This window comes from Mchenga conophoros, linkage group LG14, assembly GCF_057382185.1.
Source record: "Mchenga conophoros isolate Kocher_MC1m ecotype Shallow Benthic linkage group LG14, M_conophoros_male_GT1.1, whole genome shotgun sequence".
NCBI lineage: Eukaryota > Metazoa > Chordata > Actinopteri > Cichliformes > Cichlidae > Mchenga > Mchenga conophoros.
The window spans coordinates 12,642,302-12,748,786 of record NC_140539.1 but is presented as its reverse complement, the minus strand read 5'-3'; the positions used below and the strand labels follow the sequence as shown (position 1 = coordinate 12,748,786).

The following is a 106,485-nucleotide window of genomic DNA, read 5'->3' as shown; positions in this document are numbered from 1 at the left end:
CCTTTAAGTGAACAGATTTCTGTGTGCATATTTTACTGATCTCACCTGGCAGGCTGCTTTAGATGCATAAAATATCAGGATGCTTGAAAAGTTTCACTGCAAATCTGTTTCACTGGAGAACTTGCAAACTGTGTTAATTTAATTTATAAAGCACAGAGGAGGCCAATAGGAGCACGGGCTTTAACTGCTGAGTGGCTCCTTTTTTAAACACAGACGAGTGGCCTGTTTTCAGCTCTCATTACCACATTTAGAATAAAACTTGTGTTTTACACTATACAGATTACTAGTTACCTGAACAGTTAAGCTTGTCATATATGTGGATGAGATTTTCAAAATGACACAGCAAGATAACAGATTTGTTTCAATAGTGAGACACTGAAAGTCCTACATGGTCAAGACAATCAGTCACCACGGATTAAAGAGTCCAATAAATGTAAACTGTTTACTGACTGCTTTTGCTTGCAGACAGAAACTGTAGGCGGTGCAAAGCCTTGCAATGTCTTGCAGTACTTTGTTTGAAATGGAAACTTTTCTGAGGCTGTGCAACGGGAGAAAATCCAAAATTCAACAAAACCAGTAGTGTTTAAGCTTTATGTCAGCGCAAAGCCAGCTGACCACGGTTAGTCACGCGCTGACTTGTGGGTGTTAATATTAATGCTCACAGCACAAGGGCTTATCCTTTTATTCTCTCTGCTCATATCACATGAATAACATCAACATCATTTTTTTAGGCCCAGCCAGAGGCACAGCACCACATACTGTGCGTGGACGTTAACATATCAGCAAAATCTATTGAAACGCGCAGGGGGAGGGCGAAAACTCAGCGGCTACCTCTAGCAAACACCGGGAGCTGATTGCCTCTATTGTCCTGAGTGGTTTGGCCATGTTTGGTGTACTCAGAACTACTCAGTGTTTTCAAGAGCTTCAAGCAATTTTACAAATACCTGGAAGGAAAAGAAAAGGTGTAGACTTGTGTGTAAAAGAAGGACAGTGTATGAATGTCTGAATACTCCATTAGCGAGGAGTTATGGTCATCCTGGCCTTCCATGATACCCTCTCTCTGATGACCTGCCCTCGGGTTGTGTGTGTAAGAGTATGTGTGTTCCTATCTGTGAGAGCGATGGAGACTTTGTGTATCTGCATGTGTGTGCGTTTTAGAGGGAGCCAGATGGCTGCCGGCTGACTTAGCAGCAAGAATGAAAGGAAATCATATACGACAGTTGTGCTTATCTTTCCATTAATATACGTCACTGATTATCAGGCACTAATGGAGAGTGCCTGATACGAATAATTCCCCTTTCCATTTGCACGCATGCACATCTGCACACATAAAACACATGTTGCATTTACATCAGCGCTTTCAGAGCTTTTGGGGTCCTTAATGGATAATGGATGAGAATAATAGTTCTCTAAAACCAGGAGTGGATGTGGAGCAGCAAGAAGAGCTCGCTGTCCACTTATTCCTGGCTCTTCTTTTCCACATTTCATTTCATTCTCTTTGCAAAACTCACTGTGGATGACTGTGTGATGACCAGTGTGATGATCCAGGCCTTGTCAATATTGCTTGTTTTCTGCTTTTTGCTTCCTCATTTTCAGGTCCTAATTGACGGCTCCCCACATCTGATACAGTGGAGGAAATACTTATTTGATCCCTTGCAAAAAAACCTACAAAAGGATTTAGAGAGTTTCTGTAAAGAGGAGTGAGAAAAAATCCCGCCTGAGTGTGCAAAACTAGTGACATGCTACAGGAAACATCTTACTTTTGTGCTTGCCAACGCAGGTTTCTCCACCAAGCACTAAGTCATGTTTTGCTTGGAGTTTAAATACTTATTTCACTCACTGACATGTAAATACATTTATAACCTTTATGTAATGTGTTTTTTTTCCTGGATTTTTTCTTGATATTCTGTCTCTCGTTATTACAATTAAGCTATCATAAGAATTGGAGAAAGTTCATTTCAACCACTGTAAAGGAAATTACTTCACTTGTTGGGAGCTTATTTACTGCAAACTGTTTTTCTTCCAGGGTGGATCTCTACCCTCCCAGAAGGCGGACGCATTCATGGCACCCAACTTGATTTTCATTTACTTTGGCATGATTTTGTTGTAGTTATTTCAAGTTTAAATCACATGGAGTTTAAAAGTTAGCACCTACTTTTCTTTAATTCATCTTTTTTAGATTATCATTAATAAACTGGCTCTCTTCTGGCTGCTGTGTGGCTCTCCCTTCCTTCTTATGTCCTGAAGGAGTCGAGCACAACAACATGTAAAAAGAGAGCCAAACTGTAAAATGCTCTGACAATCACTGCAGAAAAGTGGCATGAGACAGCTATAGCCACTTAAGAATGCTGGCTGGGCTATGACAGGACCTTGGTGGATCCTTGGCTGATTCTCGGCTGGTCCTTGGCATAATGAGATTCACTGTCAATAACTTTGTCAGTGCAGCCAGAAGTGGTAACACCCCTTAGCAGGAAGGGAAAACCAGTGGTAATGTCTTATGTTTCCCCCAGATGTATGTGTGCTAATTTCATGCTAATTTATTCATTTCTGTTTATTGCTGCTGTAAATATAATGAATCCTAATTAATTTGATTAGAAATCATTGAAACGGTACACATTATATTCACCCCATGCGGTCATGATGGTCTTCAATTTGCATGCACATTTAATGCTTTTCTAAATCAGCACTTTATCCAGAACACCTGCTACCATCTACTGAGGACTGAGACTTAACTAAGCATCTAAGTGCCCGACAACATCTCGGTAGAAACAGCAGGAGTTTTCAACTTGAGAACCATCGCGCTGTCTGCTTGTTTCAATGTATTTGTTAATATTATATACCTATTATGTTACTTTATGAATAATTCACAAACATAATATGTTTATCAGACCAGAGATTGGGGGACTTTACTTGAGACTTCCAGGATTTTCATAAAAAAAAACAAAATTAAACTAATAAGTAAAGAAAGAGAAAACAAAGAAATAAAGAAAATCAATTTACTAATAAGTACAATGATTTTTGACTGGTGAGTTCATTCATAATCCCTTTAAACTGCATTCATGCAGGGTTTGTGAGCTTTTCAAGCTTGTCCTTTCTTCTCTGCTAAGTCGATGTCAACTGATAAATATGGTTTCAAAGACAGGTAGGAAATATCCACCTAACAAAATAAGCTAGCAGGAAATATTGTTAGCTCTGTAAATGTGGTTAAAGGTGGAGTGGTTCACAGACTTGCATGCCTTGCCAAAAGATGCATTTACAGTAAGCGAGTGCACCCTCGCCCTGGGGAGAGTTGCAGTAGATGTGTGGATTCTGAACTCATCTTGCTCGATATATTATCGCTGGACAAGTTGCTGCTCAGTGCAGGTCAAAACAACCCTCTGGCCACCAGGAAAAGGCTCAGAGCTCCCGACTGCTCTTAATCACCATTTTCTTCTTCTTTCCTCTTCCTTTAGAGTAGAACGTAAACAGTCAGTTTCAGTAAGTTTCACTGAGCTTTATCCCTCCACTGTGCTACCACCAGTGGGTCAAAAGTGGAGTTGTATTGGTGCGGGTAACTTTCAAACTATATGTCCAGTTTTCAAACATGACTTCATTGCAAACTGGACATCATCTCGCACCATATTAGATCATGGACTGTGTTAATTTTGAGACCAAGCTTCATAAAAGTTATGATATGGATCTTTTAAACTTTGATAGTTAAAATTATTTGCCAATTAAAAGCAACTGCAGAGCTTCCAAACAGGAAGTGAGGTCATATTCTATTAACTCTGTAACATTTTATGACATTTAATTGTTGATGTGTTAAGTGCAAATTAAAAAAAATTTCAGGTAGTATGGTTGGAGGTCCCAAAGCCCACACTTCATGTCTACATATCTGATCTAACCATAGTTTTTCAAAAATCATTCCCAATATTTACTAAAACTTGCACAAATGATCGGTTTTTCACATTATGTACGTGTGACAGTTGAGAACATGAATAAGGCCCCAGTCACACAGGCCTAGAGAGCAATTCACGACTATCTGACGTACACTGGTTGTGAGGAAAAAGAAGTATTCCCAAATCGATGGGCAAGCACGTGCTGGAGGTTGATTTGTCTGCAAACACTCGCCAGCTGCTCTCCGAACTGTAGTGAAACTGTGACACAAACTGTTAAAAGTATAAAAGCTGCACTCTTTGGACCTTGTTAGCTTGGCACAACTTTTACTTTAACTTGCTAGAGCTCAACTAAGTGCTGAGAAAATAATGACTCTTCTCCAAGTGTTTGCAGAAAAGTCATTATTATCCATACAGACTAAACGTAATGTGCTAGCAAACAAAGTAATCACATAGAGGTTTATGGTGCCCTCTGCAACCTATTTCACCTAGCAACAGCCAGGAAGCACTCACCAACCAATTGGGAAATGCATATTTTTCCCTGGCAACCAGAGATTGTACTATCCAGTCTTTAAGTCTGACGTCATTAGCCATTTCTGGGTCCAAACTCTGCTTCAGATGCCAAAGTCAAACAAACACTGCAGCATCATGAGAGTTACAAACTGTTTAAAGTCTTTTATCTTTAATAAAATGATCAGTTTGGCTGCTCTACCAGGTGTAACAATTAAGTTTAACATCCAGGCATCCACAAAAACAGACTTTATAAAGTTTAACAAGTTCGAAGTTAGCAGGGAGTTAGCTCGCAAGTTTCCGTCTAAAGATTTTTTTTTAGTAGTTTCCATCTAAAGATGATATACCAGGTTCTGACTGAGGGATTTCTGAGAAATTAAAACGTACAGCTCTGCTATCACTTCTGACATAAATGAAGACAGAAAACTGGGCTAGCTGTTATATAATATTGTGCTACGTGGTGGCTAGCTACACAGCTATGGTTAGCATAATATAAACACATTAGCACAGTGAAGCTGAAGGATAAAAGCTAACGTTTTTCCACTTGCTAAAAGTTAAGATGAGGGTTGTCGATGGTTAGAGACAGATGCAATCGTGTGGCAGGAAAAAGATGCAGACCAAGCTTCAGTCAGGAGAACAACTGAGATAATCCAGCCACAATAAGAGGTTAGTCATTAATATGCTGCTGCATGGGCTGGGCTGTCGTTACATCGCGGGGTTTTAAGAACGGAGCTTTAAAACGTGCTGCCGAAGAATAGCGGAAGTAAAAGTGAACATTTTTTTACAGGCTTGTTCAGATTAAATAGAACAATATACAAAGCATTAAAATGTGTTAAAAACACAATAATAAATGCAGAATAGTTTGGACCCGGAAGCAGGGTTCATACGCCATCACTTAACAACCGGATGTGTCAGTGACTGAATGATCTCACATGGGAAACCTCCCTAAGGAGCGGTGCATATTACAGTTTTTCTTAGTGGCTTTGGTGCTTTTCTCACATCACTATTAACATTAGCACAGCAGTTAACGTATTTCTCAAAACATTTGGTGCGAACGGCAAAACCTAGTGGATAACCTGCAAAAGCAGGTCACTTGCTCAAAATCGATAATACATTCCTCAAAAGGAAGTATTGATGTCAATGAAACTGTCAGTGTCATCAAAATGAAAAGTCTTGACACCATCTTGATGAACAAGATAATCAAATGGCTTTGTCACGTTTTCATTCTGACAGTGTACACTATTCTCTCAGTGTCTTCAATGCAAAAAAAGGTCAGAACTCGGTGACACTACCTGAAAATGCTCAAGACAACACTATCCACTTTTTGCACAGCCATGTACAGTAAAATCTACAGTAAAGTTAGACATTCCTGTAGTTGTGGAAGTAAGTGAGTACAAGACACTGAATACGTATGTTTCACATTTTTACTGTGTAGGATGTTTGTAATTCTACAACATTGTGCAAAAGGAAAATACTCTACAGTCACGTATTTAGAATAAACATGAGAAACACCCTTTTGGTAGAGCTGTGCACAAATGTGAACAATATAACAGTACAATGTAACAATGTAACTGAACTAATGTAAATCATTCTGGCACATTCAGACTTTCCTGTCTGTCTGGCCACATATTCTCATCTACATCACAACGGATATCATCCCTTGCAATGCAGCGAGGAAAGTATCTCCTGGAGTGGCGAATCCACCCTCTGCATGGCTCTGCTGTGATGTCGTCACATGCTGCATCCATGGCTGCTAGCAGGGCCATTTGTGCATGTGAATGCCGGTCATAAACCTTCCACCTCCAGGCAGGCAAAAACTCCTGTATCGGATTAAGGAATGGGGAGTAGGGAGGGAGATATTCAACAGGTATTCTGTCATGTGCTGCAAACCACTGTCTGACCAGATGTGAGTAGTGAAAAGGGACATTATCCCACACAACAACATACTTGTTGAGTTGACCTCCACCCCTCTCATTCTCAGGGACTATGGCATGAGAGAAATTGTCCAATTTCGAGGACAGGAAAAAATAATGAAAAAAAGGTATAACATTTGCTTGACAGCATTTGAAAACTAATTCACCAATTTTGTAATGACTCAAGCAATGAAATAAAGACTTATTTGTTTATATGCTTTATTGGGAACGACTATTTAGCATCCAAAAGTGTAGTTCATTTTGACTGACATGACATAAGCGAATGATAATGTTGTCGATGGCAGAGAATTGCACGAAAGCAACTGATACATGTCCAAGAGTATTTGCAATTTGTTCAGAGGAAGGAGAAATTGCTACTACGATGTGCACAAATGACTAAATGTTGTGGAGGTTGCACTAATGGTTTTGAGAATTTTCATTTTGATCTGAGAAAAGCACCAAAGCGACCGAGAAAAACTGTAACCTGACAGCTCAGTCGCTCTGTTGCTGAATCATAAATACCACATAAACACTAGAGAAAAAAGACGAGGTATCCAGTGTCATCTGTACTTTACAGTTCTCTTAATCTCAAGTATCATCAGTGTCAAATAATAAAAGCAGGGATTTTTTTCCTTCTATGTAAAGCGACAGGCATAAATAAGCACACGACACAAACAGTCAGCCACTAGAATTCTTTGTAAAAGTCTGATATGTTTTTCTACAGCTTAGAGGCAGCTCGTTGTGTCACACAGAAACATACAGCAGTGGGGCATATGTGCATGCACACGCAGCCAAAACAGGCAGAGTGAAACGAATAACAGAGTTGGAAGAGAGCGGGGTGAGGGTAGTGATTGGCAAAAGGGAGCGAAATGAGGAAAGAAAAGAGGATTATGCTATAACATTAAAAGTTCTGTGCACATTAAAAAAAAACACTGGCTGTGAAGTTTGGAAACTCATAATGAAATGGAGTGTAGCTGTGTTAATGAGTGTGTGTGCGTGTGTGTGTCTATGTGTGTATTCAATCAATATGTGTCATTTTCAGTCTCTATAAATTGTATTTTTGATGACACCCCCACCCCCACTCCCTTTTACTGCATCCAGAGTTGATCCCTTTTCCCAAAGAGCTTACATAATTCAGACAGCATAACCCAGGACTACGCACACACACGGACACACACGCGTACACGCAGGAGAAGGCCCCGTGGCTACATCATCAGCACACTCTCTCTATTTTTTCTTTGGTTCCCTGAACAGCGGCCATGCTGCTTTGTGCTCAGCGGGGTGATTCTAACTGCAGACATATGATGCATGAAGGCTGCCCTCGTATGTGCGCTGTCTGTGTTTTACTTTTCTGCACAGCCAGTGTTAGAGTGTTGTAAGTAAGTAAGTATAAGCGGGTGTCCATGAACGGCCATACAGATTGAAAAAGATGGAAACGGACAGAGCTTTTACACTCTGCGTGCGTCATTTTCTAAGGCAGAAAATGTATGAATGGGCAGGAGTTTCTATCTGGGTCACATTCTCATTTGCCAAACCGCTTTGAAGTTGACGGTGACATCCTGAACCACGAAGAGCAATCACTGTGCTTTGCTCTGCGTGGAAGTTACACAGCGTAAATTGCAAAATACAATTATTTTATCCAGGTGCATATCCTTATGCACGCGCATAAAACCCCTTAAACTCAAGAAGAGTTGTTGAATCACAACATTGATTTATGATACTATAGCTGATAAGATAAGACTTTATTCATCTCATAATGGGAACATTTATATGCATATTTGTCACCTTGTTTGTGGTCTTTTCGTGTTCTCCCTGTATCCGTGGGTGACTCTGGGTGCTCGGCCTCCTCCTTTAAAGACATGCAGTTAATTAGTGATTCTAAATTAGCCATAGGTGTGAATGTGTCTGACTTTCTATTTTAGTCCTGTGACAGACTGGTGACCTGTCCAGGATGTACCTCCAGTCTCACAACTGAGATAGGTCCCCAGTTGTATAAGCAGAAGAAAATGGATGGATCTAATATCACAGAATGCTGTGTGAAGTCGTGCTTCCAAATGCAAACATTAGTCTGCGGGCGAATTTAAAATGATTTATATGTTTTGATAAGGGTCCAAAGGCAGCACAATTATTTTATATTGAGACTACTTACTCTTGTTATGATTTTATTGCTATCAGAATAAGTAACGTATTTTTTTCATATCTGTCTGAAAGAAAATTCAGCTTTAAGTGGTAATTATAATGAAAAAAACAAAACAAAAACAGAACGTTTAATATTAAAATGCAACGTTTTTGCTCACAATATGCGTTTGTTGCTGTCACAAGACAGTTGCTGTCTTGTGGTGGCGAAGGCCAAAGAGGGGATGAAGCCATCAGTAAACAAACACAATGCTGTGCTGTGTCGTTTTTGTGCTCAGGGAAGCAGAAAAGGAAGGGAAAATAGAGGGAAAATAACAAAAGGAGGAAAAGAAGACGCGCGTTTAAAGGGATACGCTTTATTTCTGCCACTGTATCACCAGAGAAACGTGTTTACTGGCATACAGATGACGCCACTACTGCCACAGCTGCCTTTACTCTAAATTACAGTGACATCATCTGCCCTGTAGTGCTCTGCGCGCCCGTGTGTGCATGCGTGTGTGTTTTCATCAAGTCAATCAGGCTTAATTAAACTGTACAGTGATTAACAGGCAAATTCCTCAGTCTGTCGGCCCGTGCACATCCTGTTTCACCCTCATAAATTCAAACGCACACACACACACATGCAATGACAAGTAGTGTACTCGCCAAGAGCATCTTTAGAGTGACTAATCTACTATTAGTACTTGTCTCCCAGCCCCTCCCTTCCACCGCCTCCTCCCCCCTTCCTCCTGTAGTCCTTCCATCCATCTCACCGCTCCCTCACTGTTACTCTGCTCCTTTGCCTCCTTGATCCATCTCACCTCAAGGGGTTTCTTGGATGTCAGCGTGTTCAGTTTTTGTTTTCCAATAGCACTAGTGATAAGAAAATAAGAAAATCACTTTCTTTTCTACACAGCATCTGGCACTTTTATCCCGTCCTCCATCTGTCTTCTTTTATTCAGTGCCATTTTTTTTCTTGGACTTTTAGGACTTCCATTGTACCATTTCACTCTGTCATTTCCCCCTTTCTTTTCTCTTGTTGCAGTTTCTTTTAAATCGTTCTCATCCGCCTCTCTACATTGCATCATCTACTATCTTTTTTTTATGGCTCTATATCTCTGTGCTATTCTCCTTTTCTTTCAACTTTAATTTAGTCTCTTCTTCCCTCCAGCCTGCCTCCTTCCCCATCACCACCTCCAGCACCTCCTGAGTCCTTCCATGGTGATTGTATCTGTGAGATAAGCTGAGTGTCAGACACGAAATGTTCTCCAATTTCTCTGTGTCTGCTACTGGTGTGAAATGGGCAGAGTGAAAGATAAAGTCAAAGACGGATGATGTGGCTGTAGGAACAGGCAGGTGGAAGAGGAAGACAGATGTGAGATTTGACCTGACTGTATTGTTAAAATACGATAAAACACACAAATTAAAGGTTAATCCATCATTTGTTATACATGTGTTAACTTTAATTAGGTTTGAGCTGGTGGCCGTTTGTGCCTGTTTTAGTAAAGACGATAGAAATTTGAGGCCTGTCGAAAAATGTTTCACGTTTTCGTTAAATTCGATATGGCTCAATATCCATATGAAGAAATGAGCCTCAGTACCTGGCTTACAAATACCCAGCAAACACACATGATCCACCGATGATCCAGACTCATCATATTACTGTCATCAATGTGTATCCTTGCTTTTATATACAGCTTTTATATGACTGACACCTTATCGGGTTGTGAAATGATTATGAATGCAGGATAGACTGCTGTAGTGATGTGCTGCATTTAGAGCTTCAGGTCTCCTGGACTATTGCAGTGAGCCGTACAGATGTCAGGACATCTGTCACGTAGGAAATGTTTGCTGGGTATTGATGTACCATCAGTGACAGGCACAGACACACAACGTTTAATTGGTGTGATATTTCTTTGTTCTTCTCTTCAGGCTGTTGTTTCTTGAATGAGCTTGACTCCACCAGTGGACTCCACAACAGCTTCCATAAAGCTGCAAAACGGAAACGGAAATGAAAAAGCGTGTCCAATTGACAAATTCTTAATTGAGGTCAACAAAGCAAGATCTCGTTGGATTTTATAAATATTGAGAAAAGGTGCCTCTGTTCATCTTTTATTGCTTCCTTTAGCAGAAAGCTTTCTGTATATAAAGGTAAGGAGAGCTATGGACCACCCGATTGTTCGTGAAAAAGCCTGCCAAAAGGTGCCAATCATTGAATTGTTAATTTCATTTACAATGTAGACTTACAATTCAGTCCATAATTTGTTGGGCAAAGACATTTTTTGTAGCTTTGCCTCTGTACCACACCACAATAGATTTTAAATCCAGCAATAAAGATATGACTGAAAAACAGACCTTCAGGGATTTAACAGCAATTTCACATGAACTGTTTTTATACACAGCTCCTCATTTTGATTAGACACTGACAAGCAGTTTGGCCATGGCGAGTTCTGGTCCCTCGTTATTTTGTGACAAATGGAGCAGACTGCAGAAGTGTATTTTTTCACTATAATGTGAAAGATGAGGCCCAAAGAGATGTCAGCGCAAGAGAGGGAGGCCATCATTAAGCTGAAAACACAAAACAAAGCTATCAGAGAGACAGCAAAACCTTCTGGCACATTCAATCTGTTGCACACCGAAACACCAGAAAGACCACAGAGGACAACTGAAGTGCATCGTGGCAGAATTATTTCCACGGTTAAGCAAAATAGCTTCACAAAATCAAACCAAGTCAAGAACAAACTCAAAGAAATCACTGCAGAAGTCTACAATAAAGAGACTGGAGAATGGAAATACAGTGAGTTTCCAATAACATCTAAAGCACTTGTTACACTTTAGAAAAGGAAAAACATGGAGAAAGAGAAACAGCTCATGACTCGAAGCATACCACATTTTTTGTTATGACCACATTGTTAGCATTATGACACGAGCATGTGTGGCTGCCAACGAAATCAGGTCACGAGTGTTTATTGATGGTGACTGCTGATAGAAGCAGCAGGATGACATATACGGGGCAGAAATGGGATATTCTTCAATGGCCAAGTAAGGCAGCTGATGTCAGAGCAGCTTTTTAGTTATCAAATACAAAACTGTCAGAGCATCTCGAAGGAGGAAACACAGCATCTGCTGATGTCCTTGGGTCTTAGACTGCAGGGAGGCAGCAAAGGATTTTCATCCAAGCATTAAATACACTGTTTATTTATACATTTATGTCAGCATGTCCAATTACTTTTGAGCCTCTGAAAATTGAGGAGTGTGTCCAAACATATCTGTAATCCTTGGCTGGCCCTCCCTGAGCCTGGTTCTGCTGTTGGTTCCTTCCTGTTGTAAGGGAGTTTTTTCTTCCCACTGTTGCCAAGTCCTTGCTCAAAGGGGTTGTTTGTTTGCTGAGGTTTTCTCTGTATTATTTGAGGGTCTTTACTTTCAATATAAAGCACTTTGAAGCAAATGTTGTGATGTGATAGAAGCATTAAAACATTTTTTAGGCTTGGATCTCTAACAACCCCATGACACTTACATCACGTCCCGGTTTATGGTTTTTGATACTGTTTCTGATTTATTTGACTTTTTAAGTTCAGGTGTTTCCTCCCTGTGTGACTTTGATGGTCCACACTCACAGACTTTGAGGCGAGTTCCTACCAACTTAGTGAGGGATTGGTGGATTGGATTGTCAAATTGTCAAGTGCATAAGAGCTATCTGGAAGATATTTTGAACCATTTATGCACACTTTTCCACAAGTCCATGTTTCTGCAGAGTTTGCCTGAGGGAAGTACCCACAATTCATAGTACTCTGGTGTCAAACAAGTGGTTGCAGGGAAGCTTACAGAATGAAGGTAAACACACAAGCACATGAGGTGCAACCAAATACAATATTTACATGAAATCAAAGCGTATGCTTTATTACATGCCTAGTTATTCATTCACTCGTATTTTTCTTCCCTAATTCTGATGTTCTAACAAAATCAAGTGAAGTGATGATTATTAGGCAGTTACAGCTGGTCCTCCCTGTAAGACACAATCATGGATGATGTTCAACTCAGACAGTCATCCTTCAGCTTCTTTGGCTGTGAAGAAAGTAGAACATGTCGATGTAAAAATGTCCCAAACCACAGCAGTAAACAACACGGTTTGGCACTCACACGGTAACATCACTGGATGTGTCACAAAGTGCTGTTCCATTCCTGCTCCTACCAGTTTGAGCCCTCGTGTACTCACACACTCAAACACTCCAGCAGCACACACAGGTAATGTAGTTTAAGTCTGTGAGAGCTCAGTAACAAGGGTGGACTGGGACTGGGCCTATGTGTGAGTTTCGTTTTTCTCTCTCATTTCTCATTCATGCTAACAATAGATTCATACATTTAGATTTTAAGGTGAAAAGTTAGGGGTGTGGCTTTTTTGATTGACTGGTGGATGCTGGGGGAGGCGAGCCCCTCACCTTCACACTAAAGGTGAACCTCTCTGTGTTTTTGTGATGGTGTGTTCGGGTGCAGACCTGTGGCACGTCTGTGCTTTCACATGTCTGTGAGCATGTGTTTGTGGCGCCTGTACAGTTCAAGGATGCAGCTCACAAACCAAGCCTCAGCCTGATAACTTAGTACTTCTCACTCTTGTTGAAATACCCCTCACAAAAAAAGGAGTATAAAACAAAAACTAGTAATAAATAAAAATAAAGAGCGCTGCTAAACACTAACTTTGAAGATTCATTTTTGTCAGTGGGTGGTTGTGTTTGCCATTTCCATTTTTTTGGATGAACGGCGCCAGACCAGTTTATGAAGTTGGCCAAAATTAAGCAGGAGCTTTGGTAGTTCATTTCTGTACTGCTGTGCTTCGACATGGTCAAAAATCAGGTTGCTATGGTGAATTGCTTGTCTCCCTCATCCTTTTTTTTTTAAATGTCATAGTTTAAATTTATTTATTTTACAGGCTACAGGTGCCTAAGGAACAAGCAGAAAGTCAGCAGTCACAGGAAAAGCTGGCTGACAGGTCGACACTGAAGGTGAAAATAACTCAAAGTAGCCTCTGTTCCAAATCTCTCTAAGTAATATTTGGTTGCCCGACATAACCTCTTTAGCCAGGCTGGGGCAGGACAGCTAGACAGTTGCTGTCTGATTGATTGCGAAGAAAAAGAGAGAAGAAGAAGAGAGTGGTTGCCATGGGGATAAGGAGAAGGGGTCCTTTTTTTTGTCTTCTCGGACTACCAGTAATTGGTGATAAACTTGAAGGGAGGGGCAGAAATCAGACGCAGCGAGGCACAACAGCTTTCGCCAGTATGAAGAAGTGCAGCAGGACTCAGGAAGCGTGTGTTTGTGTGATAAAAGTCAACACAAGCTCACAAAAAAAAAAACAACATAGAAAAATAAAATTGAGCGAGCGTGTGTGTTTGTATTCATGGGAGTTTGTGTGTTTTTCAGTCTGGTGGAGGCGACTGGAGACAAGGTGTTAATGAAATGTATGAAAGGAAACTGTTGCATCCAGCTGAGAGATACTCCATGAGGCACTGCAGACCATCGAGCACACAAGTTCACTCCAACTCCATTTTCATTTGCAGCCGGCAGGAGGAAAACAGCACACACACACACACACACACACACACACACACACACACACACACACACACACACACACACACACACACACACACACACACACACACACACACCTGGGAGCTAAAAACATCAAGTGAAGGTTTAAAGTGAGATGGGAGAACTGCACATATTACTTTGTCTTTATGTCAGAAGTAGGAAATAACAGCGCGTACCACCTCGTGCTTTATGGCTATACTTTATGTTTTCCTTTAGAGTACATACATTTTTATACCAATGTAAATGGTAATTTGAAAGCAACGTGATTGGGTCTCAAACAGAGAAGTGTAACTGGGGACTGCACTGGAGCTATTATAAGACTTTCAGGTAAAAAACTCTAGGGTTTTTATTTTTCACACATAGGCCCCTTTTGATTAAGCCAAAGTCAGTCCTATTAATGTGTTTTCACACTTGGTTGATCTCAGCCTTCTTCTCTGCTGGGTTTCCTTCTGACAGTCAAAAAGTGCTGACAAATTGTTCAAAGTTTGTTTTGAGGGCTCGCTGAAAATTCACTTTACTGTATTCGACCTGGTCAGTGCAAAAAACAAGAGGGAAAACCACAGAAAGGAACAAAAAACAATGAATGACAGCAGTGTAGATACTGACCTTACACACCATGACGCCATAGTTTGTCAGTGTTCATCAGATATAGACAATAAAAGATCAGAAAACATTTCCTGGTCTGATAAGAAGGTAAAAAACATGAAAGTGTGGGTCCATCCATTCATGTGTCAACAGATCAGGCTAGTGCGTTCAGGCCAAAGGTGTCTGGGATATTTTCTTGGCACACTTTGGGCCCCTTGTACCAACTAAGCATCATTTTACCCAACAGCCCATTAACTGTTGGTGACCACATCCATAACTTTATGACCACAGTGCACCCACGTAACAAAGCTCAAATCATCATCAAACTGGTTTCGTGAACATTGTAATGGGTTTACTGTTCTCAGATGGTCTCCATAGTCTCAATCCAATAGATTCACATCATGGATGAGCAGCTGACAAATCTGCAGCAGCAATCTGATGCTGTCATGTCAACATGGACCAGAATCTCTGAGGAATGTTTCTGGAACCTTGTTGAAGAGTTAAGGAGGTTCTGAAGGCAAAAGCACAAGCAAGGCGTACCTAATAAAGTGTCAGCTGAGTGATGGATTGTTCACATATCCGTTTTATCATGTAGTCCACGTGTAACCTTACTGATGCTTTGTGTTTACGTCTGTTTATTCTATGACATGATGCAGGCTGTAAATCAGCCTGACCTTAGCCTGCGATGCATGTGGTTCTTATTGTTGTCGCACTGACTCAGACCCACACTGGGACTTTTTGTTGCATGTTTATCAGTGTGGTTGTTTTTTGGTTTTGGTTTTTTTCACCCTGTCGATTTCTGTTTACTTGTCATCGCAGCTATTGAAGGTTCCCTTAACTAGAAATCTTGTTGCAATATTATTAAAACTGGAGTAACTTCTAATAGAGTCTCATAGTTCAATCCAAATCAGAATTATGCATCTGGCCTCTGACCTAAAGAATATGATCAGCGATTTCCTGCGTTACTTATTTGATCCATTCGGCTCTTATCTAAATATAATTTGCCCCATTCTTTTTCATCTCCGTGGCTGCCATTATCTCTTCACCGTGGCAAGTTAAGCCACAATTTAGATCATTAAAACCACGGCAGAGGGGAGTTGTAACAGTTGTTGTTAAATGACTGTCCTTAGAGGTGATATTACACGTGACTCAGTCAAATTTTCCTCATAAATCCAAATCCAGTTCTGAGTTGATGGCAGATTTTCTTATCTCAGGAGGTTGTCGTTCTTCCCCTCTCAACTGTGCACATTTCTTCACACCTCTTCAGTCTCCCTGACAGCTGCTTATATTACTGTGTGCTACTGAACTTCAGCACTAACAAGGGGAGACACATGCTGCTTCAGAAAGACACGAGCACGGCCTGCTGATACAAGTATAGCAAAAAAAAAAAAAATCATTTTTATGGTTGCAGTGCAGCGGAGATCGACGGCTTTAACGCCATCAGGTCTTGCTGGACTGTTCTCTTGACAACAAAGCAGAAGAATCAGTATTTTTGAGGCTGAAATGATTTCTGTGTGGAAGCACAAAGATCAAACAATATGAGCTGATTTATGATGTCCACAAAACTCATCTTAAGCGGTAAAGTTTCACAGGGGTAAGCAGCCGGCTCTGGCACAGCGAGTGAATGAGTGAGAGCAGGGGGCCGTGTAATTACCAGAATCCGCGCTGATGCAGCGTGCAGCCAAACACTGCAGGTGACTGCACAGAAAGTGAAATGAAGGACACAAGGAATGACAAATAAATTGTAGGTTAACCACAGATAGCTTGATTATATAATTAATGGCTGACTATCGTGCTGGTTGCTTCTGAAGGGGACAGAAAAAAGAAAATCAAGTGAAACATTTACTCTTCTGTGCAAGACCTGATATCAGCCCTGCAGAGCATGCTTTTCAGTTACTAAAGACAAAACTAGAGAAAAAGACCCACAAACACCAACTGATGGAGGCTGCAGAACATCTATTCAATTCAATTCAATTCAATTTTATTTATATAGCGCCAAATCACAACATAAGTCGCCTCAAGGCGCTTCATAGATACAGAGAAAAAAACCCAACAATCATATGACCCCCTATGAGCAAGCACTTTGGCAACAGTGGGAAGGAAAAACTCCCTTTTAACGGGAAGAAACCTCCGGCAGAACCAGGCTCAGGGAGGGGCGGCCATCTGCTGCGACCGGTTGGGGTGAGAGAAGGAAGACAGGATAAAGACATGCTGTGGAAGAGAGACAGAGGTTAATAACAGATATGATTCAATGCAGAGAGGTCTGTTAATACATAGTGAGTGAGAAAGGTGACTGGAAAGGAGAAACTCAATGCATCATGGGAATCCCCCGGCAGCCTATGTCTATTGCAGCATAACTAAGGGAGGATTCAGGGTCACCTGGTCCAGCCCTAACTATATGCTTTAGCAAAAAGGAAAGTTTTAAGCCTAATCTTGAAAGAAGAGATAGTGTCTGTCTCCCGAATCCAAACTGGAAGCTGGTTCCACAGAAGAGGGGCCTGAAAACTGAAGGCTCTCCCTCCCATTCTACTTTTAAATACTCTAGGAGCAACAAGTAGGCCTGCAGAGCGAGAGCGAAGTGCTCTAATAGGGTGATATGGTACTACAAGGTCATTAAGATAAGATGGGGCCTGATTATTTAAGACCTTGTCCACTGTCAGAGGCCATAAGAAGATCATTTGTAACCTTCACTAAAGCTGTTTCTGTGCTGTGATGAGCTCTGAAACCTGACTGAAACTCTTCAAATAAGCCATTCCTCTGCAGATGATCTGTTAGCTGTCTGACAACTACTCTTTCAAGGATTTTTGATATGAAAGGAAGGTTGGAGATTGGCCTATAATTAGCTAAGACTGCTGGGTCTAGAGATGGCTTTTTGAGTAAAGGTTTAACTACAGCTAGCTTGAAGGCCTGTGGTACATAGCCGATTATTAGAGATAGGTTGATCATATTTAAGATCGAAGAATTAATTAATGGCAGGACTTCTTTGAGCAGTTTTGTAGGAATGGGGTTTAAAAGACACGTTGATGGTTTGGAGGAAGTAATTATTGAAGTTAACTCAGAAAGATCAATTAGAGAAAAAGAGTCTAACTTAACATCAATGGTACTAAGAGTAGCTGTAGATAATATTACATCTGTGGGATGATTACTGGTGATTTTTTCTCTAATGATAAAAATTTTATTTGTGAAGAAGTTCATGAAGTCATTACTAGTTAACGTTAAAGGGATTGTTGGCTCACAAGAGCTCTGACTTTTTGTCATCCTGGCTACAGTGCTGAAGAGAAACCTGGGGTTGTTCTTATTTACTTCAATCAGTGATGAATAGTAAGATGTTCTGGCTTTGCGGAGGGCTTTCTTATAAAGCAACAAACTATTTCTCCAGGCTAAATGATGATCTTCTAAATTTGTGACACGCCATTTCCTCTCCAGATTACGAGTCATCCGCTTTAGGCTACGTGTTTGAGAATTATACCACGGAGTCAGGTACTTCTGATTAGAGACCTTAGTTTTCACAGGAGCTACAGTATCCAGAGTCGTACGTAGTGAGGAGGTGAAATTATTAACAAGATAATCGACCTCTGTTGGAGTAGCGTTCAGATAGCTGCTCTGCTCTATGTTGGTACAGGGCATTGAAGATGATAACAGTGGGTGGATTATATTCTTAAACTTAGTTACAGCTCTTTCAGAAAGACATCTACTTTGATAAAGTCTACTCTCCACCGCTGTGTAATCAATTATTGTAAATGTAAATGTTATCAGGAAATGATCAGACAGGAGAGGGGTTTCAGGAAACACTGTTAAATGTTCAGTTTCTATGCCATATGTTAAAACAAGATCTAGAGTGTGATTAAAGTGGTGGGCAAGAAATATATTATTACTGTAGATGTTCATGAATGTTTAAGCCTCGGAAAATGTGAGACCGTGTGTTAAAATGGCTGTAATTCCTAAATAGCTCATGTAAACCTTTTGTTAAAATCCTGAAGTTAGAGATCAAAATCTGCGCTTCAATCACGTTTTGATTGTATGAGTGAAAATCCACTGTGGTTGACTGCAGAGAACCTGACTGTATGGCAGAGAATTCACGTGAAACTGGGTTTTGCATTTTCGTTTCTAGTCAAACTCAAACCCAGATTGCAGTTTATGGCCAAACCGATTCCACGGGTCACTTTTTGAAACACTGGGAACACGTGGACAATCGCAAATAATTGTGGTTAATATGGGGGGAGCGTGAAAAATCTATCAGTAATCAATGGCAAGCCAAATGTGTCAGTCGTGATTCTGCTGATCACAATTACTGAAAATGGTGCAATCCAAACGTTACCATTCCTGATTTATGTCTGCATGGTTGTCTGAATCAGTTTTGCGCTTGGAGATATATTCTGATAAACAATCAGATAATGAGAAATCTTTAATTCTGCCATTGTGTACTCGAACCCACCACTGATTGTCTTCCGATGCAGTGGAGCACGCAGTGAAAACCAATTCAGGCTCCACTCACTCACGCTGTTCTTGTTGTTGTGTGCCCTGAGTGGAAATAAAGGAAACACAGGTGGATGTCCAGATTTCTGCGGGAGGCCGTTGTCCCTTCTATTGTTTGTCAAGTGAGAATTTCACATTTTTTTTCAGAGGAGGCGTAAGGCTTAGAGGCGTCTTTTTCACTGCTGAATTCAAGTCGAACTTTCACCATGACGTGTGTTTTCGCCCCAGTCCGCCAATGTAGGTAGAACTGTTCTTAATGACTCATGTGGTTAAATACAGGTCACACTGACTCACTGCACCATCTTGTGATGCAAACTGGGATTATACAAAAGTACAGGCAGGCTCTAGTTCAATTTCAGCTGATATCTATTCCACATGAAATGATGTTTTTCACATAAAGGCACAACAGCCGTTTGTTCAAACTGAAAAGCACTCATTTGTACACAAAGTACCATTATCCTTACCCTCGTTTCCCATTCATGGTCTTTTTCCCCCCCTAAACATCTGTCTCCATCCTTCTGCTTTATGCAACTGCTGTCATGACCTATATAATAAAGGCCACTGTGTTTGTGTGTGTTCTTGCCCGCTAGGCCTCCTGTGCGTGTTTGAGAATGTTTTGCTGAAGATCTCCTGTGTGCACATCCCTCGCAGGGCTCTCCAGTGTGTCTCGAGGTACAGGGTGACCCTGATGTGTCAGATCTGTTTAAAAAGAGCGCACTGGAGTGCTGGTGGACCACTGTGACTCAGTCCCTCTCACACACGCAGGAAACTTCCTCAGGGCCCTCCCTATGATCACTGTACCCCACACACCCACACAGCTGACATTTTTCCTCAGAGCTCATCAATAGTCTTCCTTTTTATAAGTGTAGCATGACACAGTTATAAAACCTGCAGGGCTCACCAAAGTTTCTCTCCAAAGTGTATGTGCATCTGTATCCGAGCCCATGTTTTCACAGCTACCCCGTGAAGTGCTGTACTGTGTATAAAGGCACAGAAGAAGCAAGTAGATTACCATGAGGGCAAAGCAGAGCTGGAGGACATCAACCTTCTGGAAGAGAGATTTCTTCCAAGAGTAAAAGGAGTATGCATGTTCCACAGGAAACAAGCAACTAGCAGAATGTGTTTATTAGAGTTTTAGAGATGCAATAATTTGTAAAATGCACAGTAACAGAATACAAAAGGCAGGGACAAAGAAACACACCATCTATAAACAGTATCTAACAGCCTCTGTTGGACTTTTGTTTTACAACTTTGAATTGTAATGATGTAAAAAGGATGAGAGTGATCGAGATTAAAAAAAAAAAAAAAATCCACATTATGTGAAACATTTAAAATAATCACCTGCATATTTTAACCCATCGATACTTCAGCTAAGTGTTCCAGAAATCACATAAAAGGGATTCTTTTTGTGCAACACAGGTGTGAGCGACTATTTATGTTAGATCACACCGGAACCTGAAAGCTACAACTTATACACAGGCTACCTTTAAACCTGAAAACTAAAATCTGACGGTCAGCGCCAAGAACCTTTGGAAAGTAAGTACACCCACTCTAAATGAATGTTGTAAAACAATAAACCACTAAGAAGTACAGAGTGAATACTTTGTATACAACGTGCTATTACACAGTTGAGTCTTCAGGACTCCTGCTGAGGTCAGAGGGCAGTTAATGGCACACTACTGTAAATACATATTCTTCACAGGAACTCAACTTCAAGGTGTTTACACATGTTGATGAAGATCATCACCAACTCAGGTTGAGAAAACACAGCATCACAGCGTCCTCTGCTGTCAAAATAAATAAATCTTTACATTACGGGAATCCCACAGGTGAGAACATTAAAAGGAAGCGACGACGAGGAATTGCTCAGCGATGCTGGTAAGGCAACTGTTGACAGATTAATTTCTTTACATTAAATATATACAAGGTTGGATTCATGTAGAAGGAATGACGGAGCATCGTAAAGCACTTCGTTTCTTGTACCTACAGATTATTCAGCACCACTTTTGTGCTCCTTACTATAAAAAACACGATCCCGCGAAGATTCTAAGCTGTGCATAAAGAAGATATTGAAAAAGCGACTAACACATAATCTAAAACGTTATAAATACTGCTGGTTAATGTGCTGTATTCTGTAGCTCAGGATTTATTTAAAAAAAAAATCATCTACAAAGAGGATGCAGTGCCTGTGAGGATGGGAAGAAAAGATAAAGGAAAAAGAGAAAAAAATAATGCCTTTTTTCAGCACAAGATTCTCCTTGCTTTACTCCCTGAAGGTCTTCATATCCCCATGTAAACGCACTCTATGCACAGTGCTGCACATGTGCACAAAAGTGGCAAAAAGCACAAAAAAACCCTCGGACTAAGGTTTTCCACAGCACCGGCCAATGTCCCGTGGACTAACATCATCCATCACCTGTCATTTTTCAGTCCAGTTTGGTCCCCTTGGAACAAACTCCAGTGAGAAAATCAGGTCACAGTGTCCTCTGATATCAACGTCACAAAAGCTACAATTACTTAATTTAAACTGCACACTGATCCGATGATTTGTTGAGCAAAGAGTACAGAACGTTTAAAAATATGACTCGGCTGCAAAATCAATGTCAAGCTTTTGATGTCTAAAACAAAAACCTGCAGACCATGCTGTGCTGGTGCCCAGGATTACTGGTCTTTTGTGTGCCCCCCCCCCAAAAAAAAAAATATATATATATATAAAGAAATAAAAGTTTGTCTCTTATGAGTCCAGTGGAAACATTAGGTGCAAATCAGGTTGGAATCGATTCTGGCCTCTTCAGGGAAACTGTGGTCTGACAAACTGTTTCTCTTCATTCACTTCATCTGTGCACGGAAAGCGGTGTGATCCTGTTGTCTGCTGAATTCTTTTCATTCCAGCACGTGTTCAAAGGAGGTGCAAGGCCATTATCCGCATACATTATAAGTGTTTTTCTCAGTGTCTGCCCCTCGGGAATGAAGTCGTCACTGGAATGTCTAGGGGACATCCGATGAGGCCGATGATCCAACCTTGAAAGAAAACATTCAGACAGTCAGCCTTTCATCAAAATAAAAGAAAACAAATATCACAAGCAGATCTTCTCATTCATAAACATCTGGTAAGACTTGCAGCTTCACTTAGTGAAACTAGCTTTCAGTGTTCTCCCTAAACCTAAAATTAGTTTCACAACATTTTTAAAAGTCCCCCAGGAGGTCAAGCTTAAAATTCTCATTCAGACCACAGATGTCTCGGAGCCATGGCAACCAGATATGAGGCTGCTCATGAGATGCGGACTCAATAAGCTCCGGTCAAGAGTACATATAAACACGGACATGCAGCCTGACCAATGAACCGAGGGATCGGCTTAAACTGAGAGACTTTAACTTTCACTCACACTTTATGATGTCTCGATTTTCAGTCAGAAAAGTCCAAATATAAGAAACAGAAGCATGCTGTATCTCAGAAACTTGGCACAGAAAATACTCATAAGTAACTTAAACAATGATGTGTTATCAAAATTACAAATTCCACAGCTCAAAGCCGAGCCTGATTTAAATTTGGCCGCTCTTCCCTTCAAGATAGTCTCCTTATACGATCATCAGGAGTTCAACCACCAGACTGACCAGACTTTACACAAGCTATATATATATATATGCATGCTATAACATTATGCTGATTATGCTATAATATCTGACATTCTAGCATAATCAATGTGATTAAAAAAAAAACAACAACCAAAAAACCCAAAAAACTCATGTGTATAAAATGGTCCTACCTTCCTTACTGAGACCATTATCGAAAATCTTTAAGGAACTGAAAGATAAGCATATTTTTGATGAACAACAAAACAGACAAAAATGTATTAACCTGAATTCAAATAGTGCCAAATCACAACAACAGTTGCCCCAAGGCGCTTTACATTGTCAGGTATAGACCCTACAATAATACAAATGGAAAAACTGTGTAGAAAGGGTTAAATGACTGCCAGAAAAGTCCATTTTATAGACAAACAGACACACACACAAACAAACACACACAATCTGTGTACCAGATTTACTCTTTCACTTCACATCGAAAATTGGACATATCGACATGCAGTGAATCTCTTCTCAACTACTAACACACTCGCACTCTCTCTCTCATCCTCTGTGGTCCTATCACCACAGCAATCACGCCTCTTCTCACACTCCAACATCATGTCGATACACTGAACAGGCAGGAATCAATAGAAAATATGCGGCAGGCAACAACACAGCAACCCTGAAATCAGGCTATTGCCGGTGAAAGTTACAGCAGGCTGAGATGAATTTTTATGTGCTGCTGCAATCTGCAGCAAAATATTGAGCGGTTTGTGATAACAAGAAAAGAGCAGGAGGAGACAACTGCATCATCAGATTGTCGACGTTCTGTTCTGCACCGACGACTGAGCACAGGGCTGAGGGGTTTAGGATGGCTGCATGAACACAATATTGATGCTGCTAAGCAGGTCTGGTTCAGTGTCAGAGAGCTTAAAAATATAGTCCGGCGAACTAAGGTGATGTTTGTTCATGCCAAGAATACAGTTCTGTGAGCTGATGAGACACCAGTGCCGTGAAAGTATAGTTTGCCTGCAAGCATGAGCTCTCTCTGAATGTGTTATTGTTTGTGTCTTTAGTGCTCTGAAGCAGGCTTTGGCAGAGCTTCACCAGGATAAGTCTGGCTCAATCAAAAAATAAAATAAAATAAAAAAATCGTCTAAGGCTCTGCACACAGTCTGGATTCTTAAAACATTTTTTTGTTTTGGTTGAACACAAATCATTTATCATCTTCGCAGCTCGTGAAACCACATGAGATTGCATTTCATAATATATTTAATTGATTAGTTTAATATTTTAAGAACCCAGATCCTGCAACGATCGTTAAATCACAGACAAATCATGAAACAGAGATTATTGATCCTGCACAGGTGAATCCCTCAAACTTTACTGAAAAGTTAACAAAGAGAAAAATTGAGCATGAAAAGTTCTGCCTCAGGAGACTGAACGCTTGATGTCATGCACAATCCGATGTATTCTATTCTGAATAGAAATCAGACTCGCAAAGTGCAAAATTGGTATAGGATGTGCGCAAATTTGCACTGCTCTTTGATTCGGCTCATGGTTGAGGGGTCTGGACCACCTGCGCAGCATGAAAGTCTCTGATTAACTGGGCAGCTTTGCAGTGAGCTGCCTGGTTCGTCGTAGATTACTCCCAGTGATTGGTAGATTGACTCACAGCAAGCTGGTCTTGGCTGAAAGCTGCAACGCTGTTCCGCATCTCATTCTCACTGCCACGCAGTGGTATCAGTGACACGTTACCATGACGTGTGTCTGGCAACTCACGACTCACGCGCTTGTGCTGGAGTCCATCCTGAGGCCACACGTTACCATCGTACTTTACCAAGGAGGAGAAACCGAGAGGAGAGAAGACAGACATGTTACGATACTACAATATAATACTACTACACTGTGAGGAAACTATTTAAATCATTTAACATGGTCCTGGTGAGGATTACTGATTTCAGTAGTGCTGTTTTATTTACTTTCTTTATTACAGTTTCTAAAACTTCTGCATCGCTGCTTGGTTTTTACAAGAAATTCACAGTTTTCACAAATAACAACAAAAGAAATAAAACAAATCATAACACATTTAAATGATTTATTACAAATTTTCCACCTCTCAGCAGGTGTTCAGGGAGGGACATACCTGAATACTGAGAAATGTAGCATACCACTCTCTCATTTCTGACTGGGTCTCACAGCAGAGATACCTGCAAATAAATAGAGGCAGATAAGTGAAGCAGACAGTGAGATAAAAATCAAACTGTGGGCTGAGTGTGTGTGTGTGTGTGTGTGTGGGGGGGGTGTCTTGGGAGACAAGCAAACAGTGAGGCAGAGATGAATTCGAGGACCAGGGGAAATTTGGAAGAAAAAAAAAAGAACAAGAACAAAGGGAGGTAGTGAAAACTGTTAACTGAAATTGACATGTTCTCTCCTATGACACCTGACAGTGACGCCACAAGCGTAAACAGTGAGCACGACTACTAATTTAAACTTCCGCCCAAAACAAACACTGATTATAACCTTCAGCATCCAGCGTGTGTGCCTGTGTGTGCGTGCCTGTGTCCCTGAAAAGTGCGAATTCGTGCCTCTGTAGTGTCTGCATGCATGTACGTGCAAATTTCATGCCACTCAGGTTGCCGTCATAGCCCTCTGAGTCATCAGTCATGCTGCTGTGCTGAATAAACAGGCTGTATTTATACGATTATTACTGTTATGAGCACAAATTTAGACTCCAACAATTATTCGAGTGAAGTCCTCTGAGACAGCAAAACACTGATACAAAGAGACTTTAAAAACAAAACAGCAATGCAGCATGCAACTGACACAAAATTAGGTGCAGTCATAGAATTTGACAGAATACCCACCACACACACACACACACCCCCCCACACACACACACACCCCCCCACACACACACACACACACCCACACACACCCCTAGCTCCTCCCTCTCCCTAGTTCACTTCATAATGCCTAACAGAGCTCATTAGTGTTTGCTGGCATTCAAAATGAGACAGCCTCTCTATTCCAGTGCACATACATGCAGCACAGTATCTCCTACATGTGACTTTTTCGTTTTTGCTTGCAATTAACTGCCCGCCATTATCAGCGTCAAAAGACTGAGAGCTGCTCATCTATGATTATGGATTACCAAAAAGCCACAGAATAAAATTTACATGATATTCCTAAAATTTATTAGCACCCTTATAAGCTTAAGCACGAGGTGTGCTGAGAAAATAGTGCTGCAAGGAGGAAAAAAAAAAAGGGGGGGAAATTAATGTGCTAAGAGTTTTGAGAACATTAAGGGACATTTAGTGCAGATATATTAAAAAAAAAAAAGATTGGGATGATACAGTCACACGGGCGCCTCCTCATCTAGCTCTTTTGATTATTATTTTTTCCACTTTCTTATCCCTCTCCACTCAAAGTTGTATTTTAACTGCATTAAAGTCAACATTTCTTACTCAGTATACAGTATCTCCCCTTCAGCATGACTCTTTGCCCCTCTACCTTCCACCTCTTTCTGCATCTTCCTTGCTCCCTCTCATGTCTGCTTGTTGCTGCAAGGGACACGGCGATGGAGGCTGACCAAGAAATTATACTACCTACAGCATGACGGGAGCAGCTGTCCCATTACAACTACGAAGATGACTACAGATGCTAACAATGCATACCCAGTGTAACATGTACACACAGTCGCGCGCGCGCACACACGCGCACACACACACACGGAGGGTGAATACCTGAACAGGCCTAGCTTAGAACAGAGCCCTGTTTATAGGTGTATTCATGTGTGTTCACCCCCTAGGTGGAGTCAACCTTTTATATGCCTCCTTCTCGAGACTCTCATGCAGGGATCTGACCCGTTTTCTCAGCCTACAGAAAATCTAGCAGCTTTCTCCAAAGTTGGTTGTGTTTATATCCGTATCACCATGCTGCCATAAAGTTAAAAATAAATTAATAAATAAAATGACACACAGGAAGAGCAAAGGCTGAGCTCCTGCAAACACTATATTAGTGCTGCAATCTAATATAATGACAGACTTTAGTTATATTTCATGTATTGAAACAAATGTTTACAAATACAACTGTTTAAACTATAAATAAAAGCACAAGTAGAGCAGGGTGATATGACCAAAAATATTTATCACGATATACATTTGAAAATTTGCGTTAACGATATAACTGACAAAAAAACTTTACAACTCCACAACTTTATTAGTGCAAAAAAACCCAAAACAAAACATCAATGTATTTTCACTTGAACAAGCAGCTGTTTTAAGTGCATTAAAGTTATATAAAAAATTAACAGTGCAAATGCAAATTCTTTGCTGACAGTTTAACCAAAAGGCATTTCCAGTGGAAATTGGCCGACATATCCTCAGCATAACCATGTATAATATCCACAACACTTAAAAAGAGGTTATGCACACACAATACGGTAATATTAAGATAAGATAGAACTTTATTAATCCCTCGGGTGGGTTCCTCTGGGAAATTCGACTTCCAAAAAGCACAGCAACGACCGAAGTTACAGTTACAGAATTGTTATATATATATACATATATATATATATACACACACACACACACACACACACACACACACACACACACACATAAATACAGAGACAAATATAAATAAAATATACAAAGGGGATAAATAGAATAAATAGGAATGAAAAATAAAAATACAAGTGAATTGCACATTTCAAGTATTGAGTCTATTGCACTGTTGACTATTTACAAAAAGTATTGCACAAGGTATTGCACAGTGAGGTGAAGAGGCACTACAGCTTAGTTTGTCCTCCTGTTTCCCCTCCCTCTCTCCTCCAGAGAGGAGTTAAACAGTTTGATGGCGTGTGGGACAAAGGAGTTTTTAAGTCTGTTAGTTCTTGTCTTGGGGAGAAGCAACCTGTCACTGAACAGACTCTTCTGGTTGTTTATGGCCGTGTGCAGAGGATGCCCAGCATTGTCCATAATGTCCATCAGTTTCTTTAATGTCCTTTTCTCTGCCACTGTCACCAGAGTGTCCAGCTTCATGCCGACCACAGAGCTAGCCCTCCTGATCAGTTTCTCCAGCCTGGATGAGTCCTTCTTTGCTGTGCTGCTCCCCCAGCACACCACAGCATAGAAAAGTACTCCAGCAACCACCGACTGGTAAAACATCCTCAGGAGCTTCCTGCAGATGTTAAAAGACCTCAGCCTCCTGAGGAAGTACAGTCGGCTTTGGGCTTTTTTATACAGGTGCTCTGTGTTGCATGACCAGTCCAGTTTATTGTCCACCCACAGCCCGAGGTACTTGTACTTGTTGACCACCTCCACCTCCTCCACCTCTATCTGAACCGGCAGTGGACCTTCTCTGGACCTCCCGAAGTCCACAACCAGTTCCTTAGTCTTTGAGGTGTTGAGTTGCAGGTGGTTTGTGTGACTCCATGCGACAAAGTTCCTCACTTCTGTACTCCTCTTCCTGATCATCCCAGATACACCCCATGATGGCCGTGTCATCTGCAAACTTCTGAATGTGGCATAATTCAGAGTTGTAGCAGAAGTCAGAGGTGTACAGGGTGAAGAGAAGAGGGGACAGCACAGTTCCCTGTGGTGCTCCTGTGCTGCTGACCACAGTGTCAGACGTGATGTCCTTCAGCCTGACGTACTGTGGTCTGTCGGTGAGGTAGTCGGAGATCCAAGCCACCAGGCAGGGGTCCACCTCCATCCTGTTCAGTTTTTCCTGAAGCATACAGGGCCGGATGGTATTAAAGGCACTGGAAAAGTCAAGAAACAGTATCCTGACCGTGCCTTTTCCCCCATCCAGGTGTGAGTGGGCTCTGTGTAGGAGGTACAGGATGGCATCCTCCACTCCGACACCCGCCTTGTATGCAAACTGTAGTGGGTCCTGGGCATGTTGTACCTGTGGTCGGAGGAAGTTGAGGAAGAGCCGCTCTAGAGTCTTCATAAGATGTGACGTCAGTGCCACCGGTCGGAAGTCATTCAGCTCATTGGGCCGGTTCTTTTTGGGGACCGGGACGATGCAGGATGTCTTCCATAGGGCGGGCACTCTCCCCAGTCGCAGACTATTATGTTGAAGCACAGTACGTATCACTCCGCGAGGCTCCTGCCTACGATAGTCGTAATGCTCCGACAATCCATCAAGCGGTGCGGGTTCGTAGCTTAGCAAAGTCGTACTAAAACATTTGACAGATTTTCGAGCGCCGTGTACGACATAAAATCGTTTCGAGGTCAGTAAACACAACCAGAATTCATACATAAGGCACACGGGATTATAAGGGGCTCTGTCGATTTTCAGAAAAATCAAAGGATTGATTTTAAGTGTGCCGTATTTTCCAAACAACACGGTAATAACGACGGCCCGCTAGCACGTTCTACCAAAAATAGTGCTTTGTTGTGTATCTGACGGATGAAAGCCAAACCAGTTCCACACCACTGAAGTGGCAGCATTTTTACAAACCAATTCTGGTTCATCTGTTTCATTTAACGATCTGCTTTCGCTCTTCTCATTCTGCATCGCCGCCATGTGTGTATGTAAACAAAGGCATTGCGCATGCGCGTTTTACCCATATTCTATTGCAATATTTCATTTTCCTATCGTTGCCCAACATTACACCGGTATTACCGTAAACGGTATGATATAGCCCAGCCCTAAGCACAATGCAAATCTCATGAACTTGGATTTATTCACAATAGAACAATGAAACCTGAAATTGAAATTGACGCCAGCAACACGTCTCTAAAAATTTGAGCTGCCAACTTCTGTGAGAGAAATCTATTCCCATTCTCATCTGATATCAGATATATATAGCTGCTGAACCTCACGGCTTACTTACTCCACCTTACTAATGTTTTCTACAGGCAGACCAGTTCAGCACCTGGACTCTTCGACAGCAAAGCCATGCTGTTGTAATAGATGCAGCATGCAGTTTAGTATCATCTTGCTGAAATATGCACGGCATCCCCTGAAAGGCTTTCTGGATGGGAGCATGTGATAAACTAAAACCTCTGGACATCTTTCATCATTAATTGTGTCTTTCCAGATGTGCCAGCTGCCAGTTCTATGTATGTATGTAAGTATGTATTGTATGTATTTAGGTATTAATGCATGCAGGTACCATCAGACATGAGCACGGAGGTCCCTCTCTGCTTTAATCTAGAGACTGCAGTGTCCATGTTTTGCACAATGCTAATCATTCTGACAACAGAACAGTTTTCCACTTTGTCTCAGTCCATTCACATCTTCATGTGTTTCTGGTTCTTTGCACGATAGCGCTTTAACCTGCATTCATGAACCGCACGATGAGCTGTGCTCACAGATAATGATTTCTGGAAGTCTTCCTGAGCCCAAGCAAGCAGCTTACAGGCATTTACAGGCATGATTTTTGACCTTGTCCCTTACATACGGAGATTTCTGCAGATTTCCTAAATCTTCTGAAGTTATTATGGGCCATAGATTATGTAGATGATGGGATATTCACAGGCTTTTCATTTTTAGATTGAGGAACATTTTTCTGAAATTATTGCACAATTTGTAGAGTGTTTTTTGCATAATGGAGAATCTCTGCCTATGATGCTCTTTTTATAGCCGATCAAGTTACTGACCTGTTGCAAATCAAGCCAATTAGCGGAAAAAAATGCTCCTGCGGCTGTTTGTTTTCGGTATTACTCATTTTTCCAGCCAATAAACCAACATTGCTGGTGACTAATCAGAGCCTGAAAGTTGTGTATTATAAAAAAGAGAGCACTGAATAAGTACTCACCACTGCTGTCTCTCGGGCTTCTCTTGTTTCATGCTCTCATACAGAACTGTCAGTCCCCAACTAAAAATAAACATACAAATCACTTTAACAGCAATTCAGCTTCTTAGGATTCACAGTGTCAGCCTGCCCCCTAGTGGTCACTCTGCTTACAAGGCCCAAACAGCTACTTCAGATAAAGAAACTGTAGAGTTCGTAAATTAATAATTCAAGTTTAGTCGTTAATTTAAGCATGAGCCGAGCTGCAGAAGTTGCTCTGTGTAAACTTTTAAAGTTATGAAACAAGGAAGCTCAAGGGCATCAACCAATTTGGTTCAAGCTAACAAAACTGAGGTAATTTGAGATCAAAAAGATGCATTTTGATCAGTAGGGGTAGCACTAGCTGCTCCCGCCAACAGCAATGTAGTGCAGAGGTGTTACACTTGTATAAAGCTGGAGAATGAGTGGCCAGATATCCAATTATTCATGATCAGATAATCCCAGAAAATTGTTATTCCCAGTAAATACATTTTTTGTGCCCACTGAAGCGATAATTTGCATGGCCAGTCTTCCTCCTGGTGTGACAGCAGTTTCCATTTACAGCAGCCACCTGCTGCTTTGCCACTAAGCACTCATGAGAATAGTGTGACACTGGTAATTCAGCACAGGTGCTCACCATGTGGGAGGACGGAGTTTCTTCTTTATACCAAGGTAAACCTTCAAGTTTTTCACTGGCCATTCACGTTCTGGACGGTTACTCTGACAGACAGTGGGGAAAAAAGGAAAAATTAGTTAACGAGTCTACGAAGGAGATAACAAATAAAATGATAAAAGTATGTCTGTAGATCTTACTCTGACGTCCTTGTACATTCTGAGCGAGTTGTAATTGAGGATGAAATAACGCTCATGAAAACTGGTGAGGCCCAAACCCAAGATGCTTCGCTCCTCTCTGAATTTTATCATCCCGTGCTTGGATGCGTCCGGTTTACTGGCTGCAGGACAGAAGGCCAGATAACTGAAATTGATGCAAGCATGCCACAATGTGGCAGACCAAACAGTGCAGCAATGATTCTGTTGTTTTGTATTTACACAGGTAAAGAGTGATGGCCTCCATTGCAGCATGTTTCTTGATAAGCAGATGAGACTCTGTGCCGATGGAGTGAACAATGGGCAAGACTCGCTCCTGATAGTGCAGCGGTCGTTCTGAAAAACAGAGCAGGCAGAAAGAGAGCATGTGTGAAAACATGATGCAAACTTGGGGCATTTCTGGATGACAAAGAACTTTGCAAATCTGCATTCCTCAATAGGGTCAAAGTGTCAGACAAACATGCTGAGCGCTTGATGACATAACTGGTACAGCTTCATATTTTTGGATGCTATAAATACATATTTCCGTAAATCTCACCTTACATCCTGGAAGAATTTTGTTTTGTAAATCTACATACCAATCTGTAGTAAATGACACCGTCTGTAGCGGTAAATTCCTTCCTTCTCTTCCCATCAACAACAACAATTTCCTTCAATTTCTCATCATTACTGCTCCATTTCCTCTTTAATCTGCAGATTACTGCTACTGTCATTTTCATACTGTCGCTTCCTTGTAGGGAACCAGACAGGTCACATACCAGATGCAAAACAAACTGCAGTTTGCAGCCACACTGTTGCAGGCAATTTTTTTTTTTTTTGCATTAGTCCTAGTAAACTGTCATTTTCCAAAGCAAAATAGCCCTGTACCATATTAATGAAAAAAACAGAATAATTAAGACAGAGTTTACAAAATACCCTATAGATTCTAAATCTGCATCAGCATAAAAAACAAATGCTGTTTGGCATTTGTCCTGCCTCCCTTCATCTTTTTAATCAGTCTTACCCATTTCTTCCTTGCAGCAGATCTCCCAGCAGCTCCAGTAATCTTTGTCTTTAATTGGGATGTTACGCTGGTCCAGAATCTCCAGTGTGAGCTCTAATGCTGTCATAGAACCAGGAATCTGTGGGAAGAGTGGAAATATTTGTTTTCTATAAACACCAGCCTGTTCGTTACTGTGGAACTTGATGTGTGCCAGATGAAAGAACTGGGTTGTTAAATAAATAAATGTGTTATTTGGTGAATTCCAACCCACCTTCACATGTCTCTCTCCACTGGCCTTTTCCTCCAGGTACACAGTACAAATGAAGTCACCTCCTCGTTCAGAAGGAGGCTGAAGTTTAGGGCACACAAACAAACAAATGATCAGACAGAAAAACTGCGATGATAAAAACAGCGTATACACAGATAACCAAATGCAGTGTTCAAACAAGTCAAAACACTTCACACAACACATTTCACTGAGATCAACTGAACAATAATAAAGGTTAATTACACAGGCAGGTGATAAACTAGAAATTAACATAATAAATTAAGTGTAAAGTTTGGTGGAGGGGGGATTATGGTGAGTGGTTGCTTTTCTAAGACTTGGGTTCGGCGCCTTAGTTTCAGTAATGAACCCTTAACACATTCAGGATGAATTACAAACTGCAAGCCGCTTCACATCCAACATTAGCATCTGACCTCACAAATGTGATTCTGGTCAAAAATTCCCATAAACACTCTCCTGAATGTTGTGGAAAGCCTTCCTAGAAGTGTTGAAGCATCATATTAAACCCTTTAGATTAAGATTGGGATGTCAATCAAGTTCGTGTGTGTGTGATGGCTTTTGGAAATATGATGTATCCCAGCGGGATAGAAAACCGATCCAGAAGAATTTCCTTCATTTGCTGATATGTTCTGATGATGGCTGTGGAAATGACTGTTTAATCTCACCGAAGAAATCCACCAAGTTTATTATAATTAACTAAAACTAAGCTAAAAACTGAAACTGCATGGGAAAAAATTCACACTTTTACCAAAGCTGGACTTCTGAAAGAAATTCTAAGTGACACAATTTGAAAAACTAAACTAAAAATATAGAAGAAATATTCTTAGTTTTAGTTCTGCGTTTATATTGTAATATTTTCAATGATTTTCCTAAATCTTGCCTCTGAAATATGTCAGGTCACTGAACCATTCTTTGTTTAAAGTTTATTGTATGTTGCTCACATTTTTCAAATTCCGCATTTTGTGGATAACTTCAATCACTTCTATCTGCTTGTTCAGCTGCTGCTCATCCACCTGCAAGAGAGCATAAGCAGAGTCATTCAACCACAAATAAAAATGTATCAACATTTAAAATCTGCACTGATTCTTCAAAGTGCAGAATCACTGCACTGTGTTGTAATCACAGTGAAGCTTGATCTTTAAGATAAAAAGATAAGACGAACACTTAGACCTCTACACCACTGAAAAGTGTTTTTAAATCCCTGATGTGTTAGCATAGAAGCATTACCACCTTTGTTATCAGCACTGACCTCAAAGATGAGTTTGTAGTGCTCAATGAGGTCTTCAATGGCGCGGCCAGCGGCATAGTCCTTCCCGTCAGTCTGGAACAGTGTGGGACCGAACACGATGGCCAGATTATGGTTGTTCATCTGGTTGTCATCCGAAAAGTGCTGCACGCTGAAACACAAGCGGTAAAAAAAAACACACAAGTCTGTGCACAAATACATACTCAGGGAGAGGTGATAAGATGGTATCAGTCACTGTGTATCAGTTCTCACCAGTAGAGATGCTCGATAAGGGCTTGTAGTGTTGCCTTGTTGACATGAGGCAGTTTGTTCAAGAACTGCTTGTACTGGGAGATTTTAGTACTTTCATCCTGAATGGCTGGGGAAGAGAGAAGAAGATGAGGAGAAAAGTAAAATTATTAAATAAAATTATGAACACAGAGGATATTTATAGTACAAACGGCCAGGATCAAAGAAAGAGCTGGGAGTGTAAGATGGAACGAAAAAAACAAAAAAAACAAAAAAAAAAAAACAGCACAGGACGAGAGCACAAAAGATCAAAACAGGGAGAAAGGCTGAAGAGAGGCCTGATGAAAAAGGACTCTAGACTTCTAAAACAAAGAGCATTTTTGTTTAAACTGGCATGTATATATTAAAAATGGCCAGCAGTGTGTAGGTCTTTGGTTGAAAACAATAACAAGATGATGGTACCAGACACACAGCTGCAGCATATCTTTAAACTCATTCTCTTTGCACTGTATGCTCAATTTAGCTTCAGTGTTAAAAAAAACAAAACACTAGAATTACAATGACAAACATATCATTAAATCCCTGCAATACTAGCATTATATGCTCATTTTCAATTTGAAACCAGTACATTGTCAAATGCTTATGTTACTGGGGCAAAAAAGACTGGAAAAGTTGTGCTAAAAGCTGTTTTCGGTGTAAGACTACAAATAGTAAGAGGCAGTTATGTACTGCAATAATTTCGATTGTTGAAAAATCCCTAAACAATGACGCCCAACATCAACACTAAACACCCAAACCCAAGATAAAATACAAAAGGGTTGTGGTCCTTCCTTGTAAACTAGATTAAAGTGCAGAGGGACTAAAAGCTACAGATGAGGACAGATGAGGACAGATGAGGACCCTCCTCATGAAAGTTTAAAACTTACACAAAAAAAATTAAAAGGTTTCTGTTAAACATAGCAAGCGATTTTTAAAACACAGCTTTCCCAAACATCCTAGTTTTGTTTTGGATGTTTAGTTTTTTGTTTTTATTTTTTACATTGCACACAGAAACTAAATTGTTTCACAAAAAACAAAAACTACCAGGGTCAAGGTTATTAATAGTTATTTGCAAATCCTTTTTACTGGAAAACAGCCTGCTGTCATTTGCTGTAGTTGTCAACAAGACCCACACTCGTCTCCCGAGCGAGACTCTCTAAAGCTTTACACAGGCTGGTAGTTGTTCATCAGGTGCGATGTATGTTTTGAGTCACTGTTGTGTTGGAAGACAAAGTGATGACTGAGATCCAGGTTTGCTGCCAACTGTTTGAGGTTTTCTTTCAAAATCTTCACATATCCTTCACTCTTCCTTCCATTCTGACAAGATGCCCACTTCCAGACGTTATGAAGCATCTCCACAGCATAATAGTCCCACCACCATGCTTCACTGCGGGGACGGTGTTCTATGGGTTGACGCCTCTCCATTTTTTCTCCAAACATAAGTCACTGTGGCTACAAAGCCTTTGTTTCATCTCATCTCATCTGACAAAAGGACACACTCCCATATGCATAATGTTTCTTCAGGTTGTCCTTAGCATGCTTTAGTCTGTCTTGAAGGTACGTCTTCTGCAGAAGTGGACTTTTCCTTCATCTGCAACCTCACGGTTCCTGCGCAGGTTTCTAGTGACAGGCTTCTTTGAGAGTAGGAAATCCAAGTCGACTAAGTTATTCATGAGTGTCTTGACAGTTGTTCTGTGGTCTTTGGACACATCTCTCACAGGTTTTCTTTAATGAATCTTTCACTTCCTGCCTCTGTCAGGCTTGTTGTGTGCTGTGTGTCACTTTCCTAATGATAGTTCTCACTCCAGTTCTTGACACTTGGAAACACTGTGATAACGATGTATATCCATCTCTGCTTTATGAGCAGCCATAACTCTTTATCACAAGTCTAAACTGCTTTCTTGTGTTTTTGACATGATGCTTTCTCAAGTGACTGCTCAAACAGTCTATAAGGGTACAAAGTTTAAGTTAAAGCACATTAATTCACAGCAATGGTTTGTACTAAGGCTCATAAAGCTCAGGGTCATAACATGAGCCTGTTAGTTATTGTTTTTCTCCAAAATAATTCTGTTATTGTGTGCAAACAGAAATTTGAAAATAGAATTGCTATGTTGAAATTTGCTGCCCTGTTAAAAAAAAAAAAAGCACAGTGACATTGATTTTCGGCTAATAATTTTGTAATGTGCTAAATGCCACAAAATGCATGTCTGTAAAGGGACCATGACAGGTCATCCGCCATACAGATGACTTCTTAATCCAGGAAGGCCTTGCTTGTTTTGGCATGGCAATACTAAACCAGCTCAGGTTTTAGAACAGCATGGCTCCAAACTGGCCTGTCAGTGTGTCTCTCAGCAGATGCAGTATCATGATATCAAAACATCAGAAAAACTAATTTGCCCCTTTTAAGGAGAGCCACAGGTGTCTGATCTATACATGTTTTACAGGATACTCAAAGCTCGTAAAATAATAAGAAACATAGGAATCATGAAGAAACAAAATCGTATGACTCTTACTTGCAGTGCTGAGCCAGGAGGGGGAGTCCTGTGTTGTGAACACTCCCTCTTTCAACTCCCTGAAAAACCGTTTGAGTGTGTTAGAGACGTCGTCCACCTGATGCTCTCCTTCCCTTAGGCAAAGGCTGCGAGCATCGTGACGAAACCTCTCGCACAGAGCTGCCACACGAGAGTTCACGCCGCTCTTGCGATAAATTCCCTCTGACACCATACCTAGAGATGGGACATTAACAAGCACACACAAAAACACACAGAGTAGAATGTTACACAAACACAGACTTAAACCAGAAGAAACAGCTCTTTCACCACTGACAAAAGAAAACAAAAGTTCCTCAAACTTAATCGTTATATTGCATCTTCCAACATTCAGAACATTTAATGCATCAAGTGTTTCGCCTCAACACTGCAACGATTGGCCTCTGAGGGCTTGGAAACATTGAGCTGACTGACATCTGAAGGCAAAGCAAAAACAACAACGAGGGGAAAAAAGAAAGAAGAAAAAAAATCACATGAGCAGAGCTGCTAGCGGTGAGGCCAGAAGGCCAATATGTCAAACGGTGTCAACCCACAAAGAGAGAAGTGTGATGCAGCTGCACTTCTCTACAATGAGTGCAGATAATTAAAACAATGGACCTCACACACCACACTGAGAGCAAGTTAGGCCCATGTCCACTCGAGGAAATAAGAGTCATGTTATTTCCTCTATTTTATCTTTGTCTACTTTGAACTGTTGTACATGTCAAGCTTTTCAAGCTGTGAACTCATGCAAGAGATGTAGCACAAGCAACTCTGCCACTCTGGTGAAACCAATGTTCAAGCTGTACAGCTATATAAAAGATGAGGAGGAAGATGGTTCTTCCGTGGATAGATCCAGTGGAATTTAACACAGTAAACTTAAGGTCCAACTATTATAGCCACATGAGTTCAGAGAAAGATAGAAAAGGTTACAGTTCATGCTGAACCAAGAGCCTGGATTTTTGTTTGTGTGCTGAACTATGATGGTTAACTAAATTTTATGTTATGCAAATGTTATATTATCAATGCTTACCATGATATGAGGTATGACTTGTGTTGTAAGGAGTCGTCTTTGTTTGGTTTGTTATGTAAGTAATGTTGCATATATGTGTGAATGTTTTATAGTGCACTGTCAAAATGTAACACAATAAACAAAACTAAAGATGCATGAAGTACATATTTACTTCACAAAAATGGTTTCTTATGTGTGTGAGTGTGTGTTTCTTACCACACTGTGTGATGTAGTTAATGCAGCTATCTACGATCACCGGTATGTCCGTCTCCGTGAGCTGCTGCTCGTGCAGCCTGTCTCCTCCACTCCCTGCAGCTGCCTGGATAGCTGCACACCAGCAAGAAAAATCCAGCTTTCTCTTTCCTTCTATGTACAGAGTTCTAAAAAAAGAGAAGAAGAAACAAATAAAGAAGAAAGAAGAATTAATAGATGAGTATGTGAGGGAAAACCGTTTCATCATTAGGAATATCTATAAAAATTAAACAGGTTAATCTTTAAAGGGGTTTCAAACTGTAAGAATAATTTGTCAATCAGCACGCAAATGATCCGTTCTCACCTGCCTTTCCCCACCAGAACCATGACTTCATTGTCTTGCTGAATTGCTGTAAAACACAAATACAGGGTAAGAACTGTTGTGCTCTAATCGCTGAGCACTCGCACAGTGATTAAATCCATGTTTGCGTGTCTTACTCACATAGTTCGTTCAGTTTGCGGAGGTGGATCTCCTCCACCTGACTGCCTTCCAGGTAAACGTGAAGTACAGACCCCTCCAGAGCAAACCACCCAACTTTGGACCTTTGTAGGTTCAAGCCATCTTTGCACATCAGCTTCCCAATCCTCTCAGAATTCAATCTCAGCAAAGGTTCTGCAGAGACTGGAATAAAGGCCTACAAGCAAAGGACATACGGCGTTTGTACTGAAGCTTCTTTAGGCTGCTCCCTTTTCAAAAACGGGAAAGAGCTCCACATATTTTGATCTGGCAGATTTTTACGCCTAAGGATCTTCCTGACGCAATCCCCAAGGGATCTGTGCCTCCTCCTGGTCTCAAACCAGGGTTTGTACAAAATCATCCTTGCCCTTCTTTTTTATTATGAGCTACATTTTATTTTATTTCATTTAAATTCAAGCTTTTAAAAAACGAATACTATTTGTCACTGCTTGAAGAACACAGTGTGGGTGGCAACAAATTCAGCCTCGATTCTGGTTACATTCTGTCCAGTTACTATCTCGGCCTTCTCCCCAAGAGCTGTGGAAAGAGACAATCCTCCACGAAACTGGTTGTGTCACAGGTTGTTCATGACCTTGTGCATAACTCTGACACATCTGACTGGTCTCACAATAACTAATGAAATTTGAGTGCACACACTTTGCCCTTTCAGCCGTTGAGATAAAATGACTGTTGTTTCATTTCACACGATCACGTCAGTCGTAAAGAAAGTTGTGCTTTGATAAAATAAACAACAGCGAGCACTGTCCTGATCACTGACACCAAGCTTAATCTGCTAACACCACTTATAAGAGCTTTCTTATTTGACTAGAAATAAAGAAAAATCACAAATCTCTCCGTTAAGCTGAATATATGTATTTGATTGTTACCTTGGCGATAGACTTGACCCACTGGGATTTGACTTCTGAGTCATCGGTGCCAAACAGGTAGAGACGCTCAGACTCTGTATAAATTTCAAATGTATTGTTGTACCTGGGGGTTGGGAAAAAAAAGGAGGTTAGAGGAGCAGACACTGGGAAATTTAAGAAAGAGAAGGAGGAGACATACGATTCATCTCGCTTAACATTACAAGGTGTCGTTGCATTTTTGCTGTAAATGTGCATTTACGACGGACAGTGTGTGGGTGTTTGCGTACCCATGTCTGTCGTCGTTGTCGGAAGCCAAACACACGATCTCTGAAGCCTTGAGAGCTCCATTTGGGTTTGAGTTCTTGTCACTTTCGTAGTAGCTGAAAACGCCATCATTTAGCGTGCACCAGCGACGACTGAACTCTATATTGATAGACAAATAAATATTTGCCAAGCATAATAGTGATAATCACTTTAACTATTCTTTCTTCTTGTGGTAAGTGTTGCTGTCGTAGAGTGTTTGTGCTTACCCTCTTTGGCCTTGCGCTCTGTGACTGGCCGAGCCATGGATGCAGTTTTGAATAGGAAGCCATTGTGAGACACGGAAGGAGGTAGTGGGTAAGGTTCTGGGTCCATAGCATCCACCTCCTCTAACCGTGGTAGCTCTACAGAAAAGCATTGTAAAGAATTTGATTGTATGAAAGTAAAGAAGTGTTTACGACACACTCTTACGGTCTCTTAAACTTTTAAACCCTGTTGAAATGGCCCCTCCCTCGTTTCTCAACACTCTGCTTTGAGTTCTTACCTCATAGTTGAACTATGTTTTGCTATGACTGTAGTCACCCACTCTTAAAATGTCAGTGCCTTGATCCATCTGACGTCACCAAATATCAACCAATTTCTAAATTACCTCATTGCTAATACCAAGATTATTATAGTTAACTAAAAACTAACCTAAACCACATCTTAGTTCACTATAAAATAAAAAGTAGACTTTAGAAGAAAATGTCAACTAACAAATGATATAAAGTATTACAACTTGCCTGATGAGGCTTTGATGGGAGTGTTTATTGAGACTTTTGATGTCTACAAGACTGTAAGTCAATGACTTTTTAAAAGTGCTGTTAACTAGAATCAGGGGGCTCTTAAACGAAAGCTAAACATGCTTTACACCAACAACATGCCTCTAAACTAGCCTGCCTGCAATCCAGACCTGTGACCCACTAAAAACATGTCACACATTTAGAAAATGAAAGACACAACACAAGCAACAAGGAGCACCTCCTATGTGAAGCAAGACTGGGGAAACACTGTTCAGCTGATTACAGGTTCAGTAAATCGCTGCATTCTGCTCTCACTTAGAGCTTAATAAGCATTCAAACTTCTTGGATTGCAGAATTGATATTAAGGGTCCACTCATTATTTCAAGATCCTGTTGATTACTGAAGCAAAAACAATTTTAATGTCAGGGAAACACAATTTTTGAATGACCTAACTGAGAGGATCCAAATTACAAAGCCAACTGCTTTGTATAAGATCCTTTTTTAACGTATCCCTCCAGTCCGTTCTCGTTTCCAGAATCTGCCTGCCTATAAAGCACGCTGTGTTTCGACAAGTGCTTTGTGAAAAAACATGTTATTTTTTTTAAATCAATACTTTAACAAACTCTTTCATGAAAGCTCTACTCAGTCCATTAAAAACAAATGTGTGCTTGGGACCCTGAGCTTGCACGCATACTGTACCTGTGTTCAGATTATGGTTCAATAACTCGGCCTGTAGGGGTTGCGAGTGTGCGGTGGCCAAGGAGAGGGGGGAGGGTTGACTTTCCAGCCCAGTTGAACAATTCACATCTGCACCGCAGAAAATCAGGCTCAGCGTCTCCAGTACATCGCTGCACTGCACATTTATACAAAGAGCCTGGAGAAAAGGGGAGAGCAACAGACAAGGAGACACACGAGTAAACGCTCGTGTACAAAAATAACAGGCGGAAACAACTGTGTACCGTTTCTTGGCAACAACTTCTGGCTTTATAGTGCAAGTATTGAACTGAAATTCATTTTACCTCCAAATGCAGACATATCATTTATTTGTTATAGACATATAAAAAGAACTGCATTGCTCAGAAAGTAGGAGACCAAAGAGGTTGGATCAACATTAACTATGACTTAACACAGTTAAACATGGACAACAATTAAAGCAAAGCAGGGAAGGAAATGAGGGTGTGAGATGAAATTACGACAAGGAAGGAAGGAAATATGGAGGACAGGATGAGAGCGTCGACTTGAGAAGCATTTAGGTAATAAAGAAAAAGGAGTTGCTTTTGTTCTTTTTAAGAAAGAAATCTACAATACAAGACTAATGAAAAAAGTAACAAAAGGGTTTTAATACTGTGATCCTGCTGCAGCTGAAAAGGTTTGAATCATGTTGTTTGAAGTTCTTTCAGTTTTCAGAATGAAGTGAACTTCTGCACACCAAACAAACTGCGTGTTTGTCTGTCAGGGTATGTGGGCTTTAAAACCTGCACGGCCTTTTGCCCAAGAACCCTCATGCTTTACTGTCAACACTGCTCCACTCCTCCTTCCAAATAGATTTAAAAACCATTAAAGTATACTCTGTGTTTTTATTGAATAACAAACATTGCAGTGTCAACAGCAATCTCCACTCATTTTATTTTGGGATTTACCGCAACTGTAGATTACTCTGGTTAAACTATATACAAAGTATTCTCAGGTGTCCTCGAGCCATTTTGGAATGATTAGATTATAAGTCCTAGCTTATGTATTTATCACTTTGTACTCTTTGTGCATGACTGCACAATTGTTTGCAGTCGTTTCCTCGTCACTGATATAACTTGAAGGAATCTTCAGTAATTTTATTACATCCTTGGATGTAATGGAAGCTGTGCAGCAAAAGGTTAAGCTGGAGACACAAAGGACTAGTGTCAAAAACCTGATCTGAATGGAAATCTAAAAACAAAACAGAATTTTTTTAAATTTTTTTTACAATATATTTTTGTAAGCTGAGCATTCTTGAATCTCATAGGAAGGCTCAGACTTTCGGGAGCCTGTTTAGCTCAGTGGGTAACTATATGACACATGGCTAAAGTGCAGCGGTCTGGGTTTGAGTCTGACCTGCGGCCCTGTGCTGCGTGTCCTCGCTTTCTCTCTCTCTCATCTGGTTTTTCTGTCTGTCTTCGCTGCTCTACTGTCAAATAAAGACTAAATATGCCCAAAAACTAATCTTTAGAAGAAAAAAAATGTCTGCTTTGCAATGTAGGCATACGTACCGCTGCGGCAACCCTAAAATCTACACGCACCCTGATATTACACGTCTCATTTAACCCCCGACAACACCACCAAGGACAGAACTATCGTGACAGGTCCAGATGTCTTTACCTGCAGTAGGGAACTTTCCTGGCAGTGATCACACAAACATTTTTAACGTGCTAACAAAGAAGCTTTTGTGTCATATTTCTGTTGCCATTATCTCTCCTTATTAATAGCTCATGAGCGATGACTGATGTGCCATTACTGGCAAACCAGCGAAGGAATTTAAAACTCAGGCAGGTGGAATGCAGCACAAGTTGAGAAAGACGTAATCAGCATTGTGCTAACTCGCTGGAACGATGATGAATATAACTGGTGTTCACTCATATAAATAAGTTCCACAGCACTTCTTTAGACTATAAACAACAAACAAACTAACCCTGAGCACAAGGAAAGAAGAAGAGAGAATACACACCCAGGCATGTCTGTCTTCAGTTAAACGCAATAAGCTCTTTTGGGTCTGACTGAGAAATACCCCAGTGCACACACACACAGACAGAGCCCCTCCTCTATTTAAGCACTATTGATCTTACGCACACACGCACACAAACAAACAAGGCAATTAGCAAAGATTAGAATTGCAAAAGATACACCCACACAAACCCAAAAAACACAAAGACAAACTGCCAAAGCACCGATGAGTTGAGAGAATTTAAAACATCAAGAATTATAAATGGGGTTGTTTGCCAGAGTGACAGCACTTCCCATTCCCAAAGCCACAGATCCTGAGACATTACGCAGTCTGGCTTTGTTTCAGTCCAATGAGTCGGAGTGCAGCTGCAGACCGGGTCAAGCACTGAAAGATTTGGCAAACAAAATTCAGGGCGCTCTAATGAGCTGCTTAAAATATCACTAGTAATTTTTTTTGTCCAGGGTGAGGCCCAAAATCAGTAAAACAGGCTGTATTTTTCCTTAAAAATCCATCCATGATCTGGTTTTCATGCCCAAGTAGATGAAGTTTTTGGTCTTTAAATCTTTAAAAAGATTTAAGGCAACTTGAAAATGTTATAAAACTATACACAACAAATAAAAAGATGGGTGTAACCTGCTCTTTATCACTGATGGCAACCAAATTTTTCCACTTTTGGTCAACAACATCAAAATGACCACGCTGTTTAGCTGTACCGGCCTGCAATGAAGATGCCACTGCAGCCCAACAAACACAGTCATCCGAACTCTTGTTTGACCACAAGCACAAAGCAGTTCACAGACAATACTCTGCCATCAACAAATAAGTGTGTTATGCTCTGTGCCGATATATTTGCATGTGTATGTGTGCATGTGTGCGGTCCGTACACAACAATGCAGAGAACAGAGGAAAAAATCAGTGCTCTGCTTCATCCCATGTGGACATACATGTGGACACCTACGCTGTGCAAAGAGCCAGTGTACAGTAATATGACAACAGCCTTTTCTTCTGTCCAGGAAAATTGAACCTATCAGAATGAAGTACAATGAGGAAATGGGCTGTTTGAGTGTTAAGAAACCTCACCCTTCAACATCTGCTGCCGATGAAACAGGCAGTAATGTAATAACGCACACAGAGAGAAGGGAATTCAAGAATCTTGCAGAATTTCCCAAGAGAGACAGAGGCAGAGAGATTTTTATCTGGGCGTGTCAAAAAAAAAAAAAAAAAAAAAAAGCCAACAAAAAAAAAAAAAAAAACATAGGCCTCCATCTGGCCTCTGCATTTGTATGGGGCTGAACTGGAGGAAAAGAAAGATGAGGGAGGGAAAGGAAGAAAGAGAAATATTGTGAAAAGAAGATGAAAGCATTTCAGTCAGCCACATTAATCAGAGACAGATTGTTTTTGGCTAGAAACTCAACCTATGTACAGACAGCGATACTAACACATGCAGGCTTTGCTGTGTAGACTTTAGCACAAAATACCCCAAACTACACCCACACTTACAGATGTGAATGTACGTGCATATATTAAATCCAGATGAGAAAGAGCTATTCCCATATGTTCCATCATTACCTCACCGTGTGTAGCTTAAAGAGAGAGGGAGATGGTCAGGGAGGTGAAAATCCAGACAGAAAAAGGAGGGCAGAGAAAAAAAAATGATTTGAAGGAAAAATCATTTTCCTTCAGAGTTCCAGACCAAAAAAAAAAGGAGGGAGGGGGAAAAAAAGCACTGCAAAATAAACAAGAAAGGAGATCACATGTTGAGCCAATCTCCCTGTAGAAATCGAAAGGATTTATAACCTGAAATCCTAAAGTGTGAATGAGGACATGATGGAAATGGTCGGAAAACAGAAGAATTAAATAGGAAGAATGAGCAAAAGCAGAAAATAAAAGGAGAAGGTATGCGATGAAGAGCTCTTCTTATAAGGAATCCAATTACAAAACTTTAAAAGCATAAAAAACAAGGCCGTAAAGAGATTTTTAATCCTGTACCTTAGTTGTTAGTTTGCTATGATAAAATACCAACAACATGCTGATAGCCAACAGCACACAGTCAAGGAGACCTGGGAAAGGAGAGTGGCCGTCAACTTTTCAATAACCGATTGCTTTATTTTCTCAAATGTCACTAAAATAGCCACAAAGTTATGAAAAAAAGTTAAACTATGACAACTATCCCCAACTCAAACACAGAGGGACTATCAAACTGTCTGCATTAAACAACTCTATGTCACACTGTGCACTTCATTATGAAACGTCATCTATGCTGTGTCACTTCTTCCCTTTCAAGGAAACCACGAGCCAACAAAGCCTTTAATGTCAACCTAAAGGCCATAAAAAGCTTCAAACTGTTTAACAGGAAGATGGCAACGCCACAGAGGAAGAACAACTCATGGATGACTGTTACTTTATTCTTAACATGCAGGTGACTAACATTCAATAGAGGTCTTCTAAAAACAGATGCAGTTGTGCCTACAACTGCATCTGTTTTGTTTCTGTAAGAAGGAAATGCAGAGTATGGTTTTTCCAGGGAATAAGAAACCCAGTGTAAAACTGTGGTCACAGCTAGCGTTCACTACTTGATGCAACTGAGAAAAATTAGGAAGCCACAGTAACAACAGAGGAAGAACCAAAAGAGACAAAACAGGAGACGACGATCATGATTTACAGATGGAAACATACAAGCACACAAAAAGAAAGCAGTACAGACCAAATACAGAAAAGGCACACAACCATGCCCACGCAGGCAAATTCATGTGCATTTCAATGTGTTGCAGCTCACTCCAGAGGAAAAAAAAAAAAAAAACATACACACACAGACACACAATAGCTCTAATGTCTCACTAACACAGAGCTGCAGTGCTGCAGTCCCCATAGTGTCAACACAAAAATGTTTCCCACAGACACATTCAAGCACATGACTGCACACACATACTGTCAGAGATCTAAAATCCACTTCCACACATCGCTTTAAACGAACCACCACTGAAATGCAAGGTTGTGCTCTTTTTCTTAACAGAGCTAGCCTAAAAGGACTCAGAGAGCTGCAAAAACAAGGCATATTTTCACTACCCTGTCCTACAGCTCCCCTCTTATACATAGCCCAACCTGGAAGTTTTCAGTTCCCGTCAGTCAGTCCGCTATTTGAATGTCAGTTGACAAAGACAGCCCGGAAAAGTTGCAAATGTAAAAGTCTGAAGCTCATATCAAAAAGAAAATTATAAAAGATATAAACGACTTGCAAATAAGAAAAAAAGAGCAAGGAGTGAAGTGATCAAATTTCTTCAGCGGTCAGAGCCAAACAATGTGTAGGACAGGAGGAGAAGGAGGAGGAGGAAAACAGAGGGAGGGGTAGAGTTACAGCACATTCCAGTTAAATCAGTAAGTAATGATGTCACATTAAGGAAAAAAGTAAAAACAAAGAAGAAAGCGAGCAAGAGAAGTGGGGTTAAAAAGCCAGGAGTAGATAAATGACCCTGAATTAGCTAAGGGTGCTGCTGCACTCACAGAGTGTGCAAGCATGTTTTTGTCTTCATTTCGCACTCTTGCACACTTACATCACCTTTTTTGTCACCCACTTTTTTGTCACCAGCTGACACATGTGCAGAGTGTACAATTTCTGAAAGGCACACCCAAGCAGAAGCAATGCTCATCTGTATTTTTCTCATGAACAGGAAAAAACAAACAAACAAGTAGAGCAGCCATTTAAGTAATCACCTCTGAAATGGGGGTGGAGTGGTGTGTGTGTGTGGGTTTGTGGGAGAGGGGGGATGAAAGCTGTAGGAAAGTCCAACAGATCACGTCCTCTATAGGTCCCAAAGACCCAAGAGAGAGATAAGAAAAGAGCAGAAAATGGAGCCATCGGGGAGGAGGACAAGCAGCTGCTTTTAAAACAAAAACTAAACAACTTCCTTTATCTCATTCTGCACATCCCAAACACAGTGACTCACACTCACTCACACACACAAATGTAAAAGCTTAACAGCTTGAGGGGGAAAAACACATAGCTCACAGTCAGGTGCTAAATGTGACTCATTTACACACCAAGTTTATCTGTGCCCTGTACACATTGTTAGCAGTAACTGGGTTAAGCTCCTAAGAAGTGACCGAGCTGGGTCTGAAACACTCAGTCATTAATCACACATGATGGAGCCCAGTATAAAAGCTATGGCCATTCCATGGCCACTCACATTTCCTGATTCTAAACAATACTAACCATATTAATGTGTCATCTTCAAGCAAAGCGTCGCCCACCACAAGTACACAAAGACACCGCGGTTGTCACATTTAAAAGAGTCGTTGCTAAGAGTCGGTTCTGGGACCTTGCAGAGTTGCAAGTTTGAAAAAAATGACTCAGAAGCAGGGATTTCACAGGGTTTAGTCCTGAACCTGCATTAATCAGTCTTTAATTCTTCAACTCTAAAATTGAGGTTTGCAAAATTACTTCAAGTGATAGAGCGTGTTTCACAAGTTTAATCAGTTTTTTTAGTCTATAAACCCAACTTGCACTCCATTGCAGCTGCAGTGCAATCAAACAAAGTCCCACAAATGCCTTAAAAACAAGAAAAGTGTCAAATGTTGTAAGACTGGATCAACCAGCTGCAGAAGCATACTGGCTGCTTTACTGTAAGTATCTAAGTGTTAAATAACACTTTCGCCACAGTCACAGGATCTTACCATGTATTTACACAAAGGAACGTGCTTATTTTTATGCTCTTTCTATTGGCTTCAAAGGAAATTCTGCATCTTATTTTAAGTTACTGCTCAAAACAAGAACTCTGAACAGAATCATCAACTTCGAGGTGCAAACCAAGGATGTCAAACTCATTATACACAAAGGCAGCCCACTTTAATCTTAAGGGGTAAAGATCAAAGTAAAACTATATGATAAATCTGTATTGCCCAGACTATCCAGTACTTATAAAATATGAAGTTTGCATTAATGAAAATGTCCTTATAGTGAAAATACAGAAACTTCCCTGTCGTTTAATTATGTTAGTTAATTACTTTGATTCCGTATGAAGGAATCAATCAGCAGGATAAGTTGAAAAACTTGTTTTACAACTACAGTTAAAAAAAATCAAAATCGATGCATACCTTCATACTTTTAGTGGGCGGATTTGAGTATTTACTTGGCCAACTCTGTCCCCCAGGCCTTATATTTGACAAACCTAGGAGGCATTTTTGCATGCTTTTGCATATGCCAAAACTGTTAATATATTTTTTCCACTCACCAATTAACCCCAGTATAATATAACAAGAAATGCAATTTTTCTTCACAGTACCAGTCCAAATAAACTGCATGTAGAGAATGCTGAGGCACCAATCTGACGAAGACAACAAAAACATTCCTGCTGCACTGAAGATTCCCACTAGCCCCCATATTTCTTAAACAGACATTAGGAACAAATGGGATCATTTTGTAATGCTGGCTGCCTGCCAAGCTAAGCAATTAGAGAACCAAGGGCTTGGAAGGAGGGGTGACCAAAAAGAAGATCCTGTGTGGAGATAGGAGAAACTTCCAGAAAGGCAGCTGTCAGTGCAGTAGTTTTTCCTCAATGAAAGGCATACAAAAACCTGCATGGGATTCAGGAAAAAAAAAAAAAAAACCAACCTCAAGGATCCTGATACTGTGAGAAATGAGATTCTCTAGCATGATAACAGCAGTCAGGTCTGAAGGAAACAAGACACTATTCAATACTATCCCAGCCAGGAAGTGTGGTGGTGGCAGCATCATGCTGTGGGGGGATTTTTTTTAAGCAGGGACAGGATGACTCATCTGGGCTTATGAACACCGAATGATGCTAAGTACACAGATGACCTAATGAAGGCAATAATGCACCAGGGGAGCATCTCAGACTAGTATGAAGGTTCATCTACCAACAGGATAATGGGAAAACTGATCCTGAAGTCGTGAGCCGGCTGTTTGTGACATTCAAGGCTCCGGTTGCCTAGGTAACCCTCTAGTGACTTTATTATCAGGTCATATGTTAATCAACAGTATTCTTCAGTCTGGTACTTTCAATCACACAGAAACAGGAAAAGTTTATTTAGGGCCCCGCCCACTACTCATAGCAAGCGGTTATTTCCCTCATGGAAAGATTACGGAAAGTCATTCACTCTCTCTGGTTTCCGGTTGGCACCTCGCTTCCAATGTGGACACATTTTAAGGCCCCATCCGCACACTCAGCTATTCGCTTGTCACTCATCACTTTACACTTTGCAGCTGCTCACTAGCAGAAATTTCTGGCAATGCAGTGCGCAGATTCAGAATTAAACACAACGGTATCACAAGCAAACTGTGACTTTGACTTACGTGATTGAGCTCCCTCTGGTTTCCATACAGAGCGTGGTACCTCCTGTATTTGCCCTGGCGATATTTGTTGCTGATGAAGCGTCTTCTCTCTTCGCTGCAGCTCGAAGGCGACAGAGCTTCACTTGGTGGGACATTAGCTGCCCAAAAACTGTTAGCCCGCTCGTTGCCTATCACCAGGAATAACTGCGACAAGGACAGGGTGAACAGGAAAATAAATAAATAAATAAAAAATGAAGAGAAGTACTTCCACACTTATTCTATTTTTCTTCTGTAGCACTTACTAGATCAGATTACTGACACTTCTGACCTGCAGGTTTATAAAACAATATAATGAAACCCACACAAAACCACCGGTAACTACTGCCTCGGAAACTTCCACAGAGATGAAACTAAAACTAAGCTGTCTCAGCTCCAAAATGATTAATTGCAGAAACATTATATTTGAACATACTAGTTAATTAATCTTAAGACTTTAAATATTTAAAGAAACTGGACATAAATCCTTGTCTTTGGAGTCTGTTCTAATTTTTATATCAAAAACGTCTCAACAATTAATTAGAGAGAGAATTTCTATTTGTACCTGAATAAGCTCTTCTGTCCAAACTTTCTTATCCATCTTCAGACTTCGAACTTTTGAAATGCTAGGGCCTAGTCCTCTGTGCTCCCCTGGAATAACACACATACACATATTAAAGCCAAGTTCAATCTTGACCATATTATAAGCTCTGTACGGACAACCAAATAACTCTTTACAAACAGACAAAAAACAAACAACAAGTGCAGTGAAATGATTGATTTTTTTATATTTCAAGGCAAAAATCACTGCTGACCAAAGAGAACACGCAGGCTACAACTAGTCATTAGGTTTAGGAGGTAATTACTTTCACACAGGGCCAGGTAGCGTCACCTAAAAACAGCATTGTGTTTTAGCAAAGGGTCAAATACATTTTCACAGCACTGTACAATTACTGCCCTGTGGTTTTATGCCTCTGCCAAACAGCACAACCAACCAACCACACACTGATATCAATGTGTGTCCAGGCTTATTTCACCTTAGTAGAAAGAGACTTTATTTACTAGAAAAAATCTATTAAGTGTCTGCATACTAAAAAAATAGAGGTGCAACAAAATCGGAGGTGACCGCAGAGAAGCTACAAGTCCTAAAGTACGGCTGCCTCACACTGATTATCAGAAGCACACATAATTCGGCCAAGAGTTTAAAGGTGGGTAGTAGAAGTGGGTGACATAGCCTGACATTTATATCATGATTCTTTAAATTATAATATTAATATTTCCTGTGATAAAAAACAAAACAAAAAAACATGCCCTTTAATAATGGCCCAAAAAAGTATTTTTTAGGAAATGATATGAGTGAAAAACAGAAGTGAGCTCTGACCACTAACATCTAAATAGTCCCTGAGAACAACTGAACATTTGTCCTAAACTGGAGTGTTTTCCTAAAGAACTTCCTGAAATATCACATCTATGACAACTGATGGCCACGACAAAACAAAGTCACAATGCCTCTTGTGCTGGAAGCCACATGTTAATTCTGATACTCAGCAACTAAAAGTCAAAATGCTGCTAAACACAAAGTATTCACACTGACAGCCCAAAGCACCGCACAAAAACAAAATCAGAACACACAAACCTGCGCATTGTTTGCACACCACCACACACAAATTGATGGCGGCCCACTCCGGCTTCGGTGCTTCACAGTCGGCGCACAGACTGTTGCTAGACTCCGCCCAGATCCGCTCAGCCACCTCGCTGTTAGACAATGCCTCACCTATCGCGTCTCGCATAGCATTCACCCACTGCTCTCTCATCTGCTCTGACTCTGCGATGAAGCTGCGGAGAGAGGCAAGCATATGGACGAGTGTTAACGCTGACATGAAGGTGAGAAATGACGCTTAGATCGCTGTTGTTACGCTAAATATACTCAAGACCTGGAAACCACATAAACTCACAGAGGCAGACAAGCTTCCTCTTTTCACCCTGTCTGCTGCATGCTCAGTTTATCTTCCCTTAAATTAGTAATACATATAAATATACTTTACAGAAATAAATTGAGTAATTATTTCCTGCCCTGAAATATTTCTGGATGTTACATGGGAACAAAAGCACAAAACCACAGATACAGTACTTTAAATACAGTAAAAACACTAAATACGGTACTTTAAAATACAAATCATAACATTAGCTTAACAATTTAAATAAAAAGTTGAATCATGAATTTCAGAATAATTCAGTATCAGCTGTATTAGTATACAACTAAATAAATTGAGTTAAATCAACAAAAATACAGATAACTGCCATTTATTTGGGTTTTGGAAATGTAATGGAAAATCTGAGCACTGGCAAAGAATTACATTTTTGTCCAGATCTGAATCATTGTCTTTTCTTATTACTAATTTCTTTCATTTACATTGCTGATGTAGACATAATGAGAGAGAAAAAAACTCCTCCTTTTATTTTTAAACATTTCTAAATCTTCAACCTTTCTTATTATTACCAGGTCTGAATGAAAATGACTCTTTCACATATGTTTACAGTCAAGAGACTCAGAGCCAGTACACTAGTCCACAGAAACACACATTTCCCCATCCTGTCATGCTGAGACCCTGCACTACAGGCGCAGGCTGTGAACTGTCAGCCAAAAGACCACACACCACATGCACTCATGCACAAACATATCCCCTGCACTTCTTCGCACAAAAACACGCACACACACAGTCACACAAAAGACTTTTCACATTCTTGAAAGACGACCAGCTGAGGATTGAGGGACTGTGGGAGAGTTCTCACTAAAACAATATGACCTTGTAACCCAGCAACTCAACTGAAGAGCAACTCAGATGCTGATAATGAGGAATGATCATCGTCTCTAAACTGTCTAATTAGCATATCCCACAGTTGATCTCACATAAACAGTTTTATATAAATATTATATTATATATTTATATAAACCCAACTACTTAATTACTGCAATAAGAGGTGTGATAGTCACACAAACATGGGAAAGGTGTGAGAGCAGATTTCATTTCTGTGTGCATGCAATACCTAAATATGCGATAAGGTGTGGTGAGATCAAAGCTTCGACGATCTGAGACCTTAATGTTTCCTACATTCATCTCAATAGACGTGATACCCAATCCAATACGATAGTCCTGTAAGAAATGGAAGATAAAATGTAAATTACACTGTTCCAACAAATCAAAAAAACAAAAACAAACAAAAAAAACCAAAAAAAAACCCATTTCTTATAATTCTAACAATCATTAAAGTAAAGAAAACAAAATGCAATTATCTTAAGTACAAATCTGTACACACAGCTGCACCCAGAGTTCTTACATCAATATTTTTGTAGAGGAAAACTTTATCTGAGGCAACAACTGTGTAAAGTTTGGAGCGTAACCCTTTTAGCTCCAAGTAGCCCTGATAGTCTGGGGCTAAAGGTGAGCCGGGGTTCATGACAGTGTGCCTTTGGCGCCCACTGGTGCAATCCTGCAGTACAGTCACCCATTCATTTCGTTCAGCTGCAATGAGAGCGCATAGGCATGTCAGATCAGACATGAACGTAGTAAAATCGGCACCCACAAATATATCTATGAACTGAGTTAACTGCATATTTTGAGACATGGGAAATAACTGTCTGTACAAGTGTAAGCACATATATAGCTGGGTGAACAGACATACCTTCACTTTCAGCCCTAAAGATGAAGGTTCGATTGTTTGTAACAACTTCAAACTTCAGCTCCCCCACAGTGGTCACATTAGTGATGAAAGCTGTTGAGATGATCCCCTTAGAATACACGTCCTACAACACAAGATAGCACAACACACACTCAGCATCTCAGATTAGTGCTGCAGCTATCGATTACTTTAATGATCAGTTATTTCATCAATTAATCAAGCGATCAGTGAATTAAAAGCAATTTAAAATTAACCACTCATTGGTTTCCATATTAATTGCAGTGTTTTAGGTCATTTAAATGCATATAACTTCATTGTATTTACGTACCATTAAAAGTCATATTTATTAAACAAAACATTTTCATAAATGCAAAAAAAAAAAACAAACAAACCCACAAACAACTAAAAACAAGTACATTGGTGTCAAATAACATAAGATATACATGCACACTAAACTAAGGTATAAAAAAAGATGCCTTTGCTAAGCATTTGTGGAGGTTTCTCTGACATTAAGAGGAGTGTATCTATTTAATGTGTGCGCATGTGTGACCCTTTAAAAGAGTTTGTGGTGGCTGTCACACAAAAGCGAGGACATCAACATTCTCAGAACTGAGGCTTGCCCTTTGCTTTGATGTAACGTTTCCTGCTGCAGAAGACAGATGCTCTGATGGTGCACAATAAATAATTAACGTTAATAATAATGTCAAACTTAACAGCATTGACACAATTTTAATTACAGAATAAAATTAAAATCAAATTAAGATTTTATATTAATCCAAATCTGCAAAATAATGTAACTCACTTACACCCCATGCTCCTCTCGCCCCTGCCCATCAGCCTTAATAATGGCTCATCTGCATTTTTTACTTTAACTCCAGTAACTTTATTATCGCTTTTCACTGTAAAACAAACAGCAGTGCATGGGAGCATTTCCAAAGTTTGTTTTTCTTCAGGTTTGATGAAGGACTCTCATTACTGCTGTTCTGTTACGAGTCTTTTTCTTTTTTTAAACTGGAAGCTGCTTGGCCTTAATATTGTCATACTTTTTATTTTCACGAGTGCTCCGAGACACGTTTCTACTGCAGGCCTATTTTTAGTGGTAAATGTGGGTGAAAAGGTCACATTTACATAGTAACAGCTGAAGAGTTTTATAATAAAGCTATTCGCATTACTCGAAGAATCATTGCAGCCCTAAAAATGATCAATACCTATTTAGTATGTCAACAGTATCTCCTGGACAGAGTCATACACAAAAACAGCGCTTCCGTTCTGTGCTTGTGTCTGAACACATCACTGAGTTTCTGGATGCATTTGTTTTGTTACCTTGTCAGTGTCAAAGTATCTCAGGTAGTCAGCATCTAGCTTTACCCATCGTCTCTGGTAGTAAATAGCCCTGTGGATGAGGACAGACAGAACACCGAATAAAAAAGCAAATATCGCTGCCCTGTGTTTGTTTTTTAATTCAATCAAATATTTGTGTAATATATATTCTCTGATTTTTTTTTTAAGCATCATCATTATTATACCCCTGAGGTGGATTCTTGTCCAGCCAACCCATCTTGATGACAGCAGAAAGCTGAGAGGTGTCTTCTTTCATGGTGGAAGCCAAAACACCAGTGTTTGGTAAGTAGAAACTGCCTTGCTGGCTGTGGAGACTCCCTTCATACCTATACGTGTGTGCGCACACACAGACACACGCAAACAGAAAAGGAAAAAGAAAGAAACATCACACAAACTTCATAAGCAATTACATTTTTCATCAAAGTTTAAACCAGACAAGTTGTGCAAAAGTTTTGACAAAGCTAACTGTGTAACAATATAATTTTATAATATAATTACACAAAAGAGGTGAAGATCAAAGATTAGATTTCTGCAGCACTGACAGTTTGACAATATGTTGTGCAATAAAATGAAAGTAAATTGAAACAAAGTAAATACAGCAGCATGTCTCAAATTAACTTACACAAACACTGCAATAAATGGACTGGTACTTATATAGTGCATTTCTATTCTAACTCAACACCCAAAGCGCCTTGTGTAACATTCACACAAACACTCTCAGGGTTCAGTAATAAGGATATTTCAACATGCAGACTGGAGTAGCTGTGGAATCGATCACTGACCAATTAGTAAAATTGGTGGATCAATACTCTACCTCCCAAGTTACAGCCATTCAGAATAATCAGCAACCAAAGGGAAACAAAACCCTGCAAACAGTGTGCTTGTATTTCAGTTTCTGAGGTTTGCATTTGTGTTGTTTTATGACTCACTCATAATCGTCGAGCACTCCATCGTCACTGCAAAGGGAACTCGGCCGCTTCTTTGTGTAATTTGGCACTTGCAGGGACATATCCTATTGGAGGAAACGGGAATGATTCACAGGATATGGCAAGAAGAAAGAAAGAGCCGAAAAGCCTGGGAGTGGTCCGATTAACAATTTCTTACCCTCTCTGGTGGGTTCATTCGATGACCAGCGGGACCAAACAAGTCTGGCTCCTCGTAGTCATTTGAATTTTCGTTGACCGTAGCCAACACTGAACAAGAAGAGAAAAGGAAAACAAATCAAGATTAAGCTAAAGTCTGGAGCAGGTTTTGCAGAACCTGAGAAACTCTGGAAACATGATATAAGGCAAGGCAAAAAGTGAGTCACACTAGTAAAACTGGATTATGTGGATATGAATTTGTAGTAATTTTGGCTGTGTCAATGTTTGTAAGCGCAAACAGACTGAATTAATAGTGAGTGAGTTTTAATGGATATGCACCAGTTTGTGTCGTCTTTCTCTCCCCTTAAAACTGGATTTTCAGGTTGAGCATCTACTATTAAGCAGAGCCGTATTACCACTGAAACATTATACAATATTGAGGTGAAACTGTTGCAGAAGATGAAATTCTGTGGTACATTAAAACTGAAGGCAGTGGTTTGCAAATCGTTAACACACCACATGTAAAATAAAAATCAATCAACTGTTAAAACTAAGATTTTTTTAATGATATGCTTGCTTTGAATTTGAGACCAGTGACATGTTTAGAAAAAGTGAGGACAGGCCCATGCTAAACACTGTGTTGCAGTACATCTTTTTTTTTTTTTTTAAACCACAAACGGTAAAGTGTGAAGTGAACAACTGCTGTAGTTTTAAAAAAATATCGCTGAGCATAAATGGTTCACATGCATGCCACCCATGCTGTGTACTCCTACTTTACTGATAAAAATCTCTCTTCTCATTTTGATTGGTCATACCAGACTCAATGGGCATTTTTTGCAACTGAAAAACAAATCCAATGGCAATCATAAACAGGACACAGTTTAGCCTTAAAGTAAGTTTGGAGAACAGACAGCTATAGCTGAACACTCTTTGCGGTTCACCTCTGCAAATTCAAATCAGTGAACTGGAACTCTCAACCACGCTCATGCTGCTGTCACCTTCAGTACTTCGAGGCCTCTTTTCTTGTATTGTTTGTTTATACTTGATCAAATATTTTCAGAGGGCTGCAACCAGTCCAGTTTAACACATAAGCTCCTCCCCTACATAACCATGTAATTATAATACTTGGAAAATGTGGCACTCTCTTGCCAAAACCAACAAGACCTTTTGTGAAAATGGCATTACCTGTTTGACAGGCGATGTTGCTGCAAAGGGTTTAGATATTATGCAACAGAAATGGTTCACAGACATGTAAGCTACCCATACTGTGTGCTCTTGTGCTATAACAATACAGTTGATGGGCCATCTTCTGCCTTAAGCACTCTTTTTCTCTGTGTGGTAGAATTTTAAATTGCTTATGTGAATGCAGTGACAAACTGCATTCACTTTGTTAATGAACTGACACCTGGTCCCTAAGATGAGGCTGTTATTCTGAAATATTTCTCCAGATACTCTCTGTGATGAAAACCACTCTACCTTTGCTCATACAAGACTCACCCTCTATAATGTAATCTCTCTAGATCAATAGAAATACCAATTATATGTGAGATTTTACACAAAGTATTTTTTTTAATTAATCAATTAATTTGTTGCATTTTGTCAAACTTTTTTATAATCAGTTGCTGACATTAAGTTCAAAATTAAATACAATGACATGTTGTCTTTGTATGATTTTCAATCAAATCTAATCCTATTGTGATTTCCATAGAACTGCATATTTCTTGTTTTGTGGACACTGGGTTTAAATGATTAAATATACAGCCAACATGACTGGATACAGCCTTTTTATACATGGTAATCATCTTTTCATAAAAAAAAGAAAAGATGAATACCAGAGTGTTAGTGAGAAGAGGTTTTTTCTTAAAATGGAAAACCAGGTTGGTTAAATTGGCTGGGTGCCACCAAGGCAAAGACAAGTGAGCTCCCTGAAAGCCTGCCTCAGGCATGCTTTTATCAACACCTGACTAGGTGTGGCCAATTAGCACCAGCTGAACACACTGAGGAGATTAGAGGCTGCAGAGGGACGTAACAACCAACTTGTTGCCAATCAACAAATCTAATTTTAAAGCACTCTAGGCAAACAGGAGGAGCAGGTAGGATATCTTCAACTTTTACCTACAAATGTATATTATGATAGTGTCATATTGAAATAGCTGTAGGATGATTTATAGAAAATATTTTAATAAACTCACCTGCTTTGGAGGTCCCTCACACAGTTAAAATAAGCTATTTGAAGTTATCTGACACGTTTGCTATCACAAAAAATGCTTTGATGAGGAAGCCCTATAATTTTAATCTACCGGCTAACATGTGACAATATACATGCTTGTGAATGATATTCAATAACTCTGTATGCATGAAATTAAAGCCCAAAGCCTGACGGTCACACTAGGATGAAGCTGCTGCTTTGTCTAACTCACTACACAGTTCACCGCACAGAAGCAGGAGAAAGAGCTGTGGCGAGCAGACTGTATAATTAGTTGACCTCACAGCAGAGCTAAGGTTTAAAAAAGAGGAAGCAGTCTCGCATGGAAGAACACAGAATGACTTCAAATTCATCTTCATAAAACGAAAGTAAAAAAATCTTTATTAGTGGTTTTCTGACTTTCTCTCTTTTAAAAAATGTACTGTCTGGATAAAATCTTGAGCCACCTCTTATTTATTTACACTTTGCTTCTAAGCAGGGCTGGACTGGGACAAAAAAAATCAGCCCAGGCATTTTGACTAGAGACCGGCCCACCAGGTATTATAGGAAAAGCCATAAAGCCCTTTAATGAAAACAAATGCTGCTGTGACAGTGATGTACACCATCTCGCTGGTATTAATATATCAATCGAATAAACTTAAACCTACGCCATCCTATTCCTCCCTATTCTAGTATTCTAAACAGCATTTAGCAGAAATATTGAACAACCTAACTAATAGGTTGTAGAAAAAAAAAAAAGGAAACCACCCCCCACCCTCTGCCTCATGATGCTTAATTGACATAATCAACTTTAATTTAATGTATGTGTAAAACAAATGCACAGAAACCAATTATTTTTCTACAATAATTAAATAGATTCAACATCTTTCTTCAACAGAATTGCAGACTGCACAGATGGTACCTTCCCAAAGAAAAAAGTACTATAACTTACTAGGTTGTATATTAGACTTAATATTTACTACGTACAATAATGGGTTTCTATACATTTTAGTTAAACTTTAGTTGTAAGATTCAGGTAATTTTTTTTATTAAAAACTAGATATTTGAAATGAGAATAAGAAAGAAAAGTATTTCTTTGTGCCCCCCTCTCCCTGTTAATGCCCTACCTGGCCCCCTGGCAACACTTTGCTAGATCGACCCCTGCACAGTTACCAGCTATCAGCTACAAAGGATCCTGGTGTTATTTATCTCAGTTCATAACTTCCCTTCAACTCATTCATGTCACCTAAAAGGTAAACCTGTTTCTCCATCACCTGTTCAGCTCTGATGATTCAGTAAGGACATCACCTGGTTTCATCTTCATGTTTCCCTCTCACCAGATATACAAACAGACATCATGACCAGCAGCTTTTACAGCTGTGGGTGAACAACAGAGATGGGACTTGTGACAGAAAAGCTGATCATTGATCAGTTTCATGATTGAAGTAGCAACAGGAGAGGGAGGGGGAGAGAATGAGAGAAGAAGAGGCAGTTGACAGCATAAAGACGCAGAATTATTCCAACTTTGTCTTTTTTCATTCTAGCTGAAGTGCGGGACAAACTGTGTTCCTTGTCAGCTCAATACGGAACTTAAAGTTCGACCTCGTCGGCTGTAATCTATCCAGCCCAGAGTCGATCATAACCAATTAGCCAATCCAACACCTTTCATTGTTTATATCGTTACAAAAAAAACCCCAAACAAAACAAACAACAAAACATCGGCCCATACAAACAGAAAATCACCATCGGCCCAGTATGTCCGATGGCCAGTCCAGCTATGCCTCTAAGAAATAGAGCGATGAATCTAATTTTGAAATTTTTGCTGGAATGATCATAAATGGGTATATAGAGGAGGTTGGGTTGTAGAGAGGTACAACAGTGAATGTCTACAGCCATTGGTAAAAGACAGAGGAGGATCTGTCATGTGCTGTTGAGCATCATAAACACAAGATATTAATGGAATCTGGAAAATGTCTAATTAGCAGCAACTTAATTTTTCAGCATCACAATGATCCCAAACACACTGCTGATGCAGTAAAAGCACACATGCACAAGAAAAAACACACAGTGGAACACTATAAGTCACGGATTGGTCTCCTCAGAGCCTGGCCCTGAACATTATTGAAGCACTGTCATCTTGACAGAGAATGGAACAAAAGGCAGCCAACAAAGAAGAAGAGCTTTCAATGTCTTTCAACAAGCCTAAAGAACTATTCCTGAAGACTACTTAAAGAAATGACAAGAAATTTCACCCAAGAGAGTTCAGGCTGTGCTGAAGAATAAAGGTGATCATACCAAACACTGACTTTCAAGCTAGTTAGAACTCTATAAACTCTGTTTTGGCTTATTTTCAAGGTATGTTGGCACACTTTTTATTAAATCACTGCACCTATTTCCCATTTTTGTGAAAAAAATATAAGGAAGTGAGGACAATGCAAGACTAGAGACAGTACTGTAGGTTCTGTATTTTTTAAATCTACCACAGCGATTGTTGTAATTAAGGGATGAAACACACAAAAAAATAAAATAAAAAATGGAACATAAGCTGATTATATTACTTACTATACTCGCTGGGAGGTTGGGGAATTCTCCTAGCAGGCAGAGCTGGCTGTATATCAAGTTGAGTCAACTGTTGTGGGCTTTCTTGAGTTTTAGGTGGCCTGATGCGAGGTGGTATCTCTGGAGTTTGTTCTCTGAGCGTGTCATCCGTGCCTGTCTTGGTGGGAGATGGGCTGGAGGACAGAGAAAAATAGGGCAGGTCAAAAGAGGTTTGGAGGGGTGGGGATGAGTCCTTGGAAGCCATGGTGTTCTCAGATCGGGTAAAAATTCCAAGCAGGCGGCTGATTTTATTCATCTTCTTTCTTTCTATATAAACTATATATATAGTTTATAGAAACATATATAAAAACTATTATAGTTTATATAGTTAGACACCCCTTCCTCTCTAACTCTTTTCTCACTCAATAGTAAAAACTGAAGTGTCCTTGTGAGATCTGACTCCAGGCACAAAAATTTGCTGGTGACAAAGCTGTGCAGAGCTTTTTTCCCTAAAGTTATAATTCTCGAAGAACTCCATAAAGTAACTTTTAAAAAATAAAAAATGAAAAATAAGGATCCATCTGGTAACCTCATTTAGTACAAATTAGGGACTGCTGCTCTGAAACCCAAGTATTCCACAGTTGTAGTAAAACTAATCCCAGACACTGAAACATGTGTTCCTTTGCTCTCCTCTTGACAAGTCTAGTTTTTTACTCGCACTTCTGGTTTAAAGAGCAAGCCTAAGCCTGCCTCACATAAGTGATGCCACCTTATTGTAAACCCACGCTGCCTGTGTATACTCAAGAAACTCAAACACACAGAAATATATCTTACGTGTGCCACACATATGCTGAGGTCATACATTCTGGTGTTTAACACTGCTCATCATATCAGTTTTTGTCATTTTCAGAATGCACTGTGCACCTGGCACAGCACATCTGCCCTTATTAACAGTTTTGTTTTGATAAAACACAAGGTAGGGCCTTTTTGCCAGTAAGTGGCACACCAGGAAGAGAAAAAGCAGGCTCATCTTCTTTCCCTCCCCATCAACTTTAACCATCAATTGTTTGGTAATCCCATTGAAGTGTGGTTAAATTATGTGAGCTGAGTCAAAACATTCAATGGGGGCAAGCATGATTTTTTTAAGCGAATGACAAAAAGGAAATTCCCTATGTCAAGACCACAGATGTCTTCTTAATGGGTGGGCGATTTCACCCACAAATATGGAATTTGTTAGTGAAAATGCAGGTACACGTGCATGTTCTGAATGTTCAAATGCAAAGTCAACATTTTCCTAAGGACTGCAACCCACTGCTTGTTATAGATATTATAATTTGATCAACTAATAGAATTAATAAAATTGATAAATAGAAACTAAACTAGATATTTTCAAATACAAAACTATAATAACTCTGATGATCACATACATACATAGAATGCATTGCCATATGTGCATATAGTGATGCTCATAATACAGTTATGGGGTGGGGTGTATCAAAGTTATGAGGTCAGGCTGAGTGTCCGACATACATTTTGGATTTCTCACGCTTAATCCCAACAGGATGTATAATCCATCTATAAAAGAGGTCAACCTCCAGAGCTGACAAATGAAGCCGACATGGAAGTGTTAAATCTCCCTCTAGGTGCTACTTGAGGCTGGCTCCAAACCATATAAAACTTGGAAATACGTTTCAGGTTGGAAGAATGAAGCCAATGCATAAGTGCCTAAAAACCTGGAGTCTATCTAAAGGACACGTTTGCTTTTCCCCTGACAGACAGTGATAGAAGTCTATGGGAAAACAGCTTTCTGGCTTTATCTCTTTCAACACTGTCCTACTGCGTTTATCTGCTCAGGCCGTCATTTTGGGTCATACTGACTAAAATATCAAGTCAGTTTTAAAACACTTGGTGGCACCGTGCTTCAAAATGGGGGAATATCAGTAGCACGAAAATGCATGCTGACACCAAACTGTCACTGTCAGAGCCGCCCTTCCTCTCTCTCATCCACTTAAACCAGGGGTGGATGGAACTTGACTGCATGCTGAGGTGGCAAACCCCAACCCTACTCAAGTAAATTTACAGTGTAAGTGTTTGGGAAAAATGTACTTCTAAAAGTACTTTTATTGCACCATGGTCATTCTCTCTGCTGTAACATGAATCAAAGGGTTGAACTGCCACCACAGCATGCAGTCAACTGTTGCTAATGACCTAATAATTTTATTTAGGTGTGTTACAACAGGGACACATGTAAAAGTTTCAAGACACTGCCCCTCGAGGACTGGAGTTTGACACCCACGACTTAAGCCAGAGTCTGATTTTAAAAAGCTTCAAAATGTAGAGTCCAAAACCAGTGGCTAATGTCATGGTGGCTAGGTCCATCTTTTACACCATATATGGTTCTACCACAGACTCACTAATTGCACAAAGGCAAAATATTTCCACAAAGAAACCTGAGAAATATCTCTCAAAGACAGCGAAAGATTGCAAACGCCATCGATAAGCGTGAACACCGACACCATTATAGTTTTGCCCTCTTGTATAGACAACCTCACTTGAACGACAGCCCTATTAACACTATCACGTATGATATCTAGATCTAACACAAACTCACCCTCATTGTGAACACTACCAAGCAGTACTTTACTTCCCTCACTGAGCCCTTTCAACTGCATGATAACTGATATTAGCTGAAATATCATCTTGTTCTGCACCAAAGATGCACAAGATACACGCATGCTCAGACCTGATATTACGGGAAATTACACACACTGATTCATTAAACACTGTCGCAGATCATGTTCGATTTACTCATGCAATTGTTTTTTTAAATGCCAAACATACACATTCCTAAATAGTATGTCAGTTATGCGGCCTTAAGAGTTAGTCATGAATGCACACCAAGCCAAAGATTGCAAAATGAACGCATTAACCGAACAGCGCATGTACGTCACTTTGTGCTGATGGTAAGTCAGGAGTGAACATGCACATCTGGTTTCTGTCTATCCAGTATTGTGAAAGTTCCTCTTTATTCCTCATATTTTTTTTATGTGTTTGGATTTCGTTCTCATAAAAACGATCAGTGAGATGAAACATGAAGACCGCAAAACAAATCTTCAGATTATTAGCTCACAAATATTAGCTCTGTATGAGAGGGGAAATCACCTTTACTTCATAAAAAATAAATAAATACACTCTGAAAGTGTCACAAACACCCCCTAATATTACTGTTTACTGGCTCCCATTAAAAGTCAGACAGTTGAGCATTCAACACTGACATGTTGTGAAAAACCACCAAGTCAAATTGCCCTTGGGCTGAATGAACACAGGAATTGAGTGCTTATTAGGTATGATCACTCTTCTAACATCTGCATTAGCTGAGCTGTTGACTTAAAAAAAATACCATTCATGTATCATTTATGTAGGAAGCAGTGCCTGTGGACAAATTAGTACACACTTCATGCACTTGGCAGCAGGTTCAAAGTAGAATTTTATCAAGTAACTAGACTCATACTAAACATTCAACTTTAAAGACTGTATACAAGAACTATCTTTGAAATTATTAAAATACCTCAGTTCAAAAAAACCCCAGAAAAAAACATGCAAAAGCCTCACAATGACGGGAAACTGCCTTATTGACACAGTTCCTCCTTTTTCTCAGAGGAAGAGTGCTGAGAGGGGTTTTGCTAGCTTGGATTCTATATTTAACGACTCGGCTAGCTCACATATGACAGTTGGCTGAAGAAACAACGACTGCTCCTTTGTCCTCCCACACTGCATAGCTCTTAACTTATTTAGGCTTGCAGAATTATTCTTGTGACAAAAATGACTACAGTGCAGTTTAAGTCGTGGTGGTGACACTAAGCTAACATATGTGTTAACAGCACAGTTACTGTGGTCTTTAATGCAAGCTAGACTTAGCATTTCAGATACTTCATAGCTTATGTCTGAAGAAAACAGTTACTATGTCACTTTTGAAAGTGAAAAACAGCAAAGCTAAGAACATAGTTTTTGTCTTAGAAATACACCTGACATGCCATGAATGCCTCTCCAGAATACCATCTTAAACTTGCCTTACTTGATTTCTTGAAAGACATACAGATAACATAACAGTAGTTTGAGTTTCCAAAGCACATCTATCGCCCCAGGACAAGAGAAGGGTCTCATCCAGTATCACTGCAATTGTAACCAGCCTTATTCTTGTGAAGGTAAAACAAATTCATGGAGTAGGTGCAACAGAAGTGTCACTAACATCACCAACACAGCAGAAAAGATGAAGCAAACTATAGAAAAGAAAAAGGAAGGCTTGCTTGTTTTGAAACCCACAGCAAGAAGAGTGTCGACGGGGGAAAGAGAGAGTGAATGCTAAAAATAAGCATAGACAGGATACAGATATGATTTATATAAATGTTACCTGTCCTGACATGCTCAAAAGGATTCCTCTTCCATGATGATACAAACACAAACTCTTCACAAACTCTTCACAAAGCAGGAGGAAACTAGTTAACCAAAAGGGGGAGGAGGCAATGCAGCAACAACAGTGTGTGAATATTCAAGGCTACAAAAACTCAGACAGTAGTTCCTGGTAATGCATCACAGTGTAGCTGTGCTCTCTGCCTTTAATCCTCACCGTCTTTCCCCTCCATGTCTGTCACAGTTTTTTTTACTGCTTATGTGCCCTCAACCGTGGCTTCCTCCCTGTAAAAGCCAGTTTCCTTTTTAAACATACTTGTATTGCTCATAATAAATGTGCTATTAAATGTACTGGAGTCAAAGCTTTGGTTTCCTTTCATTAAAGCAATACAGAAAAAAGGGAGAAAAAAAGCTGTTCAGCCGGTGTGATTTCAGAAGGATTTACACAAACTGAGATATAACATATTACTGCCAAAGTATCATCAGTGAAAGCAGCTGAAAATTCTGCTGCTTAAGGGGAAATGTGTGGCCTTCAGTGTGCTAATTGGAAATTCACACTTTTGCAAACACATCAATGTAAAAATGACTATGAAGAAACTGCCAAACAACACTCCCTGCGCAAAACTTTAACTCATAAGGGCAGAAACGCTTACCACAGAACCTTTGAAAAAAACAAACACTAACCAGAAAGGGCTCAGTAGTAAGTTAAGAGCAACTTTAAAATAGACTACAGTTTCACACAGGGGTTGCAGTTTGTTCAGATGAAGCCTTGTTGACGTATTTCCGTATTCAGAAGGCCACAGAACTTTGTCCAGTCAAGTGTGCTGCGACCCTTCAGTTTCAGGAAGTGTCTAATTTTACTTTCAGGAAGTGTTCAAAAGTCCCCAGTAACATTTTGTGTGTCATCATGGTAAAGTACACAAGAGATGCACTTTTCAAGCTTGGCCTGTAGATGGCGCCACAATCCACTGGTAACATTTGAGAGGGTTTTTGATCACTTATCAAAACACATAGTTAACAGTGGTAATACAGATAATGGTGGTGAGAGCATGTGTGTGTATTTATGTTTGTGAGGGAGACAGCTAGCAAGCGCTAGCCTGTGGGATTTATCATATTTTTAGGCTCATCTTTTTTTACCTGTAATAAACTCAGTGGTTAATGTGCATCTTTTTGCAAAATGAGGCATCTGCATTCAAATGGAGCCTTACCTGTGAGTTCTGGGAGACTGAACAGGAAACCGTTGAGGGATTGGTGGAGGGCCTTTAGATGCTATTCCTGCCTTTGGAGGAAGAGGTGGAATACTTCTACTGCAAGGGGAGTGGATGGGAGAAACAGGTGAAGATTTTCTTCCTCCATCGACAGTTAGGTATTGGGCATTCGGCTGAATGGCTAATGTCTGAGGCCTATTTGCAGTAGAAGGGAGGTCTGGAGGGTGGGATGGTGGTTGGGGAGGTGTAAATGTGGAACTGGGGGACACAGATCGGCATTGTAAAGCTGGAGCCCTGACCTCTCGTCTTTCCAGTTTAGGGGAGCCAGAGGTTTGAACAGGGGGTAAGGTGAAGGGCTGTGGAGGGCAGTTTGGTGTGCTTCGGGGGGGAACAGGGGGCAAAGAAGTGTCCAAAGCTGGAGGGGGGCTAGGGTCCAAGTTGTCTGGAGTAGTAGAGCGAAACTTAGTCCTTTCTTTTGGCACAGGTTTCTTCCTCTCTCTATCTATCCCTCCATCCCTCTCTTTCTCCCCATCATTTCTAGGTACCATCTGTCTTTTCCCAGGAACTGGCTTCTCTCCTTCACCGCTGCTCTCCTGCATTCTGGATACTTGTCTTTCTCTGGGGACTGGCGTTTCTCGTTTCCTAGGTGTAGGTCTCAAAGTCTCTCCATCTTGCTTCACATTGTCCTGAAGGAGAGATTTTTCACATGGTGGGACAGGCAATGGTCTATCTCCCCCCAGAAATTCAGCTTGTCCCATTTCCTCTGATCTCTCAAACGGTCCGATGGTGTGAGCGTCATGATTCCCATGTGTTTTGTTCAGACTTGCCAAGATGCGCCTCTGGTGACCTGGCAGGGTGATACCAATGCATTCCAGTTGCTCTGGTGTGAGGCTGCGACATTGTTGTAATGTTGCATATCCGGCACTCTGAAATGCATCGGAATACTGCTCCAGGCGAAGTACGCCCAGCCACTCCCCCACATTGGCACAGGATTCAGACTGAGACATTGCTGATGTGTTTGTATGTGCTGCTCGTGAGAGTCCACAGAGAAAATGCAGACCTTAATGCATCAGATCATGGTTACACAACCTGCAGAAGAGACAGAACAAGGAGACGTGTCAATGCATCCCATCAAGGAACAAGCAAAAATTAAAACAAAAACTCTCCAAAGCAATGACATTTTTTTTAAATGATTTCCTGAAAACCTTTTTTTAGTTTGTGGTTTGTGTTATTTTAGTTTGTCTGTGTGTGTCATGCAAGTATGAATGCGGCAAATCCTGTCTCGGGAAATATGTCAGCCTGAATTAATATGTGTGGTTCTAAAGATAAATCGTGATCAGTAATGAATAGTGCAATCATAGCCATAATTCAAGAAGTTGCTATTTTTATTAAGTGTCTAAACAACTGCAGAAAAGTTATATGCAACATGTGGTGGATGTTTCTTTCCCAGGTAGAAGAGGAAGTTGAGTCGCCACAACAGTAAAATTCAACAGTAGTTCAGTCATTCTTATAAGTGGTGTCACATTAGTCCAATGACATGTGTGTGTATAAAAAGGTTGAACACAAAGTAGAAGAAACTGCCCCTTAAGTCTGCATTTCTCTGCCTAAACATGTTTTCTTTAAGTTTCTAAACTAGTCAGTTTTGTTGCACTATCGCAACAGACTACTAAGGGAGGAAGTGTAAGTGGCACAATGAGTATTAGCACAGAAAGCATGTCTCTAAATTCTCCGTAAGCCTTTCAGTCATGTTCAGCTTCCTGCAAACCACTAAAATTCCTCATAGCACTGTCATCAAGGTATTACCGTAAGTTTTATTTTTTCATCACCGGTGATGACCCAAGGCCTAAACACTAACCCTAATGTTTTGGAGTAAAGTAAAACTGACTTATTTGGAATAAATTAACTAGTTTTGAGGATGATTTTTATGATAATATAGATATGGCACTTTGTGTCTGTATTCAAAATGTTCAAGAACAGCTTCTACGCAAATCTGGGAAAATGTTAGGCTTTGATTAACAGTAGATGTCATCTACCAGCACTCACACGGCACAAAAACGTAACAACCACAATCAATAGCTCAATAAAGACTATACTGATGCACAACTTCAGTGAGCGTAAAAATATTTCCAATAGTTCTTCTTGACTGTTCTATAACGTGGGAAGGTACAAGCTTTTCTAAATCGATAGTCAAAAACCTTCTGCAGTCACTCTGCCTTTTATCTTCCTGCCTCTTACTTGTGACCACAGGGGAAGCTGTCGGTTTCCCATTAAGAGCCGCAAACACAGTCTTTCCTCCGCACACCCTCGCACACAAAACTATATTTCACTTGATACAATCACAAGAAAAAATAAAATATGCGTGGATGAGTTTAACCTCTTTTCTGTTCAGCTCACTAAAAAACAAAAACATGCCTGACTGAAAATATACTATTCAAAAAGAAAAAAGTTTATACTTTATTCTCCAAATCTCACATAACAAGAAAATATGTTTAATAAGACTAAAAACATTTGACTTGCACAAATTATATGATATTTACGGTAAGAACTTTTCCTCGTCACAAGTTTGCATGCAAGTATCACACGGCGGATATCAGAAAATAAATAGAGTAGGACTACACCAAACTAGAATTTCAATTACTTCCATGACCACAAGGGCTGTTGTGGGTATATTGGTGGGCAGTCAAACTATGGACAGGTTGTGAAACGTCCGGTCGCAAAACTTAACAGGTGTGTCTTTGAGTTTAAACTAAAGGGAGGGTTCGCTCATTAACTTGGTCTGATCCATCAATAATTAGTGAAGGCCATCAGAAGATGTAACATCATGTCAAGATGGTTATGAGTTTTCCTTTGATAGAAACTGTTTAGTTTTTTGTTTTTTTACTGACAAGTTTAAAATTTAAAGATACACACCTAAGCATGATTAACAAACACTTCAGCTCACTGACTAGCAACAGAACATGCAAAAGAGAAAATATTTAAAGCATTATATAAACCTGATTCGGTTTGGTGATTAGACATGAGAGTTGTTAAGGTTGAGTGAAGTCATAGTCACCAGCCCAGTGTGATAAAAGACAGTGTACCGGCTGCCAATGTGATGCATTTCATTTCCTGTCCAAAGTTTCCTCTAACAACTCAGAGCACAGCGTACAGACGGTGTGAATCTTGCTCTCTTCTCTCCAATCAAAATGCTTCCCATTTTTGAATTGAGGAACTCAAAAAACAGCCCAATGAAAAACAGTCTGATTGGTCTTCAGCCCCTTCACAGAGGCGTTACTCACCAAACTGAGCGAAGTGTCTAACAAGTGAGCAGCAAGTGTTAGCATCTTTCACCATCTTAAATCAGCACTTTGTTGCAGAGAAGCCCATGATTGGCTGCATCTGGACATCTGTGTGAGTGTCTGCAGGGAAAACCACAATAAGTGGTAAACATGAACACTGCAGTTAAGCTTAACGCTATCATTCACAGTTGTGCCTGTTTAACTCAATAAACATCTGTAGCCCCTCAATAGTGGCTCCGTTGCACTAATCAAGACATGAAAAAGGTAAAAGCAGATGTAAAGTAGAGAAGTGAAACAATACTGCTGAAATATGTAATCTTGAGTATTGTGCCCATGCATCACATCATGAAACGCTTAGCTTCTGTCAGCTGATATCAGTTTGTGCATCTCAACCTAAAAAGCATTACTTTGTCAGCTGTTCTAAGTCTGTCTGCATCTTGAAGGCAATTTTAATTAGGTTGCTATTCAACCGACACTCACCTGCCACTTTATTGGGTACAACTGTTCAAACGCTCATTAATGCAAATAAGCCAATCACATGGCAGCAACTCAGTGCATTTAGGCATGGAGGTAGCTTGCTCCTTAGTACTGACTGAGCATTATTTTAACACCACAGCCTATCTGAGTATTGTTGCTGGCCATCTCCATCCCTTTATGACTGCAGTGTACCCATCTTCCGGTGGCTGCTTACAGCAAGATAACACAACATTTGCATCATCTCAAACTGGTTTCTTAAACATGACGATGAGCTCACTGTACTCAAAAATGGCATCCACAGTCACTGGCTCTCACTCCAATAGAGCACGTTTGGGATGTGGTGGAACAGAAGAATCTCAAAATGAATTTGCAGCCAGCAAATCAGCAACAACTGTTTGATCCTATCATGTAAATATGGACCAAAACCTCAAAATTTAAGCCATTAAGACTTAAAGCTGTTCTAAGCAAAATACTTATGAACTTTGATAAATGCTTCCTGTGTTTGCAGTTCACTAGTCTAAACATACCTGAACCTATTGCTGTACTATAATCAGAAAGATGAACCTGACTGTGATCTTTAATTTGACACCAAAACAGAATATTCACAAAACTGCTAATGTGTTATTTTAACTGCTGAAAAGACTGACAAAGAGTGTGCGTGAACACAGAAAATATCAGGTTCCTCCTTAATTCTGCAAATTCAGGTTGATTATCACCCCCGACTTCCTTTTTCCTATTCTCTATGCCTCTCCTTTTTATTTATCTCTTTTTTTTTTCCCCTTCAGTTTCCAGTCAGCAATTTGAATTCAATTCATCTGCCTCTCCGTTCATCTCCCCCTCCCTCCCACTCAGAGAGCTGCCAATAACAGGGTCTCTGTGCTCTCCACAATGGGGCATTTTGTTGCCTAGGCGAGTACACGCACATACTGACAAGCAGGAAGGAAAAACATGGTCAAGGCCCACTGTTGGAGCCTGTTCACACACTCTAAAACAAGTGCTCACCTAATGATATTGTGCGTAGGTGCGTCTCTGTGTGAGGGGCGCCTCAATTTCACCATTAATCCAACACACAGAGACACCCAGGGTGCTCCACTGTCCGCACTCATCACAGTGCTGGTTGGCATCAAATTTAACCTCATCTACTGTCTGAATCTGCAGTTTTTAAGTATATAATACTGATTTATGAGACAAAGCGATGTCTACTGAACTTTATCGCTTATTAAAAGACTTTAAAGGCCTCTTAGCAACAATGTTGGTGACACATAAAACACATTACCACCCCTCTGTTGTACTTGTAAACACACCACATAAATAGTGTGGCAGGGCTGCGTACAGTATGCCACACAGTTTAAAAAAGAAAATGCAAAGACTACCATTGTATGGCCAGTTGTCACACTATGAGTCATGTGGTTTTTAAAAAGCCACAACAACTGCTGTGTTGTTTTTTACTCTTAACACTTCACTGGTCCTAAACTAAGAAACAAGCTTTTTATATTGCACGTCTTGTGCTAGTTTTTAAAAAGTGAGGAGAGTCTTTGTTCTAATTCGAAGACTAAATATTTCACTTACATGCTCATACTGCTGAATGTGTAACAACACAGTCTAGAAAAGCATAAACCTTGCTGTATCCACCACTACATTCCCCAGCATGGACTAGAATCACATTCACTGAGCCTAGCGTATAATCTGCAAGTCATTTAAATAAGAGAAAATAAAGTTAGACTAGACTCCTAGTCTAAAAGACAGAAATCCTCAAAATACTACATGTGATCCTAGGAGCTTAATTAATCCTCATTACTCAGATCGTGTTTTAAATGTTGCTGACGTCTGTTGGACTGCAGCCGCAGACAGTGACTGGGGGTGTCGTAATATCTCTGAACCATTAACCGTTTAGTGCATTACTAAAATAAGAATAAGATGTTTAACCCACCAGTATTTTGTGAGCTGACTAGCATGGGGAAGCAACTGTTTGACGTTTAGTTGACTAGTCGTCCACATTTCTAGCCTCGGCCGTTCCGGTTTTATGTGAGCGTTTTTGAAGGTGCATACTAAAACACCCGAAGCACATTCATGTATCCCTCTGTATTTTTCATTTCATTGCAAATGTATTCAAAATAAATATAGTGTAAACTTGTCTTCTCAATGCTTGCTTCATCACAGCTCAGCTTTTGGAACAATGACTTTACAGATTGCTTCAACATTTTACATGCGTGATCTTTGCTGGCGTGATCATGAAACCAAGAGCAACTAATAAATCACAAAGCAAGCTAATCAAGCTTCGATTAGCCATTAGTACCGGCCAGGCTTGCTGAATGTATTTAACTTTATTCATAAACAATAGGGCAGATTACTTACAATCGTCACAATCACAATCACCTGTTTACAATTGCAATTCAAATGAACTGCCACACATATTTTTGTCATTTGCTGCTGTGAGTGTAATCTATAGGCTTGGGTAAACCACAGAAACACATAGCTTTTTCACAGCTTTACTCCAGCCCTACTGCCTACACAGAAGACATTATTTGAGAAGTATAATCCAGCATGCCTTTGCAGGGCTAGCAAAATCGCTAGCCCGACGTCCCGGGGCTAGCGATTTTTCCGGTCGGGCTACAAAAATTCATCTCAGCCCTGCCTGTCGGGCTATCATAGAAAGAAAAAGTATGTCAATGCTTTTGCATTCTTTGGCAAACATAGCTAGGCAATTATGTCATTGGCATCGATGAGCCACTGTCAACATGTGACATATTGAAATCGCGTTTGAATTTGTGCTTGTTTTTTGCTTCACTTTCACTTTGCGATCACGCAAACTGTGAATAGAGAGCAGCAGCTACTGATTGGTGAGCGACAGATTAATTGCGCACCAATTCCTCTGACATCGTCTTATCACTCAGTAGCTTATCTTACTATTCAAACGTGTCAAGTGAAGCAAGCTTAAACATGTGATAGAGGTTGATTGCACAGAGAATCACTGATCACCAAGCAGGACAGACGAGATCTGCAAAGGGTGGTGCGCTCGGCAGAACGCATCATTCAATCAGAGCTCCCTGACCTGCTGTCCATCTACACCAAGCGGTGCAAGTCCAAAGCTAGGAAGATTATGATGGACCTCTCCCATCCCAACAATGGACTCTTCTCACTGTTGAGGTCTGGGAAGTGCTTCCGCTCCCTTAAGGCCAAAACAGAGAGAATGAGGAGGAGCTTCTTCCCCCAGGCTATTCGGGCCCTGAACCAGGTGTAGGACTGGACTCTCCCACACACGTCACTATAAGACTGGACTCTCACACACGTCACCACACGCACCACCACACATTTCCTATAATCCTATAATTCCTATAATTTATAATCCTTATCTTTATAATCTCTTCTGCTATTTGCACATTCTTTACTGTAAATTCCTAAGTTAATTTGTAAATTTTTGTAGTAAATTGTAAATATTGTAAAACTTTTCTTCTGTCATTTAATGGTCGGGCATTGTACAGCTACAAGCATTTCACCCCCATGTCATACTGTGTATGGTTGTGTGTGTGTGACAAATAAAATTTGAATTTGAATTTGAATTTGATCATTATGCAAGTGTGTGTGTAAAAGCAGATGGATTTATGCAGGTATTTTAGTTCTGCTCAGCTAAATAAGACAGGTCAGGGTGAAGAAGGGACAGCCAAAGAAAAGCTGATCACAAAACGTTAAAGTTATGACAAATCAGACTATGAGGCAAAAACAAAAGCGCAGCTTTTTTGGTTTCATGGAATATGAATATGACGAGCTAAATAACATGATGTTCTGCCGGGTGTGTCTTGAGTTTCCCTCGATTTCTGAGTCGACAAGCACCTTTGTTACTGGGACCAGTAATTTTAAGAAAGACCCCATTAGAACCCATGAGAAATGCATTATTGCTCAGTCTGCAGTATCTTTCCCAGAACAAACGCCAATTGCAAAAAACATACCAAAAATAAACCAAGCACAACAAGAAGTCCAGAAGAAACGCAGAAGAAAAGCTGTTTAGAACAGCGTGCTATGTTGCAAAGAGTGAACTACCTTTGGCAAAATATAGCAGTCTTTGCAAACAAAGCAAATGGCCTAGATCTTGGTTCCACTTTCCTCTTACCCTTGACTTCAGTGGAAATTTCAGATTCAGGATCTGACACAGACTGATTCATGTTCTACACAGTTCTTACAAATTCATAGAAACTTCTGTTCAATTAGAACAAAATATTTGAGTTAATGATTGTAATTTTTATACAGTTGTTGTAATTTGTGTTTTAACTCTTTTTTTTTTAAGTCAATCAAAAAAATTGTCCTTTTTTTCAGGCTACTTAAATTTATTTTGGGCTACCAAAAACTGAAGAGTGTCTGGGCTACCAGGGACTTTTGCGAGCCCTGCTTTGAGTCCTACTTGCAAGTTTCGGAGCAGCAGCTTGAGATTTGACCGGAAAGAAACGTTGTGATGACGTTACACCTCTACTGGCCTTCTTGCAATGGCTTTCAGTCAATTTCAGGGTCCAGTTTAAAATTGTATTGCTTGTTTTTTAGCATCTCAGTGGTTTGGCACCCACTTACTTTACAGAACTTTTGAAACCCTACAATTCTACCAGCCACTGGCGTCTATGAACCAGCTCTTCTTGGACAAGATCCAGGCTTAAAAGCAGAGGCGATGGGAACAATCCCTGAAAAGGATCTAATTTTTGGAACAACTTACCTCTTTACATAAGAGCTGCCCACTCTCTTGCTTTCAGGTCTAGTTGAGCAGAGTATCCTAGCTTTTATTATGCAAACGCAGTCTTACTTGCTTCTTTTGAGTTTTAGTGTACATTTATTGCTGATTCAGTGTTGTTACATTTATGTGTATATTTTGTATAACTTGTATGGCACTTTGAGGCTGTTTAAAATGTACTATAGAAATAAACTTGGACTTGACACAAACTTTTTGAACAAACTAAATATTTTAAATAGTGATACTGATAAATATCAGTATATTTCACAGATTTTCAAAATGACTGTTGGTCAAAATCTGGACCATGAACTAAGCAAACAATGATGTAATCAGCAATACCATCACATCAACACACGGACCCCTGCAATATGGTCATGTTGTAAATTTTAAACTATTTAAGTGGACATATGCAATCACAACAGATTAAATCCCCATAACGTGGAAGCAAACATATACGTAACTGTATATCTGACATACAGGCAATGGTTGTGTTATGAATAATGTTAAGCAGTTTTTTAAGGTGCAAAGGATACCAGATTATGATGACCTGATATGTGGCATACTATGAAGTAATGTTATTTCAACCCACTGGTGGTGTTTACAAATTAGGGATGTATTACAATCTAGATGATCACTCTTAAACCACTACACTTTGGTTTGGTGTTACACAAGTCACAATTTCTTTTATGCCATTTTTCTCAGGGGTCAAAAGGAAATGTTTTCTAATAATGCTGAAGACTATTAACAGAGTTGGTATTTGTATAATTCCTGAACTTACCAAAATTTTAATTTAAAAAAAATCCAGAATTTACCAAAAGTCAGTCTCCTGTGTAACTGTTCGTGTTATCCTGAAGGGGTGGGGAGAGTAGCATAGGAGGAACAGAGAGAAGAGTCGACGGGGTCAAGCTGACACTTCCTAAGCCTGCCAACAACAAAAGCCTTCCAACAAGTGGGAATTCTTCTAAACCCAAAGATACAGGCCAACCCCAAACATCTGGTAGCAGGACAGCTGGTCCTGGCATGAGCATTAACAACTCTGCTGAATTACAGCCAAACAGCCCAACCAAAGCATACCTTAACAGCATTTAACTGTCACTTTATTTCAAAGGCACTTATGGGGATTACATGGTGGCGAGGAGCTATCCCTCCAAATGGATAACATCAGTTGATACAATTAGTAGCAATGCATCAATCCATTTTTTCCTACTTTTGTTAAGTTAGCAGTGCCCTGTCTTAGGGTACCTGCAGATGTTGAGCACAGATCTGATGCCAGCATTTAATGAATGAGCTACATTCGTCACCGAAGCATACAGGTCAACATCAAATATTTTCTGTTTATCATATTTTTTTGCTCTAGTCTCATTTCAGCTTAAAATCACTACTAAAGTTGTCACAGTTTCTCCTTTTTCTGCTTTCAGTCTTACTGATAATACAACTACACACACACATACACATTTGTATCGCATGTGGACTGAAACTGACAAGAAAGAGGTGAAGTGAAATTCTATCAATCGAGTTGATCAACAGACACTATGCTACAGTGAGTGCAATGAAAACTCCCAATAAGTGATACAACTGTTAGAACCTACGAGACAGAGCCACAGAGCGAAAGGAGCTGTCAAAAAAGAAAACAAAGTCATCTGAACGCTTCAGTTGAGCCAGTTGACCACAGTAAAGCCACAAACTACAGTAGGGCAAAGATTAAAATAAAGCTGCTGGTACTGTTACTCTGAAATACCACCTGTTAGTTTTCTCAATGCAAGATCAGATTACCTATTAATAACTACTGATGACTTTTGGCTTAGCCAGCAGAGGACTGAATTAAATAGATGGTTCAATAGATAAGCTGTTGTCACCATCACACTAGTCAAGATCAGATCGATATACAATCCAAATATCATATTCCTTTGTCTACAAAACCAGTACAATCAGTACAACTTCAAAACTTCTATTCCTTTCTACTCATACTGTGTATGGAAAAAGGCCATAACGCAAAGTATCATTACTGTTATCCACAGTATCCATGTACATCAGTACAGAAATGTCCATGATGTGTTTGAGAAATATAGAACGTGTCCAATTTGGTGTACTAAAAACAAAAACTAATGAGAAACATATTATACAAGAGTAACTACAACATCATCCATTAGATGCTGGTCAATGTCCTTTGGGACTCATAGTTTCCTTCTCTCTTCCTCTTCCCTTGTTTCCTAGATTAAGACTGAAAAGCAAGTCTGTGGAGAACAGGCCAAGATTACTTTTTTTTTTAAAGTCCCTACAATCTACAGTGAGATCTAACTCAAAAACATAATACAATACAATACATGCAGTTAACATGGAGCAAATCTGCATTCGCCTTAATGGACTTAATGACTAAGTCCATAATGAATTTCTCACTGTAACACTGTCTGATCTTTCAGATCAGGTGGTAAAGAATGAAGCTGCTTGCTCTACGGCTGCTGCTCAATATACCAGCTTTTAACGATTTGCACTGCCTTAACTCTTCATTTAATCTCCAGAGTTTTAGACGGATGTCGTCCTTATAGGAGCTGCTGAAAAACACAGCATATACAAGAGACATGAGTCAGATACCCATCACCAGACACACTGCTGCTTTCAGCCCACTTTCAATTAGGACTGAATAGTGACTCAGTGCAGCCAGCACAGCAATGCATCTTAACAATGTCCTCTAGTGAATAACCTTATGTGTGCACGCACACATGCACACACACACACTTACCCCTTACTCCCAGGGCTGCAACATTTCAGAAGGTTTCCCACAGCAACCCAACCTAACCAAACTATTATATTTAGCCTAAGAATTGCACCAAAGTTATCTGAAGTAAAGCACAATCCAAATTAAATCATCAGTGTGTGTAAGACACAGGCCGCCACTATGTAAAAATCACACGCACTGTTTGACAACAGGAAAAGATAAAAACTGCGCAATGTGTAGACTCGACCCAGGCACGTTTAGCCAAATGATTAAGGCCTGTCGAAAATGGTAAATAGTAAATGGACTGGTTCTTATATAGCAATTTTCTGCTCAAGCACTTTATACAACATGGCTCATTCACCCAATTACACCTATTCACACAAGCATGTTTTTCCTATCTAACATTCACACACATTCATACTCTGATGAATCCAGAATCAATCATCAGAATCAGAACATATTATTAATGTATTTATGGTAAATGGCCTGTATTTATATAGCGCTTTACTAGTCCCTAAGGACCCCAAAGCGCTTTACATATCCAGTCATCCACCCATTCACACACAATGTATTTAGTCCCAGAGGAAATTTTTCAGATAATTTCCTCTGGGACTAAATAAATCGGAGAGCTACCTGATAATAGAGGACCTGCTCTACCTCACGAGGTGCAACTAAACAACTAAACTAAACCCTCAGGGGTCATCACAGCAGAGGGATCCACATATTTGTATTGGCGAAGTTGAAGCTCCCCTCTCAGGGATTTGTGCCTCCTCCCAGTCAAGGACTGGGGATCTTTTGCTCGTCAGGTAGTCACTACACTACACTCAGGCAGTTCACTGTTAAGTTTATAAAGATCTCAGATAAAAAGTAAGAAGTGAAACAAAAGTTAAGCTGATGGGATTTTTTTTTTTTTTAGTTAACATGAACAAGAGTCTCCTGATGCTATTAGGCTAACCTTCATTTAAATCAAATCAAACCTGAAGCTGTAATTTTTAAGCAGCCTTCTGATAAAAACAAAACAAAACACAACAAGTCAGTAAATGTGAATTCTCCTGCCTACTGCATTTATTCAAGCAGCTCCTTTGACTAAAGCAGACTCCCAGCACTGTTTGGACTGCCAGCCAAAATTTGGCTGAAATTAGAGGGATTCATTTAAGGCTGCAGATTTCTAATTTCAGTCCGGTGTAGACAGCTGTTTGTTGTACACTTTCAAAACCTTAAAATATGAAACGCTCAGTTGTCTGCTAAGGTCAGTGTCCTCTCACCTCGTTTCAGGGTTATTCAGAAGCAAACAATCATGTGTGCGAGTGAGACAGAGAGGAGAAAAAAAAGGCACAAAAGCTGATGACACAAGTGGATAAAGAAAGACGATGATAGATATTAACCGACACTGCATCTCAAACATGACATAAGTGCCAATAACGGTTTCCTCTAAAGAAATCTTGCCAAGTTAAAACTTCTGACTATGATTTGCAAGCCGTGGCTTATTCCAGACTTCCCGTTGTGTGATAGAAGGCACATTTTATAGAGACAGACAGATGTGTATTTGCGTCTTGATATGCATCTTTTAATATTACAGTATGTGATGCTCAGCATGCACAGGAAAGCCCAAGCAGACAGCCACATACTTAGTCATTTCCCATTTCACTGCAGGACCAATAAGTAGGGCCATGATACTGTCTGATAGCGATTTTTGCCAGTCTGCAAAAAATGACATTTAATGGGTGGATTTTTTTTGGCTTGCCCTTCAGAGCGATAAATCGGTATCCGCTTTCCATGGTAAGACGAAGTGCCTTGCTCAATCTTTGATATGGCAGTGATAAAAATGACTGACTTTTATTTACTTTACAGTTTTGCAACTAGGAGGGTTCTGCAGCACAATCATATCTAGTGAACCACAACGAAGAGGAACATCGTTTTTCATGGTTGAAGAACTTCTTCCTCAGCAAGAAAAAAGCAAAACAAAAAGAAGAAAGAAAAAAAACTACTTAAAAATTTGTATTCACCAACTTTAAGGGTCTACTGATCAAATCAGTCATGCAAAAATGCAATCTATTTTAAAGCCCTGAACCCACAGCCAAATGTTATTAACCTTTCAATGTAAATCACACGGAGCACATTTGTATGAAAAGGGAAATTATTTCAAAGGAACAGGAAAAGCATACGTCTGTAGTTCTTAATAACTTATCTGCCAACACGTTTACAGTTTCACTATTGATCAAACCTTATGAACTTCTGTTCATAAGGTGACTCTTGTCCGTTTGTGAGAGAGAAAAAAAAAAGCAGAAATAAGCTGTTTAAGAAATCTTCCGCAACTACTGTGCAACTACGGGATCTGCTGTACTAAAGCCTGCATGATCACCTGTCACAAAAATCCACCTGCTCCATTACGTACACAGCTCTGAGAATTTCTATAGATGCTTCCTTCGTCTCAAGCTGGGAACCAGTTACTCCATCTATAAACAACTGATTTCATCTTAAAACCATCCGTGTAATGGAGCCCAGATTAGAAATAATGAATTCCACTGGGGATAAACAGTCCCGTCGTAGGCAAGTTCGCTTTTACCAGAGAAAAAAAATAGAGCAGTCTGGGAAAACCGCTAAAGAGTTCACATTAAGCCAATCAAACTCTTCTTCATTAATTAGTCTACTTCTAAAGACAGAAGTGGACACAGTCGCTGAAGCACATTGGAAAAAAGAATAGGTTCATGCGTCGCTGAGTAATAAATTCAGAGCTAACAGTCTGCGCCAAAAATAACCTCAGCAACCTTTTTTTTTTAGTGTGGACCCCCTCACAGTGAGTGCGTTTAAAAGCGCTGAGTTCACGTTTCTCCTCTAAGCAGTGGCTCGAGGAAAGTTTCTCTTGTGCTGGAGGAAAAAATAGTTTTTAAATTCCTGTTATCCACTTACCCTTTCAAGTCGTCAGTGTCCGTGTCACTGAGACACGCCAGGAGTGGGTTTGCCTTCGAGGTGGGATTAGAAGACACAACTGCGACGCCGAACAGCGAATAACACTTTATTTTTTTTCTCACTGTTGAAGAGCAACAGCGGCTACGCGCATGCATCCGCACTCACGTGCAAGTGAAGGAAGTGCTTTCCTTTCAAAATAAACAGACCCGCGGCGAGTTTAGCCGACTGTTTGTTTTACTTTGAAGGCTACACCTTTGTCCTTTCTGCCTTAACGCGGATAATTTTACTGTCGAAGAATTTCCGTAAGACCGTCATGTGACCATCGAGAAAGACTGGACAACCCAGTTAGTTTTCATCCACGTTCCCCATACACCGCTTACTTTTTTACACACAATACCAAAAAAGACTGAGCAGTGGTATTTTTTTAACTTCTGCTATTGCAAATACTCTACTTAAAGTCGGCGTGTTTTGGAGAACTAAAACCATCCCCATAACCCTCAATGGGACTGCTAATAAAATTTTACACTGTATTTTTATTATACTTTTTTTCTGGGTTGGGGGACATCAATAAACAAACAAAACAAATACCAAATAAACAAATGACAAGTATTATAACCAGTAATATTTAAGTAATATTTATTTGTACAGGTTTCTGTCCAGTGTACGGCTCCACTAGGTTGTGTTTCTGGGTTTAATATTATAAAAATAAATTCAAATTTCAAATTCAAATTTTATTTGTCACGTACACAGTCATACACAGTACGATATGTAGTGAAATGCTTGGACAACTGCTCGTGACCTAAAGAAAACAAAAAAAGGAAAAGGCTATGAATAAGATAGGAAATAAATATGAAAAATTAAAAAGGGTAAATTTAACTAAGAAGGAATAAAATATAAATAGGTTACTGCGTTTATAAACAGAAATATATTTGAACAGATTTGATTTAAAAAAAAATTTAACTACAATTGTAGAACTCAGACAAACCAGCAGGGGGCAACCAATCAACATAAGATATTGAACTTAAACATTTATTTTCTTATAAATAGAAAAGAGGAAACCATGTTTAAAGCAGGAAGAGAATCTAACTCAGGCTTAAATTATTAAAGATGATCCCAGTGGTTCCATTTTTAGCAAGATTCACGAGATAAGGGTGGGGGGCATTACATTCTCATCATAAATCATGATGCCCCAGTTGGCTCCATGAGCAAAACACATCACGCTGGGAGGTTACGTGAACAAAAAAAGGTCACATGTTAAGCTCTGTCAAACCTTTAATACTACTGTTATCTAGGTGTGTGTGCATCTCTCTGTGCCTGTGTGTCACTTGTTGTTTAAGTGTGCTGGGAGAGTCATAGGAGAGGCCCCATCACTCAGGGGGTGGATGAGCAAAAAGGGTAATACATCTTAGTCTTCAGGAGCCAGACTGAGCCAACAAGTCACTGACGTGGGAGCCTGTTACTCATTCCAATTAGGATCTACGGTAAGGATACAGCGGGGGGGACTTAACTGGAAAGGTTAGCCAGAGGATAGGACATGGAAAGAAACAGGGACAAACAGGGGAGAAAAAGATAGTAAGTGTTGTTAAGAGAAGAAAACAGCAAAAACAAGTGATAAATGAGTGAGCTGGGAGCAGACCAGGATAGGATGGGAACAAATGAAGGAGAACAAATGGGTGAGATTAAGGAGAAGGAGAAAATAAGAAGAGTGGAGGTAAGAGCAGCAAAGGAAGAAGAGCAGAGATGGAAAGGAAGAAGAGAAGAGGGGAAGGAGGATGGGGAAAAGAATGACGCACAGAGGAGGCTCAAAGAAAACAAAGAAGTCTGGATGAGGAGAAGATCAAAGGATAGATGACAGGGAGGAAAGAGGGGGGTAAGGGAAGAGGAGAAACAGGGCAGAGAAGAGCAGAAATTGAGGAGGAGAGAAGGGGAGAATAGAAGAGACAGCGAGCGATGGCGAGGAGTTGAAGAGGGGGTGGGGAGGTGATGAGTCATCACCAGGCTATCAGCCCCGGTGGGCCGGGTTGCTGTGGGGGTGGCAGTGTGACACATATGCAGAAAACGCACACACAGGGAGACGTTGCCCGCCGTCATGCTGCTTAAACGTCTCCTCCTGCTGCAGAGGCGGGTGGAAGACAATACAGGGATGCCACTGAGACATGCAGTTGTGCACATGCAGCCCTTTCCTCTGACACACACATGCATATAATGTCGATGGCTGTGCCAGAGGCCTCATTAAGACTGCGAGGATGGATGGATGGTCATAAGGGCAAACAGTCAATACAGCTGTATGAAAAACAACACAAAACAAAAGGAGGAGCACAAGCGCTGTTTACACATTGTGTCTCTGACTATTTCTCATATACACTTTCCTCCATCATTCATACTTTATTAGGCAATGCATATGCAGAGGCGGATGTTGTATTAAAAAAAAAAAGGAACAGATAAAGAGGAAGATGCACAAGTAACACGGCCACGGTGTTACATAAAAAGTTCACCGCTTCGCTCCTCTCACTGCGGCACTATGGTTTGCTCAGCTGCTGTGCTAAGAGTAATATCAAGCTCCTTCTTCTGTCATTTAATTAGCTCATCACAAGGACCCACGGTGCATTTTCAGTGTTCTTGCACATGCTTTTACTCCAATCATACGACTGAAAATTGGGGGCGGACACCTTTCAATAAATCAAATCACTTCCTCTGTAACACGCGAGCTCCTGTCACTCTGCGTCTCTTTTTTAGTGCTGAGTCGATTTCAGAGTTGCCATGCCAACAGATTGAGGGGATTCCTAATCCTGATCTGGGCCAGTGAGCGCGCACATACGCTTCAAATATGCAAACGTTGGACGCGGCGCGTGCAGGCTGCGTGACGTGGTGTTTCTCCCCTTCTAATCGCGGCACATCGGTTTTGTGTGCACGTCTCCCGGCAGATTGTGTGAATGGGAGCAGAGCCACCAGTTGATTGGGTGGTGATTCTTTAAATTCTTTCAGCATCACTCCAACTATGAAAACCTGCAGGCGACATCAGCCGCCAACCCGAGGCGAGTTCGGCACCAAACAGACACACAAACACAGAGAAAAAAATACTCGGATCACCAGTGAAATTTGAAAACCTCTGTAGGAATCTGTATTTAATCTTGAATTTCTACATACATTCATCCATCTCTGGAACAGAGGATCAGACAGTACGTGTGAGTGTGTGCGTGTATGTAAGATAGACGTGGATGCAGGTTGGGGTGGGTTTTCCAGCTGCCTTCTGCACACCTGCATATTTATCATGTGCTTACAAAATGTGATGGAGGCACATAACATTGGGCCGAAAGACGATGATAGGGGGGAGAGGGTGTACACATGTGAAGGCATTAGTGTAGCATAAATGTGTAATCTTGCGCTGAAGTGTGTGACTGGTGGCTAAAAGAGGGCAGTTTAATTCTAGTAATTCAGTCATATTTTGAATGACAGCAGAAGGCGCACTGTCAGGTTAGTCTGTAAACATTCTGACATGAAATCTTACTGAAAACATATTCAGCTGCAATGACCTGCATAGGCCCCAATTAGAAAACCGACTAGGCTAAAAGTTCTCGAAATTTAGTTTGAGTGAAGCTGTTGTATGTTGTGAGTTTGTGTTCTCACATTGCGCAAGTTAACGTGTGACTGTCCGTCTGCATGAATGCTTACCTATATGTGCATACTGGTATGCCTGCATATGCACTATGCATGTACAATATTGATACAAGTACGTGTATGTATGTGTGTATGTTTACACATACTTACAAATAGAACCACATACACATACATGTCATGATGCATGTTACAGGCATTTCTCCATCCCTGCTTGAACGTATGAGTGTGTGTGCTGCTTGTGAATGTGTGTGTGTCAGTCGCTGTCTTCTCTTTCATGGGCCTCAGCCAGGGAGCTCTCATCAATATTCTCCAGGCTCTCTGCCCGCTGGATGCTGAGCTCAGAGAGCGGGATGCTGGGCAATGTAGTCTGTTCTGGGTAAAGCCACGGCTTGAAGGCAGGGTTATGTCTCTGCTTCCACTCTGGATACTTCACACAGGCTTTGCAGATCTTCTTCATGGCCTGGAAAGAACAAACAACAACAAACAACAAAATAAACAACAACAACATGTGATTTATGAGAAATAATGGCAGTGATAGAAAGAAAGTATTTCCAGCAGAAAGCTTGGCCGACACGTATGCTTGATCAATATTCTATAAGGAAGAACAGGCTGAACTCAACAGAGATGAAAAATCCAGAGGACAGAAATAGCATCCATACAAAAATAGAGATGAAGATGGATGAGTGACAGGATAAAGGGAGACAGAAGGGAAGCTGTGAGAGATGGAGGAATCTATAGAGATAAAACATGGGCAAGGGTAAAAAGAGGGAGGAGATCTTGTTCAGAGCCACAAGAACAGAGAGTTTCTTTTTTCCAAATATCAGAACCAAACAAGGGAGCTTCACACATGTCTGATAGTACTTAATGTCAGAAACAACATGCCTGTATGTTTTTTAAGGGTAAAAAACACAGAGCAACGTGTCTCATAAAAAAACAATGGTCCAGGAAGTTACAGCAGCACCCAGTGCATGGCAAGACAATCATCCAGAATATATCTGGATATCTTTGTAGCTGCAGAGACCAAAAAAATTAAAAGCTAAAAAGGCAAAAAGAAGCAATTGTGTATTTATTCAATGTACATCACTCAGCAATTTTTCTTTTAACTATTAGATAATCCTATGATTTGCATATATCTTCTTTGCTGCAACCACTCTCGCTTAAGAGCAGCTGCATGTTTTAATAAAAATATATCTACCAAAAAGGAAAGCAATACTATATACTGTAAGGCCTGCAGTATTTTGACAATGAATTGATTTTGCCTCTGTGCACCATCTCGGTGGATTTCAAATCAAAAATGATGAATCGGATCTGCACTTCAGCAGTATCTGAGAAAAGTGCCGACTTTCAGACTTTCAGCTTTAATTCAAGGTTAGCAAAAGTATTGCATTAACTGTTTCCTTTACTGCCACCACATTCAGCTGCTGCTTGTTGCCACTGAAGAATATCCCACGTCTGTTCTGTAAGGCTTCACAATCCATGCTACTGCTTCTGTCAGCAGTCAAGCACGCCCATGCCATAGCATATCAGTGGTTTGCACCTTGTTGTAAACTCTCTGTATTTACATTGTCCTTGACTTAGTTAGACGTTATGAAGCGGTTTTTCTTAACCATGTTGTTGAGCTGCTCAGTGCATTCCTTCTTTTTAAGAATTCAACAGATTGTTGATTCAGCCACTGGCACGGTTATCTCTTTGGACTTTATTTTGAGAGCCTCAGTGTATAGCAACCAGCCAACACTTGGAAATAAATAGAGGTATTTTATTTGCTTAATTTGTCATGGAATAATGAGAAACAGCCCTCATCTGATCATAAATCTGCTCTTCGGTCAATTGTCTGATTATTTTTGAGGCTTTGAAAATGGAATCATACGTATGAAAGAATAAAAAAAAAAACTGCACTTCAATCATGTCTTGATTGTTGGATTTAAAAGCCCCCGTGCTGGTGTATCAAAGGAAAACTGCAAAAAAAAAAAAAAAGTGTTACTGTCCAAATCCCATATTGATATTCTGACCCTCTCTTAATATGAATAATTAGATCCATATTTTTTAAAAGCTTTGATAAAATGCAGACTATTGATTAAAGTCACAATGTGAAATGCTTTTTTTGACATATGAATGGAAAGCAAATCTCTAAAAACTCTAAAATGCCTAATGTTTTTATTCACTGTCTTCACTAGATGCCTTCTTTCCCTGATATCATCTCTGAGGAATCCTCCATCACAGCATGCTCTCTAGAGAATCATTGCCCTATTTTAATAAACATATACAGCAGATGCCCTCAGACAAGCAGTAAACTATAAGGTCTGCGTATTTTCTCATGGTGACCGGCACTGTGCTGAGTGGAAGTGCAGATTATCACACAGTCAAACACACTCACAGGATCTTTGTTAATCTGCACATATTACTTACGCATGGAGCAAGGAAGTGGGAAGACTTGTTGACAACCCACTTGGGTAGCGAACCTGTAAAGAGAGTCGGGGTGAGCAAAGCATCATGGGTAAAAGTTGGAGTGTGACAGAGAGTCTGTTTTATTTCATATTACCAGGATCAAAGCAAGGCTTAGTAACTACTCACTGCGCCCGTATGGCTCTCTCTCATACATGCACACAAACACACACATTAGCAACGGATAAATAAAAAGAGTTACACAATCGGCACTTGCTTGTATGTGATCAGCAGTTAGAAAGTGAAGTAAATAGAGAATAAGAGGAGGAGATTAAATGCTAGACAAAAAAGCAGAGTGAAGAGTAGTGAGTGAGAGAGCACGCGAGAGAGGTGAGATAGACTATCCTTCATATGGTTGCTATGACACATTTTGACATAAAGGCAGGGCAATGAATAATTCATAGAACGCAGAGTTAAATACCTGGGTGAGTGTTTTGCTCTTCCTGTGTGTGCTCTGTTTGATTTTGTCCTTGTGTGCTGAATACTTTTCTGTGTGTGTGTGTGTGTGTGTGTGTGTGTGTGTGTGTGTGTGTGTGTGTGAGACTGTGAGTGATAGTTACCTCGTGGATCCACCTGGGCCATGTAAGTGAGGGTACAGTTATTAGGTCCCTGGCTCTGGATCATGTAGCCAGTCTGAATGGAAACTGCACGTACCATGTCCTTTTTAGGTGGGTATTTCTGTGGAAACAGCACAGAGAGGCCAAAGTGTAAACAAACAGGACGAGGACCCCACTAGATTCTTTTTTTTGTGAGATCTGTAGAAGGCAGAGTAGACATTCAAGAGCTTTGTGCTTTTAAGCTGCCAGTCAAACTGATTTTCAGCTTCATAGTCAGACTTCTGATGCAAATCCAGTCCACACCACTCTGTAAATAAAAAAAGCAAAGCTGCATGCAGCCCACTATTTCCCTTTTAGCTCCTTAGACTCTAACAGTATATCCAAGGTTATTATTAATGATTAGGGAGTCCACTACTGGTTAGTCTGCACTAATTAGGAGAGGGACACTGCAGAGCACTCAAGAAGAACAGACAGCAGCAGTCAGCTAAGACATCTGCTTTATTTTTTCTCTGCTATTTGACTCATATTTTTTGGCTTCTACACTTAACACACTACCTTGTATTGGCAGAAGAAATCTCTGCAATGTGAACTTTTGTAAATCATCTGCAGGTTTCCGGGATACAGAATTCTCATGCTCTGAGCTAATGTAATCTTCTTGATTTTTTTTAGACTTCACTAAATCTGAAACATTAATCACGACTAAGCCATGTGTTCAAAAACACCCAGCACACCAGGAAACTGATCATCTCAGGACTCGAGCACTTGATGAGCAATCAGCTGAACAACAACACGATAATTAAACTTTGGACAAAATTAATCATTTTTAATATATCACTATACGCTCGCCAACCACTTTATGTGGTACACTTCTTCAACTCTTCGTTAATACAAATATCAAATCAGCCAATCACATGGCAGCAAATCAGTGTAATTAGTCATGTAGACATAATCAAGACGACCAGCTGAAGTCCAAACTGAGCATCAGAAAGAGAGGTCTGCTGCTCTGCTGAGATTTTTACCATACAAAACCATCTCTCAGGTTTACAGAGAACGCTGAGCAAAAATGCCATGTTGACGTCAGAGGTCACAGTGAAGTGGTCAGACTGCTTTGAACTGATCAATCAAATAAGCACTGGGTACAACCAAGGTATGCAGAAGAGCGTCTCTGAACGCACAACACATCAAACCTTAACGTAGATGGGATACTACTGCAGAAGACCTCACCAGGGACTATTCCTTTGTGACAGGGTTCTAGAGTGCGACCGATGTGGTTGCACATGAGACATAATTTTTCAGTGGTGCGACTACAAAAAAATCCTAGATCCAAGGTGCGACCAGCCTTTCGAGTAGAACTTCTTTCCCACTTCTTAACTTAACGAACTTTTTCGTTAAGGCCTGATCCATCCAAAATTCATAGCCAGTGCTCTGACGGAGCCATCAGCCTCTCAGGTTATGTCTAACACTGGTCCGGAGACGGCATCAGGTAATGAGCCACATACGATCGACTTTGAGCCAGAGCCCACTGAAAGTAAAAGGGGGAAAGCGTATACATTTCGAAGAGAGCGGCTTGACCAGTTTCCCTGGCTAAGATACAGTAAAGCTGACAACATGTTGCACTGCATTTACTGTCGTGAGTGTGGGAAGACTATGGCCGGCAGTACCGCATTTGTGACAGGTGCTAATACGTTTCGAATTGAAACGCTGAAAAAGCACAGTGTATATAGAAAACACATTATATGCAGCAATAAATGCACTGCCAAAGTGTCCCCTCTCCCCACTGCCTTTCAGTGGGAGTGAAGAGAGGGGACTGCCGCTCTGATGACTTGTGTGCAGGCAGCAGCAAACAGGTCATCAGAAGAGGCCAAGATGATGATTAAGTTTAACATCGCCAACAATATTGCCAAAGAAGAAGTTCCGTTCACTAAGTTCAAGTCCGAAATAATTCTTCACAAGAAAAATGGCTTGAACGTAAACTCCACATACAGTAATGATGTCACATGTGCCCAGTTTATAGGTGTCATCCCAGACACATTGAAAAAAAAAAGTGAAAAAATGAAAAAGGCCAAGTTACATGAGTTGGTCATCTGAGAGGCATGTGACTGCAATGGAGGATAGTCCATAAGATATCAAGCTGTTCGGATGTTCAGATTTTGAGATGTTCAGTTTGAAGCCTTTGAGGCACTTTTAATTTAGAGGGGTTTTTTTATTCAGTTATCTTGAGATGTTTTAAATTTAAATTTCAGCTTAGCTCAGCACTTTAAGCACAAGCACTTTTTCAGTAACTTATCTTTCTTATAGAAATGCGCTCCAAATAAAGAACTTTGTGTTGACAAGATTGTTAGTTAATCATTTACAAATCAATATTGTCTGCATGGACAGCACTTTTTTTTTTTTAGTGAACATGTAAAACTGCGGTGTTAAGCGATGTGGTTGAATAATTTGGATGCACCTAACGTTTGTGCTGGTACACCTAAGAAAAAAAGTTAGGCGCACCAGTGCAACCGTGGCAACCGTGGCTGCTTGCAGCAGGATAAAATACAAATACATGTCAAACAGGTTTCTTGAACATGACAATGAGTTCACTGTGCTCAAATGAAGAATTATGGCAGTTCTGCAAGCAAAAGTGGTTCCCCCAGAGTAGCAAAGTGTAACTAATGTAGTGGCCAGTGAGCGTATAATTAATCTCTATGCCAATATTCACACGGTAAATCAAATCTGGTTCAATTCAAGCTAAATATTATGAAGTGAACTATAATGCAAAATACTATGTCCTCGTGATGGAGACAGATGACAGGGATCACATGAGTCCTTAATTAGCTGCTGGGCACAAAGGATATAGTTACAATGAGAATGAGTCAGTGGATCAGTACTGTTGTGTCTGGATCTGTAACTCCACTGTGGAAAAAAAAAATGGCTCAGCAAACAAAGCAGTCATTAGAAGCCATTAGAAGTTATTAAGCCTTTGCCATTATAAATATTTGCATAGGGTTTTCATGCAAATACATATCGGACTCTATAGCACTCAACACAATGGTACGCTTAACAGCAGCGCTAACCATAGTTACATGACAGATGGATTGCAAAAGCAGACCGTTAAAAAGCCTCGGAAATGTATGATTAAAGAACTGAAAATAATTCATGGCTCCTGTTATGATTGGTGAAAAAGCTGAACAGCGATTGTAGGATAAGAAACAGCATAAGTGAACCATGTCCCGCTGATGGATGCGCCAACACGCCACTCATAAGTTTCCCCTGAAGCCAAACTCCAGGAAGTCGAGCTCTCGAGTTTTTCCCATTATCAAGATCAGCCTTGGCTAACCACACACGTAAACCGACACACAATTTGTTGTGTTCAGAAGTTCAAATTGATGCAGGAATGCGGAAGGCGGGGTGGAAGTCAACAGCTCACGGTCATATGAGAGGCCTTATCCTTCTGCAAACACTGTACTGGTGAGCAAAAGTTAGAATGAAAAGCAGAGAGGAGACAAAAGAGTGAACAAGGACACCAGAGGACAGACAAAAGGAATAAAGACAAAAGACATGGAAACCCATGATACACACAAAAGGCTGACGGACACGAAGACAGTGAGAGCGACATCGCTGAAAGTGTTGAATTGTTGTTTTACTTTGTTTCACCTTCTCAAGGATTTGCTTCTTTTTCTTAGTCTTTTTAAGTTTTCTACACATTTTACAAGCCAGTCAATCAGATAAACCAGAAAACAAGTGGCAGGTTAATGAATGCAGGACACAACTAGCAACAGGTGATCAGTACAAACAGATATAAAGCCAACGAAAAGCTGAGGTTTCAGGCCAAACTGAAAGTTACTCACATCCTCTTAGTGTGCTCGAATCAACTGATGGTTTTTACAGCTTTATAGTATCTAGATTATTCAAGTGCATTCAAAGGCATGCTCGGAAAAGCTGAGCTTAAAACACAATATGTTCTTCTATCATCTATCATTGTTTCAGGTGAAAGCATCAGGGGCAGACAATATGATAGAGCATGGTCTTTGGAAAGGTGCTAAGCTAAACTGTTGCTGTGTAAGTAAAGAGAGCAATAGAGCGTGTGGTAGGGGAAGTACTTCTGGAGACTGGATCGCGTTCCTGTTTTCTGAGCTGAGCAACTTCCAGCAACATGGCACTGGGATGCATTTTATGAAGTCTGCAAGCAGACAGAAAGGCTTTTAGGAAAGTAGGTGTCATGTTTTTGTTTTTTTGAACACAAAAATGAAATACAACAGTTGTTGCAGGTACTTGTTCATGTGAAAATCAGCAGGAAGCGCGTGTTATCAACCTCTCTGGGACCGACTGCAGTCAGATTATTTTGTGCTCTAAATTAAGCCTCCATTTTCCCGGATAGATTTCATACTCAGTGGCAGACAAAGCTACGCTGTGAAAGTGCAGCTCATAAGGAACCAATTTAAATGCAGAAAACTTGTCTATTGCTACTTTAAATCACCGACACAGAGCGGTGAAATGTTCCCTTAGAAAAAAAAACGGGACCTGTTCAACTTGCTAAAGAGGACCACTTCATTTCAGCTCGCCAATATAAAGCACTGTGCAAAAGCCTCAAGTCACTCCTCATTTCAGAGGTTTTTATTTGGCTGCTTTTTCACTCATCAGTTCAATCCTTGTACCTGACCATTTTTGGAGGAATGGTTCTTTTTGTTGTTGTTTATTGAGCCACTTAACACTTATTGAGCCTATAAATCACTCACATAACTCAAGGGATGACCCTGTATTGTGTCTACTCATAACAAGAAGAAAAAAAGAAAAAGAAGAGCTTTGAACTTCCTTAAAGAAAGCCTGAGGAACTATTCCTCAGAGCTGCTTAAAGAAATTGAAAGAAAGCTCGCGTACAAGAGTTCAGGCTGTGTGGAAGAATTAAAGCGGTTCTAAATATTGATGTTCACGCTCATTAGAACACTACAAACTCTGCTTTCGCCTTATACACTTTATTTCTGTCAATAGAAAATTGTACTTAGGAGTCAGTATAATCTTTTAATAATATAAGTTTGCATATGATAGAATACCTCTTTATGACTCAGACTGTTGTTTATAGTTCACTGTGACCCGTTATGCAGGGAAGGAGCAGTACCTGCTAGATAAGAGCTTAACAAGCCGTTTCACTTCGTGCCAGGTAGAGAAGCCTCTCCTGGCACACGCACACAATGCGAGATGACTCAAGACTTTTGCACAGCAGTATTCACCCAGTTCATACTGAGATATGTTCCCATTAGCATTCCTTTTTATCTTTACTTACGGCATGTTTGATAGAGTAGTTCATGATGATGTAATCTTTTCCTATTGGCAGCCAGGAGCGGAGCGTGATGACGTCACGGTTCCGAAGGGGCTTTGGGCACTTCCCTGTAAACAAACAAGAGAAGTCAGGTGAACAAAACATCACAGAACAATCTGTACCTGAAGGCAATTTACATGCGTTTACATGCGATGGTGCAACATACATGAGTAGTAACCAACGTCCGCATTGACCGTAAGCTTCCCAATATCGAAGGTCTCAATGACATTTGTGTCCCACTTCTTTCTGTATTCAATGTCATGGAGAACGTCATACATGGTCTCAGCTGACACATCCTTGCACAACATCCGACACTGAGAGAGGAAGAAGGACAGAAAGAGAAACAGAGGCTTCAATTTTAGGCAACAAAGGTAAATCCACAATGATATTACAGATTTGAGTCACACACAAAGTTCCACACAGCTTATTCAAACTGTATTTAAAATACATAACTCTATGGCACCAGTATTGTACTTCTTTGAATTCATCGCTCTGGGTCTAATGCAAACTATGAGGTAGGAAAATCCATTAGAGTTTAATGAAGCTGCTCAGCATAAATTCAAAGTGAAGTAGTATACCACTGTTGAGGAGAGCTCAGGCCTAGTGATGCCAAGAAAGGTAAGTGAGACACAAAAACAAAAAGCCAGTGAACACATCACAGACTCAAATACCTGGAAATTAAACATATGCACACACTCACTGCACCCATGTGGACCCCACACGTGAAAGAAACACGAATGGCAACTGATGTGTAAATGACTAGACATCAGATGGTTGGAGAGCGTCAGTATTGGAGAGCAGAAATGGGAACTGTGTGTGTGTGTGTGTGTGTGTGTGTGTGTGTGTGTGTGTGTGTGTGTGTGTGTGTGTGTGTGTGTGTGTGTGTGCAGACAGGCCACTGACCATAGATGAGTCATTACCGAGACCCAAGCTCTTAAATGGAAAACACATTCACCACAAGACAGAGATGGAGAGACTTATGTCAAAGGGTTGTTGCTTTTTTTCAAGAGTGCAGCAGTAGCAAGAGCTCTGAATGCTACCTTTTTTCAAATCTTTTTGTGGTTCTGTCTGAAACAAATGACGTGTGAAGTCACGTGTGCACTAGAGCACCAGCTTTTAGACTAAAACAACCTTCCTCATATCAGTTATGCTGTGCACACTGAATAGAAGTGTAAAACTTACTGCGTGGCCACGTTATGCTACAGAAAGACCATCTGCAGGTAGAGCTGCTTTTTCCTGATGGTTTCTCTCGTTTTCTGTTGTGCATATTCCTTTCAGACGTTTCATGTTGATAGCTAAGACTGACTTACAAAAACTAGGAAGTTTTTATTGCACTTAAAGCAACGTAACACATTGCTGTCACCTCGAGGAGGCTGCTGGTGGTTAGTGGAGTCTGTTTGCTTCTTTGCTTCACTTCATGTCTACCCCAGAGGGGAGACACACAGTGAGTTAATGAGCAGGAAAACAGCAGTAGAGAGTCTAGCTAAAATGAAACAACTGCACATAAATGCACGGCTTCGGCGGAGGAGGTAAAGTTGGTCATCTACTAATCAGAACATCAGTAGTTTAATCTCCAGCTTCTCTAGTTTGCATGCCCGAGTATCCTCGGGCAAGATACTGAACAACGGGTTGTCTCCAATGCGTCCATTGTGTGTGAATGACTAAAAGCACTTAGGTATTGAAAACAGTGCTTGTATGACTGGGTTTGTAGTACGAATGTGTTTTGAGAGTTATATATATAAGTACCAGTCCACAAACCTATTAAATAATATATTGTGGTGACGCATTGGTTCAATGGTTGAATGTGTTCTTTTGTCTGAAACAAAGAACGTTGTTCCTCTGTGAGAAAGAAGGTCATAGGTTAAAATCCACATGCAAACTCCACACAAGAGTTTGTGTTCTCCCCGTGTCTGTGTGGGTTCTCTCCTGGTTCCCCAGGTTCCTCCAACAGTCCAAAGACATCAATATTAGGTTCTTAAGTGATTCTAAACTGGCTGTAGAAGTGAATGATTTTCAGTTTCTATGTGTTAGCCCTGCAACAGACTGGCAACCTGTTCAAGTTATAGGCTATAATGGATGGATGAATGGATGGAGCCCCGTACAAGTTATAGGCAAAAAAACTAGGAGTGGTGCTTCCATTAATACCACAGCTGGTTGATTGTTTGCATAGCATGTCACAGCTTATTAATGAAACCATAGAGACTCCTGGCTATGTTTGGCATAGATGGCAATACACTCAAGGTAAGCCCTTGAGTAACAGTGTTGCCAAAGTTACAATTGCCAGGAGAAACTAGTCTCAATAATAACAAGGTGAAAGGCAAGTGGTAGAGGCATGTCGAGTTATAAAGCATAAGAGACACAAAGGCAATGAGGGAAAAAAGAACCCAGCACTTGATTGAGAGCAAATTAGAAAGAAATGGACCAAGGGAAGTTGTCTGCCCCAGATAAATTTTAACTCCTGTTATAAATCAGTCCAGACAGTTAAAAGCTCCGCCTAGCCTATCTTCCATCACTGCTTCCCTTCAGGCTTCATTTAGGAAAATCATCATAGACTGTATCCCACATTTGTCTGTAAACCTGTTTTAAACTCGAGGTCTCCTCTTATAACTATTTGAAATTCAAAATGGTCCGCACTGGTCTGATACATGGACAAGTCACCAGGCCCAACAAAGAAAAACAGACATTCATACATAAAGCCAGGTTAGAATCACTAATTACATGCATTTGGACTGAGGGAGGAGGCCATAGTGCTCAGAGAGAAACCACACTGGCACAGGAATAACATTCAAATGCCACACAGAAGCCCAGAGCGTCTTTACTGAGAGGCAATGATGCTTATTGCTCTGTTGGAAGCGTCATGAGGATATCTTTTAATTACATGTGCACACAACCTGGCAGGTGTATATCATTAGAGGTGTTCCATCAACTAAAATATTGGTGAGTTGCAATTTTTACTCCTAGATGACAAGTCAGGGAATTAAGACATACTTTTGGAAAGTTACCATCAAATTTTGCCAATTATTTTGGCACACAACCCACTTGCTCGAAAATGTTTGTTTACCAGCTCCAGATTGGAGCCTTTATAGCTTTATATTTCATATTTCTGTATAGTTTTCATATTTAGATCCTGTTCATAGCCCGTACATAGTTTGTACACTCACTACAGCCTGTACATACTTATAGTTATAGCATATTCATAACATACCTTCATACCGTGTACATTGCAACATACCAATAATAGACCCATATTTAGTACCCTCATACATATAACGGACCCATTTCTGTAATATATCTATATATCTATATACAATGTATATTTTGTAATATATCTATATTGTGGCTAAAGCACTTTCTGGATGGATGCAAACTGCTTTTCGTTGCCTTGTACTTGTGACATGTGCAATGACAATAAAGTTGAATTCTATTATAATCCTATTCTATCAGCTTTAGCTGTAGCTCTCACACAGGAACACAGTCTCACACGACTCCACAACAGTCACACTGTGCAACAAAGGAAACTGTAAATGCTAAATTGTAATGACATTCCTAGAAACAGAACCCTCGGTGAGATCGAGGAAATGCAGACTGAGTGCAGAGAGCAGGTCAATCCAGACTGAAAGCTGATGAAATAGAAAAAAACAAACAAAAAAACCCCAGGAAGGTTGTGCAAGCACATTAGTGTTACTATTGTAACCTTATTGTTAGCCTAATCAAGAAATAAGTCATTTCATACTTCACATGAGTGGCAGATTGCTAGTTCACTTAAGCAACAAACGGCAAGCAAAGTTCAGAAGAACTGAGGAAAAATAGCACCTAGCTGTGTTTCGCAAAGAGCACAAAAAACGCTCTTCAGCTAAAGTAGTGGGTGTGTCACTGGACAAGTAGATCCCAACCAATTGGATATTCACTATCAGTATCCGTATTTATCCACTGGTTTGTCCACCAGAGGACACTCTGCAACTTCTTTGTTGGATCAACTAGACCAGTTTCTCAAACTCCAGTCTTCGAGGGCCGCTGTCCTGAGTCAACCTCTATAGAGTGTTGCTAATGACCTACTAATTGTATTCAGATGTGTTACAACAGGGACACATGGCAAAGTTTCAGGACAGCCGCCCTCGAGGACTGGAGTTTGAGACCTCTGAACTAGAGGGGTAAAAAAAGTAAAAAATAAATAACTAAAAAACATTTTGTGTGTCAAAAAACAAGCTCTGACATTAAAATCCTGCTTGTAACCATAGCAATAATCCTCTATATATCACAGCATGACACTCTGAAAGATAATGTCCTATTTATGGTGTATTGCTGTTCGAACCATTTTTATTTTAAACGCATTAAATCAACTCGTGAGTGAGATGTTTTACACTGCATCACTACTCACAAGGATATGAACTAATTTTCCAAGAGGGAAGTCTGTCACATTACAAGGCACATCTTAATGCCTGTAAACGTAATTAGGGACTGTAAAGTCATCTGTTATCGCTGTCTGAAAGACAATAGTTAAAACCCCTTATGAGTATTCTGTTGTTGTATTCAAGATTAGTGAGATAGATTATGTAGGCACAATGCAATTCTGATTTATTTTAACAGTGTAGTCAAGGAGGCATTACACATTTATTACCAAAATAAAAACTAGACAAAAGACAAACGCCTCCTTTCCACCGGTTTGGTGCTGGAACCGAGTCGGTGCAGGTCACAAAAGACCAGAGAGAATAACAGATGTCTTGTGTCCACAGGCAAACTGAAACAGGAGTAGCAGGAAGAAGGAAAAACAAAATGAAAAGTCAAAGGGGGAAAGCTGCAGGGAGCAAGACATTCAGCACAGAATGAAGACATACAGCCAGCTACGTACACGTGTGTGTAATTCTATTACAAACTAATTCAGTAAACTCGATAGATGAAGCAAAGAGGGCAGGATAGAGGGGGTGAAACAGAGTTCAGAAAGATAAAATAGACATTGCGGAGACAAGTAGGCATAGGTGGACAAACAATAGGTGTGTGCAGATGGCAGTCTTTTCAGTATGTTTGTCCACAGGGTCCCCTCTCTGCCTACTCATAACACCCAGTGACCTGCGATCCCTGCACATCCAGCCCACTCCCTCTACTTTTCCTTCTCTCTCTTATTCCCTGTCCCACCCACTCTTCTTCTCTTCTTGCCACCCTCTCCCTCTCCTCTTCTAATCTGTCATCTCCCATCATTTGTTCCTCTGGGTGCTGATACATGAAAGTAAATTTGAAAAAAAAAAGAAGAAGAAGAAGAAGAATAAAAACAGAAGGGGAGTGACTCAGAGCTGGGCTTCCCTCTTCCTCAGCATGAGAGAAGGCAAACCCTGGGAGTATGTTTGTGTGTCTCTGTGAGTGTGTGTCGATGTAGGCAGGAGGATGACCCATTCACAGTAAATAAAAACTACCCACATTTTAATGCCCACACACTGAGTGTTGTATGTGAAGTCGCGTGCTGATCGATGATATTAAATTGCTGGTTAGAATGAGCACAGGCATGACTGAACTGTGAGGTGATCACTGATTAATATGGTAGGGGCAATGATGACGATGATGATGAGGCTAATGATAATCGGGGCACTAATGATGATGATCGCCAGCCTGTTCCCCTTCTCTCACTCAAATGGGCATATATCTATCTTTGTTGCTTTTTAAAGCTACACACAAGACAGGCAGAGAGGTTATATTAGAGATGCACTATAAACAGAACAGCTGTAAGTACCACACTGACTCACAACTGCATTTGTAATGACATAATTGTATATACAGTACATTTGCAGGGTGGAAGATTGGGTATGTGAGAGTGAAACAAAAGGGGAGATGAGACAGTGGTGCACAATGCAAAACCCCCAGCTTTTGTCATATTTACATAAAGATAAAGTGCCAACTACAGATAGAAGCCCCACCCAAACTTCAAACATGTGTGCGTGCACTTTCCACTTCTCGCTGTTTGCAGTCTGCAACTGTCAAGATAAAACACACCTGCCTGATGTCAGGGAGAAACGCCTGAATAAGCAGATCCCTACCCTCTGCACACAGGATATACCCTGAGGAATTACGCAGGAGAATGAGGCGGCTTTATAGGCTCTTGATTGGCCTGTACACTACACACACACAAACACACAAACACAAAGAAGCTTGCTAATAGGTAAGAAGATGGATAGAGGGGGCTGGGAAAAGCCCTGTGCTTTTGCAGCTCCTGCACATGTTGATAACACCTCTATGTACACACGCACATATGCACACAAGCTAACAAGACTTTATTTAACAAAGTAAACACCGAGTGGCTCGCTGACTCTCTTCAGACCTGGATACAATAGCAGGACACACACATATAAAGCGGAGGATGGGTTTTATTTGTATTGTTCTATATGTAGTCAGTTCTGGTCAGATTAGCAAGCTGGAAGGGTTAAAAAGTGGAAAGGACCTTCCTGAGATTTCGGGCCGTGAGGCCAAACATTTCTGTGTGTGTGTGTGTGTGTGTGTGTGTGTGTGTGTGTGTGTGTGTGTGTGTGTGTGTGTGAGACAGTGAAAATGCTAAAAGAGGTTTTTAAGCCTGATAAGCACTAAATTAACAGTCAGTCAGGTCTCCTGGCAGCATCTGCAGCTCTAAGATGAAGTAACAGTACGCACTGGCAAAGCTGTGGGCTCCAAGTGAAAGTGTGAATTTTCAATTTCTTTATTTACAGTTTACACTTGGGTGCAGGTCTCAATCAAACTGCTCCCTGCTAGCTTCTACTAAACTTCTACTTTCGAGCTTGAATGTGTGGAAATACAATCATTTGCTGAAGAGAGAACTGGGTGTTTTGCCACAAGTGTGCTGTGAGAACACTGTTTAAATTAATTCCCCCCCTTCTCTGATTCCCACAACATAAACAAAGCATTATTAACGACTGCGGTCAGTCATTGTTAGACTCGGGTACACGGCAGATTCTCAGAGGCCGTCCTAATAATGCCTCCACGTCAACTCCCAGGACAAACGCTCACACTTGACGAAAACTGCCACGTCTGCTGTTTGAGCTGATAACAGAGTTTGCTCACAGTTTCACATGGAGCTCACGTTACCTTACCTAAACAACTAACCAGGAACCACTAGATTTTTCCACCTGGGGCACAGTGTCCTATTAATGTAAACCGATCCTCTTCAGAGGACTGGAGGGCGATTTAGTTAAATGAGAATTACACACACAAAACACACAAAAGGTGATCAGAAAGACTGACAATGGATTTAGAAGCAGCAAGCAGCTCACACTGAAGGTAATTATTGAACCGATGGCCAAACAAACTGATCAATCCTGTCTGTTTGCCCATGACCTAACCGACTGCTCTCCTACTATTGTCAGCAGCTCTATTTGAGCGTGCGCTTTTGCAGACTTTCATTTGTTTTGAATGGATGACAAACTGTGTAGACTCAGCACTCTACATAATACGCTTTTGCACAGTGGCTTGAAAATAGTTTCGCTGGCAAAAGGCGACATGTCTCCAGAGAACTAAGCCTGCCTCCTGAGATTTCATCCAGCTCTCACTTCTCTTTAGTGCAGGACTTTTGTTTGTTTGTTTGTTTGTTTACTGTGGGCATCAGGCATCAATTCAATCCATTACCTAAAACAGGATGTGGTTACTACAATGCATTTTTTTTAAAAAGTTCTTGTCTTTACCTCCAAGCCCTCTACCCAGACTGCTACAGTCATATTGGGCCATTTATTAAAAATGATTTGCTTACTGGCTTTACAAGGAGCAACACAGAGAGTGCTTTCTCATTTCAAATGTGTTTCTGGGATGTTTGGAGAGCGAAGCTGCAATAAGAGAACGCAGCAGAGAGCAATGCTTAAAGGACGTCAGCAACTTAAATCATATGGGAATTTAGATGGGAGCACTTCCCTGCCAACTGGATTATGCAGCAGGGTTTTCTATCGCTCCCCTTCCCCTCTGTCTTTGTACTGTTGCCACATGACCACATCCACACCACTTTCCATTATTCCCCACCAGTACCTGATGCCCAATAGAAGCGCACAAAAAGTTCTATTCATACCTGTGTGGTTAAATTGTCTCACCTTAATTTTGTGGATGGACTTCCCCTCCTCCAGAGACTGGGCCCACACAGTGACGACCCCTTTGTTGTAGGTCATATTCCAGCCCTCTTCGCACAGACATTCGGCCTTGAAGCTGGCAAACGCCTGGTCGTCCGGGATTGTCACAGTCTGTCCAGACATGGCTTCTTGTTACTGCGAGGAGTTGATAGGAGAGCGAGGGATGTGGTGGGATGCGTGGGGATGAGGACTACAGAGGAGACACGGTGAGCTGGGGAAGCCGGGAGTCGAGTTTCCCTCCTCTTCTTCTTCTGTGGGAATAACTTGTCTAATTCAATTTCCTCCTTGCAACAAGCTTTTGTAGCCGACTGCAGCGCGTCTTGTGATGGTCTGCGCGCGTGCTTGTGTGTGTGAGTCTGTGTGCGCGCGCTTTCAGGGTCCAATAACCGCAATCCACCCTGCACAAACTAATGTAGCAGAGGTGCAGGCAGAGAGAACAGGTGAGCTGGAAACAGCTGGGGAGGGGGAAAGGCAAAGAAGTGCGTAAAATGAGATGGGCGGATCAGATCAGAGCTCTGAGCCGCGGTTTAATAAGTTTCTGTCCGCTCCAGCAGCCCTCTCAAACAGCCGCTCTTCAAGCAAACCATATGTTTCTGTGTTTCCGCCTGTCACTCCCCGTTTCTGTCTCTTACCTTCTGCTTCCACCTCCCCTCTCTTGCCCTCTGCGCGTCTCTACGCCTCTCTCTCTCTCTCTCTCAGTTGTTGTTTTTTAAGGGTTTATAACAAGCTGATTTCCAGAACATCTCCATCGCTGCGTCGCCGCTGTGGCAGGTGGTAAAGGGGATGCGGTGAGAAATATGAGGAGGAGGAGGAGGAGGAGAGGTTGGGCGGTGGGAGGAGGAGGAGAGTCGGACTGCACAGGCAGGAGACCAGCCACAGCCACCGTGAAAGCTCCTCCCTTTGTTGCCTTCAGCTGCTGCTCGTAAAGCTCACAGCTCTGCATTATTTTAACGGGAAGACTACAAAGGCAAGAAAGATATTTACGCCTCTGAGTATAAATTACAAACAAATACTTTGAAAATGTTTTTGCATAACGGTTAAACTGGTCCAGGAAACAAACAAAGCATAAGACAAAGAAAAACGGCGATCAAAGCCTAAAGCTTTGATTTGTGGCATTTTTCATTAAACAAACTCTGCTTAAATGGAAATTTAGTAACTATAAATGCATTTTATTACTGATTTTCTGGTATGTCTTATAGGCAGAGCTGCAGACTTAATCAGACCATCGAAGTCATTTTAATCTATAAGTTATCATCTGTAATAAATATGTCATATTCCGTAACACACCAGCTGATTTGGTAAAATGGGGAAATGAAGGAAAACAGAACTCCGTGAACAGCACTTTGTGGAAACTGTATTTGCTTTTTAGCCACATCTGTGTTTGATATCAAATACTAAGCAGACTGTACAGGCTGACCAGGGCGACCAGACCCCAACAAACTAGCACTGTGGTGCAAAGTGTTCCTTTACAGTCCGGGGTTATCTTGTCCTTCATATATTTAAATGAAACGTTTCCAAATCAAGTAAATATGAGAATAATAACAGGAAGCTGAATTTTGTTCCCTATATGATTTCATGCATTAGTCTTTATACACACACACACACACACACACACACACACACACACACACACACACACACACACAGTCACTTCACACCGCATTGAAATGGAAAAAACTATCGACTTCCCACCATGTACACCACCATGTTGACTTGTGACTTTCTGGTAACTTGTAACTTTCACTGGACAGCCGAGCCGTCGCTTGACTGCAATATTGCATTAGTTAAAAGCCAGCCATGTCCTGCAGAGCCAGTCAAAATGTGGAACATTGTCTCAAGATGTTGGAAAGGACGACGAGGAATAAAAAAGGCCAAGTTATTACCTTGTGTTATTACCTCATGAAGGTTGTTTCTCCCTCTTTTTAAAATTACTACAGTATTTGAATGCAATCAGCGTTATCGCGTCACACTATTTTTGAAAACTACGGTTCACGAAACAGCGGGAGCGCGCATGGCAGTTTTGGCTGACGTGTTACGTAGCGGGGAATTTTCACCTGACAGCTGTGCACGTTAAAAGGGTCTTTACGAACACGGACTGAAATAACAGGGTTAAACGTCCAATCGTGTGTAGTTTTCAGAGTGTTTTCAGAGATATACTTGCTTTTTTCAGCCTTTATCTCTCTGATTTTCTCTTTCATTCTTCTTTCTTTTGTTACAGGGTGTAAGTCCATTACTGTCCTCTTCCAGTTTGATCTGTGGGTGTTTTGAGATATTTTGAGACAATAAATAACGTTAACCTCGTTTTTTTTTCTATGTTCTGCTTTCCGTCTTTCACTCTGCCTTGCTCTAGATGGCTGAAATCCTTATTTGTAGTCATAGTAAAAAAAATTACCATAAAAACAATCTGTTTCTTAGCAGGTCTTAAAATGAGATAAATACAACGTCAGATGAACTACATATTACATACATATATCACATGTTATCATGTGCAACACTGATATGCTACACCATGTCATTATTTATTTTACAAAGCTATGCCAAAATGCAGTTTACAGTGTGTTGAAAACTAAAAAAAAAAGTACACCCTTATTGCTTTAATGGGAATTTAGAAGATATGTTGCAGCCAGGTGCTACTAATCAAATGCGCTTGATCAAGAGGTGTTCACAACAGCAAGTGTGCGCACCTCTGTAAAAGTAGCTTTGTCAGCTTGCAGGTCTGAAAGCTGTTTGTTAACACAATACCAACTAGAAAAGACATCAACAATCATCTTTGAGAAGAAATGGTTGCTTCCCATCAATCTAGGAAAGGTTATGAGGCCATAATGAGGCCGAACAATTAGAAGCCCATCATTTTACAGAGAGACAGATGATTGTCAAGTGGAAAACATTCAGTGCAGTTGCTAAACTTCTCAGTAGAGAACATCCCAGCAAATATGCCCAAAGATCAAACTGTGCAATGCTCAGGAAAACTGCACAAAACCCAAGAGCTACGTCTCGGACTCTTCAGGCCTCCGCTAGCATGTTACATGCTAATGTTCAGTACAATTAGAAAGGACCATCCACAGGAAATCCACAGGACCTGGGCACATTGCAATCACTGAAACAACCATGAACTGTGTACCAAAGCATTTTTGAATCAAATGTGAAGCCATCTGCCTGACAGATAAAGCTTGGCTCAAATTGGGTACACACAACCTCAGACGAACAACAACATAACAGATTAAATAATGATCTCAAACACATTCTGCTGCAAATCTGCAACCAAATGGCTAGGTGAAAAGATAAATGTAAAAAAATAACCAAGGTGTTGCAACGGCTCAGTCGACGTCTAGACCTCAACCAGATTGAAATGCTGCAGTTGGACCAATGTCTGCAAACCCTCAGTGAAGTGAAGCAACGTTGTAAAGTGGAGGGGGCCAACATCCTTATCAACAGTGATGTAAGAACCTGATAAAGTTATTGCTGCTTCTACAAGCTACTGAATCATGGGGTGTTCTTAGTTTCCACACACTTTGTGGTTCATCTGAGGCCATAAAGACCCACTAAGAACCAGATCATTTCTATTATGTTCTTATATGTCAAACCCTAGAAATGAGAGAATATGTACTTTTTTCCTTTAATGTTTTCCATTTCAATTGTGAGCTGTGACCTCCAGAAACAGTTGAGCAAAATGAGACTTTCCTTTTTAAGATGATTTAAGAATCTTCTGTCATAATTGCTATAGAAGTTTATTAAAAACATTACAGTGCAATCATTGCTAGGGCTCTGCAGGGAAAAAAGATAAATAGTTTCAGCTGCGATTCTCCTTCTGTCTGACGTTCCGAGCTAGGACATTAACTCAGAGGTTAAAACGGGCAGCTTCTAATAGAGAAGAACAGGAAAAACTGAGGGTGAAGGGTCAAATACAAAAGAGGGGAAATTTCATGAAGCTCTAATTTTCTCTGTTAGTGCAGTAAGGCAGTTTCTTTTCTTTTCTTTGTTGTTATTTCAGTGCAATTTAATGACTAGTTTCCCCACTTCATGTACAAGTTGGTAAAAATGATATAAAAATTATTGTCATGCCTTGCAACCTAACCAAAATTATGCAACAGAGCAGTAGAGATATTAACATGTGCTTGTGTAATTATGACGTTTTGCTGCACTTTGTTCAGGTCAGCCAGCTTCAGGATTGTTCTTTGGCACATTTTGGCTCCCAGGGAAAATGTTTCAGGCAACTAATTTACTAGAAATGAGTAACTGGTTTCACCTGTGTTTAAAAAAAAAATCGATTTTGGCAAATGGATAATGGAGCTGATTGTCTCAACATTTGAAGCAGCTAAAAATATCCAACCAGTATCCATCACCATGCAGTGATAGACGGTTATAGAACAATACAGAGCTAACATATTAACTGTAGCTGTGCTTCTATGCAGAGATTGTATGTTCAGCTTTCTACAATGGCAAACCCACAGTGACTGGCTGGTAGGTGCCAGTGGATTTACGATGGGGGAGCATGAAGTCCTCTATGATTCATGGCTGCTTAGGCACAGTGAGTCCACTGCCAACACACACTGCACCCACCTGATAAATCGCAGCTATGGATGCCCACTTGTGTATGTAGGGATGGGACTGGTTCCTTTTTGTGTTTCAGTCACAGCAAAATGCCATTTTCAACATCATTACATTACTTCCCCTGAGAACACACTGTACCTTTAGTGGTGACGTCATCATTTTCAAGCAGTAGATGTAGATGAAAATGCTACCCAGTGCAATAAACCACAGATACTGGAGTTTATCACTCCCATGGAGGAAATGGTCTTTCTTTCTCACATACTAATGCTTTTAAAAACATTTTCTGCTGCAACATCTCAACATGAGATAATAAGATAAAGACAAGGAAGACTGGTGATCTATCCATATCAGTAACATCGGCAGGTTTCTAGTGCAGGAAGTAATAAATTCAGCCCTCGTGTTTGCACTACAGGTTGCTTTCATGAGTATTTCTGTGTTTTTGTGGTGGGGGAATTTTTCCTCGTTCCAACAATATAAACAAAAACATTCATTGTACTTTCCGTAATGACTAGTAATCATTTTGTCCTACTGTTCATTTACAGTACAGGAAAGGTTTTGTTTGGTTATGATTGTTTTGCAAGAAATACTTCAATCACAGTGGGGTAGTCTTGATTAAAATGTTATATGAGAACTGTGGCGCCATGTGTGACCAGATATTGGCATGTAGTCGTCGCCAGACTGTCATCAAACATGTGACGTTTGGGACAGACTGGACAAAATACATTTTTAGAGATGAAAATCTTATGTCCAGTGGTCAAAATTCCTTCAGTGGTCCCTTCCCGAAGTAACCCCAAAAAGTTCCTGAAGTAACCAAATGGTCACCTGCAAAGTGACCTCTCACTTTGCAGGTGAATGTGTAAACCAGCGATGCCTGGAAAACACTAAAACTGTACCAAAATGTTATTTTCACCAGATCTGAAGAATGCAAAAAATTTCATTAGTTGGTAAGCATGTGTGGTGTATGATATATTTGATTGACTAAAAATATTATTATTATTATTAGTAGTAGTGTTGTTGTTGTACAATGGGGCCTTTCCACTGATGCTACACTCCACCTGTGAATGTCCAGCTCCCAGCTAAAATGTGTATTTTGCGCCATCTGGCGGTCAGGATTATAAGGTCAGTGCTTTATCATACCTTAAACTGTGCAGTGTAAAAACCAAAACACGTGTTGCTGGGAAAAGCACAGGTGTATTAATGACAAATACATTCCTGTCAGGTGAGTTCCTGTGTTCAGGCTCTCACTGGACCAGAGCCATCATCTGTTACACCCGTGAGTCGCCTTACTTATTAATGAATAGAATAGAATAGCCTTTATTGTCATTGTACAGAGTACAACGAAATTGGAGTGCCACTCCCTTGGTGCAAGTTTCAATAATAAATATAAATGTAAAATATAAAAAGTACAAAAAAAAACAATCGTAAGTACTCAAACAATAGTATGTACAATATATACAGGATAGCAGCATTAATATAATGACAGTATGAATAGCAGCATAATATAATGACAGTGACGGTATGGAATAGGTTCAATTGTTTTTGTGCTTATTTACTACGGTGATAGCTCTGGGAAAGAAGCTATCCCTGAATCTGTTTGTCCTGGTTTTATGTGACCTGTACCGTCGGCCTGACGGTAATAGTTCAAACAGTTGGTTGCTGGGGTGAGAGTGGTCCTTGATGATATTGCCAGCTCTGCTGAGGTACCGAGAGTTTGCAGTGACCTCCAGGCTGGGCAGAGAGCAGCCAGTGATCTTCTGGGCTGTGTTGATGACCCTCTGCAGTACTTTCCTGTCTGCAGCTGAGCACCCTGCATACCATGTTGTTATGCCGTACGTTAGGATGCTCTCTATGGTGGCTCTGTAAAATGTCACCAGCAGCCTCTCCTCCAGGTTGTTCCTCCTGAGCACTCTCAGAAAGTGGAGACGCTGCTGGGCCTTTTTAACCACCGCCGTAGTATTTGCAGTCCAGGAGAGGTCATCAAAGATCTGCACGCCCAGAAACCTCATGGAGTGTACCCTCTCCACACAGCTCCCGTGAATGTAAAGTGGGGCCGGGTCTGCTCTGCCCTTCCTGAAGTCCAAGATAAGTTCTTTAGTTTTCGTGGTGTTCAGTTGGAGGTTGTTAACTGAACACCACTCAGTCAGTCTGTTGACCTCATCTCTGTAGTCCGACTCATCCCCCC

At 40.5% G+C, this 106,485-nt stretch overlaps 2 protein-coding genes across 6 annotated transcripts; both read right to left on the bottom strand.

Moving 5' to 3' along the window:
• Window positions 1-20,167: 20,167 nt before the first annotated feature.
• arap1 (ArfGAP with RhoGAP domain, ankyrin repeat and PH domain 1) lies at window positions 20,168-79,876 on the bottom strand. Of its 4 annotated transcripts, none has more exons than XM_085245340.1 (34): window positions 79,747-79,876; window positions 65,652-66,740; window positions 60,058-60,227; window positions 55,333-55,421; window positions 55,158-55,240; window positions 54,414-54,554; window positions 54,211-54,280; window positions 52,891-53,011; window positions 52,546-52,730; window positions 52,255-52,361; window positions 50,843-51,042; window positions 49,772-49,857; window positions 49,192-49,374; window positions 40,886-41,060; window positions 39,674-39,808; window positions 39,431-39,566; window positions 39,165-39,267; window positions 38,263-38,455; window positions 38,125-38,170; window positions 37,785-37,948; window positions 36,542-36,754; window positions 34,014-34,119; window positions 33,765-33,912; window positions 33,457-33,528; window positions 32,501-32,578; window positions 32,251-32,368; window positions 31,470-31,583; window positions 31,233-31,372; window positions 31,057-31,139; window positions 30,405-30,464; window positions 24,777-24,840; window positions 24,306-24,464; window positions 22,828-22,865; window positions 20,168-22,081 (listed from the first exon to the last, which is right to left on the bottom strand). In XM_085245340.1, the coding sequence occupies exons 2-33, from the start codon at window positions 66,656-66,658 to the stop codon at window positions 22,845-22,847; spliced, it is 4,770 nt and encodes a 1,589-aa protein (XP_085101466.1). In that variant the 5' UTR covers window positions 66,659-66,740; window positions 79,747-79,876; the 3' UTR covers window positions 20,168-22,081; window positions 22,828-22,844. The 4 variants fall into 4 exon arrangements, with proteins under 4 accessions (XP_085101466.1, XP_085101467.1, XP_085101465.1 ...); XM_085245341.1 differs by having other exon boundaries at window positions 24,420-24,464; XM_085245339.1 differs by lacking the exon at window positions 22,828-22,865 and adding an exon at window positions 68,930-69,049 and having other exon boundaries at window positions 79,747-79,837.
• A 2,963-nt stretch (window positions 79,877-82,839) lies between these two features.
• On the bottom strand, window positions 82,840-100,594 carry stard10 (StAR related lipid transfer domain containing 10). 2 transcript variants are annotated; one of them, XM_085245337.1, is made up of 7 exons: window positions 100,385-100,594; window positions 99,717-100,207; window positions 91,829-91,976; window positions 91,627-91,730; window positions 86,367-86,484; window positions 85,771-85,823; window positions 82,840-83,824 (listed from the first exon to the last, which is right to left on the bottom strand). In XM_085245337.1, exons 2-7 carry the CDS (start codon window positions 99,873-99,875, stop codon window positions 83,618-83,620), a joined length of 789 nt encoding a protein of 262 aa, XP_085101463.1. In that variant the 5' UTR covers window positions 99,876-100,207; window positions 100,385-100,594; the 3' UTR covers window positions 82,840-83,617. The 2 variants fall into 2 exon arrangements, with proteins under 2 accessions (XP_085101463.1, XP_085101462.1); XM_085245336.1 differs by having other exon boundaries at window positions 99,717-100,594.
• Between the last annotated feature and the right edge of the window lie 5,891 nt (window positions 100,595-106,485).

Excerpts from the sequence above, each read along its gene's own strand:
- arap1 (XM_085245338.1), bottom strand. The coding sequence starts at position 66,658 with ATGTCTCAGTCTGAATCCTGTGCCAATGTGGGGGAGTGGCTGGGCGTA. Across the intron at positions 38,171-38,262 it reads CCGCAAACTGAACGAACTAT|CAATTCAGCAAGACAATGAA; the intron begins GTGAGTAAGACA and ends TGTGTTTTACAG. Across the intron at positions 24,465-24,776 it reads CTACATTTCTCAGTATTCAG|TACGATGGTAACGTGTGGCC; the intron begins GTATGTCCCTCC and ends TCCTTGGTAAAG.
- stard10 (XM_085245336.1), bottom strand. The coding sequence starts at position 99,875 with ATGTCTGGACAGACTGTGACAATCCCGGACGACCAGGCGTTTGCCAGC. Across the intron at positions 85,824-86,366 it reads GGCCCAGGTGGATCCACGAG|GTTCGCTACCCAAGTGGGTT; the intron begins GTAACTATCACT and ends CTCTCTTTACAG. Across the intron at positions 83,825-85,770 it reads CCCACTTCCTTGCTCCATGC|GCCATGAAGAAGATCTGCAA; the intron begins GTAAGTAATATG and ends TGTTCTTTCCAG.